At 36.1% G+C, this 144,179-nt stretch overlaps 1 protein-coding gene across 1 annotated transcript; it reads left to right on the forward strand.

The window, feature by feature from the left end:
• Nucleotides 1-37,176: 37,176 nt before the first annotated feature.
• Nucleotides 37,177-109,885, forward strand: LOC149564661 (ubiquitin carboxyl-terminal hydrolase 2-like). Its single transcript, XM_089818219.1, has 3 exons — nucleotides 37,177-37,647; nucleotides 38,544-41,725; nucleotides 109,127-109,885. The coding sequence occupies exons 2-3, from the start codon at nucleotides 38,592-38,594 to the stop codon at nucleotides 109,380-109,382; spliced, it is 3,390 nt and encodes a 1,129-aa protein (XP_089674345.1). The 5' UTR covers nucleotides 37,177-37,647; nucleotides 38,544-38,591; the 3' UTR covers nucleotides 109,383-109,885.
• Nucleotides 109,886-144,179: the final 34,294 nt, after the last annotated feature.

Consider the following 144,179-nt stretch of genomic DNA (forward strand, 5'->3'; position numbering starts at 1 on the left):
CTACTCTCTATAGACAAATTATTGAATCTCTCATGTTTTTGGTTAACACCAGACTTAACATTTGCTACACTACAAATGTTCAGAGTCACTTTATGTGTGAACCTAAGAAAATACACCTGATGGGAGCTAAACATGTCTTGAGATATCTATGTGTCACTATTGGGCTTGGATTAAAGTACAAAAATGTTGAAATCAAACTTGAAGGCTACACAGATTCTGATTAGGCTGGTTGTTCCTTAAATCGAAAGAGTACCACCTAATGTTGCTTTAGTCTCGGATCAACAATGGTGTCATGGTTCAATAGAAAACAACCTATAGTTACCTTGAGTTCTACTGAAGCAGAATATATGGAAGCCTCCATGGGAGCATGTAAATTAGTTTGGTTAAGGAAGCTATTGTTTGGATTATTTGGGAAGAAGTTATATTCCACTATGATCCATTGTGATAATTAGAGTTGCATCAAACTTTCAACAAATCTAGTGTTCCACAATTGATCAAAGCATATTGAGACTCCTTACGATTACATCAGAGACATGGTTGACAGGAATGTGATCAAGCTGATTTATGTTAACACAAATGATCAAAAAATTGACATTTTCATTAAACCTCTTGCAAGAGTGAAAATAGAGTATTTTAGATCTAAACTTGGTATGACAAATATGTAATTACATTTTTTACATTTTTTGTAAATTTTATCCATGAATATTATATTAAGTTATTGTTTGCAAACTTGTTAAATGAAAGATGACGATCTTTCATATTCCTTATTAAAGGTCTCTATTATAAGGTGACGATCTTATCAATAGATGACCAACCTTTAAATACCAAAAGTATTGAAGATTATGGTGTCATTGTTATATGTCAAATTCTACCAGACACTTTGATATCCATCATGATTATAGGTCAAATCTTTCTTAGACATCATGAAAATTATTGGTATCATTGTTATATGTTGGATTCTGCGAGACACTTTGATATCCATCATGATTATAGGCAAAATCTTGTCCAGACATCATGAAAATTATTGGTGTCATTGTTATATGCTAGATTTTGCCAGACACATTGATATCCGTCATGATTATAGGTCGGATCTTGTCCAGACATCATAAAAATTATTGGTGTCATTATTATATGTCAGATTCTGCCAGACACATTGATATCCATCATGGTTATAGGCCGAATTTTGTCTGGACATCATGAAAATCAATTATTATGGTTATTCAGATTGGATTTTTGCTGAACATTAAATTTCATTAGATATAATCAAGTCTACTAAATTTTATATAGAAGTTTCGATCCCTCATTGCTAAAGAGGGAGTGTTAATGAAGTTAGCAGTGAGTATTGAAATGTCTACATTTATAGTGCAGTATTTAAATCTGTTTTATTTGTTAATACTATACAGTCGAGCAACTAACACTAGATTGTATTATGATTACTAGGCTAGAGGCACACTTAATTATGATTTCATTAGGCTAGAGGCACACTTAATTATGCGATCACCTTGGTAAGTAAAATAAATTGTAGACCTCTAATTCAATTGAAGCACCATCTCCGATTTGATATCGAGTGGTGTCTTTATGTTAATATAGATTAGTATCAGGTTTAACTTGTGAGTTTCACAAATATTGTTTAGTGTTAATATTATTGTTATGAAACCATATATATGTTGGGTATATATATATATATATATTTGTCTAAATCAATTATGAAGATCATATCAATCCAATTGGCAATATTGATCTCAGACAGAGAAATTATATTTTACAACAAGTACATTAAGTTTATCAACAAGAAGATACCGGTCTATTATATATCAAAATACATATCAAACACTTTGATAAGTCTACACCAAACATAGTCTATTAAGATTTATAGAAACACATGATGCACATGCTTGTATAAAACCTTGAAAATAAAGATACTTAGCTTTTTGGTACTCATAAAATTGTCTAAGTATAAAAATGGTTTACATCAGTGTATTGTTTTATATGAAACTTTTTTATACGATGTTATTCTTAAGTGAGAAGATGTATGGAATATTATACATGTTGATGATGATGTGTATAACCTCAGACATCAGCACAGATAGTACAAAAAAGAGATATTTAATATTTGTAGAACAACAGAATGAAAGGTAAAGGAATTATTTTGTTTACAAAATAATTACTTGACCAATTAGGGATGACATCCTAGATGTTTACTCTAAGTTGGGAAAGTTTATTTTGGTCCTAGATGACCTGGCAACAATTTGTGAAAAGACATGGTATTCATGCAAAGACATCTTGTGAGATTATTGTGGAAGTAATATGCAAAATATATGAATGCAAAGTTTTGTATCATATACAAAGTGAGTTTTTGATAACTTGATTTTGTGATCCAAGATTGAGCTAAGGTCAGGGATCAGCTAAAAGAAGGTACAACATCTATACTTATGTATTTGAGGAACTTAAATTGCTTGTTTGGGAAGTGAACTCTTCTTGCACACATTGTACCACAACTCCTAACATGGTTGGAATCTCCTAATAGGGATTCAAAGTCCCCTAACAATGACTCATATGTATTTAATGAGTTTATAGACTCCTAATAGGGTCCATCCTCTAAAAAGGAACATTTATATTTGTACATCATCTTGTGGGTATCATCCCCACTAGGGTTTTCCCTTGGCCAAGGTTTCCCTAGTTTAAAGAAATATTGTGTTATGAGTTCTCTTTGTGCATGGTTACTCTTATTGTTCAACATTACTTGTTTACTTTCTTATGCATGGTTCAAAGTAATAAATAATATCTAGTTGGTAACAAAAGTTTGTAGGATACTGATTCACCCCCCCCTCAGTATTCCTTATTTCTAAAAGTTCCTAAAAGATAAGTTTAGAGCTGGATCATGGATTTTGAAGTTGTATTTTGTATTTGGTTGTAACCTAGAAGGCCTTACAACTAGGCATATATGCTAATAATTGGATGAGTCAATAGAGTGTTTATTTTTCTCTTTGTCCTTGGTGTTGTTCTTCATCTTGTTTTCTTCCATTATTGTTTAATTACCAAGGTGATTGCATAATTAAGTGTGCCTCTAGCCTAGTTTTTAAATCCCTTCTTGCATCAGGTGGTACTACAGATTGAGGTTTGTCCTTGTCGAGATTGGATCATGTAGAACCCTGAGTTGAATTTGGATGTAGGGTGGTAGATCTACATATTCAACCTATAACTTGCAAAGGGTTACGATCTTGTAGGAACATGTTTATAAAGATGGTTTGAGGTAGAGGAAATGTTGACACTATTATTATGGACATGTTGAGACAAATTACAACCAAATTAGATGTTGTGGAGACATCCCAGAGGAGAGGAGCATATCTTGATGGTGTGAGTGATGATGAAGCAATGACACCAAACTCTAAGCTTGAACTTGAGGAAGATCAAGATGAGGAAAGATTGTTGAGAGTGATGTATTAGGCACATTCAAAGCCTATGGTGGAAATTGTTCCATATGATGGGAAATTGGACACCAACACTATGTTGGATTGGATTTTTCATACAGAGAAGCTCTTTGCATTTAAAGGCACTCCTAATAAGAGGAAGGTGAAGATTACAATCACTAGGTTAAAAGGTCATGCCTTACTATGGTGGGAGAATTTTCAACCTGATAGACAAAGAAGAGGGAAAATAGAAGATTAGGATCTAGCTAAAAATGGTGAACAAGGTGAAGAAGAAGTTCCTTCCTATTGATTACTAAGTAATCTTGTTGAGAAATATGAAAATTTGGAGACAAAAGGACATGACTATGAAGGAGTATAATGAGGAATTCTATAGATTTGGCATCAGATTTGGACATGTGGATAATGAGTTTGAGAAAGTTGCAAGATATCTAAATGGATTAAGATTTGGAATTCAAGAAGAGATAAGTTTTGTGAAATTAGAAAGTGTGGAGGAAGAATATCAATATGCATTGAAAGATGAGGAGATCTTTCCAAAGAAGCATGAACAAATATAGAGAGGTAGAGGTGGTAGATTCCAGAGAGGCAAATGCAAATCTTATAGAGAAGGTGATAGATCTTACAATTCTGTACAAGGAAAGGGAAAATCTGAGTGGAAGAATGAAGATAAAAGCAAGACTGAGTGGAAAGGTAGTAATTCTTACCAAGGAGGTACTAGTTCTTACCAAGGAAGAGGTAATTCTTATCCTAGAGGTGGTATTCATGGTAATTATTTCAAATGTGGCGAAAAAGGGCATAGATTCTTTAGATGTAGTTACTTTGGTGGAAATGAAAATAGTAGTAGGAATGTTGTCATACAAGGTGAATATGTGTAGCCTCAGAGTGATCCCAAGGTTGGAGAAAATTTGATAGTGAGAAGAACTCTGTACAATGAGAAAATGGAGGATAAAGAACCTATTCACAGGAGAAGTCTTTTTAAGACCAAATGTAAGTTAGCTAGTAAATGTTACAAAGTGATCATTTATAGTGGACGCTTGACGAATTTGGCATCAGAGGAGTTGGTTAGAAAGTTGCAATTGCAAAGGTTGAAGCATCCTAAGCCCTATCATGTTTCATGGATCAAGGACGAGCATAACATATTGGTAAGTGAACATTGTGTTGTGAAATTAAACATTGCATATTACTCAGACAAAGTCATGTGTGATATTGTGCCTATGGATTGTTGTCATATTCTTTTGGGTAGACCTTGGCAATATGATAAGCATGTTTTGTATGATGGAAGATTTAATCAATATAATATTTGGAAGAATGGAGTTATGGATACATTGATGCCTTTGATCGAGTCTCCTAATGAGATTAATTATACTACTATAAGAATTTGCATGTTCAGTAGAAATCAATTTGAGAAGGAAATAAAAAAGAACCAATTCTATCTTGTTTTAATTCCTAGAGGGTTGAGTTATGGTAGTAATGGCTAAATGACAGAGTATAATAATGACCAAGCAACAAATTGCAGTCGAGTAGTAGAAAATGGTAGAGGCTTATTGACAACAGAGATTGGTAGTATTAGCTAAGTGCCAAAATAAATTGATAGCTTGTTGAATGACTATAAAGAGATTTTTTTTGAATATATACTTGATGGTTTACCACCAATAAGAAGTATAACTCATTGTATGGATCTAATTCCTAGAGCTAGTTTGCTTAATAAAGCACCATATAGGTTGACACCTACAAAGAATGAAGAACTTAACAAACAAGTGCAAGAGTTTTTGTAGAAAGGTTTAATCAGAGAAAGCTTGAGTCCACATGTTGTACTTGTTGTATTGGCACCTAAGAATAATGAAGAATAGAAAATGTGTATTGATTCTAGAGCTATTAGCTAGATCACAATAAAATATAGGTTTTCTATGCTAAGGATGGATGACATAATGGATTGTTTAAGTGGAGCAAAGTATTTTACCAAGATTGATTTGAAGAGTGATTATCATTAGATCAAAATTAGAGAAGGTGATGAATGGGAGACTACTTTCAAGCTAAAAGATGGTTTGTATGAATGGTTGGTTATGGCTTTTGGTTTGACTACTGCACCTAGTACTTTCATGAGGTTTATGAATGAAGTTCTCAAGAGATTCTTGGGTAAGTTTGTGATTGTTTATTTCAATGATATTATGATATTTATTAAGACTAAGGGAGAACATCTTGATCATGTTAAGCAAGTATCATCGAGATTGAAAGAGGAGAAGTTGTTGATTAATATGAAGAAGTGTTCCTTTATGAAAGAAGAGACTGTGTATTTGGGTTTTATGATTTCAACTAATGGTTTAAGAATGGATTGTAAGAAGGATAAAGCAATTTTAGAATGACCTACACCTAGAAATGTAGGTAAGGTAAAGATCATTTCATGGTTTGGCTAATTTCTATAGAAAGTTTATAAATAATTTCAGTTATGTTTGTAATGTTATGACTGAGATAATGAGAGGAGATAAAAAGGATTTTAAGTGGAAACATGGGGCTGATAAGAGTTTTGAGACTTTGAAACAAAAGGTTGTTGAGTTATCTATATTGACTTTTCCTAATTTCAATAAGGTATTTGAAGTTAAATGTGATGCAAGTGGCAGTGCAATAGGAGTTATGTTGAGTCAAGAAGGAAAACATGTTGCTTTTTTCATTCAAAATTGAATGATGATAAAAGGAAGTATTTTGTATATGATCAAGAATTTTATGCTATTGTTCAAGCCTTGAAGAAGAGGAGACATTATTTGATTCCTAAGTATTTTGTGTTGTATATCAATTATAAAGATTTACTATATTTGGATAGACAACATAAGTTGAATCAGAGAAATATGAAGTGGGTTGAGTACTTGTAGAGTTTCACATTTGTGATCAAGCATAAGAGTGGAGTTACTAATCAAGTTGTTGATGCATTGAGTAGAAGACAATATTTGTTGACCGAGATGAAGGTTGAAGTTCTTGGTTTTGATGAAATGGAGTTGTATAATATTGACCTTGATTTTTCTAAGGCATGGAGAGAGTGTAGTGCCCCAAATCTATTAAGTCAAATGAGTAATTATGATGAGTATTTCATTCAAAAAGTTATGTTGTTCAAAGGAATTCAATTGTGTATACCAAGAAGTTCTATGAGAGTTAATTTGATTAAGGAAAAGCGTTGTGGTGGATTGGCTGAACATTCTACATTTGATATGACATTGAGTTGCAGAAGGATAAGTATTATTGGTCACAGATGTATAAGGATGTTCATACGTTTGTAAGGAGTTATGGAATTTGTCAAGTTGCAAAAGGAGTAAGTCAGAATATTGGATTGTATACACCTATTTCTATTCCCAAGAAATCTTGGAGAGACATCAATATGGATTTTGTTCTTGGATTACCTAAGATAACAAAAGGGTATTATTCCATATTTTTTGTTGTGGATAGATTTTCTAAAATGACACATTTCATACCATGTAAGAAGACATCAAGTGTTATGCATGTTGCTGAGATTTTCTTCAAAGAGATTGTTAGATTACATGGATTACCAAAAACTATTATTTGTGACAAAGAAAATAAGTTTGTTGTTTATTTTTGGAGGACTTTATGGAAGAAGATGGATACTAAGTTGAAGTTTAGTTCTACATTCCATCCACAAACATATGAACAAACATAGGTTGTGAATAGAAGCTTGGGTAATTTTCTGAGATGTTTAGTTGGAGATGAGTAATTGGGATATGGTTGGCACAAGCTAATTTTGTGAATGGGAAAATAGGCAAATATCTTTTGATACTATTATTGTGTTGCCATTAAGGTCAATTTATCTATTAGCAACTTAACACTTAGTCAGTTGGTTTCATTGCTACCGAGCTCTACAGTTGCTACCAAGCTATTATTCATCTAGTAGTGATAACCAAGTGTTTCAATTGCTACTGAGCTAAATAGTCAGATTGTAGTTCATGTCGAGCTTCATAGTGTCTACTTAGCATCTCAGACAATTTATAGTATCACTCAAGCATAGCAAAGTCTACTGAGCTATCCAATAGAAGTGATGAAGATCTTAGTGTTAATTGAGCTCTATAGTGTTAACCAAGTATATTAGTGTCTATCGCATTTGTAATGTTAAAAAAGTGAATTTAGTGTTGACTGAGTCATGCAGTGTCAATTGAGTGATTTAATATCTACCAAGTTTCTTAGTATTCACTGAGTCATATAGTGTTGACCAAGTTCCTTCTAATTGAAGTGATTAGTATGGACCAAGCTTCAATGTCAACAGAGTAACATAGTATGCCAAGTGTTGATAGTGTTTTCTGAGTGTTAGAACATCATTGAGTTTGTCTTCTGAACCCGAGTTATAGCAATGGGCCAACTTTGTGAATTATGATGAATTTGGTATTGTAGCCAACTCCAATAGGTAATCAAGTGGATTGGTATATATATGTAATCTATTATATCATATCCAACTATGAATAATAATGTATGAGACTGAGTAAGAAGAAAATGAGTGTGAGTTGAAGAAGGCTACAAGTAGTATATGGCATAGCAAAGACTTATCTATCATAGTTAGCTGATCATTGCAATTCAAGCAATCTCATTCAATAAATCAAAGTTGTAGATCAATGATCAACCACTGATTCAACCTAGCAGGTGCATTAGTCAAATCCTTTAACTGAGTGGACTTAATGGTCTTTTGTTAAATCTCCTAACAGAGTGCATACTTCACTATATGTTTGTAAGTCCTTTAACAAGGTTGACCTAATAGTCCTTATTCCTCCTAATAGGGAAGATCACCAGAAGTGGTTAATTGTAAGCCTTAACATGCCAACTTTATACTGTGGTACTAAAGCTTGTGGGTATCATCCCCACCCTAGTTTTACTTTCTATTTGGAAGGTTTATGGGTCACTATAACTTGTGTCAAAGTATTATGAATGTTTTATTGCTTTCATTATTTCATGCATGCAATTAGATCAGAATAATATATGAAGGATTAATTGGTGAAGTGAGTTAAAGTTTTATTGGTTCCTGATTCACCCCTCCCATCTTAGTAACCTAGCATACCTTATATTTCCAACAATTGGTATCAGAGTCTTTGGTTCTCACATTAGAATTTTAAAAACTTGAGATAAGATCAAAGGCAATGGAGGTATATAGGCTAGAAAAGGCTATTGAGAATGAAAATTTGGATCTCGAATTAGCCATTGGACAACTCAAGAAAGAAAAGGATCAAACCTCTCAATCCTTGCAAAGAAGGAAAGATCTTGTAGCACAAATGAATGACAATCTCTACATTGAAGAAAGAATTGAAGAATTATGCCTAGAAAGAAATTCAGATGAAGTTGATGCAACAATCAAAGGCCTACTTGAGAAGAATCTCATTCTTCAAGAAGAAGTTAGAAAGATTAAAAGAGAGCAAGAAATCCAATCAATCAAAATGTGTGAAGTCATGGAACAAAAGGACAAAGCCAAAGAAGAGATAGAAGAAAAGGACAATGAAATTCAACAACTATCTCTTTAGCAAACAAACTATATTGATCAACTCAATAATGAAAATCAAGAGCTTATCAATCTAAGGACAAAGAATGAAAGACTACATAATGATCTTAGAATGGAAAAATAAACCAATGAGAGAATGATGAAATCTCAAGAAAGCATGAATCAATTGAATGAGAAAACTCAATACAGACACAAAGGCAAAGTTGGATTAGGATATACAGAAGAAGGTGGATCATCTCAACCAGTAGCTCAAAAGAAAAAAAAACCTACTTACAATCATTGTGGTAAGATAAGTCATACATCAAATAAGTGTTGGAGTAATGGTAAAGAAAAATTCAATGGAAAGCGTTGTTGACATATTAGTCAAGTTTGTTATTAGTGACATACACTTATTTAGATTGTTAATAGCTATTGAGCTTATTATATAGTGAACAGTGTTTTCCAAGCATTTTAGTTACCACTAAGTTCTACAGTTGCTACCGAGTCCTTTGGACAAATTCCAGTGTTTACCAAGAAGTTACAATTATAGTGAAGATTAGCAGTGTAAATCATGTATCTTAGTGTATGTCGAGTTTACCAATGCAAATCAAGTCATGCAGTGCTTATTGAGTTCATAGTTTATGTGATGCAAGTCCAATGTTAACCGAGCTACTTGGTGTTAACCGAGCTACTTGGTGTTAACCAAGTGACTCAGTTTATACCGAGCTCAAGGAGATAGTGTTTACTGAGTCATACAATGTAAACCAAGAGACTCAATTTATATGACGAGTTTCACAGTATCTACCAAGTCACTAGTGCAGATCGAGTTTAAGACTACTTGGAAGTGATCAGTATGGACCGAGCTTCTACATCTACCAAGTGCATGACAATGCCAAGCATTGACAGTGGATGTTGAGTATCAGAACCTCATTGAGTTAGTCTTCAGAATGTGAGTGTCTACATTTCAGCCAACCTTGTAATATTTGTGTAAACTTGTATAGTGGCTAACTTTGTAATTTGTATAATTGGATTGGTATATATGTAATGAATTGTATCATATCCAAGTGTGTAAGTGTGTGAATGGGAATGCAATCTAATCGAATGTAATCTTAAGAGAAGAGTAGAAATAGAAAATTACAAAGGCTACAATAGTATAAGGAGCAACAAAGACATATCTATCACAACAAGGCAATTAGTACATAAAGGAATATCATTTAGCAAACCAAGTTGCAGATCAAAGATCAGCTACTACTTCATCCTAATAGCTGGATCAATCAAATCCTTTAACAAGGTAGACCTAACAGTCTTTTGTAAATCTATTTACCGAGTGCATACTTCATTGAATGTTTGCAAATCCTTTCACAAGGTGGACCTAGCAGTCCTTATTGCTCCTAACAAGGTAGATCATCAGAAGTGATCAATGTAAGCCTAACATGCCAACTTTATATTGCAGTACTAAAGCTTGTGGGTATTATCCCCAACCTAGTTTTACTTTCTATTTGGAAGGTTTCTGGGTCACCAAATCTTTGTGTCAAAGTGTTATGAATGCTTTCATGTTTTTAGTTTCGTATGCATTCAATTAGATCAGATTATTTGTGAAGAATTAAATGCTAATTGGACTATTGGATTAAGAGTTAAATTTTTGAAGTTTTAGAAGTTACTGATTCGCTCCTCCCCTCTTAGTAACTTGGCATAGTCTAGAATATTTCCAACAATTGGTATCAGAGCATTGTGGTTCTTAGGAGAAAGTTTAACAGCTTGAGCAAAGATCAAGGCCATGGAGATATTCAAACTTGACAAAGCTATTGACAATGAAAAGCTAGAGTTGAAAATGGCTATTTCCCAACTCAAGAAAGCAAAGGAGCAACTATCTCAATCCCTAAAAAAGAAGAAAAGAACTTGCAATTCAAATGAATGATCATCTCTACATTGAAGAAAAGGTTGAAGATCTTCATTCAAGCAATCAAGATGAAGCCAATGAAGCAATAAAATAACTCCTATAAAAGAATGGTTCCCTACAAGAAGAAGTAAAAAAAAACTAAGAAGAGAACAAGAAATCCAGTCAGTAAGGCTATGTGAAGTCATGGAGTAGACGAACAAGATAAAAGAAGAGATGGAAGATAAGAACAATGAAATCCAACACCAATCCCTTCAACATGCAGACCTCATTGATCAACTCTCTAATGTAAATGAAGAAATCATGAGCCTAAGATCTGAAAATGAAAGATTGAGAAATGATTTAAACTCTAAAAGGCAAGTCAATGAAAGAATGATGAAATCCCAAGTAGACACGAATCAATTGAATGAGAAAAATCTCTATAGACAAAAGTGAAAAGCGGGAATTGGATATATATAAGAAAGAGAATCATCCAAGCAAGGAGCTCAAAAGAATCAAAGACCTACTTGCAATCATTGTGGTAAGATAGGTCATACATCAAACAAATGTTGGAGTAATGGAAAAGAAAAATTCAATGGAAAGTGCTACAATTGCAATCAGTATGGTCATAAGGCTAATGAATGCAAAGATAAACCAAGATTTGAAGGCAAATGTCACAAATGCAAAAAACATGGACACAAGTCATCAAAGTGCAAAACTAAGATATTGAATCCAACAGAGCAGGTTGTTAAAGCAATATTTGGTTGGGACTACAACACCTGGTGCAGATGTCATTATTGTGGAGAAGTTGGACAGATTGGAATAAATTGTGTAAAGCATCATTTGAGGAAAAGAGATACTTCTGAAAGATGTTTCATTTGTACAAAACTTGGTCATCTTGCCAAGAACTATATAAATACTGGTAGAATTGAAGATGAGAAGAAGGAAAAAGCTGATAACATTTGAAAATAGATGAGATAGCAATGGGTTCTAAATTCTACTGAGAATACAAGTCCAAGCAATGGTGATCAAGTCACTCAAAAATTGGGTGACTCTACCATTTCTACTTAAGTTCTCAAAGGAGAAACTGGGACTATGTTATCAAAGAAGACATCCAAAATAGTTTTCGTTGAAAGAACAAAATGATCCATATCTATATTCAAGATACAAAGGGATCACCGAGTAAAAGGGTATTAGTGTTTACAGAGTTACCTTCTCTACCGAGTGAGGTTAAGTCACAGACTCTACCGAGCAAGGTCGGAAGTAATGAAGATGCATATGGTTACCGAGTCACAAAGACTTCGTCAAGTGTTCAATGCAAAGAAGTGGATGACAATCTATCAACATGATGTCAATTGATCTACCTTTCATACTAAGCATTTATGGAAATTTTTGATAAATGGAGTGGAATTGAAGTCATTCTTACCATGAAATTTTCAAGAGCTATTGTGAAGTGTGATCTTCAAAGCATCCAAGCAATTTGAGCGAATTGTCAAAGAAAGTTTTTGAATTCTCTCAAACCCTGCTAAGTGAAGATGGCATCCAATAGCACCAAGGAAAAGCAAGGATCAAATATGTTGGTTTGTGGTGAATGGAAGGCACCAGATTTCAAACTCACCCCTACAATCATGAAAACCCTAGATCCAAGTGGAGCGTAGTCACAAATCCCTCCAAAGGTACTATTGATCAATAATATTCACACTCACTTTAAATGTGTTATTCAAGAGATTGGCACTTTGGAAATGAATGATGCCCTAGGTAAACTATGTGTAAATGGAGTTTTGAAACCCAAGCACCAACACTTGGAAACTAAAGGGTTAACTCACATACCTCACATGCCCTATGAATTCCAAGTAAAATGGATTAGGTTTATCCTTAGTCGGGTGCATAATGGATAGTTATGGTTGGAGCAACCAGTATTGATCACAAAGAAGATGGTTTATCGAATCACTAGTCTCTCAATATTAGTCAAAGCTAAAATGACCAAAACCCTAGGTTAGGTAGAACTTGAAAAGAAAACCCTAGTAGAATGAGACGAAAGAGGAATGCAGATTAGCAGTGTCATAGACATGGAGTTGAAATTTGGCATCCATATTATTGCACACAAGATTTACAGCTCGAGCAAGTTAAACAACATGTCATGCGAAGCAGTTGACCTTACATACAAGGTAGTAAAGAACAATCTATCTTTCGACCCTGTTGAGCTACTGTTGAAATAGTTCAACAAGAATATAGAAAGCATCAGGACATCAAAGAATAACCCATGTAAGTTTGGCTCCCTGTTAACATGTCTATTCTTTTATGTTCAAAAATTCTTCCCTTCAAAAGGCACTGTTGTGGAGAAAAGATGTGCCTGTGCTTTATCAAATCAATGAATTATTTCTGAAATGGGTGAAAATTACAATAGTATTATGTTAACTATTTTGATGCATTTAAGGAGAAAATGAATAATAGATATTGAATCCCCAAGAAACTTGTTGAAGATTATAAGGATGATGTGTGTTTCATGGTGGATTGTGACAAAGTATACATCCAAGCAATTAAGCCTAGGATTGCATGGGTAAAACCTCTTGGATATGAGGTTAATATTGATTAAACTAAAGACATCATTGAGGCACTTGTTAATGAACCAATTGATCCTAAGGCTACATATTTCAGTACATATGATGAAGCAAATCTAGGATTGAACTAGAAATAAAGCTCCCTCAGGTGGTTAACAAAGGAAAGAAAAGGATTGCAAAACTGAAAACAAGTTCTGCACTTTTGTTGACTAAAGGAAAAGGTGAGGATGAGGAATTAGAGGATGAGGAAGAAGAACTAGTAAGGAAAAAGGGCAAGGTAAATATTACCAAGCTAGCCAAGCCATCCACTACAGTATTTACAAGGAGATCCAAGAAGAAAGCTAAAAAGGAAGGAAGAGATATTATATTCAGAAAACCTCCACGCACCTTCCAAGATAGGTTGAAAGATCTAGAAGCTGTAGCTAGCATAACAAACTTTAAAGCATTAAAGTATGAAATTAGAATAGCTGAAGATCAAAAGCAAATATAAGATCCGGTGATGGACAAAATGGGTAAATGAAAATACTCACCAGACTAGCTTGCTTCTCAACTCCCTAGCATTTTTTTGGAGAAAATAAAGCCAAGATGGGAATTTGCCATGCAACCTATCAAATATGTCTATGGGAAAACTCTGAGGTAGCTTATACTAAGCATATCAGATGTAGAGGTAAAAGAGTCACTGAAGAAAAATTGACTCTGAAATTCAACGTCTGTCTGATTTTGATGAAAGATATTGAACATGTTGTAAGGAATGCAGCAAACACTTGGAAAAATATCTATCTATTACATAAACCAAGTGATTTTCCTATTGATGTAAAAGATGATGATGATGATAAAGAAGAAAAAGATGAAGAGGAACAAGGGAAAGAGGCTACTGAGGAAGAAAAGCAAGATGATGAGGAAAATGATCTAGTTAAGATACTTGTAGAGCCATTACCTCACTTCCTCACTCTCCAAGAAAACCAGTGACAACATCAAGTGCGAAGACAACCCAAGCAAGATTGATTGTGACCACCAGTGACAACTCAAATGTCCAATCACTCTTTGCTCGTATTCAACTCAACACATCACTGACTAAAGTGACCTCTACTTCATCTACCAAGCTACACACTCTCACCTCTTCTACCGAGTTGGCTACATCAATTTTGAGCACATCAATTGTGAATACATCAATTTTGGATTCTTCAAGTATTTCTACTAATATTCCTTCAATAAGTGCAGTGTCAATTTTTATAGGTAGTCCTAGTATGTTTACAATTATTTTTATTCTAGGTATACAAACAATAAGTGCAAGGATAGTTGAGACCAAGGCTCAACTAAGCACAAAATTTTTGGGTAAAAGAAAAGAGATGGAGGAAGAGATAGATCTAGACGAGGAAATTGTAATCCCAAATTGGGATATTTCCAAGCTTACTCCAGACCAAATGCAAACATTTGGTGAACTCCTCTAGAAGAAAGCCAAACAACAAAGATTAAGAGAGAAAAGGGATAAGGAATTCAAAATTATTGAGGATGCAAAGAACATTTTGGCAGATGTTATAGGTATATACATTGACTCTTCATAGCCAATTTTGTATCAGCTAGCAGAGGCAGTTCAAAAGCTCAATGAAGATACTAATGGATAGGATAAGCTAGTGCAGAAAGTAGAGAAGTTTGAAAATAAAGTGTCGAAGCACATTGCTCAACAAATTGATATTTTTCAAGTAGAACTTTCTACAATTTTGGGTTCTTTGGAAACATCTTGTACAAATGTATAATCATTTTTTGGTAAGTTATGTGATGTCTCTAATTTTACCAAGGAAATAAAGGACAAATTGTCCAAGATAGATGAAGATCTCAAGGCTAGTGCTTAGCAGCTGCAACTTGACCCTAGTTCAAGTTTTGCACACTTTAAGAGGATAACATTTATGACAGATATGCAAGCAAAATTGCTTAGAGAAGAAGCAAGAATTAGATCTACATTGGTAGATATACAACATATGATTCTTCCCAACGTGGATGCACTGTAGAAACACATTGTACATTCTAAAACTCTCATCCATGACAACAACTTCTCCATAGCAGACCATATGATAGAGCTATCAGTAGAAGTGCAAATTGTACTACACAACAGTAAGGTCTTGCAAGAAGACTGGGATAAGACCTTGGCAATCATACTCAAGGTACATTCAGAATTCTTATCTCATTTTTTCACTAACATGTAAATAAATAGAATAAATCTTTGGCATTAATGTCAAAAGGGGGGAGAAAGATATATGTATAGAGAGTACATATTGTGAATAAGAAGAATGATTTATGTTATAGAGGAGAAAATGTAATAAGTTGTAAAAGCAATGGGGGAGAAAGGTATGTACAGTAAGTATATGTTGTATATAGAAAGGAGACGTATAGTATACTGTATGAAAGAACCTTACCATGTAAAGATATATATCTTGCAAAATAAATTTTGAAAAATCTCTAAAATAGTATACTCTACCTAGCTAAGAATCACTAGGTGATGGATAAAGGTATGCAGGAAACTTTTTGAATCAAGTTTTGGATGATAAGCATTTTTGTCACTAATGGCAAAGGGGGAGATTTTTGACATATCAGTCAAGTTTGTTATTAGAGACATAAATTTATTCAAACTGTAAATAGCTATTGAGCTTATTGTATAGTGAACAGTGTTTTTCAAGTATTTTAGTTACCACCAAGTTATACAATTGCTACTGAGTCCTTTGGAAAAATTCTAGTGTTTACCAAGTAGTTACAATTATAGTGAAGATCAGCAATGTAAATCATGCATCTTAGTGTATGCCGAGTTTACTAGTAAAAACTGGGTTGTACAGTGCTTACCGAGTTCATAGTTTATATGATGTGAGTCTAGTGTTAACCAAGCTACTTATTGTTAACCAAGTGACTCAGTTTATACCAAGCTCAAGGAGATAGTGTTTACCAAGTCATATGATGTAAACCAAGAGACTTAGTTTATATAATGAGTTTCACAGTATCTATCGAGTCACCAGTGTAGACCAAGTTCAAGACTACTTGGAAGTGATCAGTATGGACTAAGCTTCTACATCTACTGAGTGCATGACGATGTTGAGCATTGATAGTGGATGTCGAGTATCAGAACCTCACTGAGTCAGTCTTTAGAACCTAAGTGTATGGATTTGAGCTGACTTTGTAATATTTGTGTAAACTTGTATAGTGGTTGACTTTGTAATTTGTATAATTGGATTGGTATATATGTAATGAATTGTTTCATATCCAAGTGTGTAAGTGTGTGAATGGGAATGCAATGTAATCGAATGCAATATTAAGAGAAGAGCAGAAAGAGCGAATTACAAAGGCTACAATAGTATAAGGAGTAAGCAAGACATATCTATCACAACAAGGTAATTAGTACATAAAGGAATCTCATCAGCAAACCAAGTTGCAAATCAAAGATTAGCTACTGCTTCATCCTAATAAGTGGATTAGTCAAATCCTTAAAAAAGGTAGACCTAACAGTCTTTTGTAAATCTCTTTACCAAGTGCATACTTTATTGTATGTTTGTAAATCCTTTCACAAGGTGGACCTAGTAGTCCTTATTGCTCCTAACAGGGCATATCATCAGAAGTGATCAATGTAAGCCTTAACAAACCAACTTTATACTGCAGTACTAAAGCTTGTGGGTATCATCCCCACCCGAGTTTTACTTTCTATTTGGAAGGTTTCTCAGTCAACAAATCTTTGTGTCAAAGTGTTATGAATGCTTTCATGTTTTTAGTTTCTTATGGATGCAATTAGATCAGATTATTTGTGAAGAATTAAATGTTAATTGGAGTGTTGGATTAAGAGTTAAATTGTTAAAGTTCTAGAAGTTATTGATTCAACCCTCCCCTCTCAATAACTTATCATAGTCTAGAATATTTCCAATAAGTGTTACAATCGCAATAAGCATGATCATAGAGCAAGTGAATGCAAAGAGAAACCAAAGTTTGAAGGAAAGTGTCACAATTGCAACAAACAAGTAAATAAATCTTCAGAGTGCAAAACCAAGAAGTGGAACCCAACAGAGCAAATTGTGAAAGCAATATTTGGTTGGGATTACAACACATGGCGTAGATGTCACTACTATGGTGAGTTTGGGCACATTGGAGAAAATTGTGTAAAACATCACATGAGAAAGAGAGACACTACAAAGAGATGTTTTGTTTATACAAAACTTGGACATCTTGCCAAGAAATGTATGAACGGAAGCATAATTGAAGATGAAAACAAAGCTAAAGTTGACAATATCATAAAACAAATGAGGCAACAATGGGTGCAGAAATATCCAAAGAATGCAAGCCAAAGTCATGAAGTTGTTGACACTCAAGTCAATGAGTTGGGTGGCACAATCACTTCGACTTAGATCCTTATGAAGATCATTGGAACTATGATTGAGAAGAAGTCATCTAATACCAGTTCCAGCCAACAAGCAAAGAGATCCATATTAACATTTAAGATGCACAAGGATCATTGATTGATGATGGAAGTTCAAGACCTTACCAAGCAAGGTCAAGTTGCATATCTTTTTTTGGATACAAATGTTGAGTTTGTGACTCTACCGAGTACCAAGTTCAAACCAAGTGGTGATAACCCTGTCGAGTTTGAAGTTCTCTTTATGTTGGTAGTTTCTATCGAGTTAGGAGACCTTACCAAGTTGAAGGTGTCTTCTAAGCATTAAAGACCAAATCAAGTGGACAATAGTCTGTTACTGAGCGAATATGCATACAAATAATTAATGGTGATTATAAAGAATAAAATTTGTCAAAAGGAGGAAATCAAATGTATTGTTTTACTGCAAATTTTCAGAGCAAAGAGCAAATTCAAAGCCCCCGAGAGATTTAAGCAGTTGTTGTTGAAGATTTCTCCTGTACTCAAAACCCTACCGAGTGATGGAATCTTCTAGCAGCAATACTAAGAAAGGTTCTAAGATGTTGGTTCATGGAGTTGATTGCAGGGCTTCCGCATTCAAATTGAGTCCAGCAGTTGTAGAGGCACTTAACCCTGCTAGAGCACAATCCTAGATTGCACCTAAGGTACTCCTTATTCATGACATTTGATCATTTTATCATTGTTCTATTCAAGAATTGGGAACCTTAGAGATGAATGAGGCATTCAATGAACTATGTATGGATGGTGTTCTAAAACTTAAGCACAAACATCTGGAGACAAAGAGTTTGACGCATATTTTACATATGTCGAGGGACTTCCAAGTAAAGTGGATCATATTCATCTTGAGTTGTGTTCATAATATGTAGTTATGGTTGGATCACCCTATTTTGATAACCAAGAAGATGATACATAGGATTACTGGATTGCCCATGTTGAACAAAGCAAAGACCAAAAAAGCCCTAGGTTAGGTTGGATTGGAAAAAATGACTCCTATAGAATGAGATGGAAGAGGCATAAAACGAAGTGGAGTAACTGACATGGAATTCAAGTTTGGCAATCATGTGATAGCACACAAAATCTATAGCTCAAGCCAGTTGAACAATGTATCATGTGAAGCAGTTGACCTGGCATACAAAGTGGTAAAGAATAATTTATCCTTCAACCTTCTCGAGCTGCTGCTAAATCAATTGAGCAAGAGCATGGAAAACATTTGAGTATCAAAGAAAAATCCATGTAAGTTTGGTTCTCTCTTGACATATTTATTCTTCTATGTTCAAAAAAAATTTCCTTCAAAAGGAATTGTAGCGTGAAAGAAAGATACTCCAGTATTGTATCAAATCGATAAATTTAAAGAAGAGATGGGAGAAAAATTTGACAGTATTATGGATAATTATTTCGAGACATTCAAGGAGAAAATGCAAAGCAAATATAGGATACCAAGGAAACTAGTAGAAGATTATGAACATGATATTTGTTTTTTTGGTTGACTATGACAATGTTTACATTCAAGCAGTCAGGCCTAGAGTGGCATGGGTTCAGCCTTTTGAAATATGAGATTAACGTAGATGACACCAAGGATATCATTGAGGCTTTACTGAATGAGCATGTGGATCCTAAGACAACATATTTTGGAACATATGAAGAGGCTAAGGCCAGCATTGAGCTTGAGATTAAGTTACCCCAAGTAGTGAACAAAGCATGAAAAAGGATAGAGAAAATAATGAAGAAAACTAAGCAATCAAACTCTCCTCTCATGCTTACTGAAGGTAAGGGAGATGACTTAGTTGAAAATGAAGATGAAGAGGAGAATTCAGAGGAAGCAAAACCTAAGGAAGAGGAACCTCCCAAGAAGAAAGGGAAGGTTACAATAACCAAGCCTGAAAAGTCTTCCCCTGCTATGTTCACAAGAAGATCCACCAAATCCAAGAGGAAACTGAAGTTGGGTGAACAGGATGAAGCCAAAAAGATTATATTTCAAAGGTCTACCCCTACCCTTCAAGAAAAATTGAAAAGATTGGAACAGGGAGCAGGTATGACATGTTTTAAATCTCTTAAGTATGAGACTAGGAGCCAAGAGGAGAAAAATCAAATTGAGGATGCCCTTGTGAAAAAATTGGGTAAGTGGAAGTACTCACCTGATGAATTAACACAAAAAGTTCCTGATGTAATTCTAAAAGTAGTCAAACCTCAATGGGATAATGCATTGAAAGTTGCTAAAGACATCAGTGAAAAAACCTTGAGACAACTTATGTTGAGTCTCAGTGATAAAGAGGTAAAGGAATCATTAAAAAAGAATGAGCATAAGCTTACACCTAAATTCAATACATGTCTAATATTACTAAAGGAAATTGAATCTATGTTAAAATCCAATACTATCACATGGAAAAATATCTATGGGTTGCACAAGCCTAGTGACTATGTTGTGCAAGTAGATGACAAAGATGTTGAAGAAGATAATGTGGAAGAGGAAGTAGAAATGAGAGATGATGAAATAGATGATGTAGATCTTGATGATGTTGATGAGGAAGAAGAACAAGAAGCCTCTAGAGAAAGTATTACATAAATTTAGAGTATTGATGAATCTGATGTAGAAAAGATTGCATCAGAAGTTATGACTTCCTTTCCTTATTCTCTAAGAAAAGCCTTAATGCAATCAAACTTAGAGAAGGTTTCTACTAGGTTGGTTGTGATTACAATTGGATCACCTAGCACCCAACCAATCTTTAGAATTGCTTTACTTAGAGTTTCAATGACTGAAGTGTCTAGTACTTCATCTACTAAGCAACAAGTCTTTCCAACATCAGGCTTGACCGAGCAACAACAAGGTATTCTTCTTGTTAATGTTATTTCTATTGTTAGTACATTTATTGTTTTTCCCACTTTTTCAACTATTGTTTCCACAATGGCTAATGCAATGATAGTTGAGACCTAGTCTCAACCAAGCACTAAAATTTTGAATAAGGGAAAATAAAAAATTTCATCTATTATTCCTAAGGATAAGGGTCAAGAGGTTGAAATCTCTAAGGATGAGATTGATCTAGAGGAAGATATTGTAATACCAGATTGGTATCTTTCCAATCTGACACTTGATCAAATGGATACCCTTGGAGAACTTTGGAAGAAAAGGTCTATGCAACATGAGCTTAGAGAAGAGAGGAAAAAGAAAAATCAAGTCCTTGATGGCATCAAGAGCATATTTGTAGATGCTCTAAGCATTGAGGTTGATGAGATCAACCTATTTTGGATCAATTTTTTAAAATTGTCCACAAGTACAATGAAGAACTAAATGGACAAGAAAAATTGTTGCAGAGAGCAAAGAGAAAATTGAAAAATAAAGTTTTGGAGAAAGTAGCACAGAAGATTGCTATTGATCAAGTAGAACTGTCTACTATTCTTGCTACACTAGAAACATCTATAAATAATGTTGTTTCTTTATTTGTCAAGGTGAGTGAGACATCTATCTTTACTAAGGAAATCAAGGATAAATTATCCAAGATAGATGATGATACGAAGGCAAGTGCACATCATTTGTCACTTGATCTTAGTTGTAGCTCTGCACACTTTGCAAAGATCAGATACTTAACGGATCTACAAGTAGAGTTGTTAAGGGAAGAAGCCAGAATTAGGGCTACACTTACAAAAATTCAGGGAATGATTCTTCAAAACATGGATGCAATGCAAAAACATATTGCACATGGAAAAACATATTGCACATGCAAAAACATCGGTCCATGATAATAACTTCCCCATAGCTGACCACATGATGGAACTGTTAGCAGAGGTACATATAGCCTTACATACATCCAAGGTATTGTAGGAGAATATGACAATCATTTTGAAGGTACACACTGATTTCTTGCCACATTTTGGTATTAACTTGTAAATATTTTGCACCTTTGGCATTTATGTCAAAAAGGGGGAGAAGCGATTATTTGTATAGAAAATATTATCATACTCCAGATATATGTGTAAGGGAGAGATATATGTATTGGTTGGGGCGGGGGGGGGGGGTTAGTAATATGGAGACACGTATATAGATTATCAAAAAATATGTTTACAAAAGCCAATTTTGAAAAAAATAAAAATAAATAAATAAATAGAGTAATTTACTTAGCTAAAACAATAGTAAGTCAAAACCAAGTTGAAGACACAGAATGTTGATGAAGGAAGGTTTTGACTTGTAATTTTAAGAATTCAAAATTTTGGTATGATAATTTTCTTTGTCACTAATGTCAAAGGGGGAGATTTTTGACATTAAGGTCAATTTGTCTATTAGTGACTTAACACTTAGTTAGTTGGTTTCATTGCTACCAAGCTCTATAGTTGCTACCAAGCTTATCATTAATCTAGCAGTGATAACCAAGTGTTTCAGTTGCTACCAAGCTAAACAATCATATTGCAGTTCATGCCAAGCTTCATAGTGTCTACCAAGCATCTGAGACGGTTTACAATAATGCCCAAGCATAGTAGAGTCTACCAAGCTATCCAGTAGAAGTGATGAAGATCTTAGTGTTAACTAAGTGAGTTCAGTGTTGACCGAGTCATGTACTGTCAATTGATTAATTTAGTATCTACCAAGTTTCTCAGTGTTCATTGAGTCATACAGTGTTGGCCAAGGTTTTGTTACTTGAAGTGATCAGTATGGGCCAAACTTCAATGTCAATCGAGTGCCAGAGTATGTCCAGTGTTGACAATGTTTTCTGAGTGTCAGAATATCACTGAGTTTGTCTTGTGAACCTGAGTTACAACAATAGGCCTACTTTATGAATTATGATGAATTTGGTATTGTAGTTGACTCCAACAGGTAATCAAGTGGATTGGTATATATATGTAATGTATTGTATCATATCCAAATATGAATAATAATGTATGAGAATGAGTAAGAAGCAGATGAGTGTGAGTTGAAGAAGGCTACAAGTAGTATATGGTATAACAAAGACTTATCTATCACAGTTAGGTGATCATTGCAATTCAAGGTATCTCATTCACTAAATCAAAGTTGTAAATTAGAGATCAACCACTGATTCATCCTAACAGGTGCATCAGTCAAATCCTTTAACTGGGTGAACTTAATAGTCTTTTGCTAAATCTCCTAACAGAGTGCATACTTCACTGTATGTTTCTAAATCCTTTAACAAAGTGAACCCAACAATCCTTATTGCTCCTAACAGGGTAGATCACCAGAAGGGGTCAATTGTAAGCCTTAACAGGCCAACTTTATACTGTAGTGCTAAAGCTTGTGGGTATCATCCCCACCCCAGTTTTATTTTCTATTTGGAAGGTTTCTATGTCACCATATCTTGTGTCAAAGTGTTATGAATTTTTTATTGCTTTCATTATTTCATGCATGAAATTAGATTAGAATAATATATGAAGGATTAAGTAGTGAAGTGATTTAAAGTTTTATTAGTTCCTAATTCGCCCCTCCCCTCTCAGTAACCTAGCTAACCTTATATTTCCAACATACTGTAATACAACCTAGAGGAATATCACATTTGAGGGATGTTGTTGGTGAAGAGAAGAGAAGTGTTGAAGGGGAAGAATTTGTTGATTTTATAAAGTCTTTGCATGAAGAAGTGAAGTTGAAGTTGGAACAAAGTAATAAAAAGTATCAGGAGAATGTTGATAAGTCTAGGAGACATCAAATTTTTGAAGTTGGTGATGAGGTGATGGTTCATTTGAAGAGAGGAAAATTTCCTATTGGAACATACAATAAGATAAAAATGAAAAATCTTGGACCTTGTAAGATCTTGAGGAAGTTTGACATTGGTAATGCTTATGAAGTTACGTTACCTGATGACATGGATATATCTCATATATTCAATAGTGCTGATTGACATAACTATCGTGAGTCAGATGATGAAGTTGTTGTACCAGATGATTATCCTAAGAAGCAGATTGAAGAGGTTGAACATATATTGCATTAGAGAGTTGGTAAAAGCATAAGAGGAAAAGACTACCATGAATGTTTGGTGAAGTGGAAGAAAAAACCAATTGAAGATGCTACATGGATTTTTCAATCTAATTTGGATTCAGTTTAAGTTGTGACATCTGAATCATCCAGGGGAATCATTTCTTTCAACCCTGGTTATTTGATGTAGGAGAATCCTAGGTTGTCTTGTAATCCTACTTATTTTTGTTCATTCTTCCAGTTACTCATGAGTTCCATTGCTACCAAGTTCTAGTTGTTACTGAGTTCCAGTTACTGTCGAGTTCTGGTTACTACCAAGTTGCATTCATTGCCAAGTTCCTATATGTGTTGAGTTGTCCAATGTTGGTCAAGTGTTCCTTCATGTGCCAAGTGAAGCTAATATTTGTTGATGCTTAGTTCCTTCTTTGAATGAGTTTGTCTATGATTGGTTCTTAGTTTGAGCCAACTTTTGTATTTAAATTGGATCATGAATTTAATGTAAGGATCTTGTCTTGGGATGTGTGTAGACCATTTTAAGGTTGACCTTTTATTATGTAACAATATAGAATCTTCTATAGGCCATTTTGGCAAGTATAAATATGGGTGTTTTAGGTTTAGGTTAGGGGACTTAGAGAGTTCAAACCAGATGTTCCTAGAAGACAAGCTTAGAAATGGATCATGGATTTTGAAGTTGTATTTTGTATTTGGCTATAACCTAGACGACCTTACAATTGGACATGTATGTTGATAATTGGATGAATCAATAAAGTGTTTATTGTTCTCTCTCCTTGATGTTGTTCTCCATGTTGTTTTCTTCCATTGTGTTTACTTAGCAAGGTGATTGGATAGTTAGGCATGCCTCTAGCCTAATTTTTCAATCCCTATTTCCATCATAAATGTAGTATGCATACCAAAGAAATATAGTATGCAAACTAGAGAAATGTTGTATCTAGACCAGAGATCTATTGCATGACAACATAAAGATGTGTAGTATGTAGAACAAAGTTCTATCACTTATATAACAAAGTTTTATCATACAACATTTCATGTTTTAGCAGACCCATGACACAAAAATCTAAAAATGCAAGAAATATGGACCTAAAAATTGAGTCTAGCCCCATGGTGGGTGCCAAAAATGAAACACACTTCTATAAACCCTTCTATCTAAGGGATCCCATTTATTAGGAGCTCTGATTGGAAGCTTATAACCTCCTACTTGTAACGTGCGATGAAAATGAATGAAACATAAAGCTTGTGGCTCTCAAATGAACTAAGAAAAGTGACCCTTGCAAGGTGTACTACAAGATGAAAAAATCAATTGAATAAGATGAAGAATGTTAATATTTGATGGAATAAGAGCAAGCATGCTAGTATCCAAAGAACTCCAAGTGAAGTTGCAAATGCAAATGAGAGAGTGATCTAGATAAGCAATACACTAGTATGCAAACAAACTAGGTGAGAATGCAAACAAGAGTGCTCAAGTGCTTAGATGAAAGTGTAACACCATAACAATAACATAAACATGAGATATATGAGAGAGTGAAGATAGAGTCTCCTTTTAAAGAGCAATAAATGGTGGGAGATTAAGAGACAAAATATACAGTGGATAATAATTCTCATTTTGACTTTTCTCCACAAGATTCTCAAGAAGCAAAATCAATCGATATGTTTAAGAGGTGTTAGTTGGTGTTCTAAAAACCAATTTTAAAACTTGGTCCCCTTGATAAATTTTTCATATTTTTCCCCTCAGTCTAGCTTAATCCATGTAGAAAAATGCTTTATGGGGTCTTGTTTGAAGAAGGCAATATTTAGATTGATTGTTATAACAATGAACCAATTGACACATGTGCCAAAACTTGAGATCAAGAAAATAGGTTCAAATAGTATGAAGCAGTTTTGAACCACTTCATACCTATTGAACAAAGTTTTAGTGATTCAATGATTACAAAGTTTGAGTTTGTAGAGCCCAATTTCCAATTTCATTTTTAGATGTACACCATTGCTGTAAGAATTTGGCTTAGGCCAGAATTCACCTGAGACCAAGGAACTCAAAGACAAGCACACAGTAGACCAAATAGAGAGAGTATGATCAGAATGACGATATTCATTCAATATGCTAGCTTGAGAGTACATTAGGAGTTCCTGTATATAAAGGCCTCAGGAGAGCTTCTATAATGCATAAAAGTCAGCATCATGATAAGTCATACAACTAGGCACATGTCCACCAAATATGGGTTATCCTCCATTAAGCATAGAATTAAGTGCAATGATGTGAGGATAAGCCTACAATGGTGTAGCACACAAATTAGTGTTGTAGACAACATGTGCTAAATGAGGAGTGCGGATAACTATGTTCTCAACATGAAAACTTAGTGAATGATGCAAACTCCTATGTTGTAGACACCATGTGCATAATTAGAGTTGCGTGTATCAATGAGTATCAATGAGAGTACACAAACTCCTTAGTGTCTCACCTAAATAAATAATAAAACAATGCAAAAAAATTAAATAATGCATTAACCTAAGTAAACTTAAGTAAGTGTAATAAGTAAATACTTATTTACACCAACACCCCCCCCCCCCCTTAAGTACAACTTAGGGGAATGCCCTTAAGCTTATGAAATCTAGAATGATATGTAGAATGGGTCCCAGCTACTAGGCCATGTTAGGTACCCATGTACATAATGATATGCGATCTCTCATAAAGTGGAGAAAGAGGGAAAACCTCATGGGGAAAACCCTCCCCCAAAAAGAAAGATGAATAAGGATGCATGGATGGATGGAGTAATCAAGACCCCCCCATTATGTCATACATCTAGTATATACATAAGAGAATGATGAGAAGAGGAAGATAGATAGGATAGGGTCCACCCCAAAAGAAGAATGTCAAACAGTGACTACTCTGATGAAGAAGTTGATCCAAGACTGCATAATGGTGTTCCTTCCCTTAGGAAGAAACAATGCCAAAAGTTCAAATGAGACGCTTCCGCTTTGTGTGGAAACAATCCCATGGATAAGTGATGTCTTTGAAACCTACTCAATCGACTGAAGAACCTATCTTAAAGAACTGTCTGACTCTGCAACTGATGAAGAACCCTACTGCAACTACTGATCATAAGTAGCCACACTCACTTCAACCTGTAATGATCGATCATGTAGAGAATGATCAAGAGAGTCAGATGGAACCCTCATGACAATTGAAGAAGGTACTTCTACATCAAGAAGAAGAGGTAGATCATCAATACTATCCCCCAAATCTGTTATTGAACTTGTATTTGAAAGATTGAATTTCCCTTGTTGTTCTGGACCTATCACTATGGCTATGTATGCATGTGGACTGAACTGATGTAGTGACCTCTCACTGCAACTATTGATAGAACCCTACGTGTTTGAATTTCTTGAAGCACAATCACTAGTGTCACTATCAGTTTCCACACTGTATGATGTGTGAAGAGCAGTAGAGGAAAAGTTGGGTGAACTTTCCTCAAAATGTACATCCTTCTCCACAAAAATATGATGTGTCTTTAGATCTAGAAGTATGTATGCCTTCACACTGTCTTCATAACCAATGAAAGTACAAGGCTAAGGTGATTGTGCCTTGCATCCCATAGAAGATTTGTTTGCCCACGCAGGACAACTAAAGACTCTAAAGTGTGTCACAATAGGTTTTCTATTGCACCATGCCTTAAAAGGAGTTTTTCCATATAAGGTTGGATGAGGAGAATGATTAAGAATGTGAGTGGCACTACTGATTGCTTTGACTTCTAATGATGGATTGAGAGACTTGGCTTGTATCATGCAACTTGCCATAGACTTAAGAGTGTGGATCCTCAATGTTGCAACATCTATCTTATGCGGACTGAATGCTACTGAAGATCAATTCCCTCAAGTCTGCAAAAGTCTATAAGTCTTCTGTTCACATACATGCTTCCATTGTCCATTCAGAGAACTTTGATGGCTTTCCTATATTTGTGTTCTACATGAGTCTTGAAGGCTAGAAACTTGTCCAACACTTCATTCTTGTTATGCAGAAAGTAGACCCAAGTGAACCTTGAAAAATCATCAATGAAAGTAAGTATGTAGCGACCCTAGCTAAATGCAAAAGGACCTGCTAATACCATCTGAACCATCTGTAGAACACTTGGTGCTCTTGAAGACTTCCCTCTCTATAACTTCCCCTCTAGATGCATATCCATTGAATTTTTTAAACATTCACCTTTGGAAAAGTTAATTTTGGGTAGACCTTTGACCATTCTGTATGTGCAAAGTTGTTGAAGATAGCGAAAGTCAAGATGACTATACCGTTGGTGCCATAATTGCATGTTTGAATTGGATTGTGTTAACAAGGCCTTTGAAGGAGACTTGGGCACAAAATGAGAGAAAGAGTACAACCTTTTGTTATGATTCACTTTTCCTACTTCAACCAAGGAATCATCTTTGAGACTGTGCACCTTTACTGAGTCTAGAAGGAACTCAACTCTATGTCCATCTCCATGGTGGGTGATTTGGTAGATTGATAGGAGATTTGAACTTAGGTTTGGAAGATAGAGAACATCTTGAAACTCTCCATTTTGCATCTCCACATTTCCTTTCCCTTCAACTTCTATTTTGCTATCATTTCCCATGAAGATGTGTGGTACCTTTGATTGCTTCATTGAAGAAAAATCCTCCTTTGAAGAACCCATGTGATATGAGGCACTTGAGTCAAATATCCATTCCTTTGAAGAGTGTGAATTTTCCATGAATGCTTTCCCTTTGTCCTTGGAATCAGAAGAAGACCCTTTATCCTTGTAAGCATTAGGCAATAGAACATTATGTTTCCTCATGATGTTGGTCAACTCATCAATCTTTTTAAGATAACACTCATGCTCTTCATGACCCGATTTCTTGCAATACCCGCACTTCTCCTTATTATTGTCCCCCTTCTTGTTGGAATTTGAGGACTTGCCTTGTTGATTGGATTGTGGTGTTGTCTTTTCTGCATCCTCTAATTTCTTCTTCCATTTCTTCTTACCCTTTCCTTTATTTGAAGATTGTCCAGCTAAATTTTGAGAACCCTCATTGTTGGCCACCAATGCTTTAGACTGAGGTGATTTGAGAATCCCCATTGATTTCAACTTCTTTTTTTCATCATCCAACAGTTTAGCATATTCATTAAACGTGACTTTCTTGTAGGTAGACCCTAAGGTAGTCTTTGAGGTGTTAAAAGAAGATACGATTGTGGAATAATCCGATGGCAGCTTGTTATGAATGAGATAGATCAGTCTGTCATCTTTGATAGAACTCCCACAATCAATAAGCTTTGTCCTTAGTTCATTCATCTTGATGATGAAATCCTGTATGGAGTCATTTGACTTAGGATCTAAGGAGACAAGCTCATCTTCAATTTTAAACACATCCTCTTCAGACACTTTATCATAAAGGTTTTTGAGGGTATCCCAAGCTTCCTTGGATGTAGAACACTTCTTGATTTCATACGTGATCTTATCATCAACCCCCAAACATATATCACCTAGGGCTTTTCTATCCATTGCTACCCAAGCTGAAATATCACTATTTGATACTTTATCACTTGTTGGTTTAGGAAGAGTACCATCTACATATTGTGAAACACCATTATGCATTAAGTGATACCACATTTTTATGAACCATGTAGCATAGTTATGAGGAGTTAATTTTGGAAACTTAAAGTTGCCCACAATGCAAAAAATGAAAGAAAAGTGCAGAAAAGAGAGAACACAACACCAAGAACACCCCCCACCCCGTTTCACTAAATCAAGAAACCCCCCCAAAATAGATGCTTTGGGCACTTAATCAGTGGTGAGATTACAATAGGCCACTTGCCAATTTCGGCCTTTGTGGACTTTTAATTTTTCTTGTTACAACCTCTTAATAGATTACAAATCTGGAACTTTACAATGTGCTACAATTCTGAAGCATTACAAAGTAAAGAAAGGCCGTATTACTGAAAGTGACACTTTTGTCCAAACAACGCTAGCATCTGATAGTAGATCTAGAAAGTAGAAGAAAAATAACACACTTTAAAAAAAATGGAACCTATTTTTGACTCTAGATGTGCTCGTACGGAGCATTTAAAGTTGCAAAATGTAGGATTATGTAGGTACAATCACCAAAAATGCAATTTCTGAATTACCCTTGCACCAAAACCAAAAAAGAGTTGCACCACTAAAAAGTTTAGGAAATTCTATCCAATTTCAAAAAAAATTGCACCTAATTTGGAGTCTGGATGTCCAAGTGATAGCCTCCCAAAGTCGGACCGCAGAAACTAAAATCAATCTGGAGAGGGGTTGCATCAGCGAATGACGGGGTTAAATTTGATGGTCATACTATCGTTGTAGCAATTCAAATTGGCCTTGAAATGACATGTAGACAACCATCAATTTTAAGATAGTGAAATGATGACATCAGCAAAAAATTCACACCTTGATGATGTGGCAAATGATGTGCCATGCTGTACTGTACAGATCCGTATAGAATGTACGAAAAATGCAGATGTGGTAGGGGTATAGCTGTTGACTGGGTTGACTGGATCGGCTAACAAGGGTAGATTCGCTGAGTCACTGTATGTCTGGATGACACGTTGGTGAGTGACTTGGCATCCTTGCTGTCAAATTGTTTGGTGTACTGTCACTATTGACTATGCTTCATGCGTGGTAGGTCAGAGTGGGTCTGCGAAAGCCACGTGGTAGGATGTTAACCAGACGCATGTCACAAGTGCTAGATTTCCTCATGTGACAATTGGTGATGTCAAAAAATTTAAAATCTATCATGCTCGGAATCTACTGTGAATATGTTGTTGGAGTGTTTAGAAAAACAATGAATGCCAAAATTTTTGCTACCTATGCTGGAATATGATGCAGAGCCACACCTTGGAAAAATCAGGAGGAATCAGTCACTCAACTGAGTTGCTTCAAGGGGCATCTACACCCTTCAGGATCACACACTAAAATCAGATTCAAAACAAAACTTTGAAAATAAATCCCTCGAAATTTCTTCTTGCTACCTCCGGATAGACCTGCACTCAGACATGAATAAATTTTGAACCAAAAAAGATTTACTCAATCCAACTATTGAGATTTGGCATAACTAGGTTTCAAACAACATATAATTTTTTTAGAGAAATCCAACGGTTCAAACTTGAGATATTGACCACGCATCAGAGTACATTTTTCTGCAAAACATTGCTTCTTGCTGTCTCTAGATAGACCCGTGAACAGACATGTATAACTTTTGAACCAGATCAAAACTCTTTGATCGCTTTGGTGAAGATAGGTGTAATTAGGCCTATAATAACATATCCAAATCTCATGAAAATCCAACGGTGCATTTTGGAGATATTACCCACGCACTGAGACTAATTTCTGCAAACATACCGAATTCGACCCAAAACTAAAACTTTTTAATCTTCTGCAAACTATCAACTTGTTTCGAGTGAGAAGATAAGAAAAATCCGTTCAAAACTCAGACCATCGAAAACTTGTACAAAGAAAAAATGAAAAAAAACATTCCATATCTCTCCAAATTCGATTCGTGTCTTACATAAGCGACTGGCTCACCCTTAAAACTGACTTTATTTTTCCTATTAAAGGATGTGAAACGTTTTCTTCTTATTTTAGAAAAGAAGAATGTCTTCTATCCAAAAAAAGGATAAGAATCTGAAACGTTTTTTCTACCAATATTAGACAGTCATTTTCTAAGTCAGGAATATTCCAAAAACTGCCTACTACCTATTATTGGATTCTAAAAATCATTAAACACTCCACCTACGAACTAAAAAAAAACTATTCTAATTTAAGATCCACACACCTGGTCCTAGGTGGCTATATCTGGAGAGCTTATCGAACTACTACTCTAGGTATGCCACCACATGTAGGACGTTATTACAAACTTCAAAAACTAAAAGCATTTAAAACATAACATTGAATTCCCTATTACATTTTCAACAATGTTGCCTCCTATAGCGTTTCTCTTCTCTGCCACTGCAACAGAATATTCTCAAGCGGTGCCGAAGTTCTTTATACAGTCGCCACGGTTTGTAAAGGGATAGTCCCACGTGCGTGGGATAAGCACATAAAGCATTGTATAACAAGCCACACCCGCAATATGATATGAAAAGTAGCCACGATGGTATTTGAAGCCGTCGATTTTCGGAGGTGGTTGACAGAAATTGTGTGCATGAGCGTTGGTCACTGGTTGATTGTTTGCAATGGCCAAAAAATATATATGCCCACTGTGATTAAAATATAATGATAATTTCCTGCAATAATATAAAATTCAAAATTCCACCAAAATTATAGAGCTGAGCCAAGGTGTCATTGCCCAGTTTGGCCAATTTTTTTTCTCTTCTTGGGTAATTAAAAAAATTCGAAAATACCCAGATGGAAAAGATGGAAAATAAATTGCAAAGATTTAGATCTAAAAACCAATTAATCAGATCAATAAAATGATCATACCCAATTGCAAATCGGGGCCTCCGAGTTCTAATTTTCAAAAAAATTTTGGCCTCACAATCAACTTTCACCTAACGTACACAAATTTATAGTCAATCTTCATCGAATCGACACTCTGGATGCAATGGTGAGGTTAGATCTGGCTCTAGATGCTCCCAATTTCTATAGATCCTCCAGATTCGTGTCGAGGTGTTGAAGGATGAACGGTCTTGAATGGCTATGTGTAGAGAATCTCCCTCAGAGCTTTGATACCATGTAAGAATTTGGCTTAGGCCAGAATTCACTCAAGACCAAGGAACTCAAAGACAAGCACATAGTATACCAAATAGAGAGAGTATGATCGGAATGATGATATTCATTTAATATGACAGCTTCAGAGTAAACTAGGAGTGCTTGTATATAAAGGCCTCAGGAGAGCTTCTAGAATGCATAGAAGTCAGCATCATGATAAGTCATACAACTAGACACATGTCCACCAGATATGGGTTATCCTCGATTAAGCACGAAATTAAGTGTGATCATGTGAGGATAAGCCTACAATGGTGTAGCATGCAAATCAGTGGTGTAGACAACAAGTGCTAAATGAGAAGAGCAAATAACTGTGTTCTCAACATGACAACTCAGTGAATGATGCAAACTCCTATGTTGTAGACACCATGTGCATAATTAGAGTTGCATACATCAATGATAGTACACAAACTCCTTAGTGTCTCACCTAAATAAATAATAAAATAATGCAAAATAATTAAATAATGCATTAACCTAAGTAAACTTAAATAAGTGTAATAAGTAAATACTTATTTACACCAACAATTGCAAGATTTGGAATGTGAATTCAAATAAAAATTCACCAATTTAGAGAGGGATTTATTCATCACTAAAATAGGATAAATTGAGTTGTGAAGGTGGAATCATGCCTGCCATTAGAATGTGCAAGGTTGTGGTTGGAACCTTAGGTGCAGTAGTTTAGAAGTTTAGTGATCTAAAAATTCAAGAGATTTAAGGAAGTTTGGAATTAAAAAGGCAGATCTGATTTTTTAAACTCATGGTTCAAATGTAGATTTTGAGGTGCAAATTCTTAAATTCATGGTTCACTATGCCAAACCTAGTTAGAGATTTTCAATTGCAAATCTCACTCAAAATATCCAAAAACTTCTTTTAGCAAAGAATGGGATATAATGAGATTGGTGTTATGAATGGATATGGAATATCGCTTCAAATGGCAAGTGTTGCCTAATATGACAATTGGTGATAAGGCCATGTGCTCATCATCACCAAGAAGCCTCACATGTAGATGAGATTTGCCATGAAGTTCATGAAAAGAACATGCCCACAAAATGCTTGACAACATAAGCTTTAGAGGAGTACCTCTTCACATAGACAATGCATCTTAATTGTTTAACTAAATGTCAAAGGCCCGAACCATGAAAGAATGGTTTTAGTGTTTAAACATTAGCAATTTTCATATGACGAGACATGATTTTGAGATTCAATTCATAAATGAATCTATTCAACCATCAAACTCGACACTAGCTAGTTCATATCTCATCCCTTTTGTATGGGAATACATGGTCCAAACACATAACTCGGGCAATGCGTGTAACACATTTGAAGGAGTGTTTGAAGCCTTGACATGACACACCTAACATTTGACATAGTGCTTGAAAAGCGAACATGAACTCGAGTACTTCTATCTTGAAAGGCCATGAATATGAGATTGATGCTTTAGGAACTATGCAAATGATATTTCCATCATTTAAACATATCATGAAACATAGTCATGTGAAACATCCAATCAACTAGCATGATGAAACATAAGTCTAGCTAGTCAGAGGAGTTATGGTACCTCTGTCCAAGGAAGGATGTTCAAGCCTGAATGAATACTCCCATTCTCACAAATGGAATCTTGAACCTAAGACATGGGAGTGCATGCAAATCACCTCGCTTCATTGGAGAAGCCCAAAGGCTCATGTTTGATGGAAATTGATAAGGAGCGAAGGTCAACTCACATTGATCTTCTTTGAGTGACACATAGTTATGCCTCTGGGCTATTTTACAGAATGCTCAAGGTCGATGAGCTCATGGAGCTTGCGTGACAGTAGCAATGAACCAAGACCAAATAAAGTGCACCTTCATCATTCACAACATCATACACTCCAATGACCAAACTGATGGTTGAAACCGTGGTGTTATTTTGTTAATGCTCAAGCATGGGCTTGGTTACCTCAAGTATAGAGGGTCGTGGATGTGAGATGCCCACTCGCAATGTTATTCCACTAGTTAAAATTTACCGATGAGATAAAATGTTGATACATATTATGAAGATAAACCATTTTGCAGGTGCTTGGGTTTGAAGATGAATTCATGTTGGTCACAATGAAGACCTTGTAGTGAAGGTTAATGATGTATGGCTTAGATAGACTTTTGGTAAGTTGAACAACACAATCTTAAAGGATTTTGGGATCTCACGACATATGACTAGAGTGTGAAGATCACATATAGTGCCAAGTCAAGAAAAACATGCTTGAACTTAGCAGTGAGGCATCTCCAAGTGGTACTTGATTGCCTATTCACACACACACACACACACACACACACACACACACACACACACACACACACACACACACACACACACACACACACACACACACACACACACACACACACACACACACACACACACACACACACACACACACACACACACACACACACACATCAATTGTGAAAATTTGATATGGAGGGATGTTCATAGATGTGTGAAAGTCGCTGGACAGAATGTCTCTACACCAGGTTGAACACGAAGTTGCTTGACAAATGCCAACATTTTTCTCACCTGATGAATTCACACTATTTCCTCACCATTCATTAAGTATCTGCAACAAGGAAGAGTTTGAATGGAGTTTGATTCAACATTTCATGTGAGAAAGAACCCGAGCACAAGACTCAAATTATTAATACTTACAATGGAGATGGTGTGTAAACATTAATGGATATACATCAACAAAATTCTCAAGAGGCAACATTCCGTGAGTAAGAAGCTCCCTCGTCTATTAATGCCAGTGAGCATCTAACAACTAACCAAATCTATAGTATGGGGATGCAGGGAACTCTTGATTACAACAAAGATCAAAGTGCTATTGAAAATGGCGGTCGAGATGGGTCAAAGACATGACAATATGAACCTAAGAATCACACAAATAAAATAAAATAAAACATCAATCATTACAATACTTCTGCTAATGATATCGAAAGAAGAAATGGAAAGATATTGATAGAAGATAGCTTCTATTAATACTTGGGCTGGAAGAATAGAAAATTAAAGCTATGCGACACTTGTCCAGATTATACAGGCTCTTGATTATGATAAATGTTTCATTGCTATAAAAATTATAAACATAGTGTTTATGAAATGACAAAGGGAAAAAGGAAGGAGTTAAAAAAAAAAACAAATGCTAAGGAAGCAAACAAGGGTTAGTTTTGATAATTGAAAATAACTTACCGAAAGAGGAGCATAAATATGCAACTCAAAGCCAAAGAGGGGGTTCTTTTTTCTTGGGGGAAGAGGCTTTTTCCTTTCTACAAACTTTGTATTGCAGGGGTGATTGGGATTTCTTCTTCTCAAATCAAGCAGAGGGTGTGCTGTATTTGAAGGGAAACGTAGAATGCATGGGTAGATGACAGTTTTTGATGGTGATCATAAATGTTCTTCTTCATTTAGTTTTTTGTAAGTATTTGATTCTTAGTAGCATTTAGAAATAGTATTGTTTTTGAGTTGAATAGAGATTTCATCATTTTGAAGACTGTGTGCTTCAAATTGTTCTCACTCTTGGTTTAGGTGTGACTCAGGATTGAATAATGGAATCGAATTCGACAACTATATTCATTTATTGTAGGGGCTTTTTGCTACTTGTTTAATCTTTCTTTTTCTTTTCGACTGCATATTGGGTGTGAAGATTGTATGTTTACATTGTTTTATGCTAAGTCTTTCCTTTCTATTTCAATTGTAATAATTTGCCCCCATCCAAGAATAATGCGGGCAGCCTTCGCTTTCAAGTTAAAAGTGTTTCTTAAATCTTATTCATTGTAAATCTAATTGAGGAGCTGTACCTTGTAAAATTCAGAGGGCGCTTGCACAATTCAATGGCAAAGTGACCCAACTGTTGGTCTCTTTTTGCGTCTTCATTTTTGGGCAAATGAGAGTTGTTTTGAAGGTTCATTGTGTGAAGACAAATTTGTTCACCAACAAGAGGCAAAAAATGTGTGGAAGGGATTAAGTAGTAAAAGGGATTCCTCTCACTTTGGGAAGTGTGCTTTCAAGATGTAGACAAAAAGTCTTTTTCTTTTATTTTAAATTAGGAAATTATTTTTTCATGTGCGCACATAGGATAAAGGGGATTTATTTAATTAAAAGGGAGCAAGTTATTCTAATTAAATAATGACCTAGAATAAGGTGGTCAAACCATAGGATAAAAGTGGATAAATGATTAAATGCCAATTTGATTAAAGCTTAAATGATTAAATAATTATGCAAATTGAGTAAGCATAAGATGTAGTCTAGCATAGAGATTAAAAATGCTGAAAAAAAGACTTATAGTTTACTCAACCATTTTTGGGTAATTACACTCGAGTGTTTGAAGTTTTCATTTACTACTATTAAGTTAATCCACACCCCTTCTAGTAATTTGATCTCTTAGAACTAACAAAAAAACATTTTATATATTTTTATAATTAAATTTATTATTATTAAATAACATATTAAATATTATGAGATACAAACGAGTATAAAATTTAAGATAAAAAAAATAGACATAGCGAGGACCGAAATATTAAAAAAATCCTCCATTATCACTAAAGTCTATACTATCCTTGAAATCTCCTAAAATAAGGAGAAAAACAAAATATGAATCTAAAAGGAGAGAAGCGTAAAGACAAATTCAAAAAACAAAACCAAATTAATAGAATCTTTCTTCTTTTGGCTTAACACTTAGGAATCCCTGTCGACAATTAAATTAATCTTCAACAATATAATCAGGTAGTTCAGTTGTTTGTTTTCTGTTCCCAAATTGCACTTGGATGAAATTTTGGACGCATCGATTTAAATCTCCAAAACTATGAGATGCCCTAGAATACTTAGAGGGTTGCCCTAAAGGGAGGAGTACAGATCACCCTACGTCCTCTAATTTTTTTCGTTTATCTGCCAAGTCCGCTTATTCAAAACACAATCTCCCACCGAAAATGGGCAAATTATTATTATTATTTTAATTATGGCGAGAAGAGTGACCACATAAGTTACTCAACAGGGACGACAAATACAATATAACAAAATTAAAAAATGATCAACTCTGATTATGCTTTCTCTGTACACATGTCCATGTGCTTTTTCAATAGCTCTAAATCTCTATGTACTGGTTCAACTTCAGATCCAAAGCCAAGGGTAGAGCTTCAACAGTGATCGCTTTAGCTGTTGATACAATCGAGTAGCTTTGTGCGTCATCTAAATTGCAGTTTATACAATTGCCATCAAGGAGGTAAGGGCTAAGGCTTTCATTCGTGTGTTGTGTATTGGATTTTGAAGTTATTTGCATTGAACCCAATTTTACAGTATCCCAGTTTTGGTATTTCTAGCTATTCGCATTGAACTTGACTAAAAATGATCGCAATTTGGACATTTTAAATGTATTTGCATTGAACCCAATCGAACAAAATCATCCGTAAAACCTCTCAATAGAACAATGCAAATTGGTGTGGTTACGCTGTAGACAACAATCTTTATTGTTGCTCAGACTTGAGCATTTAGATAGGTTCTGAACTATATTTCAATTGCATCAAGATGAGACGAATTGAAAATAAATAACTTTTAGTTTTCTTTAGGCCAAAATGGTCGTTAGAACCCACTGAGATAAGGCGACAATGGCATTAATATTCGTTGGGTCAAAATAGCCTGTAGCATATCTCCCCGAGTGCTTTGCTCGTCTAATTAATCCATTAGAGATAAGACAACCTCTAGTATCATATGGGCAATAATGGCTTGTTATGCATATCACAATGCATGCATTAAAATCAATACTACACAGAATAATTTTAGATGATTTTCAAATTACATAAGAACAAAATGGTTTGTAGGACCTAGCAGAACTAGTTTACTTTTTTGAAAGATTAATTCTGGTATACATATTTTTTAGGAAAAAATCTAAGTTTTGTAAGATTGTTCTGATTTAAGATTTCATGCACGTGGTTGCTGCTATTATCAGTTTCATTGTGCCTAATATTATTATATTGTGGGCAGGTTAAGAGTAAATGTGTTCTTCTCTTTTTCATTTCAATATGCTCGCTTTGTTTGATTGTCCTTATTTTAAGTGACGAGTATTAAGTTATGGATCTAAGTATCTGTCTATTGTAGCTCATATTGTTTGATTGTTGGCAGATTGGAAGGAAATGTTTTTCATCCCTCATTTCATCTGAATATTTGTAAATGGGGAAGAAAGCGAAGAAGAAAATTCACAAAAGACCTGTGCAAAAGCCCAAAAAGTTGGAGTCTTCCAAAGCCATTGCTAAAACTGAGAACAATCAAAGAGTTGAAACAATTATATCTGGAAAGGCCTGCAAACACTTGGATAAGGGTATTGATTTGGAAAAACTAAACAGCCAGGTAGGAAAATCATCAGTCCTACAATGCCTGGGGTGCATAAAGTCTGGTATTGGTGGGAAGAAGGAGAAGAAAGGGAAAGCTAAACATCAGAAAAACAAAGGAGGATCTCAGGATTTGAGGCATTTGCCCTCAGGAAACATTTGGGTTTGCTTAGCCTGTGGTCAGTTGGGATGTGGGGGTGAAGAAAAGGGCCTTAGTCCAAATGGGCATGCTTGGCAGCACTGGCTCCACGCACACCACCCTTATGTGGTACAATGCAATGAAAGTGACAGCCTTGAGTGTTGGTGTTTCCTCTGCAAAACAACTGTGCAAGATAATTCTGTTGTGGATGGGGAAGAGAGCTTGCAGTTGGAAGCCCTTAAGTTGGTTCAAGAGAAACTACTCAATCAAACTATGATCGATGATGCCAATGGGGGTCCCATCTGCTCTGGGGAGAATGTGCTGAGTGATACTGAAAATAATCAACCTCAGGATCTGGATGGAGGTAGTGAGGATTCATGCAGTAGGACTGGTAGGCACATTGTTAGGGGTCTGATGAATCTTGGTAATACTTGTTTCTTTAATTCGGTTGTGCAGAATTTGCTTGCGTTGGATGTGCTTCGTGATCATTTCCTGAAGTCTGGTGAATTTCAAGGACCCATGACTTCAGCTCTAAGGAAGCTTTATTTTGAAACAAGTTCAGAGGGGCTGGGGCAAGGAGATCTCACTAAGTCTAAAAAAGGAATGAAAGTGAATGGGACCATCAACCCCAATGCTCTTTTCCGTGCCATCTGTGACAAGGCATCGCAATTCAGGGGATTTCAGCAGCAAGATAGCCATGAGTTGTGGAGATATTTACTTGATTGCTTACGTACAGAAGAACTACGAATGATAAAGTCAAACGGATCTGTATCTTTGGATTTGAGATCATCTAAGGACAATACAGATGAAAACACAAACCATGTGCCTAGTACACCAGATATAGTAACTCTAGTGGATCGTGTATTTGATGGTCAATTGTGTAGCACAGTTTGCTGCTGCAATTGTGGTCATTCTTCAATGGTTTATGAACCATTTTTTGACTTGCAACTGCAAATTCCAACCAAACAAACAACTGAAAAGGCCTCGTTGTCCCGTTACAAAGGCTCATCATCTCCCAAAGCAAAGTTGAAGAATAATGCCAAGAACATTAAGAATGGAAATTACGTGGGGAAACGGAGATCAGGCTTTTATGATGCTCAAGCAGATGTGCCTTCTCAGGAAATCTCACCATCTTGTGCTGAAGACATAAATTCATTTACAGGAGACAGAGCTGAGAATATGTCTGCTTCACAAGAAAATATTGAATGGATTGAGCCTACTCTACAAGAAGATGTACGATGTAATGGATCTGCTAGGCAAGAAGATACCGGATGGAATGAATTTGCTCCACAAGAAGATAACATATGGAATGCATCTGCTCCACAAGAAGATACTGTGTGGATGGATTATCTTAGATCTGGATCTGAGTCTGATGGTATTTTAAATCAAGATATCTGTAAGACATCTGAAAATGTGCAGCAACTTGAGAACTATTGTGTAGGAATTGATAATCTTGAATGTGGTTTTATTGCATCTGATGGCTCTGAAACAGAGCCTCCCCTTCTTGTTGTTGGGGACTCAGATGTTTTGTTACTTCCTTATAAAGAAGTAGATCTAATATCTGGGCAAGAGCTTCAGGCAAAAGAAGATTCTTTGGAGTTGGCTCAGGAGCCTGAGGAAGCTTTAAGCAATCAGTTCAATGTTGCTGTTTCATGTACAGATCCGGAGTCTTTTGATGGTTTTGGACAACTGTTTGAGGAGGAAGAAATGGTGCATATGCAGAAAAAGGAAGAAGGGTCTGAGGAATTTTTGCAGAATGCAATTGGCGATTATATTTTGTGTACAGACAGCTCTATTGTAGCTAGCGAAACAAAAAAAGAAGATATGGAGACCACTGTTACACCAATGTCTCTTGATGGTTGTTTGATAGATTTCACAAGGGCAGAGTTATTAGCTGGAGAAAATGCATGGAAGTGTGAGAAATGCTATACTAAGGTCGTAGAGTGTTCTGGAAAGCTTGAAAAGAGAGAAGCAAAGGCAAATCGAGGAATGAAAACTAAGAAAAGGTCAACTGTAGGATCAGCAAATAGTGTTTCAGATGCATCTTCAATTGGCGGGACACAGATAGATGTGGAGAAGGAGCAGAAATTAGGCTCACAAGACAAAGTAAGAGATGCAGAGCCAAAAGATTCCCCTATCAAAAATAGTTCTGGACTCTCTGCCCTGAAAGCAGATAACTCCGAGTTCTGCAGTGATACAATAAGATGCAGTGACATTGATGAAAGCGTAAGGGGCAACTGGCAGGGCATGACTGAACCAAAACTTGACCATGCTGGGCTTTTGTCCAGTTCATGTTTTGCGGACAGTGAACAACAATCTGATCAGGAAGTTCACCAAATGGAAACAACATTTAGAGGGAAAGAAAATATCCCTGTGAATGTCTCTCTCAGTGTTCCTTTAAATGATTCTTCTGCTAAAAGAGTTTTATGTAGTCAAGTAGAGGATTGTTCTAACGAGAATTTATCAAGAACTTATGGGGTGGAGTTTAGGGAAGGAATTGATGGGATCACTCAAGCTGAGAGATCTGCTTCCACAAACTTTGTTCCAAAAGGTGAAGGAATTACTGCAAATGTAGAAGGACATAATGTACATACCCCAAAACATAGTTCAGCTGGGAAGGGACATGTACTGGATAAAAGAAGACCAAAGAAAACAGAACTCAATCCTAATGCTGTGAAGCAAGAAGCAATCAAAAGATATCTCATCAGCAAAGCACCATCTGTTCTTGTCATACAACTAAAGCGGTTTACACAAGATCTGTGGGGCCATTTAAGTAAATTGAGTGGCCATGTTACCTTTCAAGAGAGGCTTGATATCAGACCATATTTGGACCCTAGGTAATTCTGAATACTTTAGATAGCACACTTCTTATATGTTGAAATTTAGCTAAATTTTTTCCTTCCACATAATGTGCTTATCTTCTTTTTTCATCATCCACTTTTTCAGTTTTCATTTTAACTTCTCTGTTGATCTATTGTATGATTATCTTGTTTATGGTGGCTAAGGACTTTAAGCTGGATCTGGTAATTGATATTTGCTATAAAAGTGTACACTTGTAGGGGGTTTTCTGATAAGCAAATACTTTCCCATACCATAGCTATACCCTATTTTGTTACTTAACATGCCTAGACAAAAACAGGTATTGGTTTTAAATCTTTCAATTCACAGAAGTAACCTATAAACACCTAGTCTAATCTTCATTTTTTCAGCCTTTATGCATGCTTTTTATTGTACAATGATGAATAATAATGTAGCACCTTAGGCAAATTCTAACTTGTTTTCCTGACACCTTCAAAAGTGTTTTGTGAATACCTATTCTGTTTGGCTCATGAACACAGTTTGTGCTATATATGCAGCATTTGACTCTGCACACATGCAAAATGAAAGAAGTAGTTGCATTTGTGACTTTTTTACTGTTCACCCATTTTTTGTAAATTTTAATCTGTAACTGATAATGTCTTAGCCTTTAATCGTAACCATATAAATGCAATTATGATTCCTTTCCTATGGGATAAGTCTGTGAAGGGTGCTATGATGATGAATAGAGCACAACTAAGAAGCTTCAAATGGGCTTCCCACTCTTGAAATCAACCAACTGGCTATTAAATCCTCAACCTTATTACAAGGTTTCACCACACTCCAATCCTCCAATGGATCAAATAAACACACTCTCCAACTTCACCAAGACTACAAGGACAAAGAACCAAACTTGCCCACTCTATGGGTTTTGCACCAATCTCCCACAACTAGGTCAATACTAGGAAAACACCCTAGAAGTTTGTACCAAGGATTCTAAGATGTTAAATGATCTTAGGGCACCTATTTACCGTAGACTACACCACTAGTTTGAATCATACACTTGCAGAAAGCCTCAAACCCCCAATTGGCCTAGTAGCCCTGTGAGCCCCTTTTAGCCCTCCTGAAATGGCTTAACTTCACAAAGCTTCAAACAAGACTCAAAACAAATTAGGTTTTTGAATACCCTTTTCAAAGTTACTTCAAACCTCAAAGCACCAAGTTCTAGCCCCACTCTAGCATTCCCTTTCCTTTACAAAGCAACACAAACCTAACTGATCAAGTTAGGCTTGGTTTACAAAGCAACCAGTAAGAAATGGGGTCATGGAAATGAACTCAATACTCAGGAATGACCGGCAACACTAAAATAACTTATTTCCAAATGCTCAGCACTTCACCAAGTCCCAAACTCTTGCCATTCACAAATCAGCACACTACAAGAGGTCAAATCTTTCATGGTACTTGACCTAGGGCTTGATTAGAAAAATCACAAAACACATCCTCCAATTTTGGAACCCTAGAATCTTTAAGAGGACCCTACTAACTATTATTTCCCAAGTGGTCATGAAATTCCAACCAAGGAAATTGTAGTTAGAGGCCCATCTTTGCTGTATGCACCAAAATGCTGTCCTAAAAACCTAGTTTCACTAAAAGTGCAATAACTTGAGAAAGAAAACACTTAGAATGATGAGACAAGAAGGAAATGAAAGCTGATTTAAAACTCTATCTCAAACATCCATCAGATCTGGTCTGACAGTCTATACAGTTCGTGCAACGTGCAAACAACAGTAAAAACGACTTCAAAACTGAATTTCATTCTTTGCAACTTCTTCCAATCTGTACATTAATGCCCTCCAGACCTCACAAATTAGGTATATATCTCCCCTATGTGTATTTCAACGGTTGCAATCAATATTATAATAGTTATAACCCTTTTCCCACTAAGTTGCAATTTTGAGCAACTTTTACAACTTTTCAACTATGCAAATTGCACGAAAAGTGCAATTTTTACATTTTCCACTTGATTCCATTTCTAGGATTTGGAAAAGGTTCCAACATACCTAAAACAAACTAAAACCACCTAATCCTAGGCTTTCTTGACCAAAAACATTAAAAAACCCAAATTTGCCTAATGAGCAACTTTTGGTTATAAATTGCATAAAGTGCTTTAAGCATACAAAATGGTGTCTTTCTTTTGACAACCATAGAATTTTCATCCAAGGTTTGTTTATTCTAGCCTAAGTAGGTGAAAAAAAAATATGAAAACTAAAATATAAACCAAATGCCTTGGGGCTCTGTACCATATGACCTAAGACTAGTGTTTTCTAATTTTGAACATTAGAAAACACATAGCATGTCTTGCCTGATAACTTTCCATGCACAGCCCAATTCTCGCGGCATTGTTGCTAGTTCAAGTTCGGTCAGGAAGCAGTGACAGCTCACAGCAAATTTCAGGAGTCTACCCCAATGAACTGTCTTCAGCAAGAATTCAAACCGCGGGGAATGAGGTCCTCTAAAAACGAGATGATAGGAGCCGGCACAATTTAAAGTGATACCAATCAGAAATGGTAGCCAAAGTGCTGTCAATGTGTAGGTGCGATTAAAATAACAATCGCCATTGTGATGATATGCGTTTTATCCATGCATCGTCTTACTAAATCGGAAGACAAAGCCTAGAATAATGTTGTGATCCCAGAACCAGTTTTGGAAATGGTTAGAGCCACTATAAATGCTCAATTGATTCTATTATTTCTTCGGCCAGTAGTCTCAGTGTGGAACTCTAAAAATATTTAAGAATTGAACCTTTGAAATTGCATGAATTCTTCTACAGCAAGCTCCAGGCCAATGAGAATTCCGTATTCTATCAAGGAACCTTGAAATAGCTAAGGTTAAGAGATATTTGCCCAGATTTGAGAATAATGCCACTCGTATGATAATCTCTAATGTTCTCGATGCCTTGGCTAATATTTTTGCCAAGCACTAAATCTAAGTTGCTGAATCGTGGGACTTTTCCAGGTTTCTCCCAGTATGGAACATACTGGAATCTGATTCTGAAATGAATCTCTAGCAGGTATACATCTGGAATTTGTGTTTTAAATGCTGAAATGTTTAGTTATTCTAGTTTGGTCATTTATATATTTTTAAGACCTAGAATGCTGATTAGCAGCCCCTGAACTTATCTACCATGAGGTGCCGGCATGATCTTTTTGATACAGAAACCTGAATTTAAATTAGATTGATAATGTTTCAAAATTTGAAATTTGTAATGGCTTTGTTTATAGCATATGTATAGATATATGACATTCTAAACTTAATTCTATTTTAAGGTGCATATATATGTACACACGCATATGCATACATATATACATACATGCATAGATGCATATTGTTGATGTAATTAAGTATTTATTAACTACACTTTACTTAAGTTTACTTAGGATAATGGATTTGCATATTAGTTTTCATCGAGACACCTAGGAGTTTGCATTTTATTTTAGCACATGGTGTATGAGAAATCTACTTGTGCTTAGTTGTTATCTCGCACCTTGATGTTTGTGAGATATACATTTTTGTTCTTATTACATTATCATCCTCTCATGTTGCACATGTTGCACATACTTTGTTACACAATGGACGATGATCCACCTTTGGTGGATGTGTGCTTACACCTTGTCTATTTAATAGCTTATTATTTGCATCACTCCTAGTTATCATGCATTGCCTATATATTGAAGCACCTCTATGATGTATTCATCCATTATCATTTGATTATTATTGAGATTCTCATTTGATCATCACTATCTCTCTTATTGTGCCATCTCTTGAGCTTCTAGATCTTTTCATTGCACAAATTCTTACGTGGTATTGTAGCCCAACGAGCGTTCATTTCATAGGTATTTGTTTGCTTCAACCTTTGGAGGGTCACGATTCAAAGTCGGATTCAACATTTTGTAGGAACATTTTGAGTAAGATTGAACCTCACCATTGCATCCAGGTGGCCATTCCAGTGAATTTTGACTATAAATTCACCTACCTTGGGAAAAAGTCAAATTTGAGGCTTTTTTTTTTGTGAATTGGATCTCTAAGGCCTGATTTGCAATTTGGTATAATTTTTGGAGAATTTGTAGTTCAGATCTAAAATTTATTACATTTCAGTTGATTTCGTTTTTTGATTTGCAATTATTATTATTCTTTGTTAGTATATTTTTTTGTGGCGAAAAAATTGGCATGACAGACTTGTGTCACATTGGGTTGTGCAGGCTCAAGTCGACAGAGTAAGTCAGTTCAGGTAGTCACACCTTGGCCTGCCATACTCCTGAAAGCAGATAGGTCAAGTTGAATTCATAATCAAGTCAGGTGGGATCGGGTTAGTAGGGAAAATTGGTGTTTGAGTTGAATTAGCTAGTTCAATCACAAATCACCGAACCTCAAGTTAGTGAGCCTGATCTTCATCCAAGTCAGTGATTTCTCACCAGCTTAATCTTTGCGTTGTTTTGATTTAAAAAACCCCCAGTACCCACAACAAGGTGCATTTGTGATTAAACCCAAAGCACTGCCACTCACCTCCACCAACCCACTTTCATAACCACTTAGCCTCCCCGCTAGCCACGCAGACACACATGCGGGCCCAACACCACATTATTGCCCAGATACGAGCCACACGATACTGACAGGAGTTGACACCACACCTACCACGTCAACAACGTAGTGCCACATGGAGCTCAATCACGTCACAACGCCAACTTAGCAGGTGCCACATCAAATTTGCTGCACACACCTAGTCAACACACGTCAACATAATAAGTTATTTTTTGACATGTCAATTGTCACTAGTTTAAAATTGATGATCGTTTGGATGTCAGATTCACAATATTTTATTTTCTTTTGCTAGCCCTTTAGGCATCAATTTTGACATTGTTACTATATCATCATTTCATGTGATTAATTTCGATGGGTGTTTGACCGTCAAGTCTGGGTGATTTTCTTCTCCTGAGATTATTGTTTGGATGTCAAATTAAACCATACAGTCTTGCTGATGTCATCAGATCTTGTACATTCAAACCCCTCACTATTTGTAGTTTTGATTTGAGGTCCTACTTTAAGAGGCCATAACTTGGTCATCCAAGCTCAAAATTGAGTGTAATCTTTTTGATTTTGGCTAGAATTTCCTGAACTATTCAGTGATGGTGTTATTTTTCATTTTGGTGCTTGAAGTTTGTAGAAATTGTAGTTTTTGGCTCACTGTACCTATCTAATCCTGAATTTTGAAACTTTAGAGGCTTCATTTGGGTTCATTGGGACACATTTTCAGGTATAATTTTTCTTGAAAGTGCATAAATATTTGTATACTTTCCAAATCTGCAATAATAATAATGTAGCCTTGTTTGGGCAAAAATATCACTTTCAAAATTTAGTCATTTTTGGCCTTGTATGATCATTGCACTACTTCAGATTTGATTTGATTCTGAGTTATATTGATTTGATCTGATTGGGCCTCAAAAAGATAGTTGTAAACATCAAAATGAGAAGACCACTTAGGTTCAAATTTGACAAGTGGTAATTGTACACACTAGTGAAGCGATAATGTGCGATTGCACAGAAATAATCGGGATTAATTGGCAGTTGGGGTGTTTGCCAGTTTTTTCCCTAAATAGTAGACTAAAATTGGTCAACGATTTATAAAAACATATAATCAGAAAAAAGCTAATAAAAATTGCGATTTCACGACAATTCCTCCTGTCTTAATGTTGGCGCCAAAAAAAAATTATTGTTTCCTATTTAGCATCGTGTATGCACCATTTCATCAACTGTATTGAGCATTTCAGTGTGGACAATTTTCTTGAGCGTCGATATCTCTAGGTATTTTCCGTTTTGCATATGATTGCATAAATTGTCTTGCATAGAGATCACAATGTTTTTGTCTGTCATGTATTTTCTACAAAGAAAACGCCAATGTTAGAGTGAATACTAACTTTGACGTGAATGCTTTGTTGTTTTCTTCATACTAGTGTCGTCTGCTATGTAGAGGATAAATTTTCATTCAATCTTTGACATGAATGGTTTGACCGCTATAACTCTTATTTTATTGGTCGTTCCTTTATGATCAGTGTCTATAGGTTTCTTCTCATGATGTTTATTATATGTAGTGTGCACATAGTTCTCCCACCTTTGTTTTGTTCTGCATACACCATGTTGTGTGTCCCAAGAAGACATATCGCATGCGTACCATCATTTGTATATTAAATCCACCTTATCTGTTGACCTCCATGTTGCTTTATTGCTTCACTGTATCATCTAGAGTCTAGACTTCATATATACTTAGCACGTTTTTTATCTCCTGCTTTCATCGTCACCTCACAGTAGCACAATCTCCATTAGATTTCTTCATTTGATGTGCAAGGTAAATATATTTGTTGTGAATTAATTTCTGTATATGTTCGTTGTATGGAACTTGTTTTATATTGTGACTAGCTTGCTTAGATATATTCATCACAATATGTGCTCACAAAGCATCACAACATTTATTAATTTCTCTGACTGCAGAACTTCAGCTGTTCAGTAATCTCCAACTTTGCCTTATTATGTAATCACTGTCTAGTAATCTCCAACTTTGTTGTTTGACTTTCTTAATAATAATGAGTCTGCCCTCATTATATGCTTTTAATCATTACCAATAACAATTCCGGATAACTTCTTCGTGATTCAGTTTTATCATATGCTGATGTGGCTTCTTTGAGAAAGGATAGTCATATTGGACTCCTTAATATATAATATCGACTTCCATGTTGGACTTGACTTTAACATATTATTGCTACATATATCTATCTTATGCTCACTAGTCATCACAAACTTCATAGCAAATAATTGCTTTTATAGAAGGGATCTTTACAATTTACACTTATGTAACTTTTTGTCAATGACAACCTCATTTAAATCTTTCACACTGATTAAAATGCTTCTACAAATTTGACTCTCAATCACAATGCCGCATGAGAAAGATTTTGCTGGACGCATTGTACACTGATTGTTGGTAGCACAACAAAGGTTAAATGCAATTGGTGTCTGAATACCATGAGTGGTTGAATTTACTGCTTCAAATGACATTTGTCAATAAAAAAGGGAAATAACACTACAATTTGCAAAAACCCTGCGGATGTTACATACCAAGGCAAAAGGTCTCTTGATGGAATTGCTGAGAACAAGGCAAAAAAAGGCAAGAACTGGAATTGAATTAGGTTCTTGTTCTATAGGTATTAGGAGGAATTAATTGAATGAAGATGATGATAATGGAGAGGGTTTCAAGGAATATGAGATAAATGTGAGAACACTTACTATGGCACGTGGCCCAAACATAGAAGGAACATCAATGATTTCTTCGCACCTCCTACTACCCTAAGATCACAAACTACTTTGGAGAGTACATGGTGTAAGAAAGTTGTTTATGAACATGCACTGTAGGGAATTCAATCTTTTTTATTTCTCTACTGTGGCATTCCATGCTTGTAGATCAACATATTGGCAAGCTATGAGGGATGGTGTTGCAGTTGCAAAGGCCCCATCTTATGATATAATGAGGGTTGGTATGCTTGATGATGCAATGAAAAGTGTTCAACTTGTTGATGAGCATTGGTTAGAGTGGGCTAGTACACCATTATGTCAGATGGGTGGACAGATAGGAGGAATTGGTCCCTCATCAACTTTGTCATTTGTTCTGACAGAGGCACTATATTTCTGAAATCTGTGGATGCATCACATGTAACGAAACCTGCAGCAGCATTGTTTGAGATGTATGACTCATTAGTCATAGATGTGGGGCCAGAGAACGTGGTTCAACTTATTTCAGACAATGTTGTTGCTTGTGTTCCTGTTGGGAAACTTTTGACAGACAAATACCCCTCTATGTTTTTTACCCCATGTGCAGCACATTGCCTTGATCTAACCCTAGAGGACATTGGAAATATTGCATGGGTTAAGGAGGCATTTCAAAAGGCTCATAGAGTTACTAAATTTATCTACAATTACATGAGGGTTTTGAGTTTGATGTGCCAATTCACAGGTGGCAAGGACCTGGTTCGACTGGGGGTGACAAGATTTGCAACACAGTTCCTTGCACTACAGACTCTAGTTCAACAAAAAATGAACTTGAGACACATGTTTGTTTCAGCTGAATGGATGGAATTAGATTTCTCAAATCGAGTAGATGATATAAGAGTTGTGGAGTACATTTATACTCCCAACTTTTGGGAGGCAATTGAGTAGGTGGTAGGATTCTCAGAGCCTCTTGTAAAAGTATTGAGACTAGTGGATGGGGATAAATCCCGAATGGGATATTTGTGTGAGGCCATGGATAGGGCCAAGGAGGTGATGAAGACTAGGTAGGAAAATGACAGGATGAGGTATCAACCATTATGGGACATAATTGAGAGGAGAAGGGATAGACAGATGCACTCTCCTTTGCATGCTACAAGGTACTTTCTGAATCCCTCATTGTTCTACAACACAAGTTTGCAAATATTGATGCTGAGATCACACAAGGCTTGTTCATCTGCATGGGAAAAAAATGTTTCAAAACACACTGAAATTGAAAGACGTTAGGTCAGAGATACAAATGTATAAAAGGGAAAGGGTTTTCTCTCTTCTAGGGCTGCCAAGGAAGGCAACATTTCTTTCCAACCGGGTAAACTCTTATGTATGAACTTTTGATATTCCAGTGTTTTGGTTGACATGATCAACAAATTTGTTAAGATTTGAAGATATTTGTACATGGTATCATCTCCCCATGATCTATTTTTCAGCTCAATGGTGGGAATGTTTTGGTCACGAATGCAAAAATCTCCAGTGGATTGCAATACACATTTTGACCCAGCTATGCAGCTCATCTGCTTGTGAGTGTAATTGGAGTGTTTTTGAACACATACATTCCAAGAAACATAACCATCTAACACAAGAACGAATGAATGGCTTGGTGTTTGTCAACCACAACCTAAAATTGGAGTTGAAGAAAGCTCAAGGTAGGAGTTTTATAATTTATTATCTTGCATTGAATTGAAGATGTTCTCATTGGGTTTTGAATTTATAGGCAAAGACTAATATCTGTATGGAAAATAACAAGAAGTATTGAGGATGACTCCCTAATTGATCTTTGACGAGATAGATCTAGAGTCTGAGTGGATTGTGGCGCCTGAATGTGATGATGATGTTTTTGAATATGCTGCTGCTGCTGCCCTTGACCTTGCAGATATTCAAATCTTGGAAGAGGCAAACATTCGCCAAAGTTTTGTTGGACTTAAGTTGGGGACTTCCCAAGGGGAAGCATCAACAGGGCCTCCTGCCCTCTAGCACGTCATTGACTACTTTTGAGTTCTTTGAACTTTGTACTTAGTTTATAGGTTGACTTTGTTCGAAGTAATAAACTATATTGTAATTGACATTTGACAATTGTCTCCATCTAGTTAGCTTTCACGCTATCATGCTATGTTTTTTGAAATGAAATCAATAATATCTATATGAAAATGTAAATAATGAAAATCTATTCACTACAAATATATCCATAATGTGGAAATGCTCCTTAATTTTTTTTTAAAAGTAAATTTTTACCGTTTTACTACAAGTTTATTTGCTTTTTCACACATACGATTTTTTCCCAATTAATTCCCGATTTTTTCAAAAAATCAAACTCTTTTGATTTACTGATTTTTTCCCAAAAATCTTTTCACTTTTATAGTACACACACTATATGTAAAGTTCCAAAATCATCTTTTTTGGGGGTTATTTGGTTGAGTGAAAGGGGGTTTGTCTTGTGTGCTTGTGTCTCTTTCTTTCTTGTGCTCTTTCAGTTCTTTATCATGGGTTCTATTGCAAAATTAAATCTACATAACTATGCTACATGGAAAGATAATGTATGGGGCAAGTTATTGATAAAAGGCTTAACTCCTTATGTGGATGGTTCATTTAAACAACCGGCTGATGATGCTGATGCAACTATGATATATACTTGGAAAACAAAACAATCTAAGGCTTTAGGAACCTTGCTAAAATATACCTTAGATGCAGTCACTTGTCACATCAAAAACATCAGTAATGCTAAAGAAGCTTGGGATAAACTTGCAGACTTGTATGGTAAAGGAGATGAAGACATGACATGCACCATTGAGGATGATCTTCTCAAATTAGATCATAGGAAATTTGACACCATACAAGATTATCTCAACAAAGTCAATGACTATAGAGCACAACTTAAGGATTTTGGTAATTGAAACATCTTCCTCCTGAATATGCAGCTTTTGTTTCAAGTTACAATACTCATTGGTTAACCATGGGAAGTACCTTCACCAAGCCTTCATTCGAGTCCTTTGCAAAAATGTTGGTCTTAGAACAAGATAGGTTGATGAGTATGGGGATTCTCAAGTCTTCAAAGTCTAAGGCATTGGTGGCTAATAAAGGGAATCAATGTTAGTAAGAATTTCAAGAAGCAGCAAAAGCAGTGAAGGAAAAATCACGAGTTGGGACACAACAATCTTCCTCCTCACAACAAGCCAAGTCTTTTTCCAACAATAAGGAGAACAACTTTAGGAAGAAGGAGAAACTAATTTTTGCTTAGTGCAAGAAGCCTAATCATGATGAGCATAATTGCAAGGAAAAGAAAATTGATTAGTTGACAAACATTCTCAAGAAGAACAACATCAACTTGCCAAATGCCTACAAGAAAAAGAGGTCATCATCTGCTACTTCAAAGGTTAATGGACAAGCGTTGGTCGCAAGTTTAACTAGTTCAAAGGAATGGACTTTTGATTTGGGTGCTATACATCATATGGGTGCTTCAAAGGAGCAATTTTCTTTTTTAGAACCATCCAAGGTACCTGACATCTATGTTGGAGATGATACACAAGTGGAAATTGAAGGGAAAGGGGATATTGACCAATGGAGTTTTCAAAGATGTTCTTCATGTTCCCAAGCTTAGCACAAACCTCCTTTCAATCTACCAAATCACTCACTATGAATGTGGAAATAAAGTTTGAGTTGCTACTTGATTTAGTTGTAGTAAAAAATCTTAAGGAAGATTCCATGGTGGCAATTGGCAAGGCTAATCATGACATTATGCTCTATTCTTTTTTTCACTTTGTGCCTAAGTCTAGTTCGCATGTTTTGTTGACATACTCAAATTCACAAAGAAAACTATGTCTTGTTCACATACTCAATTTCACAAAGCAAACTTTGGCATGAAAGATTTGGACATCTCAACTATCGCTATCCTCAACAGCTTAGCAACATGGATATGGTCAAGGGTCTACCTCAATTCAAATATTCCGAGCGTGTATGGAGGTTGCGAAGTGGGCAAGCATCTCGACAAAATGTTTAAGGGGAAGTCTTGGAGAGCAACAATTGTTCTTGAATTGGTTGATAGTGATGTAGCTGGCCCATTTGCAGCTCCATCATTTGGCAAGGCTCGCTATTTACTCACCTTTATTGATGATAGGGCCTTCTTTCTTACTCATAAGAGTGAAGTGTTTGATAAGTTTCACACCTTCAAGGCTCAAGTTGAGAAGCAATCAGGGGAAACCATCAAGATTCTTCGTCAAACAATAGATGGGAGCATGTGAACTCAAGGCTTATAGACTTTTATACATATGAGGGTATTGATCTTCAACATACAGTTGCATACACTCCACAAGAGAATGGTGTTGCAGAAAGGAGAATAGAACCCTTTAATGCAATGACCACTTGTATGCTACAAAACAAGTCTCTTGATCAAGCTTTTTGGGCTGAAGGTATGTGTTGTGCCAATCACATTTAAAATACAAGTCCTAATGAGGCCTTGGATGGAGTCACTCCTATCGAAGCTTGGTGTGGAAGAAAACCAATTGTGAAACATTATAGAGTCTTTGGTTGTCTAGCTTGGGCAAGAATACCTCCGCAGAAATGCAAGGCATTGGAACCACAAAGTAGACTGTGCATATTTGCTGGTTATGTCGAGACTCTTAAGGCATACAAAGGATCCAGAGACACATGAGATTTTCTATGAGAGGAGCTTTCACTTTGAAGAGAATTGTCCTAGTTTGGCTTCTTCAACTAGTTCCTCCATGGAAAGTGATAGTGATGATGGTGACTTGGAAGATGAAACTCCTTCAAATCTGACTTGCAGGCCACCACCTTTGCAAGGTCAAGAAATAGCTAAGGACATTTCTTCTTCATCTTCTTCTTTCACTAGACCTCGTTGGGCACAAAAAACACTTGATTCATTAGGTTCAATGGTGGGGAATGCTTCAGACACTAGGAGGTCAAGGGCACAACATAAATCATTTCTACATGCTTAAATAGCAATTGCTTCCAATTTACAGTCATTTAAGAAAGCTTTAGGGGTCCCTTTGTGGGACAAAGCTATGGAGGAAAAATGGAGGAAGAATATAACTCTTTGATAAGGAATAACACTTTGGACATAGTTCCTCTCACAAGGGAAGAAAGTTGGTTTGTTGTAAGTGGACCTATTGGACCAAGTTGGCAGTGGATGGCAGTGTGGATAAGTATAAGGCTAGACTTGTTGTGAAAGGTTTCTCCTAGGTTCCTAGTGTTGACTATATTGAGATGTTTGCATCCATTGCTAAGATGAACTCCATTCGATTGACACTTGCTATTGCTGCAGCTCGTGGTTGGGCTGTACATCAGATGGATGTGAAGGTTGCGTTTCTACTTGGGAATCTTCTTGAGGAAATTTATATGGAGCAGCCATAGGAATTCAAATAGGATACGTCTATGGTTCGCAGGTTGTGGAAGTCTATCTATGGACTCAAACAGGCTCATAGGGCTTGGTATGCCAAGATAGCTTTCTTTCTTCTCTCAGCAAGATTCGCCAAGTGTCATTCAGATTCAAATGTCTACATTCTTCAGAGGGATTACTCACACTTGATACTTGTGCTTTATGTTGATGACTTGATCATTATACGGAGTAGTTCATCTATCATTGATAGTGTCAAGTCCTCTTGATGCAAATTCGTCATTGATGTCAAAGGAATAATGAGATTGATGTCAATTGTTATTGATGTCAATAAGGCTATAAGAAAATGTTAGAAACTGTTTTAATAAATTATTATTATGAAAAAAAAAACCACCAAAAAGTTCCTGTCTGCCTGCTAAATCCAAAAGTCTTGAATAGTTGGATACATAAGGCAAAGTATAATTGGTTAAGACATTGAATTATATTCCTTGAGAAACCGGGTTAAGACAAAGATGGAAGTCAAGTACTAAACAGAGAAAAACCATAAAAGATGCTGATGCCATCTTGTATATAACCGAGATCTGCACTAAGGAAGACAGACCCCAATGAAAGACAAGGTTCAGAACAAAAACGACAGCCATTCTTGACATGTCATCTTGAGTACGTAAAAGGAGAAGTTTTAATCAGCGCGAGAAGCATGAATATATAAAGATGTCAATCAGAGTTTTGAATAGATCTGCATAAGAAATCAATACAAGAGCAAGTTTGAAAGCGCAATAAAATAAATAAATAGAGTGCAATGAGTATACATGACAAAGAGAGCAGTATTGATGGTTATCTGAATACGTTCAGCATTGGAGATAAGGACGGCTGTAGAAAAATGTACAGCAAGCACATAAAGTAATGGACAGTAAATTCAATGTGCAAATTGCAATAGTCAGAACTACACACATCCTACAGCAGCGGATAAGTGTTTTACAAAGGTTTGATATATTATTAAATGACAGATATGTTTACACACAACGTGAAGATACTCTAGCAGTGTTGGAAATGGTAAACACATAGCAGCAGCAATATTCGATATGAAGGAGTGAAAGCAATAATATCTTGGAGCCCTGATACAAGACAAAGAAGTTAATACATGATAAAATACAGGAGGCATGAGTGAAGGGTAGACATAGAACTCCATGTCAAGTGAGACGGTTACTTCAAACCTGCAACAATAATATATCAAGGCCCAAAAGGGGGTTGAATGATGAAGATTAACATACTCCACTTCAGCGATCAGATGCTCCATATCAGCGTTGAGTTGCACAGAACAATATAATCATTTTTAAGACGACAGGTCCAAGAAAAATAATATCACCACAAACTTTCTAAAGTCATCCAGATAGTATATGCAATGTTGGAAAGGTATAGTAGTGGTGTGATATGCTGTTATTAAAGAAATGATTCCATGTTAAGAAAACAATGATTAATGGAAGCTGCAGAATTATTTTAAAAAAGAATGACGAAATGTATATGTGGTGCTTGAATCCATCGGTGATCTGTGTTCTCACGTCACATTGTATGTGATAAAAAATATATTGTTGAGATAAGGGTTGAGTTTCCTGTGTAGATGCAACTCAATGGAATACATAGGAAAATCAATGCAGCAGTAAATATCAGAAGTCATGCAGCCATTATCATTTTCAAATAACATTGGCGATCGAGTAAGCAGCGACTGTCAAAGAATGGCAGATGATTTCAATATAACAAGAAGTCAAAACAAGTACCAATATAATATGGTTTTCTAATTATTAAAATAATGAATAAATCGATCAAAGTCATTTGAAGTACATGTTTAAAAAGTTGCGATTATATTAAAACGATTTGAGTTAGTAAAAAGTGCGATTACAATCAAGGTGTTATTCATTTTCAAAAGATATAGCTTTTCACTTTAAAATTTCACACCATTCTGGTGAATGGGCCATAAATGTAGAATGAATAATTGATCAGAAGAGTAGTATGGAAGTGCAGAGTGTTGTTGATGTTAGTTTTTTACCACTACATAACATATAGCATTTAAACACTTGATATGGGATATCAAACACTCAATTCCTCTCTTGAAAAGTTAATGCTCATGAAGACATGAGAACAACTCCAATGTTCCTTACACCTGTGGATACTAACTCAGTTATTGATGTGATTTGTTGGTAATCACGTAGGCGGCCTTACGTTGTTCATTCAAGGATAATTTGGGTTTTGGGATGATGGTGATGATAATGGGTTGGTAAAATATATGAATGCTAGATAATGTAGATGGTGGTGATGATGGGGGTGTGTTTACCAATGATGCTTCTTCTAACTTCTTTCTTCAAAACTCCAAATACTAAGCTACTCACTGCTCTACTCCTACTACTATGAATAGAAAGATTAGCAAATGGACGGGGATCGAATCTAATGAAAGCTAACCAGCGGCTCTACCTCCATAGATGCAATGATTCAAGGGAAAGTGACTTAATTACCACGCGAGGCTTCCTAACAAGCCACTAGAATGCTAGTGGCCTAGTTATAGATCCCTATCAAACATCCACTAATATTACCTTGCAACTATCCATCTACTCTTACTCCTACTTAGCAACTTTCTCAAAATGAAATCGACTTTAACAACTTCAAAGGAAATCTAATTTTAACTATTGGAAGTAGAAACCATGCAATAACACCAAATGTTCTTAATCACCATGCAAGTCACAACAATGATAAAGAGAAGCGATTTTGGCATTATCTTAGCAACAATTTTCTCCGACCCTTTACAAATGAGAGAAATGGCCTTATATAGAGGCCAAAATTACAACCAACGGTAGAGATTAAGAGGCAAAACCAACGATCCAAATTGGAACCTAGAAACCCTAATTGGGGTTGCCACCCCATCAGCCAATGAGAAGATGCCACCTCATCAATGGACCAATGAAAAAAAAGACAAAGTGGCAACCGATGAGAAGGCACCTAAATGGTAGCCAATCAGAATCAGACACTTATCCTACCCAAGAAGGAGAATTTGCCACTTGGGCTTACATCGAATGATCTTCTAATATAGTTCTACCTTTTTTTAGCCAAAGTGATGAACTTGACTAGCTTGTTGTTGACTTCCTTCATGGGAGGGCAAGGTGTATGTTTCATCTTGATTTTAGCTGAATTCATCATGTTGCTTGCTGCTTGCAGTGTTTTCTCATGATCCTTTTCATATTCTTTTGCGTATCCGATAAAGGCATTAAGGGAGGCAAGGGTGCCCAAATGTTTCTTCTTGATGGCAACCTTCCCCAATTCATCCAATCTCGATCCAAATTCTATCTCATTGATGTTCTCCTCTTTGATATCGTCAAAATCAAGTGCAGCCCCAACATCACTCATCATGGTTGAAATGGAAGTGGCAATGCCTGGACTGTGTTGTGTAATCTCGTTTTGTACCTCTTCAAATGTTCTCGATTTGATAGTCAAGGCAACAAACCAAGACTCCATCGTACTCAATCCTCCTTTGTCTACCAACTTGGCTTTTTCCAAATATTTCTTTGGTAGCTCAATGAATGCCTGTAGCCTGGGAATGGCTAAGTCCTTGACTGGAAGGAAATCCTTCCACTCACCCTCAAATGTTCTGAATTTATCTCTAATAGCCACCAATGACTTGAATGTCAAGACAAAGGAAGACAAGAAATTTCGCCCATCTTGGATTTTATCATGGATCCAATCCTTGACTTCATGCAGTTGAGTCGATATCTCTTCTATGTTGCCCTTGCTGTCTTGAGGAAGGGTTGCCTGGTGCAACTGTTGGACAGGTTGGCAATCTCTTCAATGCTTGTTTTTGGCCTCCAACTTTACAATCCTTTCGTTTGGCTTCCTCAATCTTTCTCTGATTGAAACGATGCCTTTCTGGATCTCCTCACATTCCATGTCATCCGTGATTCTTCCCAAGTTATGCTCTACTATCTCATATTCCTGAGCCACAATCTCATCTAATGCCTTGTTAACCATTGGTATAGCTTTCTGAACCTTCCGGTGACCATTATTGTCGTTCCTGATTACCTTTGCCACTGCTTTTGCAATTTGTTTCTGGTTCTCACTATCACCCTTTTCTACTAATCCTTGGATGTCTTCAACTGTTCGGACAGTCACTACCTCACCTCTTGGCGTAAGCATTTTCCTTAACCATAGTGGTGCCGTGCATCTCCCCAAATTTGGATTCGGTTTGACTAGCAAAGCATCACCAACGGCCTTAGGTGCCTGGCTTATTTCCTCAATATCAATTGGCCTATCTTCTTCACTAGTGACTGTCATATCTTCTCCATGTTGGTTCTCTGAGAGAGGAGAGTACTCGGTGCTATCACTGTAACCGCTTGATTCTGAATTAGAGCTCACTTCTACCGTGGCCCCTTGTCCATTAGTATTATCTTCTTGGCCTCTAGCCTCAATTATGCTCTCCCTTGATGGTGTTGCCTTCTGTTTCTTTGCTGGAGGTTCCTGATGGTCTTTTCCTTTCTCAACCTCCAAACCTCTCTTCTTGCTTCTAACTGTTCATTGCTGCTGGCTACTTCCTTCACCCTTCTGTCCGACTGATTCTACTGGACATTCCTTTGGTTTCATCTTCTCATAAGTAAGGTGTACCCTCTAACTTTGTAATTTCCTTAACTTCTCATTGTACCATGACTCGGTGTGCAAATCGACCGTCCTTGTAATTGCCTCCAAGGAAGGATCTTGATGATCATCCCAATCCACTGGATTCAACTCCGTTCCATCCACTGTATCATAATCTTTTCTTAGCACATTTTCATCATCTTCCAGTTGATTGGGAATATCAAGACCTCTCCATCTGATTGCCCTCATCATGTTCACTGACAATCTTGAGAAAGCTAGCTTTCTCATGTGAAAGTCATCCTGTGCATTGGCCCAGAAATACTCTATAGTAGGAACATGTTTGAATGTATTCCCATGAGATGCCTTGATAAGACCATTAGGATCAAATCCTTGCCTTGCTCTATACCATGTTAGATGATACCATTCTAATTCTTTCTTCGCAGCTGCAAAGGCAATAGGATTGGGGCAACTATCATTGCCAATTCCAAATGAGAAGGTAATGCCTGTCTCACCTTTAAGTTTCATCATTCTATCATAATGCTCTAGTTGCCTAGCCAATTCCATCGAAACTACCTTGTGGGGTGGGTACCTTGGAAGTCTCTTGGGACATACTGTGCTTCTTGCTACTCTAATATAGGTGAATTGCGGAAATTTGATGAACCAATTCCCATACTTCTTAACTTTTGCTTCTGCCTCCACTGAGAGTCTCTTAGCAGGTGTCCCTTGCAATATCTTTGCCGTTTTCATGTCAAAGGCATCACAAAACATCTTATAGTCTTTGTTGTTGCACAAGTGAAGCTGTGGATAGCACTCATGCACCAAACATTGCTCCGACCCATTGCCAATTACTCCTAAGGCCTTAAGTCCAGGTTTTTCATACAATCTCGCAATCAGATATAACATATAGGACTCCATGTAGAATTGTTTTTGATTTTGCACGGTCTTAAGTTGCAATTCTAGATTTTCGTTTATGATCCTAGCCTAATCAAATCTTCGTTTTCCTTTTTCAATTTCGTCAATAAAGAAGTACATCCAGTTTTCAAATTGCATACCTTGAGCTAAGCCCATGATCCAGCTGAGAAGCACAGTGAGATCGCCATATTCTGATTTGAAATCTAACACGGTGAGCCTTGATGATCTGGTAACTCTCTTCTTACCCTCGTGTAGCCAATCCTGTTTTAGATGAACAAAATAAACCTCCTAGTTATCTTGGAATAACTTAGCCGCCTAATCCATCATTACTACTATCATGCCTTTGTACTTGGGGATATTAAATGCTTCTTCGACCACTTGTTCACCGGTGTTGGCTAACACTTTCTTCCCTTCATCATAAATGATGGACTTACTAACCTAGTCAAACCCGGATGCACACTCCATTACCAATTCTGGAGAAGACAAGGTAGGAGGGAAGGCCGCCGCGTGTACAATTCTGCTTTTGTAAATTTCCTTTGCTATGGGGGATTGTCCTTCCTTCAATCTGTCCTTTAACTGTATCATGTTTACTATGCCGATATTGGTATCACTTATTCTCCTCACTTTCGAGAAGAAGGTGGTCTTAGACATCATGTCTTCCTTGTCTTTTTTGATGTTCGTTCCATTTGGGTTCTTGCTTGCACTAACATCTACCATTTTAAACAGTTATTTTTGTCCATTCGTTCTAAGTGATATGGACTACCCTTATCGATCTCCAACCTTCTTTCTATCGATGGAATTTAGCTTATTTCTGCCTCGCCAAGTTCTATCTCTACACTTATCAATCTCCAACCTTCAATCTAGGGGTGGGACTACCACTTATTTCTGCCTTTTCGTTACCTTAGGATGGACTATACTTATATCTCCCAACTTCAACCTAAGGTGGTCTAGTTTATTTCTGCCTCGCCAAGTGTCCTATCATGAAATCTACACTTATCTCTCGAAACTTCAACCTATCAATGAGATGATGAATGCAAGAAGAATATAAAGGAAACGAAACCAAGCAAGAACAAGTAGTGGAATCTACCTTTAAACCAATTTTCACCTCTAAAATGAGTAGAATTTCACCTTAATTTTGTCTTTTACCAATAATCGGGCCCTTTTTGGATTCGGATCAGACTTTAGAAAATGTAAGCCTCCTTGCAAATAGTGATGCCCTAGCAAAACCAAAACTGCCAAGGAAGGAGAAGACTGCCAAAGAAAATCGCGCAAGTTTGCAAGTTGCCCCTCCAAGAGAAAAAATCGCCAAGCATAGAAGAAAGCTGCTCCTCCAAAAATTGTCAAACAAGAGAAGAAAGATGAGATGGAATGAGGAAATGAGAGGGGGGAGAGCCCTCTTATACCACAATCCCCTTGCTCCCTCCAGTTGGCCGACTAGCCCTATAGGAGAGGAAAATTAGATTAGTGTTTTATTAATGGCCCAACTTTAAATGCTATGCTAAAATTTATTTTTCCCATAGTGAAATTTGCTCATTTAATTGGCCGGTTGTGACCAAAAATTGCAAAACAAAATTAGGAAAGCCTTGGAGATGTTAAAATTTTCATTTAATAACATTTTGGTAGTTAAAATATCATTAAAATCGGATTTAGCAAGCTAAAATCGAGTTTCAATTTTAAATTACCAATCTCTTTTAATATTTTAAAAATTTTCAAGGCAATTTTAACCAATTTAATGCAAAATTTTGCAATTAAGCCCACCTTCAATTTTGCAATGCAATTTTAATTTTTTAACCAAAATAAATCCATTTTCTAGCATTCAAAATCAATTTTTCCAATTTAATTTCACTATCAGAAAATTTTCTCTTTTCACCAAAAAATTCAAGATTTTCCAAAGCAATTAAATCTAAAAAAATTTCATTTTGAAAATGCTCAAGATTATACAATTACATCCAATTTCCAAAATCCGTCTAAGTCCCAATTTTTAAATTTTTTTTAAATTTATCCTACCGAATATTGTTCTAACCACTGAAAATGTTGTCTTTGAAATTTGCTTGGCCTAAGGATAAAATTACAAGTTCCAAAAAATCAAGTTAAGATCGGGTGAAGAAAGACATCCAATCGCATCCCTCTTGGCCCAAAAGCGTGCAAAGCATAAAATTTTCAAATTAAAACTTTTGGACAACTCTGAAAAATTTTGCTAAGGCGATCAAAAAAAGGAGGTCCTGAAAATTTAGGGGCAATGATGTGAGAACCTCACAACAAGTGTTTAAAGAAAATAAGAAGAATAATATAAAGGAGAAAATGAAGAAACTTTAAAGAAGGTGCAGAATATATAAATGTGTTTGCAGATTTATATTTGATATATATATATATTAATTTGAGAATAGGAATTGAGTAAAAGATTTATATAGGCTCATCATATAAATCTCTCTCTCTCTCTCTCTCTATATATATATATATATATATATATATATATATATATGTTAAAATAAAAAGGAATAGATTGTACTATCCCTGATTTAGCAGGTTTTTGTAGTGTGAATTTGTCAGCTCATTATCACGACCCTCGTGAGCTGATGACTGGATTTGGGGGTCTTTGTCATGAGATTGCTATTTTTGGACTTAGTTTTTTAGTAAGTCTCTTTTGGTAAGTTTCTATTTTTGGATTGAGCAATTCAGGCAGGATGGTTCTCCAATTCTGGATGCTTGATCTCTCTGGAATTTTGTATTGAAGTTCTTTATCGGCACGCTTATTGACTTAATGATGATTTATTTCATATTTAATAAGCATAGTACTTTATATTATAAAGTGTTAATAACTTTATATTATAAAGTTGTCTTTTAAGAGGAAGGTGTGAAAATGAAGTCGGATGGCTCAATTTGTGTTATAAATACAGCTTTTTGTTGAGGGAAGATTGTCTTGAATATTATTAAATTTCTTGTGCATTTGGCTGAGGGTTTCTTTTGAATTTTGGAAGTTTTGTGGTATTGTCATTGGCAATTGTGCTGAAGTATTCAATTGCCCATTCTCCCTACTGCTTAATCTGTGACTAAGGGGAATTCATTGTTGGTAGTATTCTGGTGGATTTGAGAAGAGAAATCATTGAATTATTCTGGACAAATAGCTGGTGTTGAAATAGTTTGAAATTGAGACTTTACTGGACAACGATTTATCTCTGCAAGACAACGTTTTGATTCTTATTTACACAATTGGCAATCTTTGAGCCAAATCGTGTCTGCAGAGGTTGGGCGGCAAGTGGATCCCAAGCCATTTCCCTGACCCACGACCCCATTACAGTTCAATGTTAATAATTACAGGGGCGTGCGACTTACGTTTGTGGACTGTGATTTCATGTGGGTCCAGTATTACAACGTTTTGTACGGGCGACAATCAATGTGACAAGAGCGAATGCTCTTTTGGTGGCCTGCGATTTCTTTATTGCTCCAACGTTTACCTTAACGGGTCACAACTGTCCTATATGACCTGCGACTTATATAATTAAGGCTGTAGATTGTTGGTAAAGGACTGGTGTGCAAAAATCGGAGGGAAGAAGAATTTTTGTGGGTCTTTGCGTTTGGAACTTGAGCTAGATTGATCAATCCTAAGGCTGGCGCATTGGAGGATAAACTGAATTAATGCATCTGTTAATATCAAGGATCTTCTGCAAATGTTTACAATCCTCTGTCTTGATTCTATTTGGGCAAATTGCTAGAAGAGCAGACTTATAGATTTCGGTGTGTCTTCTAATCTGCAATCTAACCCTCCCTTATACCTAACTCAAGGGGCATGTTCATTGAATGGACATGTCCATTGTCCCTCTCTAGGTTGGCCTATTTAACAACATAATTGTTTCCTCAAGATTGGTGCCCATTCCAAAAATTACTAATGGTTAGTAACTAACTAACCATATTAGTAAATAAGAAGGCTCATAAAAGCCACAAGGAAGAATCCAATCTTTCTAGAGGGAACAATATGTTCTAGTGACCAATACTTAAGGGAACTCATGCATCTAGTCAGACTGATCTAAAAATTAGAACACTTATCTTGTCAAAGTTACAAGGAATTAACACTCCCTCTTAACTTGATAAGATAAGTGATAGAAACATATTTAGCAACATCAATAGAGATGACTAAGCATAGATATACACTCTATACCTTTCTGAATTTCAAACATGATGTATCATTATACAAATGATACCTAAAAACACATCATATTACAAATCTTGTGATATAAGCTATCATCGGAGCTTGTGATCAAATCACTAAGCATCATTTGTAATACAAACTATCAAATCACCTAGGCTTGTAACACAGGATGTTTGACAAGGCTAGTGATATGAAGTATTACCTGAACTTGTGATAACAGTATTGCATAGAATGCAATACTCAGGATAAAGACTAGAGAATAATTATATTCTCCCTTTACCTAGGTTGTGACGTCTGGAGTTTTAGAAATGTTATTGTCACAATGTGATCTTGATTTCATCCAAGATCTAGACTTTACCAGCAATCCATTACTAGAATACCTTACATAGGATAAAATTTAGAGAATAATTAAATTCTTCGTTTATCCAAGTTGTGACTCATAGGCACACAACATGATCCTGAATTAAGATCTGCTAGTACAGTGGATAAAATCTGGAGAATAATTAAATTCTTCCTTTATCCAAGTTGTGATTCATGGAAATAGAAATGCCTCCATCACAACATGATCTTAAATTCATCCAAATCTTCCAGTAGTTCTCTACTGGTTAGAACATTATTATTTTAGAGATCGTCACCTCTTATAATGTCTTTATACAAGTGTTCATTATTTCAGAGATCATCACCTCTTAAATAACAAACGCAAATGGTGAAGCCCCATAACAATCAATATCTTGACAATAATATAAATTATCATAAGAATACAAAACACTTAAATCAAACCTGGATCTTTCCAGAGATGATCACTCTTAGAGAGGTTTGATAATAATATCTGCTTTCTAATTTCCAGTACTTAAGGACGTAAGTCTAGAGAATAATTAAATTCTCTCTTTATCCAAGTTGTGATTCATAGACATTGAAATGTCTCTTTCACAACACAATCTTGAATCTATTCAAGATTTGCCAATAGTCCTCTTCTGATTTAAAAACACCATAAGATCATTTGCTATCACATCAAATTCATGCTGGAAGATTCTTTTCTATTACTGCAAATTGATGCTGCAAGATTGTTTGCTGAGAAATGCTTCCACACCATGATGTTTATAAAGGTAGGCCCATCGGATGATTGCTCACTTTAGATTTTCAAGACTCCTACTGGATATCAAATCATCCGAGCTCCTTATTCAAGGTTGCCTTGATGAGATGTCGGACTCCCTCTAAATCCAAACTTCTTTCCTACAAGAACATTCTTCAAAATCAAGGCATATACTCTTCTTATAAAAAATACAAATGAAAGATATTATAGACATAAGGTAAAAGACGAGCTCAAGTACAATAGATACTTATATTTCCATAATAACCTTGATGAAAGCTTTTGTACTTTGAGTATACACCATCTTGACATGGTACACTCAGTTTGAGATTGTATAACCTAGATCCTGGAGAATCAACTTGATCTTCTAAGTACTCTCTTTGACATATAACCTTCTTATAAGATGATACTTATGATTTTTGCTACAAATTCTTTATTACTCAGGAATAAATAAAGCATGGTCTACTCCCTCTGAGTCGAGATTTGCCATTGCAGATCATTTAGCTTCTCCTTTTGTCAGAAAGGCATACCATGCTAATATCCATGATCTTAGTGTCACAGCATGATGTCACTTTATTCCCTCCTTTCTAAGAGAACCAATACTAATAATCTGAATAGTCATAAGGTTATATAGAATGCATCTTTTCTAAGTCCACAATCATTAGCACTCCCTTTTGGACTTGAGGGAAGATCATAAATGCCTTGAGTAATGTGTTTTGGAGATGGAGCAACAACATGCTTACAAAAATCCCACAAAATATTGTTGTGTCCAAGCAACCAAAAAAACTTTTCAAGTTTCAGCAACCAAACACTATTGACTCAAAAATAGATTGCACAACACGTATCACAATGACCTTATTTGGAAATCAGTATCTGCTTCCATGTTGTAAACATCGTGGAACTGTAGTCTTTCACTAATTTGTGACAATAAATTTCTCATCAGACATAACAAGATGGTGTCATTTCTACAGATGGTGTGTATTCTTATTGTTGTGCACCATATCTTTAAAAAACAGCCCCATTGATGAATCTTGAGCCCATGTCTTACTCTCATCTTATTTGCAGGTCTGGGTAATTATAGAGAACTTATAATGCTCAGAAATTTGTACAATCGTTGACAAGCTTCCCGCAATTAATCACAATTCAATTTGAGGCAATCATTGATTCTGAAAGGTAGTTCGCAGCTTGTGCCAATCACTAGTTATCCTTTGAGTATTAATCTTTATCATTGCTGCCACCTTTCTCTTATCTATATCAATTAGCAGAGATGAATCACACTAACCGACCATATAATGATTCTTTTACCCTTGTCAAACAATCATATCATTTGTATGAATGTGATGCAGAACTATGATAGTGGCTGTTTCTTGCCGATAGTTCTAGTGATCTCAAACTTGTGTGCTTCGTATGAATTCTACACTTTTCCCATCTCTTTATTTAGCAAGGATCAATAATTATGAAGCCTATGAAGTATCTCGATAATTATACTTTAAGGCTTGATTCTTATATGTTTTTAATCAGCATAATGGTGGCCCAAATCTCAGCAGGGAGCTTGTGTTTATTGAATGTATCTGATGTAGGAGCATCTTGCATGGGAAATTAAATTATTATTTAAAAAAAAAAATAAATTTTTGGAGGAGAGAGAAAGTGACAAAAATAGAAAGACAACAAAATAGAAAATGGAAAAAAAGGAGAAAAGTGGAATATCTATTTTCAAGGTGCAAAGGTGGCATAAATAAAAAATAAGAAATTAGTTGTCATTCCATTAATCGAGGTGTGTAGGTGGCATTTTAGAAGTTTGTGGAAAGTTCTTTAAATTATGCATTTAATAATTGTTGTGATCCACAAAAAAGAAATGTAATTTTCTAAATGGGCTATATGGTGGTGCTTAGTTGTAATTCTAAAAAGTTGTGGATATTGTAGAAGGTTATGGAAGTTGTAGAAGGTTGTGGATATTGTGTAGGTAGAATTCTAGAAGGTTTTGGATAAATCATGCATTGGGTGGTAAGTGCCTATTTAAGCAAGGCATATGAACATTTCTAATCAAGCTCGAGAAGGAGAAGCTCGAGAGGTAGAAGTTGTGGAAGGAAAAGCTTCAAGGTGAGAAAGTTGGAAGGTGTGGAAGAAAAGGAGGAAGTGAAGAGTGAGTTTTCCTAAGTTTGTGGATAGAGCGCCGAATGTGAGGCAGTTTACAGCAGGATTGTGATGGAGTTGTGAGTGTGCAGACAGAGCGTCGAATGTGAGATAGTTTACAGTTGGATCTTGGATAAAGTTGAAGAAGAGCTAGTGACTGCGGTTTCGAAACAAGGAGGTTGCTTGGTGGCTTGCGAGCACAAGTTGAGATCTCAGAGGTTTCTACCAGAGTGTGGATCTGGACTAGCTTGGGTTTGGATTGGATCTTGAGAGATCTAGCAGAAATGTTATTGTAATTGCTATTGGATTTTAAATTATAATAAAATTGCTTGGGAAGTATTTTGTCCTCTCTTTGTCATCATATTGTTGCATTCTTGGTTGTGAGTTGGTAAGGGTGGTGTGGCTCTTCATCAGTGGTATCAGGGTGTGTACCTTCATCAAGTGGTATCAGAGGAGTACTCCATCAAGTGGTATCAGAGCAGGAGTTCTTGAGTGTACAAGCAGATCGCCGAAGTGAGAGGCAGTTTGTACCAAGACCTTGGTTGGGTGAAGTTTATCAGAGTGGGGGTTCTTGAGCATGTAAACAGATAGCCGAAGCTGAGGCAGTTTGCACTAGGACCTTGGGAGGACATGCAGATTAATCAATGGATGTGAAGATTGAAGACTGAACTTATTGAGGCATGATCATAGAGAGTTTGTGGATTATAGATCCGTGGTCCTAGACTTGTGATGTGGTTCCTGATTGTTCGTGCGAGGTGGCAGGTTGCGATCTGACTTGCAAACAATTTGGTTGTCACAAGGAACATAGGAAGGATTTGTTGCAGAGGGTTTAGGAAGATCTTGAAGATGGCTCTAAGAGGATTGGACCCTAAGATGATTGCAAAAATCCATGATATAGTGGAGAGGAATTTTTCTAAGATGTTTTCTCGGTTGGATGCTAGATTGGCTGATCAAGCTAAGAAGGTAAGGGTGGAAGAGGATGGTTTTGCTGATCAGTTTGTGGAGCTTGATGCAGAACTTGTAGAACAAATAGAGATTGTTGCTGAGGATATTCCTAACCTTGTTGATGTTGGGACAGAGGTTGGTTTTCATGATCAGTTGGTTGAGTCTGACATGAAGATTGTGGAGCACTCAATCGTGGATGATCCAGTTGTTGTTGGTGGTGAGTTATGTATTGCAGAGCATCTTGTTGTGAGCAATGAGGTCGCTGGTGTTGAGAGTTTGTCATGTATTGACGGAGATCTACATGTGGCTGCTAATGTGGAGTTTGTTGCTACTGGTGTGGATTCACTAGTTGCTGATGTGAATGAAGTTTTGTTGATGAAGCATTATGTGCAGTTTGTTCCTGGGGGTGAGCATGTTAATTGGATGGTTGAGATTCTGGTGTTTGACATATGGATGCAGATGTGGAAGATTTTCACATTGGTTTTCTTGTCCCTGTTGAGGTGGACGCCCTTGGTGAAGATGAAGATGGTTGTAGATCTTTCTTTTTGGCATCAAAATATGGGACACACTTTTCTATCTATTGGGGGAGTTTGATGTAGGAGCATCTTGCATGGGAAATTAAAAAAAATAAAAAAAATAAAAATAATTTTTTTTTTTTTTTGGAGGAGAGAGGAAGTGACAAAAATAGAAAAAAAAAAAAAGGAAAATGGAAAAAAAAGAGAAAAGAGGAATATCTATTTTCAAGGTGCAAAGGTGGCATAAATAAAAAATAAGAAATTAGTTGTCATTCCATTAATCGAGGTGTGTAGGTGGCATTTTAGAAGTTTGTGGAAAGTTCCTTAAATTATGCATTTAATATTTGTTGTGATTCAAAAAAAAGAAATGTAATTTTCTAATTGGGCCACATGGTGGTGCTTAGTTGTAATTCTAGAAAGTTGTAGATATTGTAGAAGGTTATGGAAGTTGTAGAAGGTTGTGGATATTGTGTAGGTAGAATTCTAGAAGGTTGTGGATAAATCATGCATTGGGTGGTAAGTGCCTATTTAAGCAAGGCCTATGAGCATTTCTAATCAAGCTTGAGAAGGAGAAGCTATGGAAGGTAAAGCTTTGGAAGGAAAAGCTTCAAGGTGAGAAAGTTGGAAGGTGTGAAAGAAAAGGAGGAAGTGAAGAGTGAGTTTTCCTAAGTCTGTGGATAGAGTGCCGAATGTGAGGCAGTTTACAGCATGATTGTGATGGAGTTGTGAGTGTGTAGACAGAGTGCCGAATGTGAGGCAGTTTACACTTGGATCTTGGATAAAGTTGGAGAAGAGCTAGTGATTGTGGTTTCAAAACAAGGAGGTTGCTTGGTGGCTTGTGAGCACAAGTTGAGATCTCGGAGGTTTCTACCAGAGTGTGGATCTGGACTAGCTTGGGTTTGGATTGGATCTTGAGAGATCTAGCAGAAATGTTATTGTAATTGCTATTGGATTTTAAATTATAATAAAATTGGTTGGGAAGTATTTTGTCCTCTCTTTGTCATCATATTGTTGCATTCTTGGTTGTGAGTTGGTAAGGGTGGTGTGGCCCTTCATTAGTGGTATCAGGGTGTGTACCTTCATCAAGTGGTATCAGGGGAGTACTCCATCAGTATCTGGCTTTCAATCAGAAGTTGTCTCCACACACATCACAAATGTGGACTCCAAATGTCTCACCATTTTAATAACTAGTAATAATTAGACGTGAACTGTTGTCCATGCTCCTTAACGCAACATAGTTTCGTAGAAAACAACTGTTAATTTTCAACTGATGTAGATCTGTGCAGGTGGACAAACCAAATCTGGCTTGTCAGTTATGAAACCCAACAACCACATATTCAAGGTGCAAAGGAATTGTATATGTGACCATTGAAAAATTAATATAATGTAGTCTCGATGCAATCCAATAAATGAACTCGTGCATATACAATCAATGATCATATTAAGAGATTTTCTTCTTGTGTTTTTGACTTTGACATGAACTGGTATTCACAGTATTATACTATTGTCATGCCTAGGTAATATTCTCTGCAACCCGAAATAACAGGTTCGATTATGAATAGTTAATATTCTTTGCAACAGTTTCAATTCTTAATATGTTCGCCTTCACTCTTTGATGCCTCTATTTTTATTCTTCTCATCTCTTTCTTATGAAGAGTAACATTCCTATTCGATATCCATCACAAATGCTAAAATATTCATTGGAACCATACCACATTTATGCTAGCCTTCAATGATAAGCATCTGCTCATCGTGATTACCTGTTATCATTATCGATAAGGGTGATTTATCCTTCACTCTCATCTTGTTCACATTTAATTCATCAATTTTCAATTAAGGGAATCATGGTTCCTATTCTCAACCTGGACACTGATATTATAGTATCACCTTCATTGCACGTAATTCGTATCGAGGACTACTCGTATTCTTTCCTTGGTTTGTGTAGGATTTTAACGTTTTAGTCTCCTTTATTATCTTCCCTTGCTTATGCGTGAGTCCTTTTTAATTGTTCATTCCAAATTCACTGCCTTTCCTATTTATTTCTTCTTCATTCGTTATCACAAGATTTTACCCATGATTATTTGGTCAAATCTCCATTTACCTTGCTAGTCAATGGGGCCGCTGGTTTCATATACCTGGTGATTTGATTATCACTCTAGCTCTATGCGAGAAGACTGATGTTACACAGATAATAAAATTAAGGGGTTGGGACGTTACATGCATTGATGGGTTCAATCAATGACGATGTCACCCTGTATAATTACTTTCTTATTTTCTTTCCCTTACCGGTTTATATATTTCTTTCCTCCTTATTACTCTGTGCTTTGTGGTCTGCTAGTGTTGCTTTGGCCAAAGAGGAGCAATGCCAATCTAAGACACTGGGAATGTTGCCCTTGTGCTTGGATTGGGTTCTTTGCAAAAGAATGTGGATAAATATTGATTCGATATCATTGTGTCTGCGCAGATGCGTGAGGTCTCATGGATAATGGCGGCTCAAATCATTTATCTCAATGCTCCCAGTCCACGTTTTGTTGTGTTTGTAGGTTAGATGCTCGTATTTGTAATTTTGCCACAAAAAATAATATTTGTTTCAAAATTGAAAAATAAATGACATATCTTTTGTACTATTTCGGGTGATCAGATCATATTGTACACTTGCAGGATGGCTTTGATACCATGTTAATATCAAGGATCTTCTGCAAATGTTTACAATCCTCTATCTTGATTCTATTTGGGCAGATTGCTACCAGAGCAGACTTATAGATTTCGGTGTGTCTTCTAATCTGCAATCTTACCCTTCCTTATACCTAACTCAAGAGGCATGTTCATTGAATGGAATGGACATGTCCCTCTCTAGGTTGGCCTATTTAACAACATAATTGTTTCCTCAAGATTGGTGCCCATTCCAAGAGTTACTAATGGTTAGTAACTAACTAACCACATTAGTAAATAAGAAGGCTTATAAAAGCCACAAGGAAGATGCCAATCTTTCTAGAGGGAACAATATGTTCTAGTGACTAATACTTAAGGGAACTTATGCATCTAGATCAGACTGATCTGAAAATCAGAACGCTTATCTTGTCAAAGTTACAAGGAATTAACAACATTAAGGGTGGCAAATATGAATAGGTTCTTGTTATTGTGAATTTGTATTTAATTTATGAAATCGATATTATTTTTCAGTTTTTTCAAATAATATACGTAATTCGGGCAATTCTGAAAGTAGTGTTTTTCCTTGGCAAAAGTTATTTCTTGTTTCCCTTTAATATCAGTCGCATTTAAAAATACAAAAAGAAAAACATAAATTCCCAAAATACCAAAAATCAGTTTCTGCTTCAGCATTTCAGTTAAAAGCTAGTTCAGGTCTTTACATAGATAAGAGGGTAATGTATACAGATTTCAAAGAAGAGAAGTTGTGCCAAGAAAGTGTCCATCATCAGCTGGGTAAGCAATATCGCTAAGGTGGAAAAGAGGTTTGTGTGTAGTGGGTTGATGCTTGCAAAGACAACAGTGGAGGTTGGTGCTTCCAGTAGGTTGGAACCTGCAAAGTGTGGGAGTTGGAGCTTCCAGTGAGTATGATTCCTTGTTATTTTCATAAGGTTTTTGTTGTATATATTTGTTGTGTTTTGTATGCATGTCTCATTTCCATTTTCAGATTTGTATGTTTTTGCATATATGTTGTTACTTCTTTTTCTTCCGTCTTCTTCTTCAAGTTGCATATACAATGTCCCATTTACTTGCATATGCAATCGGGGCTAAACTCCTATTCTAACATGGAAGCAAGTCCCTCTTTTCCCCTCATGAGAATGCAAGTGCAAGTCCTACCAATACGCATTACGTGAAACTCCATATGGCTGTCCTATGGATGAAGAAGAATTTCAAATGTGCTTGTTGGGTACATAGTATGACTTACACCAATTAAAGTATGCTACGTTTCCATTTCATCACACTTTAGCACATTTTAACGTTCACTGTCCACATATGCAATCCACTCCAAAAAACCCGTTTTTGGCTATTCTAGTCATTTTTGAGTCATTCTGAGCTTGACCCATTTACTCCTTTGCTATCCATAAACATTCCATGTCCTTTCCCTATACATACCTTGCTCGACTCTGTGTTTTTACACACCCAAGCTTTCTATGGACCCTTCATATGATGATGTTCATACACTATGGAAGTTTCATGTGACAGTTGCACAGGTACACCATTTGGCAATATCAAGAGAAGTTATACCAACAAAAGGGAAATAGATTATTGCTGGATTGAATGACATTCTCAAGTCACTCAATCATCAACTTGAGTTGCTGGACATGATCTTGGTGCCTAGAAGAACATGATGGAGATTGATTTGGACGTCTTGTTTAAGTATGACGTCATCATGTTCGTTGAAATGTACCATGATTACGCACATGTGATGACCAACAAAGAGAAAGTTCTACAAGGACTAGTGAAAGATGCAAAGGCAGCAGTAGCTAGGATAACTAACTAAGAAAGCACGATCAAAGAGGCATTCATAGGGCTATCATGCGAAATCATCATTGAAGATAACAAATTCAAGAATCAAGAAGATGTTCTCATAGAATTCACAGAGGTCGTCCTCTTACAGCTTGAAGTGGATGACTTCAACATTAGTGTGCTGGATACATTGGCAAGCTCGAAGTATTCATTAAAGAATCTGCAAATCAAATGGAGATTTGTAACAAAGAGATATTTGGAGCGGCAAGCATACTCAGGAAAGTTACAATGATCTTGCAACACACTAGCGAACCAAATGTTGTAGTTGTACGCGAGTCCTTGCGGAAGTTTGGAGAGCTAGTTGATACCAAGTGAATACTTCAAATGAGATTTTCATATGCTTTAAGTATAATAGTAGTAGGAAAGCTACATGTAAAGCGCATCTATGTTGTATCTACTGGATAATATGCACCTGTAAAACCAACTCATGTAGTTAAGTTGCAATCACATTAGGCATGCAACTTTGAATAAAGTCAAAATAGTTAGTTAGAGATGAGTCACGGTGGTTGAGGTTGTTCCACTTTGTCCTACACCTTTCTCTCTCCTATTTTTCTATATAAAGGAGAGAGCTCATTGTAAATAATCATTTTTTGGCAAGGCAAGAAAATTCTACCAATTTATATTGTCCACTCTCAGACTTTGTGCTTGGATGTAAATCAAATTGCTTTCAATAAAAGAGACAACTTTCTTTCAAACTTTGTATTGATTCAAGGTGTTATGTGATAACTTTTTTTGGATATTGATTGAGAGTTTTGGAACTTTGATCAAGAGGGATTTGAATTTAATTGTGCAGACTTTGAGCTGCCTATTATATTCAGAGCCAATTTGAACTTTTGAAAACTTAGTGCTGTAGGACAAATTGTAATTGATGGCAGTGGCTGTAATCACGTAGATTTGAAGACTTTGGGCTTCAATTATAAGTGTTTTTATTGAATCTAAAAGGTTCCAGTAAGAGACTTTGTGCCTTACTAGTTATTCTGTTTGAGTCTTTATTTGAGATGAATGCAGGAGACTTTGGGTTCTTGTTTTTTGTTTCACAAAATATTAAAGTAAACTACTGCCCCTGGTGTTGTTCTTACATCCATTCCAAGGTCACCGGTATTATCGTAGCAATATGACACTTTTTGTTAAGTTGGAAAGTCAGAGTTGTATGCAAATCATTCCTGAAAAAGAGGAATTGATCAAGAGAACCATCCTTTTTGTAATTTCAGTTAAGTTCCTATTGAAGCCACCTACGGTAAGAAGGGAGCCTCCCCTATTGCTGAGAAGAGAGTGAAATCTCATGAAATGTTGCCTAAAGTCACAATTTCGTAAGTCATAGTCAGTGACAAACAAATTTTTTAGCCTACAAATTGGTAGTTCTTGACCAATTGTTTGTTAGTAGTTACCAATGGTTGGCTATATCTGGTTAATAGTTGGGGACTCATTACTAACTAGTAGACTAGCACATGAATATTGCAATAAGTGCACATCACTGAATAATAAAAAATGAGCATGACATATCCTTCATATATTGCTGTGAATGCATAATCATTCTATACTTCTGATTCCGTGTACTTCTGTAACTTTTAGAGATAGGCTGTAAACTGATGATATGGAGCCACAAGATTTGATTTCGATTTCATATGGCATTTTTGAAATTCACACACCCTAGAATATCTTCCATTGCAAGATTTCCTACCATTTTGACCATCTTTGGTTGATATTTTTGTAGATTAGCCAAGGTGCATAGCCTTATGTGTTGGTGTAAATAGTGACTTTATCAAACTAGTTAGCTTTTAGTATGCCTAAAGAGAGTCCTTTTCACATTGCTTGTCTCCATTTCTGGGCTTTTAGAGTTTTGTCTCACCTTGTGGTTGAGATGCATGTTTTCGCTTTGTGAGACACCTCTTACATGCATATTTTCCACTTGCTCACATACTTGTCAAGTGAGCTCACAAGTGTTCCACATTTGGAGGGGTGGCTTTTTACTGTCTCCTTGTCACCTCATCATCCTTGCCTGTATAAGGAAGGTTACTATGTATATATAATTCTTGTTGAATATGGTAAGCATTTCTATTTGTGTTAAGTGTATATAATATGTTTTGATTTTGGGTAATCCTAACATATTAGTAAAGCTAGTTTTGGTTGAAGGCTTTGGTTTGGTATTTGTATAAAAATTGTTCGAATTTATTGGCTTCTCACACAAGTTCTCTACCCAAGTTTGCATGTCTCCTCACTTAGAAGTGATTTCATCCATAGCTCTATCAGTGGAGTGTCAAGAAGTGGAACTGCCATTCCCATTGTGTTTAGAAGATTTGAGAAACAAAAAGTTACTCTTCCTTTGGTGAAATGGCAATTCAAATATTTTGTTTGAGAAACAAAAAAGTACTCTTCTTTTGTCAAAAATTGTAACTCTTTTGTTTTTTGCAATTTTTTATATTCTAAATTATATCTTATGATTGAATACTATATGAAATTCCACATTGTATAGAGTTTTGGGTGAAGGAAATTTCATTAGCAACTGCCAAATGAGCCTTTACCCATTTTGTCACTTTCGATCAAAATCAATACTTGCAAGAAATTTTGGCCATTTCAACCTCTTTGCAGGTTAACATTTCATCTCTAAGGCTTTTTTTTGAGATATTCTCAAGGTTTCATGTTTTGTTGTTTGCAAGATTCGTAGACAGCAATTTGTATTCTGTTGTTGTTGGTGTTTGTTTTATTTTGTAGGGCCACTTCCACCTAGCAATACAACCTCCATGTCTGGTTAAATATCAACGTTATCTTGCACCATAGAGATCTTTGAGGTTACAAGCTGCACATTGTTGTTAAACTACATAGGCATCCAACATCAAGGCACCTCCAAAGTGCAATTCAAATGATGTGTAGTTGTGATTGGAGGAATTTTGAAGAGATATCTTCTACAAGGCCGCTATTTATTTCTGCCTACTAATTAGTATTGGGTGGCTTCACTAACCACCTACCCCATGTGGCTTGCAATGGCTTCCACACAAGTGCACAAGTGAGATTATTTTGAGATTCCTCCAACAAATGACCTTCATAGTGAACATAGGCAATGGACATGGGATTTTCTTGTGTGACCTTTACTGTTTATTTTTTGCTTGTCTTGCTCTTCTTTGATGATCTCTTTGAGAAAAAGAACTGGCCATTTCTAACAACTTGTGGCTTCACCTTGTAGAGTTTGTAGACAATATGAAGGTTGGTTCTATTTTCATGCCCACAGAGTCAGTCAACTAACTACATAAGGTCCCATTCTACCTCCCATTGGAGAAGTTTCCATTCATCTAGTAGAGGATTTAACATGCCTTACATATACATGGCTTCTCCTTCTCATGTGACCTTCAAAACTTGCCATTGTTTTTTGAGGACCTTCCAAAATGGTCAAGTTTGCTCAAATAAGTTGTCAAACTTCCACGAGGCTTGAAGATCAATACTTCGCATGTCAACATACTGCCTATCCCTCACTTTTTGATCATATTAATTGTTAGTCTTCTAGACAATCAAATATTTTTGGTAACTCTTATTTCAGCTAATTATGCCACATTTATTGTATTTACAACAATTAATGTTTTCTTTTACCAGTTTACGCTAACTGTCCTTACATAGTACTTATAAAACGGGGCAAAGTGGATATTGTTTTTTTGTTATGTTTTTACTGCAGGTGAAATTTGACAAACTTATGGTCAATGATAAGCTAGTTACATTGTCAACAAAATGGCGTAAAGATGATTGATAAATTGTGTTGTTTCAACGCAATTTATGTCTCCTTTAAAAACAAGTAAAATAAGCAAATAGTAAATTGTTGTATCTTTGTTTTGCAACTCAAAACCGATTGACTTTTTGTGAAAATGAATAAGTTTGAGTCCTATCCAATGGAAACAATTTTGCACTATTGTAATGAAGTGCCATTTTTCATTCCAAATTGGACTTGCCTATGCACCAAGTTTTAAGTGCCAAATATAGGAGAGTCCAATAGTGAATCAAGAAGGGTGCTTTGAGTCACGCTGTTGGGCACTTTCATGAGTCGTGTCTAGAGCACTTCCACATTACTTTTTAACAATTTTCTTTCTGCACTAAGCATTTTGAAAGAGTATCTTGAGTTGTATGTTTGAGCACTTCCATTGGTTGAGTCTAGAACACTTCCACACCTTTCTTCCATGCAAAAACATCATCTTTGAAACACTAGCTATATGGATATGACAAGTGTAGTTTAACGACATGAACTAAGATCATCTTATCTGTTGCTACTCTTTGAACTCAAAGTTGGTTCCTTGAGAGCACCCCAAAATTTTGTGCACAAGGGCGTCATTTCTTCTATTCCTATTTTACATCACCTATTGTGTCAGTGTTCAAAAGGCATCATGTATAGCATTCAAATATGACAACACATGGAGCATTTGAGCATCATTCTATGGGGGGCTGCATTTCTCTTCTAAGGTGGGAAACATTAAATGTATATTGGGATTGGTCTTAGTTCTTGGAGGATCATCACGAGTCTTTGTAATGACCCCATTTTTAGCAGGTTCCTGCAGTTGGCTTGGTCAGTTCATCATTGCAACCTTTGTGAGCTGACAGTGGGATTTGAGGGTTGCAGTTGTGTGGTTATAGTCTTCCCAACAGCCTATGATGTGTTTTGGCTCCGTTTGAGGGAAGTCAGCAGTTGGTTCCGATGAACTTAGTTGAGTTAGAGGAGCTGAGTGATGCTCTCATTTTTTATTTCGGGCTCCAAGAGTCTTGGAGGGAGCATCTATTTATAGTAAGTCATCCCGTCCAGTTCATTCATCGTCTTTCTTCATCAGGATCACTCTGGTGTTGTTAGATTTTGATTCTAATGCTCCTTCAGTCATTTTCGCAAGACGGGTGAATTATTATTATTATTTATCTAAATATGTTGAGGTTTCTCTTTTTGTTGGCATTGTTTATTGGCCACCTGAGTGTCATACTCGTTGGAATTGGGTTGAAAAGTTTTAAATCTTGAGCACAAAAAACAATGGCCTTGCGTGTAAGAATTTCATGTTATGGTTGAAAAGGTTGTAAGAATTATATTATATGGCACATTATAAAATGATGTTGTGTTGAGGAAGCTTCTTAAGTGAAGTTGCATTTGGGAAACTTTGTGCCATTGGGGGTTATGAATATGAGCTCATTTTGATGGAAAAACATCCAATTGAATATTGCTTTTGTTGTTTCTTATGAGGGGTTGAGTTTTGGAAAATCAATTCCATTGCTAAAGTAAAATGGTTTTTGATTTGAGGGTTTGAAACAGAGTTGTGCATTTGATCTACTGCTAAGGTATAGTAGATTAAAACTAAGCTTTTAAAATCTGAATTATTGGTGTCTTCTCTTCTGTATTTATTTTTGATGGAGGTTCAACATTTTTTCGCGTACCCTCTTTGGTTAAGAACCAAAGACTAAGGGGTATCCATTCTGCTAAATTCACCTAGGGCACGATCCCGGCCTCATCCCTTTTAGATGTCGGGGGCCTTGCACTCAACAAGACTTGATCCCTGGTGGGTTCTTTGTGAGCCTCCCAACTTCACCAGTAGACCAAGGGCCCTTTGACTCTCTTCTATATTTTGTTGTTGTTAGTGAGACTTTTGGAGCTGAGAATTAATTGCAATTATATCTACAATTAAGAGAGTCCAGTTCTGCATATGGGCAGCTAGAATCAGTGTTTACTGGCATAGACATTGTTCTCAAATTAGGCGTATCAGTTTGCATTTAGTGCTTGGTTACACATGCTGTTGGGTGTCTTTTCCTCTACTATCTGGGTGTTGAAATCACCATTGCGAAGTGTCATTATCCGCTGCAATCAGGTGCCATTATTCTGCAATTTCTGGATGCCTAAAATAGTGATCGGTTGGCTTTTGGAATTGCTGTCATTGGACGGTTGATAAATTTGGGCATAAGGCATGACTTGGGACTGCAAAACCTGGGCCGAATTTCAAGGGCATTGTAACACCATTTCATCGGCAAACTTCAACAAACAGACAATGGTACAAAGGGTTTAGTATTATGTGATCATTGCAAGTTGACTGCAGATTGATTGTTGAAAGGAGCAGACCAGATTACACTTGATCATTGTAGTTTCCTATGTTAGTTGTTGAATATTAATTTGAAAGGGAGAATTCAGATTATCTAAGCATTGGCATGTGTTAGTATATGCCATTTCTTGTCATTCAGTATTTGATATACATATCTCTTCAAAATTCAAAAACACCATTATATTGCCAATCAATGTCACATCATTAGAGATATTTTCAAACACAAATTGCAACATATAATCTCAAAACATATAGATTGAAACAAGAACAATAGTAAAAGACTTTACTGGACAACTATTTGACAGAATGTCGAACGCAAAAAATTGAGTTTCTAGAGTTAGGAGGTTAAGAAACAAGGACTGAGGGGTATCTATGCTGCCAAATTCGCCTGGGGCATGATCCCGGCCTCATCCCTCTTACATGTCATGACCCTTGCACTCAGAAAGACTTGATCTTTGGTGGGCTCTTTGCGAGCCTTTCAACTTCACCAGTAGACCAAGGGCCTTTTAACTCTCTTCTGTATTTTGCTAATGCTAGGGAGACATTTCTGGAGCTGAGAATTAATTGCAATTATATCTGCAATTAAGGGAGTTCGGTTCTGCATTTGGGCTCTTAGAACCAGTGTTTTGTGGCATAGTCATTGTTCTCAAATTAGGCGATTATCAGTTTGCATTCAGTGCTTGGTTACCCCTGCTGTTGGGTGTCTTTTCCTTTGCTATTTGGGTGTTGAAATCTCTATTGCCAAGCATTGTTATCTGCTGCAATCAGGCGCCATTATTCAGGTGCTACTATTCTGCAATTTATGGACGCCTAAAATAAATCTGAGCATAGGGCACGACTTGGGACTGCAAAATCTGGGCGGAATTTCAAGGGCTTTGTAATACCATTTCATCGGCAACCTTTAACAAACATAGACAACGTGATGAAGGGTTTAGTAGAGCACGATCATTACAAGTTGATTGCAGATTGATTGTTGAAAGGAGAAGACCAGGTTCCACTTGATCATTGTAATTTCCTATGTTAGTTGTTGAACATTAATTTGAAAGGGAGAATTCAAATTTTCTAAGCGTTGGCATGTCTCAGTATATGGTATTTCTTGTCATTCAGTATGTGATATACATATCTCTTCAAAATTCAAAAACACCATTACATTGCCAATCAATGCTGCATCATTAGAGATATTTTAAAACACAATTTGCAGTGTATTATTTCAAAATATATAGACCAAAACAAGAATAATAGTAAAAGACTTTGCAGGACAATTGTTTCACAAAATGTCGAACACCAAAATTTGAGTTTCCAGAGTTAGGAGTCCCAAGGGTCTTTACAATAGTATTAGAGCGGTTCCTTGCCATCCTATGAGGTAGGAAAGTTTTTTTTTTTTTTTTTCCAAATCTATTGTTTTGGGAGTGACCATTACTCTAGCGTTTTGCAGCCATGGACAGATATAAGAGGCCTAATAGTTCTAAGAGCTGGCAGAGTAGTGAGGAAGATAGTAGGAAAATAAATGACTTGAGAGAGAGAGACTTAAGCTTCATCAATAGAGATTGGCTGCGAGACTATTGGATCCAGAGACAGTTGATAACGTGGCAAGGTATATGGTTTTGTCTTTTAGGAGACCAACACCGAGGATGTAGGGAAGAAGGCTTGAGTTCTCACTAGTTGGCATTCAGGAGGCAAATGTACTTGTGTTTAGTACAACACCCACTAGTCCTATCTATAGTTTTGGTGGACTTTCCACACAGAGACATGTGGATGTGTCAGTGCTATTGGTGGATAACAACATTGAGCTTCAGTGGGTTGAGGATTCCAGAGTTGTTGCAGATAGTGTAGGTGCATTTGAGCAGTAGTTACTGCTGATTGTTACGACTCTCTCGAGGAGAGGATTGTTATGGGAGATTTGTATGTCACCTGTCGCAGTGTTGCTCCTTTGTTGGAGGCAATTACTCCCTCTGGTGGGACTGATGCATGTATGAAGTCACCCAATTGTGTTATTGGTGATTTGGGTGTTACAATGGAGTCAACAGAATGTTGGTTTATGGTCCAATATTATTGATTTACTACATGACATAGAGTCATTTGTGCAGAGTTAGGTGACACTAATTAAGGCTTTGTCAGGTGATGGAGATACAGATAGTATGGACACCTTTGTTGATCCATTTGAGGATGCTATGAGCTGCACCAGGTATGATATTCCTTGTTAGTTATTGTGTGATGACTCTGAAGAGATTTTTGACAGGTCCCAGGATCAGGATTTATAGGGACTTTCTGTTGAGGAGGAAAGAGAGTCATGTGAGGAGTGTGATATAGCGAGGGCTTCTGCTTCTTCAGAGGTGTTGGTTTAGGTACCAAGTAGTTGTACCTCAATTGCAGATGTGTGCGAGGATGGTAGCACACATGCAGCGAGCGATCTTGTGCTGAGCAGTTCTAATTTAGTTTCCTATCATAGCGCAGTTAGTGAGACAAAGAGCTTGCATAGGAGGCAGGGGTTATAGAGGCATCATGTGACTAGTTAGCTGAAGGTGATTGATAGTGACATCTCTTCAACTCTTGAGCATTATGATGCTATTCGTCAGATGCTAGCTACATTCGGTTGGGGTACTTCTATATCAAATGAGCACAATAATAGTAGTTTTTCCTTAACAGAGATTCATGCGCTTTGAGAGGTTGTCAAGGTCTTGAAGCATAATTACTCACAGCTGGTTGTTGACAGGGATTACCTTATGGAGTGGGGTAGCACCTGTTATAAGGCATTATTAAGGAAAGAGGAGGAGGTGGTTGAGCTTACCTAGGAGCTTGAGGTGACTGTGGACTCTTCAATGTGCTCAAATGGCTCTTCAAGAGTCAGTCATGCTTGGATGAGGTGACTTAAGAGTTGGAGCATGTTTGGTCCAAACCAATTCTAATCCAGTTCAGCTGCACATTGTGGTGGTTGGTGATGAGTTTGTTTCTACGGTTGGGGATGAGGGACGTGATGATGTGGCAGTCGCATTAATCCAGGATATAGGTGTAGTAGGTACAGAGGAGGTGAGAGCATCAATGGAGACGAGCTCTCATGGTGGTTTGCTTCCTTTTGCCGAAAGAAAATCTGTTTCTTCATTTCATATAGTTGGTAGTAGTAGACAGTTGGCAGTACCACATTTTCGGAGGGATCAACTGTGGATTGCGGGGTAGCAGGTTGATGCTTTCACACATAATTTCTACTGTACCGAGTCATTCATGGAGTATTTTCTAGAGAGTTTAGATTTGTGGGAGGATTCATACATAGTATTTGGGAGTACTCTCATTCGGGGCTCTCGTGCTATAGGTCAATTGGTGGGGAAGATTGTAGAGACTTTGGCTATTTGCTTCCCAACAGGGATTTTGTGGTTGGGTTTGCTAAGAGGGTTGCCCAGGATCCTACCAAACTAGTAATTGTGCGAAGTTAGAGATTGGAGCCGTCTCCTAATTCCCGGTTTGGTATCGATGAGCTATTGATGGAGATTGGGGCTTTCTAACAACATTATATAGTGGGGTGTGCTCATCATTTTGCTTTTGACCGAGAAGTAGAGGATTTGGTTTCACATTAGTGTGGGATGGCTCCAGTTTCATACCCTCCATTATGGGATGGGTTGGCACCATCTTTTTCGTCGAGATTGACAGCTGCAAGCTAGACCACTTGCAGTATCTACACACCCAGAAAAGTTTATTAGAGGTTGGAGTTGGTGATAGTGATTTAGGAACGTATGGTTGTTATCATCTCCATAATACAGTTGGGTGTGAGAGTCAGTTTGATAGGGACTTAGATGTTGATAGAGTTGGTATTTCAGTTGGATTGAGTTTTGATAAGTTGTTACCACCATCAGTGTTTACAGTCAGTTTCTAGATGATTTTGTCATTGCTATCAGTTATTTGGGTGTTGGTGCTACAGTAGTTGCTTGTACAAATCAAAGATAGCATGCAGTTCTACCCTCAGGATCCAGGTGGTCTGTGATGTTCATTTTTCTTCGAGATTCCTTGCGAACAAGCAATCTTAGAGACAAAGGACTATAATGTCCCCATTTTTAGTAGGTTTCTGCAGTTGGCTTGGTCAGTTCATCATTGTGACCCTAGTGAGCTGATAGTGGGATTTGAGGGTCTCAGTTGTGGGGGTTGTAGGCTTTCCAGTAGCCTATGGTGTGTTTTGGCTCCGTTTGAGGGGCTTACTATTTATAGTAAGTAAGCAATTGGTTCCAATGAGCTCAGTTGAGTTGGAGGAGTTTAGAGATGCTCTTAGTTTTTATTTCAGGCTTTTGGTTTGGGCTCCAAGAATCTTGGAGGGAGCCTCTATTTATAGTAAGTCACCCCATCCAATTCATTCATTGTCTTTCTTTATTAGGATCATGTTGGTGTTGTTAGATTTCAATTCTGATGCTTCTTCAATCATTTTTGCAAGATGGGTGAATTATTATTATTACTCATCTAAATATGCTGAGGTTACTATTTTCGTTGGTATTGTTTATTGGCCACCTGAGTGTCATAGCTCGTTGGAACCGGGTCGAATGGTTTTAAACCTTGAGCACAAGAAACAATGGGCTTGCATATAAGAATTTCATAATATGGTTGAAAAGGTCATTTTTTTGGGAGCCAAAAGATATTAATAAATTATATTATATGGCACGTCATAAAATGATGTGTTGAGGAAGCTTCTTAAGTGAAGTTGCATTTGGGAAACTTTGTGCCAATGGGGGTTATAAATGTTAGCTCATTTTGATGGAAAAGTATCCAATTGCCTATTGCTTTTGTTGTTACTTATGAGGGTTTGAGTTTTGGAAAATCAATTCCATTGTTGAGGTACAATTGTTTTGATCTGAGGGTTTGAAACAGAGTTGTGCATTCGATCTACTGCTGAGGTATAGTAGATTAAAACTAAGCTTTACAAATCTGAATTATTGGTGTCTTCTCTTCTGTATTTTGCTGTTGCTAGGGAGACATTTCTGGAGCTGAGAATTAATTGCAATTATATCTGAAATTAAGGGGGTTCGGTTCTGCATTTTGGCAGCTAGAATCAGTGTTTTGTGGCATAGACACTGTTCTCAAATTAGGCAATTATCAGTTTGCATTCAGCACATGTTTACACCTGCTGTTGGGTGTCTTTTCCTCTGCAATCTGGGTGTTGATTGGCAAGCATCATTATCTGCTGCAATCAGGTGCCCTTATTCTACAATTTCTGGATGCCTGAAATAGTGATCGGTTGGCTTTTGGAATTACTGCTGTTGGATGCCTGATAAATCTGGGCATAAGGCACGACTTGGGACTGCATAATCTGGGCCGAATTTCAAGGGCATTGTAACGCCATTTCATTGGCAACCTTCAGCAAACACAGACAATGGTATGAAGGGTTTAGTAGTATGTGATCATTGCAAGTTGACTGCGGATTGACTGTTGAAAGGAGCAGACCAGGTTACACTTGATCATTGTAATTTCCTATGTTAGTTGTTGAATATTAATTTGAAAGGGAGAGTTCAGACTTTCTAAGCACTGACATGTGTTAGTATATGTTATTTATTGTCATTTCAGTATTTCATATACATATCCATTCAAAATTCAATAACATCATTACATTGCCAATCAATGTCGCATCATTAGAGATATTTTAAAACACAATTTGCAGTGTATAATCTCAAAACATAGACTAAAACAAGAATGGCAGTAAAAGACTTTGCAGGACAACTGTTTGACAGAATGTTGAACACCAGAGTTTGAGTTTCTAGAGTTAGGACTCACAAGGGTCTTTATACTTACTTGTACACTTATCTTCTTCACTTGTATATTTCATTACATTTGCATCATTTATCTTTTGGAGAGGAGTTTTCTTCCATTGGGTTTTCTCCTTAAGTCTGCACATGGCTAGGAGTTGCGACCTATAATCATCATTCTATACATTACTATTTATGTTGCACTTAAGGGAGTGTATTGGTTTAAATGGCAACTTCAACAAACTAGTTAGCTTTTAACATAGTTAGAGAGAGTCCTTTTCTCATTGCTTAAGATTCCACTTATGAACTTTTAGAGTTTTGTCTTACCTCATGTGGTTGAGACATGTTTTCACTTTGTGAGACACCACTTAACATGCATATTTGCCAGTCACTCTCACACTTTGCAACTGAGCTGACAAGTATTCCATATTTGGAGGCGTAGTTATTTACCGTTTCCTACCTTCCCAACTCATTAACCTTGTCCATATAAGCAATGTTACTATGTTCATTACATTGTCTCATTACATGATAGACATTGCTAGTTGTGCTAATTTGGTTTTCCTTGTAGAAGGTTATATTGTGCATTCTGATTTTGGCTAACCCCAATGGTTTGTTTCCAAAGATAGTTTTATAAATTTATCATGTCAAGATCGCATGTTGAAGGCTGCTTGCTTTGTTTGGAACAGAGCATCTGTTTGCCCAACGGTTTGTTTCCAAAGATAGTTTTATAAATTTATCATGTTAAGATCGCATGTTGAAGGCTGCTTGCTTTGTTTCGAACAGAGCATCTGTTTGTTTGAATGGAGCATAATTTTGATTATGAGTGGCTTTCTCGCTGATGGGATCTTATTTTCATCTTAATTTATGGACTCTTGGAGGATGCATGCCGTTTTCTGGTCCTGGATGTGTGTTGTGGGTTAAATCTCTGAGAAGTGTGTGGTTGGATTCTCTTATTTTTAACAGATATGCATCAACCCAAGCCTACTCATGTGATTATTTGAGTTTCCCTCTCTGATAAATAAACCGGTAGCAGAAGCTGAAACTCTTTAGTGGGGAATGTGGGAAGAGTTCAATGGCATATTGGCAGGAGATGTTTGTTGTGTTGGTCAAAATCCTCTCTGGAACAGATGTGAAAGAAGTCGTTCTCATTATTTGTCCCACAACAAGACTTCAAGGGTTGTATGAGGAAAACAATGAAGTATATGACCTTTGGATGGCAAAGGTAGCAAGAACCAGCAATGTGGATAACATCGTACTATTTCAAATTTGTAAATAGCTTGCTCTTGTATGCACGGAGAAGACTAGTAATAAACTACCCAACTCTATCACAGGCAGATAGAAATGAAGAAAGATAAACGAATTTGAGGATCGGATTGCACTTCGTGCCTGTGGGTCTGCTTATTCTGGCAAACTTTTTCATCAATTTCGAAGATATCTTCCCTTCTAAACAAATTGAACCTTAAGTGGAAAAATTTGTTACAGATTTCTTTAATAATGAGGAGATTGAGTTCATTGTATAGGCCTATGTAGAGAGTGGCAATTCCTTTTTTACTAGGAAAGCTGCCATCGTAAAATGACTTCTATAAGTAACATGCTGACGATAGCTAACCCTTAAGCTGGACGGTGGACACCTCCTAATAAAGGTTACTTCTCTGTTGTGCTTGGCAAATAAGTTGCACAAGGAGTGTTTTGTTATGGATGACTGCTGGTGTGCTTGATCTTCTACAATATTTATTATTCACAAATTAATTAAAACATTGAGAGATTATATTCTAATTTTCTATGTATGGTAAGCTGTTTTCTAAAATTTGTTGAGCACCTGGAAATAGAAATTGGCAAAGGGGAATTGTCAAGTTCTAAGGCTGTAGTGTTTTTTGTCTTCGTCTTGTCTGTGTAGAATGATTTTGGATAGTTCACCAAAGTGTTGACCATATTGTGTAGGTGGAGAAGGGTAATTATCAGAAATGATACAAGGCAAATATTATTTCCTTATACAATTAATTTTACTCACACAAAAACACCATTTTTGAATAGAGGCTGTAAGATTTGGGTTTCAACTAGTGCTGAAAATAGACCAGTCTATAAATGCAAGCTTGGTTATCCTGCCACCTAGTTCCTATTCAAATTTGTTCCAGAAGATCAACTGATTTCTCATAATTTTTTGTTAGACGCACTTAATCATTTGAAGGTGGCCGCTAGTTTAGTAAACCTTGAAGTACAACCAATCTTACTTAAGATAAATTTATTAACCACAGAGGGTCAAAGAGACTGCCAAAAATAACAAAAGGGAGCCAGCCCACAGTAGGTACGCCAAACAGTACCCAAAGAAAGAAAGCAAGAAACAACAACAAAAACAAGAACAAAGAGAGGGGTCCAAAGGAAAGAACCATGAAGAACCTCCAAACTAAAGGATAAGCAAAAAGACTAGTCGGAGACTTGGGCCGCTTCACAGTGATCTTGGAGGAGGAAGGCCGTTGTTGATAGGAGCCCATCTTGGGCTTCAAAGTTTTTGAGTGAGGGGTGGGTCCAAGCTGAGTTTTAGTATTGCGTGCTGTGTGAAGCCCTGTGAAGAAAGAATAATAAGTTGACAGGGCGGAGGTGTCGCTGGATGCTAGTACTGGAGTGTGTGGTCCCGAAGCCTAAAAACTTCCCCAAGATAAAAGGCAAGGAACCAATGGTCCATATATCTGAAGAAGGTGGAGAGTGACTGTGCCTTTCTAAAGAGGCAATATGACCTACCTCTTATCTCGTAATATAGAGGGCAACAGAAGATTTAGTGTTGTTTTGACTCAACCTCCCCATTGCTGTAAAGCTAATAGGACCTGTGTGCTTTATCAATAGGATGGTTGATCTTGCACTAGAGTCAATGAGAAGCTACTTTGAAAGAAGCAAGGGGGATCCCAAGGGAATGAGTCTAGTGGTGGGAAAAGTAGGAAATGTTGACAATGAGTTTGCTTTTCAACTCTAGAAAGTTCTTCGCATAAAAGGCCATCTTAGCACAAAGACCCCAGTGGGAGTTGACTCAAGTAGTGTCAATGAACTGCTTGTAAATGTCATCTTTGCTGTGTTTAGCTCTTGGTGGGGAGGAAGAAGGTATGAGGGCCATTAAGAGAATATAGGAGGGGAGAGAGCAATCCATGGCGATCCCAGTGGACCCAACTAGGGCCAAAGTCTTAGTGAACCAATTGCGAACCCAAGCAGAGGAAACAATATAAGTAGCGATAGATTCCAAAGAACAATAGGCAAGATAAGGCACTTGAGATGTTCATCCCCAGAATCAACAAAGCCCCAGGGGTGGTGAAGGTACTAGACTATATCAAAGATGGCCTCAAGCTTGAAGGGACAAGCCCCAAACTTTGCAAGAATAATGTTATGTGGTATGCACTTCATACACCAGATGATGTGGCGACGAAGGAGAATTTGAACCCACTCGACAATAGCCTAATTGGATTTTATTAAAGAAAGACCAAAACCACTGAACCATAGAACAATAGGTTTGAGTAGTGTGTCCATTGTGTCATATTGGGCAAAGTGTTTTGGAAGTGGTGCCAAAAACACTATGGCTCGAGGAAGGCTAGTGAACCATACCCCTTATTCATTCGCAGCTGAAGAGTGGGTCTCATGGTAAAGTAGGACTCAAGAACTTGACCCCTAGGCATGTGAATGAGGAAGAGATCTCCATCTCCAATCCTCTGAAGAAGAAATGGATGTGAGAAGTCTTAAGTGTATTGGAGATCATCACCTCGGTCTTCCACAAATTAACTTTCAAATGCTGCAACTCAAAAAAGGATGCCTAATTGTCCAACTATCTATGTAAACCCATCCGAGAGGAGGCCAAAAGAAACACATCATCTGCAAAAAGAAGGATAGAGATCAGAACCTAGTGAAGAAGGTAACTGTCCCCAAGAAGATTATGGTCTTGAAGGTACCTCTCCAGCTTATCAATGTAGATAACAAATAGAGTAGGTGATAAGGGGCATCTCTTCTTAACCCCTATAGTGCTGCTGATGAACTTTGCAAGTCCAGAAGGGGTCTTGAGACAGCCCATTACTCTCTTGAAAAAGTCTTATGATAGCTGCCGAAAGAGTCCGAGAAATACCACCAAAGCCTTTGAGAAAGGGCCGTCCTAGGGACAGAGTCAAAGGCTTTGTGGAAGTCCACAAAGAAAATAGGTGGTATAAGGAGATTGCTAGAATGGGTGGCATAGAAGTATCACTTTGATTAGCATAAATTAGAATTAGGTGGGTGGTAAAGGAGATTTCATCTTCAGTTGGTTCACATTTGTAATCCATCAGTTGCATGGATGTACAACCATGAATGGCTCATGTTTTTGATAAAGTTCAATTTGTTTACATAGATATTTCTACCTGCTTGTATTTCATACATATTTTTTGCAGTTGATTTACCGAGTTTTACTTATTAAGTCAATTTATATATCTATATATCTACAGTGGCATGGTCAATTCCAACTCAATGCTTTGAAATCTGTCTCAACTTAAATTTAACAGTTTGACATGCAACTACCAGATTGTTGACTGCTGGAAGGAAATGATTAGAAATTTACAGGTATGAAGAAAAGAAAACTAATCAACAGAATTAAATGGATAGAAAATTTATAAATGTTAATGCCCTCTGCAACTTGACATGCTGGCCAAAATTATGAGTAATATTATTTACCTCCCTAGAGATCCTGGAACTTCTTGGCAAAGAATAATCTATTTACAGCTGTATGTAATCCACTGTTTGAACAGTTTTCCATGTGATTGGAATAATTAGAGCTGGTAAACCTCTAGCAGTGAATGATGTTGTTGATTCTATGCCTATAGTGGCCCACAACAGCATGTAAAAGCCCCACATGAAAAGTTGTCACCAATGTTGCAATAAATTAAATGTGAGGGTTTTTCACGAGCTAATAGATAATATTTGAAAGATTAGGGAGTCAAAGTTGAAGAGTGATGATTATGCTGAAGCATGACTTACACTAGCATATTAACTTCTATTAGTTTCTGTAGCCTAAGTTGCTATGCTTTATCAAGGATGTTTTATATGTTCTGGATGTTGGAAACTTACAATTGGAACAATTGTTGTTTTGTCATTGATGTCAAATCTATTGATGAGACATATTGCTACCTAATCTAGATGTCATATCTATTTGATTGATGAAGAGGATTTGAGAAGTTGCTCACAACAATAGCAAATCTAGTGTTGACCGAGCATTAGCATCGACCGAGCAAGACAGTTGATGCCAGGCCAGAAAGCTTTACAGCAATCGAGTATTTCAGTGATGACCGAGTGGCAGAATTTAGAGACTGCAGAGTGACAGTATAAGAATGAATTCAAGGAAAATGTGAGATCAAGCTGACTAAGTTGATTTCTTGGGAGGTGTAAACCGTGTTGAAGATAAGATTGATGAGTTGTATTATTGAATTCAAGGCAAGGATTAGGTAAAGACCAAACAACCGAATTCAAGAGAAGTTTCAAGAAGATCAAGAAGATGGACAAATACAACGAATCGAGTTGAATTTGATTGTAAACCCTAAGATCTTTAATGGATGTAGAAAATAGTAAAGCACAAATTGCCTATTTAAAGAGGTACAAAGCCTAACAAATAGTGTGAGCGAGTGTGTGAGCAAGCGTATGTGTGCGTATGCACAAAGCTTGTAACAGAGAGAGCTTGCAGATATGATGTTATTGATAAGTACATTACAAAAAAAGGCTTAAGTGTTGATGAGAAGAGTGGACTAATTGCTTGAAGGGTGTCCAAGCAAATCAAGATCGGATATGTCAATGGAAGGCTTATCAGTAAACCAACATAAGGACAGAACAAAGATCTGAACCTACAAAAGTGAGTTGTGATTACAGAGTCAAAACCTACTGTTTCCTTTCTAGTCATTGTAAATAGTTTGTATTGAAATCCTTTTAACAGAGGTTGACCTAACAGTCATTTGAACACTTAATAGTCTGTGTAAATCCTTTAACTAGGTGACATTCTAAATGGAATGATCAAAGTCCTTTTTATAAGGCCACTTCTAATAGGGTGATAAAATCTTCTAACCAGGTCACATTTAACAGTGTGTTTTGTAACTTTTAACAGGGTTGGCTCCTAACAGAGCTCACTTCGAAAGATTGAAAAAGAGTGACATGTTGGTGGTTTTCCTAAATTTGGTTTCCACGTAAAATTCTAGTGTCAAAACTGTGATGAACGCTTTTTGTGTTTACATTTGATAATGTTTTCATTATGCAATGCAAGTTATGTTTCTGACAGTTTTACAGTATAGACTGAGCAACAACAAGATAAACATAATAGTGAAGTGTTTATTGTTCAATTGTTCAAGTGGTACATCTTGACCTTGAGTAACTGATTCACCCCCTCTCTCAATTATTTTAAACATTTCTAACAATTAGTATCAGAGCATAATGCTTACAGAGAAAAGTTTGAAGGTACTTAAAGCTAAAGATCATGACTAATAAGAGAGATGTATCCAAACTGAACAAGAACTTTCTTGCATGGTAGACCTTGATGAAGTTGCACCTATTCAGTATCAGTGATGCTGCTGTCAATTTTCTAGACAATGAATATGTAAAGGTAACTACTAACAACTACTACTATGAGTGCTGAACAACTGAAACAGAAGCTAGAACACAACCAAGCAATGTTGGAGATTGCCTCCTCCCTAAGCTATGCTGAGTTTGATGACCTAAAAGACTTTGAAAGTGGAAAGAAAACGTGGGATAGATTGAAGACCATATATGGAGGTGATGGCAATGTTATAAGAGCAAAATTAGAAAGCCTAAGAGGTAAATTTGATAACATGAGAATGATGGAAGGTGAGAACATAATACAATACTGCACAATAGTTAAAGAGGTTGTCAATGCTATTCGAGGTGCAAATGGAGAAATCAAAGATGAAACAGTGATAAGTAAGGTATTGAGGACTCTACTCCCTATTTGTGCCATTAGAGTCTCTACAATCCAAGAACTGAGATGCACACTAGGTAACAATTTGACCTTAGGTGTAATTGGTAGACTTGCTGCTTCTGAGATGTCTAACATTGATAACCATACACTTGCTACTATTGAATCTACTTTCAATTCACAAATGTTACATCCCAATTTTTGACCTAATTTGAAACATAGCCGTTGAGGTTCTCATGAAGTTAGTTGGCAGTATAATCTGTTATAATCTGGCAAAATGGTAAGATAGTTAGTCGTTATGATTTCAAGTGAAGATAACATGTTACTTGATTGTTAATCATGAATTCATGGAATTAAGAAGATGGTTAACCGTTGTGATTATTTATAATTAAATAATTTATTATGATTTAATTGTGGACAATTTCCTTGTAGGAAGCTTGCCGAAGGGGTGGAAGCATTGTCAGAAAAGAATTAGGTAGGAGCATTACCATCATTGAGCAAAGTGGTTGAGGACCTAGCAACTTGAAAACATGATACATTTGTGGGACCCGCATGAGCCATTTTAATAAATAATTTAATTATAATAATTGAAAATATAAAACGTACCTCTAAGGATTTATTATGATCTTTAACTTTATTATTATAATAGATATATTTATATACGGGCATATAAATATAAAGAGGATATGGCACCATTATATTATAGCAATTTAATAAAGCGATGTCACTCTATTAATATATTTACATGTACATTTATAAATATAAGATTATAATAATATTTGAAATATACTAACATTTGAATTATAACATTCGAATTTTAATAATAATGGAATTATTATCTTCCAATTCTACTCTTTCCATTTTAATATTCTTTCTTTTAATCGATTAACACTTGGAATGATAAATCGATTTAATATTTGGCAATTCAAATTGTTTTGCAATCTTTCCAACTTCTCTTCCAACCTTTTATTTTCTTTTCCCTCTCTTTTCCAATCGATTTAATACTTAGAATTCGGATGGGCATATAATCTTTTTTGTAACCGGTGGGAGCCAAGGAGTCATATTTTGCTCTCCATTTAAGGAAGCCATGTGAGGAGTCGGGCACCATATTTTATTCTTCTAACTTCTTCCTAACTTGTGTTTGTTTTCATCTTCTTGTTCTTTATAACCGAGCTTGGTTTGATTATTGAGTGGGGGGGGGGGGAAGTCTCTTGCTGTCGTAAGGGAGGAGAACACATTTTTGACCTTCCTATCTATTATCACTTTTTCCTTATTCATTCCGGCTATATCGCCTGCTGTAAGTGATTTTTTTTTTATATGCTGAGATTGATATTGTGTTATACACAATGGTTATGCTTGGAAGTCGTTGTTGTAAATTCATATACTCGACTGCCTTATTGCGGGAGGTATCTTTCCATAATAAATCCTGCTAAAAATTGATCTTTCCTCATTCCACATATTAGTTCCATACTCTGAGCTCGGGTTTCCAATACCATCAAACCTTTGGCAAACTCGGGGTCTCTACAAATTAAGTTTTAACGTTTCGAGTATGCTGCCGTAATTATTTTCTTTGAAGACGAAGCTGCCATTACAATCTGAGGATTTGATTGAAGAAGAATGAATATCTGGTGTCCAGCAAGCTCAGGCAACTCCAAATAGAATACCAGGTCATGTGATTCATTGTTTCAGTTGGCTTTCATAATCTTTCAATCTGAGTATTATCAATGCCTCTGTAGAATTTTCAATTACCATTAAGTACCTTGTTGCTCTCGATTATTTTGAGCAGAATAATGAATAGAAAATGTAGTCAAAAACGTATCTCACAACCACAATCAGTTTTGCAAATAGTCCAATGTCTTGTTCTTGATTTACATTTGACTAACCACGAGAATGCTTAAATTCCGGATTTGGAGGACAGAGATTTCAATGGAGTAGTATAAATCAATATCTATGCACTTGTATTTCCTATCCATTATTTTATCTCTTCTTTCTCAATCTGATTCGACATATTCTCCTCAGATCGGTTAAACTTGAATTAATAGAGATAATCCTTTTTGCTATCTATTGATATCTGAAGTGTTTATGATTTTCAATTAATAAAATGTTCTCAAGTTCACACCAATTATACAACCCATTGAAACTGAGATAATCATGATTATTGGAATGAATCCATATGATTGCAATACTTTAACATATTACCAGGCATGAAATTAGAATATATTGACACTGAGGAATTCACCTGGCAATGAAGCCATAGTAATGGTGAAGAGGTGTGTAACCAAATCAATATCACGAGGACACCAAAGAATTCACCTGGTAGAGAGGCCAATGAATGGTGAAGAGTGAAGATTTAACTTGTAAATAAAATCAAGAAATTAGATTTGGATAATGAATTATTAATAGCTCATGCTTGATCCTGTTGTTGTAATCTCCTGCTGCCAAGTTGTGAATTCACCTGGTAGAGAGGCCAATGAATGGTGAAGAGATGAAGATTTAACTTGTAAATAAAATCAAGAAATTAGATTTGGATAATGAATTATTAATAGCTCATGCTTGATCTTGTTGTTGTAATCTCCTGCTGCCAAGTCGTATGGTGTGTAAAATACCAGGATGCCCAGTGGATGGCAAGATTATCCCTGTCTATTCCAGTTAGGGAGGGCCTTTCTCATTAGAGATCGTGTGAGGATAAGATTTGGTCTGAGGTTGGGTGGTTAAGCCCTTGACAATGTTTCACCTCTCCCCAAGTTGTTGGACGTACAACAGACAAAGCTAAGCTATACATTCAATTGTTATCAAAATAGGTATCTTTACTTTTATTATGTACATGCAAGATGAAGGTAAGAATAATTGAGTTATATCATCATTATAGTGATTTTTACAATTAGTTGCGAAGGATAGATTTATCTGATAAATTGATATATCAAACTTCCATTTATATGAGCATATCTCCTAATCTTGAGTTCTTGCTAGAGTTAAGCAATCAGAAGGAAAGAAATGATATAGTGGTATTTGAAGCCCTAATTGAATCAGTGGTAACTGGAACCCTAAATGATACAGTGGTATCAGAAGCCCTAATTGAATCAGTGGTATCATAAGCCCTAAATGATCCAATGGTATTCGATGCCCTAATTGATACAGTGGTTTGTGATGCCCTCATTTTATATAGTGGTTTTAATAGTAATCGGCATTTGATTTTGATACAATGGTATTGGAAGGTAGTCGTTATATGATTTTGTTATAGTGGTATTTGTTGACTAATTTGGGTGACTGCAAAAGCCTTCTTACAATGATTTATCGATTCAAATTCCTTGGTATGTAGATTTAAATTTCTATAGTAAATTCCTTGATGGTGTTTTAAGTTCTAGCTAAGAAAATGTTGTCTAATTGATTTTAACGGTAAATCCCTTTCACATGAAAATGACTGATATAACTGTCTTCCTATGAAATTGAAGTAATAGTTGTATTTCCTTGAGTATGTTAATTGTTAATTAAGACCCAGGAAAATTGGATGTTACAACAACTAGTTCTTAGCAAGAAGAAAAGAAAACATGTAAAGAGTGAAAGTGATAGTTCTGATGATGAGATTGATGAACTTGAAGCCCTCATTGCAAAAAGATTTGGAAGAGGAAGAGGTAAATACAAAGGTAAATTACCTGTCATTTGTTTTACATGTAGCAAAGTTGGTCATATTGTTGCTAGATGTCCTGGCAAAGATGATAAGGATGAAAGGAAGGAAAGAAAGTACAAAGGAAGAAGCAATGACAAAGACTACAAGAGAAGAAAGGATGACAAAGGTAAGAAATCTTGTTATATTGCTAAAGAAAAGACTGATAATGAATCTGAGAGTAATGATGATGAAGTTGTCTATGTTGCTATGAAAGAAGATTTTGATGAAGATGAGAAAACTGCATTAATTTCTTATGTGAACAAAAGTGAGATGGATAATTGACAGTGGATATTTCAATCATATGACTGGTGATAAAGATAAATTTGAAGATATTGATCCATGCAATGGTGGATGTGTTAAATTTGGTAATGACATCCCATGTGTCATAAAAGGTAAAGGTACTATTTAATTGACTGACAAGATAACATGTGACAATGTTTATTGGGTCGAAGGACTTAACTACATTTTGTTGAGTGTTTCACAGTTGAACAAATTAGGTTATAGAGTTGAATTTCACAATAGAAAGGCCAACATACATGATGATGATGGTAAGCTAATTGGAACCGGTGAGCAGATAAGAGGTAACTTATTCTATCTAGATCTATCAAATGAGACATGTTTGTTTACACAACAAGAAGATGTTTTGTTATGACACAAAAGGTTATGTCATTTAACTTTGACAATTTGGTGAATATTAGTAAGATGAAGAAAGTAAGAGGGTTGCCTAAATTATAGAAGGCTGACAATGCTATGTGCAAACAATGTCAATTAGGAAAGATGACAGTCTAGTTTTAAGAGCAAAACATATATTGCTAATGATATTTTAGAATTGGTTCATATTGACCTTTGTGAACCATTGGTGTTCAAAGTTGCTATGGAGATCAATTTTTCATTTTATTTGTCGATGACTACTCTAGAATGATGACTATAATGTTTCTTAAAGCTAAATTTGATGCTTTTTAGTTATTTAAGTGGTATTTAGCCAAAGTTGAAAAAGATACAAGGAAGAGTCTAAAGTGTGAGATCTGACAAAGGCGGTGAATTCATTTCACATGAGTTCAATACATTCTGCAATGATAGTGGAATCAAAAGGCATGTTAGCACCAAGGACCCCTCCTCAGAATGGAGTAGTTGAAAGGAGAAATAGATCAATAATGGACTGTGCACTAACATTAATGATGGAGAAGAATGTATCACATAAGTATTGGAGAGAAGCGTTTAGTATTGCTATTTATACTCTGAATAGAGTACAAGTCAAGAAAGGTACAAATGCTACACCTTTTGAACTATGGTATGGTTATGCTCTAATGTTAAGCATCTCAATGTCTTTGGTAGTAGATACTATATATTGAAAGATAATAGGAATGGAAAGCTTAATGCAAAAAGTGATGAATGCATATTTCTAGATGATTCCATTAAAAGAAAAGCTTAGTGTGTTCAAATTCTAACATTAACAAAGTTGTGGAAAGTGCAAATGTGAGAGTTGATGAGTTTGGAAAAAGAGGTGACACTTTATGTAATGAAGAATCTGAAGACTACAGTACATTCATCTATGTGAATGATGATGTTCCTAGCACTCAAAAGTGAACAAACAAGTCAAGCTGCAAGTTCCCATCAGACATGAAATGATAGAATGCAAATGCAAATTGTCGAGCAACAGAGAGTAGGTGTCGAGCAACAAACTGAAGATGCCAAGTCACACACAAGCAATGTCGACCATCAGATAACAAATGCTGAGCATGCAGAACCTGAACCTGAACTAGAGCAAGGAAGAGCAAATAAACTTGAGATTAATTTTCAAGATGAACCTATAGAAGATCAGAGAAGGAAACTACTTGTGCTAACAAAATATGTGAGAAGACATCATAAACCTGAACAAATTACTGGAGATGCTAAATCAAGTGTTATGACAAAAAGAAGACTCAAAGATAATACATGTTTACTTTGTGAGTTTGAGCCCAAGTCAATAAAGGATGCTTTAGACAATGAAGATTGGATCCAGGCAATGAACGAAGAAATTGACCATATTGAGAAGAACAATACTTGGACCTTAATGCCAAGACTTAAATACAAAAAATTTCATTAGGACAAAGTGAGTTTTTAGGAACAAGCTCAATGAGAATGAAGAAGTAACAAGAAACAAGGCAAGATTGGTATGCAAGGATTATGCTCAAGGAGTTGATTATGAAGAGACTTTTGCTTCAATGACAAAACTTGAATTGGTCAGAACTCTGCTTCCATACTCAGCCTACAAAAATTTCAAGGTAAATCAAATGGATGTCAAATTTGCATTTTAAAATAGTATATTGGAGGAAGAAGTATACATTGAACAGCTTGAAGGATTTGTAGATCCAAACAAGAACATGGTATGTAAACTGAACAAAACCCTCTATGGATTGAAGCAAGCCCCAAGAACATGGTATGAAAGATTACACAACTATTTGGTGAAGATTGGTTTTGAAAGGACAAAAAATAACAGTAACCTATATTTGAAGAATGGTAAGAACAATGAAGTATTGTTATCTGAAATATTTGTTGATGGTATTATATTTGAAGGAAGAGAAGTGTAAGAATTTGGTATAGCTCTGATACCATGTAAGAATTTTCTTAAGGCAATAATTCAACGCTAAGATCAAGAAGCTCAGTAGATAGCACAAGAGAGACAAATAGTGATCAAATGAGAATGGATATCGGATGATTGGATATGAGATAATTGGATGAATACATTATAGAAGTGCCTTGTATATAAAGGCAGCTTATATGACTAGATTCAACAAAGAGATGAGCATAACAACTAAGCACATGTCCACCAAGAGTGGATTATCCTCCATTGAGCTTAGGAGTTTGTGCGATGATGAGAGGATAAGTCTATATAGGTGTATCTCATAAAGAGATGTTGTAGACACCATCTGCTCAAATAAGTTGCTAACTCCTATGTTGTCAACAAGACAACTCATATGTCTTTGCATATTTCTAAGTAAACTTAAGTAAAGTGTAATAATAATTAATTATTTACACTAACACCCTCCCTTAAGTGCAACTTAGGGGAATGCACTTAAGCTCACAAAGCTAAATGCAAGATGCAATGTGGGTCCTGGCTATTAGGCCATGTTAGGTACCCATGTACAAATGCAATGCTCTACATACAATTCGATGTAGTGCAATGCAATCTCTTTGAAAAATGGAGAAAGAGGGAAAACCTCATGGGAAAAACCTCCTCCAAAAGGAGAGATGAAGAAATACAAGATGCATGCAAGGAGGGAGTAATCAAGACCCCCCTAGTATGACATACATCATGCATGTACAAACATATTTCACCCATAAGAAAAAATACATGATGGTATCCCCCCATATTGAATAATCTCCTGCTAGGATGTCATGAAGACAAAAAAGTATCCAATGCCTACAAACAACATTTCTCCTTTTAGGAAGAAGATGCACCAAGTATAGGTGCAAGTACACTTCCCATTGTGGATAGGAAGATGGATGAGGAATCCATATGTAGTATGCTATGGATGCTGCCTCTGAAGTTTGCTTATATGTTGACAAGTCCTTGATGAATGTAGATGCCATAAGCCAATCTAGTGGATGCCCAAAAGAAGGTGTCAAACAAGCTAACATGTCCATGTATGAAAGTGAACCAAACTCCAAAGACAAGGAATCATCCGTATAGGAAATATGAGAAAAGAAGCAATGTAACCTCCCCTCAATGATAAATGCACACCCATGAAAGAAGCTCCTTGATGACTAAAGAAGCTGCACCATGAAAACTGAATGATGTTCCTCCTTGTAGGAAGAAGTGGTTTCATAGGTGTAGTAGAGAATGCTTCCCAACTAGTAGGAAGAATTCTCAAAAGATATGATGTCTAAGGAAATTGGAATACAATCTCCAAAGACTGATATGTCTCCTTTGAAGTAAAAGAGTCCTCCAACTGCTAAAAGGAAGTGTCAACAATCATGTCAGTCTTAAAAGAAATATCAAGTGGTTGAGGGTCAGAGTGTTCGTTCACAACAAGTGAAGCAGAACTCTCCTCAACATAGAGAAGATGGATGTCATCAATAATGTCTCCCACATCTTCAGTGGAAGACTCCACAAACAACACTGCAATGTCTGGAAGGAAGTCATCCCATGAAGCTGAAATAGGAAGACATGGTGTTTCCTGCTGCACTAAATTAGGAGCATCTGTGGCTGTAACTGGATCAATAGAAGTAACAGAAGCATCAGGAGGTATGATCTCAACTGGAGTTGTAGGTACCACAATTGGAGTGACTGGAGGTAGAATGTCCTTTGGTAATGGAGGGACTCGTGGATCTCCATATGCTTCCCAAAGACACATCCAAATGTCATGAGGACTACTTGCTTTATTAAGAGGACCAAAAGATTCCTTACTCATACTGTTATACATAAAGCGAAGAAGAAGAGAAAGATGTCCCCAATTAGTATTAGGGGGAAGTATTTTTGAATATAGATAAGGAAACACTTCCTTATGTTCTCTTAGATGATCAATCATCCAAGCACTCCATTTCTGATAGTTCCTTTTTGTCAATTTGAATCTTAAATCAAAGTGACACTTTTGATATGACTCCATGAGATCAAATAATGTATGCACCCCCAAAATGCAAAGAAAAATCAAAGAAACCCCACCCTAATGCATGATTTGACACTTTATATTTAGTGCGATTACAATGGCCACCTGCTAATTTAGGGTGTAAGTGGACTTCTGATTTTGATGGTTACAACAACAAATATGAAGCTATATCAAACTCAACAATATAAAACACAAGATCTCTCAAGGATCTAATTACAGGTGCCAAAATAGGCCAAAATGAGACTAAAATTTGAAAGTACTATATCTACTCAAAATTACTCCAAACTGATACTAGATTTGAAAAGTAGACAAAAAATCATGCACTTTGAAAAAAAATAGCACCTAAATATGTGTCCATATGAGCTCGAACGAAGCTTTTGAAGTTGTGAAAATTGGGTTTGGCAATTTTTCGAAAAATTTAGGAATAGAGATCTCAAACACCCTGCACCAATGTGTAGAATACGAAATTCTATCCCAAAACACAAAAAATGCTCGAAAAAAAGAGTTTGTATGAGGAAGATATCGTTGTTTGAAAATCACATGTGTAATTATTTTTCTTGAATTGCCACTGTCGCACCTTCAAAAATCAAATGACTCTAAATTTCACCTCAGATGTTTGATTTTGATGAAACAAAAGTCGATTTGGGATTTTTTTGACCTTCTGAATATGATGCCAATAACTGATTTGCACCAGCAAGCTCCAATCTTGACCTGCAAAAAAAAATCTCTCCAATGGCTATGCAATGAAGTTCCCATGGCTCTGATACCATTTAAGAATTTGGTATAGCTCTGATACCATTTAAGAATTTGCCTAAAGCAATAATTCAATGCCAAGATCAAGAAGCTTAGTAGATAGCACAAGAGAGACAAATAGTGATCAAATGAGAATGGATATCAGATGATTGGATATGAGATAATTGGATGAATACATTATAGAAGTGCCTTGTATATAAAGGCAACTGATATGACTAAGACTTTGTTATGGAAGATTCCAGGCTAGTGAGTACACCTATGTCTACTAGACATAAGCTAAGTAAGTTTGATGATTTTACTCATGTGAACCAGGCCCCATACAGATCCATGATTGGAAAATTGCAATATGTTGTTTATAGTAGGCCAGATATTGCTTTGATAGTTGTGATAGTTGCTAGAGTTTCAACAAATCCTAAAGAGAATCACATGATGACAGTGAAAAGGATAATGAGATATCTGAAAGGTACAAAAGACTATGGATTGTATTATAAAAGAAATGATTAGTTTGAACTAAGGATGTTTACTGACTCAAATTGGGCAAGAAATATTGATGACAAAAAAAGCACTAGTGGAGGTGCATTCTTTCTAGGAAAGAGATTGGGGTCATGGACAAGCAAGAAGCAAAATTGTATTTCCCAATTTACAGCTGAAACTGAGTATGTGGCAACTGCAGTGAATTGTTCAAATATTATGTGGATCAAATAGTTATTGAAAGGTATGAAAGAAGAAATCATAGATCCGGTGGTTATCTATTGTGATAACACAATTGCCATTGAAATTTCAAAGAACCCAGTGATGCACACTAAGACAAAGCACATTCCTATCAAATATCACTACTTGAGGGAATTAGTTCAAGATAAAGAAGTGAAGCTAGAATATGTGAATACCAAGGAACAAATTGCTGACATATTCTCAAAATCCTTACCTAAAGATGGTCATGAATATCTTAGAGGTAAACTAGGGTTGATTCCCCTAATTAAAGCTGCTTAAGTAGGCAAGGTGCATTGCATCACATATACTAATCAGAATATCCTACACAGTGAGACAATATAGCTCTACTTTGGGAAGTGCCTAAGGTAGATAATTCAGTACAACATAACAGATCAGTCATAGCCAGATGACAAATATCAGCCAGACATGCTAAATCTACATAATTCAGATGTATGAAGACTTTGAAGCTGAGACAACTACACGTCTTTGGCATTGTTGTCAAAGAGGGAGAGATTACTTAAGAGGGAGAAATTTTAGAGAGAAAAATTCAGAAACTTACAGAAGGAGAGATTACAGAAAGAGAGAGCAATTACTCTTAAGAGAAATTCACAGAAGCAATTCAAAAAAGAAGAATCAGATTGTTAGTAACAAAATCTTTTGGATTGTATGGTAACTAAGCTATTACTAGTATTAAGATGTTTGAGATGTTTCCAACAATGCCAAAGAGGGAGATTGTTGGAAACATACAATTGGAACAATTGTTGTTTTGTCATTGATGTCAAATTTATTGATGAGACATATTGCTACCTAATCTAAATGTCATATCTATTTGATTGATGAAGATGATTTGAGAAGTTGCTCACAACAATAGCACCTAGAGGAAAGATTAGTTATGAAAAGGTAGTTACAATGGACATTAGCATACAGTTCAAAGTGCATAAAATATTGAAACTCTTTTTAATCCTTGCATGTAAAGGAACATAAATTTCAGTTGTCCTTAGGGTATTCTTCTAAATGATAAAATTGAGTGCAAGTGGTGGTACATGGGGTCAATTCTAATTGATCTGAATAGATAGTGACATGAATTGATGATAAGTCATCTCAATGGTTCATAATTTACTAGAACATTCTATTCTATGGGAGACTTTTTGTTTAAAATGCATTGAGGTTGTAGATAATGGGTTGATCCTTTAGCTTCTAATAGTCTTAAACAATGTGAAGTTTCACTAACTCAGCAGATTTTATAACATCGAACTTGGGGTTATTTGGTGTTAATGTTATAATTTTGTCGGATAAATTATAAATTATATATATGAGATAAATAATATATGACAAATATTATATATGGAATAACTAACTTATATTAAGAGTGATATATATATATATATATATATATATATATAATCATTATAATATATTGAGGGTATATTAATTATGTTATAACTATAACTAATGTAAGTTAATATATTAAAGAGACATGTCTCTTCAAGAGGCGTGCCTCTTTATATCACATATATATTCATTCGTATAGTAACTTGGAAAACACATAAAATATCCAGAAGTGCTTTTACAAGTTATAGAACAGATTAATCGATCCTATTTCAATAACATGGTATCAGAGTAGGTTCATCTAGCTTGCTGTAAGAAATGATGAATAATAACATTGAATTAATTCCAAGACACCAAGACTTCGATCAAATAAAAACAGAGATGAAGATGTATGGCAGTGATCTCAGTCTCTTTATGACAGTCAACATTATCCACGTATAAAAAAGCGATTGCATCAAAGTCATCAATGAAGGTACACCTTGATGTGTATATTAATCAAAGGTCAGATATAATATTGGTGCAGAATTTCTCAAGAGAGCTTGTTCCAGGAAGCAGGAAAAGTAATATTTTTCCAACCTATCCATAAAAGGAGTAACCAGAAATTGGTTCGATTGTACACAAAAGAAATTTATAAAATTTGTCTTATTGAGAATCAAAGCAGCAATCATATTTGGATGAGTCAGAAATATGATTAGACAATGATTCAATCAAGCATGGCAGTATTGGAAATTACAAAAGCAAATACTAAACAATATTGTTGACCATATTAATGATAACCAACATGAAAGACTATTATAAGGGCGGGGATTATATGTGAAATATATGCAATGGTGTATAATATGTTAGCATATAATATAAAGGCCGCAGATGGAAATCTAATATAAGCAGTGATATATAGATAAAGATCAATATCTTCAAAAGAAGAATCGCATATAATGAGGTTGACAGTCAAACATAATAAGGCCATATGATCCAGTGTATTAAGATATATTACCTCCTAGATGATATCTATCAAAATTTCTGCAATATCTTCAAATGGTAGCAACTTTACAGAAGCAACATATCAAATTTGCGCATACATCTGGAGAACAATGATTAAAATCTGAAATTCCTATTTTCTATAAAGCTGATACAAATCAACATAGAATAGAAGTTCAAAAGATCCACAGCAGGACAGAGCAAAGTAATTGCCTACTAGGGTAAAGTGAAATCGAATTCGGGTGTTGTTATAAAGCCTTGTTACAATTGAAAGTGTAAACTAAATAGAATGGGAGAGAAGCCACAATGATCTGTAATACAGAGTGTGTAGCTTACCTGTTGACTATTGCAAATTTTATTCGGACTTTGAAAAAATAAAAATGCAAGCCATGGCTTATACAAAATGCAAACCGTGTTAAAGAGGAAGTTGAGAAGATGAACGAGAAGAGTCACACTTGCAGAAATTATGAGCAAAAGAGTGGAGCTTTGCATTCAAATGAATTTATTGAGTGGATGAAGGAATGATGGAGAGATAAGATCAGGTAAGTAATAAAGAAGATATGTGTCTTCCATTCTCGTAATGCTCTCATCCTGCCCAAACCACAACACAGTCAATTGAACCAGAGAAAACTAATGATCAAGCTTTCCTGGGGGAAGACCAAAACAACAGAAGACGATACAATCATGTCAGCTCTCTTATTTTATGATATTAAAGCACTGATGAAGAGAGAAATCATTAACCCTTGATGCAAAGATGCAAAGAGTAAATGAAGTGGCATGAAGGGTGTTACAAAGGTTCGATACCGCCAACACAATAAAAATCCAAAATAATGACCTGCCACCACAATTGATAAAATGCCTGTTCATGACGTGAGAAGAGAAAGCAATTATAGGTCCGAAGAAATTAGGGTGAAGATAAATAGCTGAGATCATCATTTGCAATAGCTGCCACATAGGACAATCGAATGACTAGGATTCAATAAAAGTTCGATGCCAAGAAAATAGATACGAATATGGATCCAAGATGGTACATGATAAAATGAATAAGACCGAGGAACATTGATTTCACGATAGCCACTTAATAAACATATCACACACTGAAACGGAAGTGATAGAAAGAAGTAGCAGCTCCCTATCAATTGCAAGATATTAATACAGAGGATAGTAGCAGAATAAATTATATAACCAGACCATTGGTGCAGATAAGTCTAAGGCACTTTAGCACAGTGCATATATAAAAGAGGCCAATTCAAGTCATTATCACACACAAGCAAATCAATCTTATCTCTGCCTGTAGCAACGAACTACATCCTCATTAGCAACGATTTTAATTTTGTTTTTGTTAGAGGAAGGCAGATTTCCTTCAATGAATCAGATTTGGAAGGTGGGGGAGATGCTAGACATTGAGTGAAAGAGAATAATTAGAATTATATTCAAATGAATTTCAAATCTTTATTGACATCGGAGATGAACAAGTCTGAAAACAAAATAGTCAAAGATGAGTGATCATAGAGGATTATAAACTCATGGTATGTTTTGGCCATCTACTACCAGCAATGTCAGAGATGAATTCTATCATATATGATGTGATACAAAATTGTTCAAATGATAAAAGAGTGGGAATTTTACATTGTGGTGGGGATAGTAAAAAAATGTTCCATTCCCACTTGGACCAAATTTCAAGGGGAGATGTTTCATTCTAAAATAAATTAAGAAGGCATTTTATGATTTTATGTCTATAGACCTTCATGTGCAGATAAGTATTTCTCATCTTTCAGTATTACATTTATCTACTCATTGTAGTCTATCTCTCTTATTTGTACTTCTATATGTGCTATAAAGAGTCATTTGCCTTAATATGTTCCTTTGTCTCTGAGGATGTCCTTGCAGGAAAGAAGATTGGAATATTAGGCATGCTACTAAATATTGTACAAACTCAATCTTATGATAGTAGCTTCAAAGAAGCTGTGATTTAGGATTCATTAATCATCTGATGTTTATGTTGGATAATGTGAGGCTCTTGAAGCAAATATCCTTGATGATTGAAATTATGAGAGGGAGTCTGATAGTTCATTAGAGGCAACCTTGGAGAAAGAGAGGGAGCAGAAAATAAAAATGCTTCAATCAAACTTTTGATGATCTTGGTTCAGGAGTAGACTTTGTTGATGGATTCAACAGTAGTCAGAAACTATAACTGCTGAAGGACTATGATTCATGGGATAAGCCTTATGCTATCAGGATACCCATTGAACTAGGGAAGCATGACATGACTTGCTACCAATAGGTTAAAAGGATGATAACAGATTCAGAGGAAGTCTGATACTTCATCGGAGAGAACTTAATGCTAAGAGGTCAGAAAAGTTGATATCAAACTAAGAGGGAGAAAACCTTATTCTTTGATATGTTTTATGGTGAATGTTGTGACAACACCACATGACAGTATTCGTGGAGACTTCATGCGAACTTTTGATGTCATACATTTATGAGCCTATCCCCTATGTACGTCATGAAGAAGTGACAACTTCCAAATGATTATCACTTGTATTAGGAGAAGTTATTGAAAGTTGACGACCTTACAATTACTTGTATCATGATATACATTTTTTGTAAATGTTGAAATAAATCATGAAAGGCTTTATCTTATAAATCAACAACAAGGTGTTAGATGTTATTAATTTAACTATCTACAAGTTGTTTGTATAGATATATTTTAGGTACTTGGTGAATATCTTGCCTTGATATTCTGATAGGCCATTACCATATTGAGTACCTGGTGAATATCATTTAGTTGATGTTCTGATAGGCCATTACTCAGAGTACTTGGTAAATATCATTTGATTGATATTCTGATAGGCCAATGCTCATGTTACCTAATATGATATCAAATAGTAATTGGTGAATATCATGTGTTGATATTCTGATAGGTCAATACTTATATTATATCATATTCTAAAAATCTTCTAATCAAAGAATTCCTATATGTATTATTCTTGAAATATTACCTATGGTGTAATATCTATGTGTTTTATCCTTCTTCATTAAGGAGTGTTAATGTTATAATTTTGTTGGATAAATTATAAATTATATATATGAGATATATAATATATGACAAATATTATATATGGAACAATTAACTTATATTAAGAGTGATGTATATATATATATTATATGTATGTATGTATGTATGTATACATATACATACATATATACATATATATATGTATGTATGTATCTATACACACACACACACACATATTTAATCATTATAATATATTGAGGGTATATTAATTATGTTATAACTATAACTAATGTAAGTTAATATATTAAAGAGACATGTCTCTTCAAGAGGCGTGCCTCTTTATATCACATATATATTCATTCGTATAGTAACTTGAAAAACACATAAAATATTCAGAAGTGCTATTACAAGTTATAGAAAAGATTAATCGATCCTCTTTCAATAACATTTGGATTGTTGCGGCTACTAGTGACAAACAAATTAGTAAAAGACATATTTTTGCTAGTGCATATGATCATAATAAAAAAGCAGAAAGGTCTCATAAAATGTAAATATCAGAATGGAGTTTTATTGCATGTCCATAACATTTTAGATGAACTGTGATTTTCTTTTCAAGTTTTTCATCAAGACTTGGCAGTCAAATCGATCTTCTGTAAAGCTGGTAAATTGCATTTTGTATATGTTCTATGTGAGAAAAAGAAATTAGTAGGTAATATCTTCTGGAGACGTATATTTACCAAGACTTTACAGGCATGGCCACTGACTGAAATTAACTATATTTTCATTGCTCGTCTCTAGCCATGTTCTCTTTTAGTGGCACTTGGTTGACATAAAATCTAATGGCATGCAAGATGGTATGGGTACTTGGTTGATTGGAGACACCTTCAAAGCAGATAGGCGTATGGTGCAGAATGTTGTTTAGAGAGAGGATGAGCTGAGAGCCTGAACGCCAACAACGAGCTTTGGTCTTTGAGACTTGGCCATGCTGGAAATAGAAGACTTGCCTACCAATCAGGCTAGCAGCTACTGACCTTTCCCTTCTGTTGTTTTGGGAACTAGACTGTGAATAGGGATACATGCCTCATTAGCTTTGCACATGAGGAACCATTTAAATGCCAGGAAGGATTGTCTTTCGTCAAGTTGCCAAATTGTATGAAGTTTTGTTGTTTTACTCTATCCTGTGTGGTTCTGTTTAGGTTGTGTAGATATAAGTTTTTGGAATCAATAAATATTATAATTGTTGAATTACAAATCTAATCAATTCTATACTTGGCAGACCAAGCAAATAGAAAAGAGAGAGTTCAGAGAGAACAGATAAGAGAAAGACGTTTATAAGTTTATTATAACTGAGACAAGGAGATCTTCATTGATAAACATTTCTTCTTTTTAATCGTTATGGTTATAGAAGATGCATTTCTGTAGCACAAGAACAGTCACCTCCCATGCTATGGATGATATGTTGATAACAACAAAATTTAATGACGGCAGAATATTTACAATGACAAGTTTAGTATTCTGCAAAAGTGTTGAGTTGTTGCTAAACATCTCATTGTAGAGTGCTTTGTCCTGATCAATGATTAATATATTATTTTACAATGTACTCTACTGTTTTTTACTATTTTTCTTCAAGATAAAAAGTAGAAAATGTAGGCCAGGCAGTTTTGATGTTAGCTAACCCAGCAAGGACCAATTTGTCAGAATTCTGTAAGAGAAGACAGTGATAATTGGAATTCGTAGTATTTTTAAACATATGCAAAATTTTCTACATTTTTCCTTTCTTTAAGATATAAACAAGAGAGTAAATGTATGCTGCGTGGTTCTGATGTTGTTCACTGAAGCTTTGAAGAGGTGTAGATTTTCTTAAACACCATGCATTTCATCCCATATGACAAATCAGCAAGGCTTGCATTATTGAAAGTATACATATTTGTGCCCAGTGGTACATCGGGCCTTTGGCCTGCTTCCAAATAACCATGGCACATTCAATTTCTAATTTCTGTCTTTAACCTGTCTGTTTTCTTTATTCAACTAGTCACGGATATAATGTAACAGAAGTCATCCAGTGGCTTGTTTGTATTTCATAGAATTGTGATTTATATAGGACATTTTGTGATTCATTTATGTTTGTGCTTGCAGGTGTCCTGACAAAGATGATTGTGTTTACCATCTTAGAGGAGTAGTTGAGCACATGGGCACTATGAGAAGTGGTCATTATGTTGCATATGTAAGATGTTGTGAAGATGAGGATGACCAAGATGCTGGAAGGAATGGCAAGCCTGAAAAGAGTCTCTGGTACTATGCCAGTGATTCTCACGTGAGAAGAATATCTTTTTCAGAAGTTCTCCAAAGTGAGGCCTACCTATTATTTTATGAGAAACACACACTCAATTGAGATTCAGAATAATAACTAAGCATTTTTCTATGCTTTTTGCCTTGCACGTATGGCATTAGTTTTGTCTCTTTCTACAAGTTCGGGGCAATTCAAGGGCACAGACACCAACTAATTTTTAAATAACAACAATTTCTTTTTTGGAATATTAGAGGCAAAATTTAATTATTAATGTTGGGGAAGAAAGAGAGGAGTTCAGGGGGCAGGGGAAGGTTTATGTTTTGAAAATTTACTGTTCTATCTAGTTGAAAAGGATGCACAGACAAATACTCTTTCCCATCTTATGCATGTTCTGGGTGTTGCAACAAATACCTCGAACAAATATTAGCATTGAAAGAAAATGCTCGTGTGTATAGTACCATTTTACTGTATATATATAATCCATGGTACTGCATGGAGTTTTGGAAAGTTTGTATTTGTAGGGACAAATTTGTAAAAGTTGACACCAATATATGTAACAAGAGACAAGCTGAAATTATATGATTAAAAAAGCATATCTTCCACAAGGTTTGTTATCCGAGAGGCATTCATATATTGCTGTAGCATCATTGCACATAATTACTCATGTTTCCAAGTTATCTTCTTGTGGTTGCATTCAACTACTGGTAGGATGCTTTCGAGAGGCTTTGTTATGATACATATAGTTCATATCAAAACAGTGTGATAGAAGTGTTCGATGGAATTTTCCATGCAATTTTCATTGCACATTTTTCCTATTTGATTGCAAGGCATGACATTAAGTTATCTATACTTTTATCAGAGGCTTGATATATGAACATTCAGAAATGTTTTTTGGAACGAGATGCCATTACAGTGACTTGCATGTACAAAATAGCCATCCAGACTATGTAATGAATGTTAAAAACTTATGACTATGCGACTGTTAATATGCTAGTTAAAATATATATGCCAGAACCAACAATTTCTCCTTGAATACTGCATATAATAGATCAATACAGTAACCAGGACTTATAAATGGAGAACTTGCCCAAAATGTTGCATTTTCTTTTTTCCGTCTTGGATGAAAACAAATATTTTGGTCTAGGAAAAAGGGGCAATGCCTTACAACTGCAATGAGTAAAAGACAACATCCCAGAGAGTTTCGGTGTCAGAGTGACTGATCCCTAGGCATGAATTATGATATTATTTAGCAGTAGGAAAGTAGAATTAAACATGAAACCACTCAGCCAGTGAACAATCAGAGGCAGAAAAACAAAAGAGATGACAATCAGAACTCAAGAGATCTTAAAAGTCCTGGCATTAGAGAAAGCAATTTCAACAAATTCTTGAATGAGAGTGATTAACACCTAACATTTGGAAAGTGTGAATTCATTATGCATACGCTCATATCATCCTTCATAGCAAAAAGGGAATGACAGTATTCCATGGTACAAACAGTTTCACGATTGACAAGCTTAAGTGTATCCCAATCATTTAACTGCACAAGGGAAAAAGAAAGTGCTAGCGCCTTAACTATAATCAAAATCATAGTGGGCATTATATCCATTAGGTGTTGACATTACAAACTGAAAGTGTAAATGAAATTCAATTACATGGTTTTTAAATGCAAAAAGAGTGACCAGTTTAATCCTAAACTCTAAGCCTTGGAAAACAGCATGTGAAAAAATGTAAAATAACCTTGGGCCTTACTACATCAAAGCCACATGCCAAGCACCATTCCTTTTTCTTTTTTGCTTCTATGATCATAACAATTAGCGAAGGTAGAACTAGAATGAGCATAATTAGTAGTAGTGACATTCTATTGTCCACCTTGCCTCTTAATGAACAAACTAGTTGGAGGAAAATGTTCCCTCAACAGAACTTCCTTTTCAACAACCACTACTAGATGCAGTCAGGTAATGAGACAAAACACTATACGTGTAAAAGTGCTGAAAAGGAGGGTAATGCATGGCAAGCCCATAACATTTGGAGAATACTATTAGTCAAGTTCATGTTAATTTGGCTTTGTAAAGAAGCAGTTGGATTGCTGGAACAGCTCCTCTTAATACCAAGGGTGCTGCATTGTAGTGCCAAATTAGTGTAAATCTTGCTTGCCAATTGTCCAGAGAACCCTTTTGTCTAAAACCAGCCTAGAAAGCTTGAACACTATCAGTAGCAGGATGCTCAGTTAATCATCCATTAGAGCTTCCCAAGAGGCAGCAAGTTCTCTAGTGGATGAAAGGGGAACAAAATCCTGTTCCTAACTCCTAAGGTTATAAGTCTCCATGTTTTCAAAGTCTCAAGTGTTTGACAAAAGGTTTGTAATGTTTTAACAAGAGTTGTAATATTTTGGCAATCTTTGAAAGTGTCCAAGGTTCAAATGAGTAAATTTGGGATTATCTTGATAAAATGTTATTCACACACACAAGACACAATAGACAAGAATATTTGTTGTTAAACTTAAAAGACACATCACAACCTAGGCTTTAAGACTGTATCCACTGAATTCCCACTTGAACCAAAGTTCAACCATGCTTATCCAGAGCGGACAACCTAGGATCTTGGCACCACAGACTCCCCCTTACAACACACTCACTTCTTGGGGCTGCCAAGATCTGCTTCCCAAGGGTCATCACTTCTCAGGGGATTGTTGCATCCACTAAGGACCGCGAGAATGTGGGATGTCTTCACAAGCATTAGTGACCCCCTGAGCCAGTGGATAGAAAGGATTTGGACACTAGACAAGGTGTTTAGTTTGGGCACTTTGTTCGGCAATTGAATGATAAACTTCCTCAAAAGGTCTCCCAACCCTAAGAATCGAGGTTTGATGCACCACAAGGGTATTGGAGGAGAGCTATCACGTGGCAATACCATTGACACGACATTAATCGTATCAAGTCTATTATAGCGCTTGGAGTGTAGATTTGGCTTTGGCTCTTTACCACTTTGAGGTCGACCCTTGGGACTCACCAAGTGGTGGGTCTTGGTTCCAAGGTTGGCATCTCTAAAGAAATTGCATGGATTTCTTACACCCAAGATCCACGAATGGCGAGGGGAGATGATATGTCCATGTAACTTCTAGGGTTCTAAATAATGTAGAGATGCCAAGCAGAAAAGAAAGTTCATTTTATAGCACCAAACTAAGTGTTAGCTAATCTAAGAAAAACCACACCCATAGTTTGAATAGACACATAAGTCTTCAATGTGCCGCATCAAACAATTAGTAGTTATCAACGTATATGTCTTCTCCCAATGAATGCCACATGCTGCAAACATATCATCAACAACACAAAAAGCCTCTACCCTAGGTCCTAGAATGAAATTGAAACCCTAGATGCAGATTATGACTGAAATATGACCCTTCTCTGAACCAACTGCGCCCTGACAATGCAAACTGTGCCCTAGAAGGCTCGAAACACACATAAAGTCCGCAAGTGCGCTCAGACAGTGCCAACTACACTCATGGTGTAGTTGGGCCTAGTTAGAGCGCAGTTGGGAAGAAAGGAGAAAACTAGGGTAAAATGGGGTTAAAATAACACCCACAACTTGCAAAATTGAAAGCCAAACTCCCAAGTGCGCTCTGATAGTGCCAAGTGCACTTCTAGTACACTTGGGGCCCATAAGGGTGCATTTGGTAGTTTTGGAGCGTAGTTGGTCAGGTGGGAACAATAGACGGAGGTTATAGTTATTCCTAAGCCCCTAAAACAACTTCCTAAGGCCCCCAAGTGCACCCTGATAGAGCCAAGTGCACACCTAGCACAAAGAGCTATAGAAATGCATAAATGAAACACAAAAACTTGTTACTGGGCCTCCTAATTAGACTAGGTGTTATAAAAAAGAGCAGATAAACATTGGACTCCTTCAAATGAGCTCCTTCCTTGCAGCTACAAGTAGAAAACAAAGAAACCAAGTTAGTAAACATAATCTTCACGTCGGGTTCACCAATTGTAAGACTAGAAAATGGGTTAGAACCTAGCATACTACGAGCAACCACAAAAGCTCAATCAAAATAAACTAAACCCTTATAATCTACCATGAAAACCAATTGAAATAAAGGAAGCAAACATAAGCAAAACCCCCTCTTCAATTGTACTTCCCATGTCTTTCTTTATTCTCCATTTGATGTAGCTCCAATTTCCTATAGTGCACACAATTGAAAGCAAAAGTCTATGATAAGATAATGCCATTGAGAGTACTAGAAGTGTGGTTCAAGCCTAATGGGTTCTAAGGATGGAAAATGAGAGCAAGATGGCTCAATTTATAACCAATATGCAAGAGGTGAGACATGAATGGGAGGATGGACACTTGTCAATTCAAATGTGCAACTTGGCACAATATTCCTTATAATATCTTGACAAATATGACACAAGATGCCAAATGTAGAATTCTATGATGCGTGAAAGTTAACATGGCTAAAAGTGGAGAAGAATCTATGATGTGCTTATGCCACCTCAAAGCTACTTGTAGACAAAAATATATGACAAAGGTGGCTTATTATAGTCACACGTAAGGTATAAAATATGTCAAATATGACACATATTAGCCAAGTGTAAGGGGAGAATCTATGACGTATGATGTCCATGTGTCAAGACTAGGTGGAATATTTGAATTAAAAATTTATAATTCCACACAAATGGAAATTAGAAGTGGAAAATAGGACTTAGAAAATTTGAGAATTCCCATAGTTTGCAAAGGATGAATCAATTAATTAATACATATTAATTATTTGAGAATGTTGGTTAGTAAGAATGATTAGTAACGCAGGATGAAAATGATTAAAATGATAGAGGAATAGATTATGTGTTAACTAATCCTATAGGATGAATTAGTAAATGATTTACCAATTTGATGAAATAAATGTGATATTATCCTTTGATGAAATGCGACGATTATGTAGATCGACTAGGACGATGGTGGGTAGATCAAAGCCATGATCAAATTGATTGTCTGATTAGGATTGATAACATGCCAATGACACATGACATGGATTAAGGACATGTGACATTTAACAAACATTGTAACTGCCACATGATGGAAATTGACTGATAAGATTGGTCATAATAACATTGACGAACATTGTCAAATGTTATTAAGTTGATTGGTAAGGTCATGATCAGACATTGAGAGACTTGACGATGTTAATGATTAGATGATACAAATGACAGATTTGACCTAGCGCTGAGGGAGATGACAGTGCAAAGGTCAGATTTGATAGGTTTTATAGGTTTAACAACTTGCCAAGGCACTGAGGGACATGGCAATGCCCAGGGTTGGACATATGATGATAGATTTGAGATATTTGACATGTTTCAGGTTGATTAGGGTTGATCTGAGATGATTTTGGATTGATTATAAAGGATTCCGATGATGTTGAAATGATTTTGGGTTGATTGGATGTGATTTTGATGACATTGAAATGATTAGGAGTAAATTCCATAAAGTTTGGATAAAACTAGAACCGATTCTAAAATGATCTGCAATTGATTTGAAAGGGGATACAAATGATAAAGGATATTGTTGAAATATGCTCGAATGATAATTAAGTTGGCCAAAAGATCAAAATTAGTGAAATGAGAAAATGAGACAGGTTAATATGAAAAAGTGATTAAATAGTAGATGCGAACCATTTTTGAGCGTCTACAAGTACATAATGAGTTATGGATTAAACACTAGTAAAGACAATGAATAGACACACCATAACATAATAGAAAAGTGTGAATTGTGGGTTAAGGAATTATTTTGTTTACAAAATAATTACTTAACTAATTAGGGACGACATCCTAGATGTTAACCCTAAAAAACTAGTTTTGTATTCGGCCAAGTTTGTGAAAGCTTGAAGGTTGACTAGACAATTATGTGAATTAAGAAGGTATGAAGGAAAGATTGTGATTTGCGAAGTAATATGGTAACATGTGAATATTGTAAGTGATATGCAAACTTATATTCAAATTATATATGATGCAAATTCTAATGTATGATCAAAGGTATGTGAAGAGCATCAAAGGAAAGATTAGATATTGAAGATATCAACATTATAAAGAGGTATTTGTATCTATCTCTTTTGTATAAAGAACTGCATTGTATAATTACATGTTTGTGTAGTGGGTCATCTTGTATATATTTTTTAATTGTATATATCAACTCCTAACAGGGTTGGAACAACTCCTCACAAGATTGAGGCTTTTAACCGGGGCTAGTCCTCTAACAATGATCGAGACACTATATGTATGCAATAGACTCCTAACAAGGTCAAGATCCTTAACTAAATATTTTTGCTTAGTGGATCATTTGTGGGTACCATGCTTACTGGGGTTTGACCTTGGCTAGGGTTTCCCTAGTTTAAAAAAAATGGTTTTATGAGTTCTCTTTGTGTATGGTTATTCTTATTGTTCATCATTATTAGTTTACTTTCATATGCATGTTATAATGTAGTTAACAATGGCCAATTTTGGGCTAAAGTTTGTAAAATACTAATTCACCCCCCCTAGTATTTCCTATTTCTAACAATCTCTACAAGATCCCAAGTCTAATTCCTATGAATTGAATCCATCTCTTCTTTCATTGCTTGCATCCAAACTTGATTAGTACATGCATCTTCAAAATATGATGGTTCAAAACTAACTTTAGAAAGTAATGCAAAAATTATCATCTCACCTATTGGATCTTCTTCATTTGCTTGATTTTGATACCTTTGGTAAATGCCACTTTATCTTCTCCTTTCTTATATAACTTGGACTTGAGGATGGACTTGCACTTGGAATTAATGAGAAACTGCTTGGTGGACTTGAAGATCTTCAAATAGATCTATTAGTTGGATGCTCATGATCATTATTATTAGAAATATCACTATTCAAAACATATTTTGAATTTTCAACATGACCTTTTTGATGACCATAAACTCCCACTTCCTAAAAGATCACCTCTCTTGAAACAACGCACAATCTTATTAGTAACATAATTATACAACTTATAAGTTTTTCCCTCCTCACTATAACCAACAAAAATCCATGGTTTACTTTTAGCATCTAAATTTTCTTTATTCTGATCTCGTACAAAAACATTAGCCAAACAACCAAAAACTTTAAAATTATCCACATTAAGCCTTTTCTCATACCATGCTTCATATGGAGTCATCTTGTCTAAGGCACTTGTAGGACTCATATTGAGATAGACCTTTGGTTTGTAACATGCTCCTTGCCATTTCTACCATAGTATGATTCTTCCTTTTAGCCAATCCATTCTATTGAGGTGTATATGCAGTTGTGAGTTATCGTTTGATCCCATTCATTTCACAAAAATTCTAAAAATTGCTTGAGCAATGCTCTCCCCCACAATCTCTACAAGATCCCAAGTCTAATTCCTATGAATTGAATTCATCTCTTCTTTCATTGCTTGCATCCAAAGCTCATTAGTAGATGCATCTTCAAAACATGATGGTTCAAAATCAACTTTAGAAAGTAATGCAAAATTTATTGTTTCACCCGATGGATCATTTTCATGTGCTTGATTTTGATACCTTCGATAAATGTCACTTAATCTTCTTACCGTTCTTATAGAACTTGGACTTGAGGATGGACTTACACTTGGAATTGATGATAAACTGCTTGGTGGATTTGAAGATCTTCAAATAGATCCATTAGTTGGTTGGTCATGATCATTATAATCGACAATATCATAATTCAAAATATTTTTTGGCTTTTCAACATGGCCTTTTTGATGACTATATACTCCCCCTTCATAAAAAATAACTTCTCTTGAAACAACAATCTTATTACAACAATATTATAAAACCTATAAGATTTTCTCTCCTTACTATAACCAACAACAAATGCATGGTTCACTTTTAACATCTAAATTTTCTTTATTTTGATCAAGTACAAGAACATTAGCCAAACAACCAAAAACTTTAAAATGATTCACATAAGGCCTTTTCTCATACCATGATTCATATGGAGTCATCTTGTCTAAGGAACTTGTAGGACTCACGTTGAGAATGTAGACTATTGTAGCAACTGCATCTCCCCAATAAGAAATTTTCAAACCCTTGGTTTGTAACATGCTCCTTGTCATTTCTACCATAGTATGGTTCTTCCTTTCACCTAGTCCATTTTGTTGAGGTGTGTATGCAATTGTGAGTTATCATTTGACCCCATTCATCTCACAAAAATTCTAAAAATTTCTTGCGAAATACTCTCCCCCATACACTACTACATTTGGACTCGAATTGTGATGGCAAGCCATTGCAATTGTGATAGCCACCCATTGCCCAAGCGACAGTACCAAGAATTGGCTCCCATGTCACAAATTTTGATGAAAAGCTCGTTCGTCGCAATTGCAACAACTGTTGGCTTCACAATTTGGCATAAGGAAAAGCCAAGAGTTCATCGTCACATTGTCATAATTGCGACAGGCCACTATTGCAATTATGACATCTGACTTTTTCAGTCCTCCGTCGCATTAGCGACACCCTCACTGTATGACTAACGATCATTCATCAGAAAGTTGATCACAAGTGAGACAAATTGTGACAGCAGTGCCGTGGGTGCAACGGGTATGAGATGACAATGCCGTTGGTGCAATGATTGAGTCGTCGCAATTGTGATGGATTGTTGGAATATTAAAAAAATAAATTTGCCATGCTTCTGCATCATCGAATCATGGTGCAGTAGGTAGAACTTATATCTAGCACGTAGTTTGTAGGGCTTTTCAGAACTTCTTATCTTGAGAAATTCTTTAAGGATTGATATTCTTAATCATACTATGTTTACTTTAATTTCATTGTAGGTAAAGTGTGAGAAAGCTTTGAGAGTACACTTCAGTGTTTATGTATTGTGTAAGGTAAGATGGTATTCTTGACCTCTCATTGGATGAACTTAGAACCAATGTTTGTGATCTCTTTCATTTGAATCCAAACGTGCAATATCTCATAACATATGCAGATGAAGACAATGATTTTGTGGAGGAGGATCCTTAAAACCTTGCTACTTATGAGGAGGGAAAACTGAAAAATTGGGTAGAGAATTAGATGTTTCCATTATTCTTCCAGTAGGAAAGAGAGTATTTATAGGAGAAAAAAGAATTGAGCAACCCATGAGAGGGAAACTCGGTGGATAGATTGTTGGAATATAATTCATGATGTGTGGAACATAATTTATCTGTGGTTGGGATGAGGTTGAAATAATATTGTATGATCTCAGCAAGGTTGATTCATTGTTGGAGGGGCAATTGGGAAAGTGTATGGGCATGGAGGGAGAGTCATGTATTGTACTACAAGAGGAATAAATTCTTGTGCCCATGGATTCAAATTGGCAGTCATGGCTTTCTACAATTATTGTGCCTCCAATATTCCTCAAAATATATCTTTGTATGGGAAATGATAAAATGAGAAATCTGATTTTGAAAGTCGTGGTAGGGACAAATGTTTCCAAGTGGCCTTTTGGTGGTGGTCCACTTGTTTTCATGTCAAGTCCTCAATACACTAATGCTGCACACAAAATGTATGTTGAGTCCATGACTTCTTGCATGGAGAAATAATCGCGACGTTGGGCTTCTTATCTATAGTAATATAAAAAGGAAAAGGAAATGGAAATGCAACATGAGGTGTAGGTCTGAACAACATACTAAAATGTATAGGACACTTAGTAGTTTTTTTTTCATCATTCTCTTTATAAAAGATACGTTTTAATTGGCTACTTAGCCATGGGTGTATCCTCAAGAGTTGAGTGAAATACTTGTAGTGTGACATGTTCTTCAGATGTTTTCCTTGTGGTATCATTCAATGTTTGTTATATCTCATGTCTTAACACATGATGAGATATTGTGTTGTATTTACTTATCGACACATCTCCCAAGGGATTTACCACACCTTTTTATTGCTTAACATTTCTTTTATAAGGTCCTTTCAATGTGGTGCAACTTCATTTATGTAACACAAATTTCCTCCTTCTGAAGCACACTCCATTTGCTCTCCTGAAGGTCTCCCTAATATTGCAAACATCCTCAATTGCATAAGGTCCACTTTAACCATTTTCTTCTAAATATATCCGAGGTACTAAATATACTAACATATTGCAAGTATGATCTTAAAATCATGCTTAATAACTCACAACATTGTGTAGAAGATCGTGTGATTCAAGAACTTGTTGTGATGGTTCTAGTTGCTCCTGTTGCAATTTGAGTTCCTCTTCTTGTTGTTGATGGTGTCGCCAAAGCTCCTTTCCTTTGTCCTTGCGATGTCGTGTCTACTTTGCATGTTGGTGTTTCAATGTGGGATGTGTGTCTTCCTTGCTCGTCTCTTGCTTGGAGGTTCCTCTTTCTCATACAGTTTTGGTCGCAACTTCTATTGGTGTGGCTGTCCCTGTGGTTGCTAAGATTTGAACTCTACAAACATGTATATAGTTTCTTAATACCAAGCATTCATAGTTTCTTAAGTAAAACAATTTTACTTCCATGCTTACCATAATCTGTATGACAATTTAGTCCAAATCCTTTAAAAAGCCTACAAAAATAAACGAATTTAATCTATAGAGAGAAGACATAAAGACAAGCACCTATGTACAAAGTATTTATCAAATGCAAGCCTTCCAATGGCCATGTTCTTTCGTGCCCCTATATACAAGATTGGATGTCAACATTATAGCTATTTTTATATATATTTAAATATGTTCATATATAAAAGAATGGATTTTGACATGATATATATATATATATATATATATATATATATATATATATATATATATATATATATATATATATATATATATATATATATATATATATATATATATATATATATATATATATATATATATATATATATATATATATATATATATATAGTGTAATAGTTTAGTTTGCATGAATATATCAGATTACATTCAGTAATCCAACATTGTGATCTAAGAATATTAATGATTTGTTCATGAATTGAAGTGTAACAACAATCTTTATATATCCAAGAAGAAGATTTTTTTTAATGGACCCAATGGATATATCAGTGCAGTTGTCCCCATTGAGAGTGCAGGAAGAACCATGTTCAAGAAATAAGGATTATGTTGTGCAAAAGAAAGAGTCTTATAACAGTGGATGGAGAATTATGCCCTTTATTGTGGGTAAGAAACTAGATTCTAACTTTTCCTAATGCATTGTTCTTTTGATTGTATTGAGATTGAAAAGATGTAAAGTGAATTTCAAAACCCAAATTAGATCTACATATTTTTTCTCAACACATAACTTGAGCATTTATAATTGAAGAGTGGTCATTGTGGTGTTGTTATTTGGTAGGAAATGAGAGTTGTGCAAACCTTACAATGGCCTACAAATTGACCAATAGAAAAGCATATATCATAAAATATTAAAATGAAAAGGTGAACTTGTCATTTGGAAATAGTAACTGAAATATTAATATTACCTTCTTTCTCCATTAAGCATTGCATGTCATATAGAACACATAATGTGAGTCCATTATGAAGGGACTAGTGTTTCCCACTATCAAAAAAATAAAACATAGGATTTGTATGCACTCTAGATTGGTCACCTAGACTATGGGCCACCATTATTTAATTTATCAGTTTCTCGAATCAATAGTTTGCAATATTTTATTAAATCAATTCAAATCAATTTTCTTGATCAAATTTGATTATTTTAATATTTTCTAAGGTTGATCATTTTATTCTAAGTCTTATTTAATCAAAATAAAATCTCCCTTTTAATTAAATAAAATAAATCCCAATTTAATTAAAAGAAAACCTCTCTTTTAATTCAATAATTCATCCACATTTAATTAATTAAGAGAAAAACTTCTCTTTTAATTTAATTAAATATTTCCCATTTAATTAAAAGAACTTGCTCCGTTTTAATTAAATAAATCCTCACATAAAGAGGAAATAAAATAAATTAAAACTAAAAATTTCTTTACACCTAAATGCACATATTTCTAAGTGGGATTCTATTTAATTATTTTCCTATTTTTTCATTGGTGGATTTTTATTTCACACAGATCATTCTTTCTCCACCCTTGATTAAATTTTTTTGCTTCTTAATCTTGATCATCCAATTTTCTTTATAAGGTAGAGCTCTCTCTTTATTTTACATACACACACGCTATGCTATTGTTATGTTGTAGGTTTGGAGAGCGATTTTTTTTGGAGTTTGAATACTAAAGCTTTTTGTGGAGAACTTCTATCTTCTTGTCTTCTTCTCTCATGCATCCACGGCTTCCATTATCATGATCCATCTTTGCATTTTCATATTAGCTTAGATCTTGCATTGATAGATTATATCTTACATTGTTATCATTTAGATTAGTTTGCATCTTCATTTGCATTCATATTTTAATTTTTGAATCTCTTGTTTCATGGTGTACTTGCATAGGCGCAAACTAGGTCAAATTGAGGGCCTCCATTACAAACCCTTGCACTCTATGAATAGAGAGCTATGAGCTGCCATTCGAAACCTCATTCTTGAGCAATCTTGGATATAATGACTCATAGAAGTGTGCTCACATTTTAAACATACATCTTTGGTGCCCACCGACGACAACCCACCTTTACTTGCTAGTTTTGCACATTTTTAGATCAAACCCCCTTGTGCAGATTTGTTTGGAGACAAAAAAATTCTAGATCTAAAAGATTTGATCATATCTCCCAAACGGCTATATATTTTGATCTAAATTTTTTATTGCAAGGTGGTGACATATCAGATAAGGTTCAATCCAATTTTTAGATTTTTCAGAGGTATTTTCAATTTTTAATAATTTTTTCTTGATTTTTCATGAAAATCAATTTAGGGTGCAAATTATTGATTTTTTTGGAAAATTTTGCATTTTTAGAAAGATCTTTGAATTCTAAATTGGTTTGGTTCTTTTTATTTTGATTTAAGAGATCATATAGGGCTCAATAATTTGATTTGCAAAAACTGGTCTATTTTGACAAAATGGCTCTCTAGGGCACAAATGAAAAAATATTTTTAAAGTTCAAATATTTTTGGAAAGCTCTCTAATTTTTGATAGGGGTATCTTTTTTGCATTTAGGGTTTTGGATCTGAATTCATATCATATAGGTCCAATCTTGATGACTAGGTCAAAAATCAATTAAAAAAAGAGCATTTAATGAATAGCTTGCATTTAATTTTTACAATGGATCAATGCATGATGTGAGCTTTCATTTGGGTTATTTGCTGATTATTATCACTCTTAAAAATTGAATTTTCAGATATAACCCTAGTTTTGCATAAGTTGGATATATATTGCATATCTTGTGTTTGCTTGTTTTGCTTGTTGCTTTGTTCGTTGCGAGCAAGCATGCAAGAGTAAATGAAATGTACAATAGAGAAAAGACACGTTATAAGGATTACCAAGTATTTTGTTAGATCTCTATAACATTTGGATTTAGAAGTAAAATGAATCCTCTCATGTGTTTGGCTTGAGTTCTTTTACACACTTTCATAGATTCACACTTTATTGGATGCTCTATAATTGGATCTAGATTTTCTTTCACGCATCTATGTTTCACATACTAATTAATCCCTATGAACTCTATTTGAGAGATCTTAAGAGACTGAGCTTCATTCACTTACTTTACATGTGAAGCTCCTCTTGACAATGGATCTCCTTGTAGGTAGGGAAAGCTATTTGTTATTATCTCATTATTTTGCTTGAATTTTTTCTCAACATCCATTAGTACTTTCTCTTTTGAGATTGGTGGTGTTTGTTGTTAGATTTTTTAAAAAGTTGGTGGGGTGATTTCAAATTAGCATGTCAAAGAATTTTGTTTGCTATGTTTGGGTAAGGTGAAGAGGCTAGAGGAGTATGCTCTGTTCCCTTTTGGGTACATCAAAAACTTGGAACCCTTGAATCCAAACCAAGTCCCCATGTGGTACAACTTTGTGAGTCTTCTTTGATTAGAGAGGGTTAAACCGTAGTGGAAATTCCCTTTATTGGGTCAACCACATGGATGGAACCTCAAGCGGTAATAGCCATTTTTGATGTGGTAGTAGAAACTGCGATATAAGTATCATTGTGAAAAAAATTCTCACAGATGTAGTCTTTTGTTGGGCTATCAAATCTCTTCAGTATCTCCAACTGATTAAATTTTTGGAATATGTCAAAACCCTGGTGCGTTGGGATTAGATTTCACCCACTCTAGATTGCAAAAGTTGCAGAGTTGAACATTACTAAGAACTATAGTGCTGCCAAATTTTCTTTTCTAGGACTAGCATGATTGGAAAATATTTTGAGAACATACATAGTAGCGGTTCTAGGGATTAGATTGATACTATGACACTATTCTTGCTCATGTGCAAGGTTGCTTTGTCCCTTGCTCATTGTTTGAAGACATTTTGCTTGAAATCTTTGATTGCTATCTTGCGTGCCTGGTTCATGATTAAAAATCTATTGATACACCTAGTTAGACATTTAAAATGAACAAAATCTGAGTTCCTAAGTCAAGACTTTACGATCAAACTGCTTTGTTGTCCTATTATTTCCAATCTCCCTAAGTTGATCTAGTTCAGATTAGGCTGCTTACCCCATTATTAGAAGCTTGTTTGCACTTTGGGTTATTGTGCTTTGATCTCTTGAATTAGTAATCATTGATTTCACAAGAGACCTTGTTTGGAGTTGGTGAGTTAGAGATCATCCATTGTGAGAAAGATATACCTTGTATTTTTTGATATTACACTTGGAGAGTCTTAGTAATCTCTTGTCCATCTACTTTCATCAAAATTCAATTTCAATTAATTAAAATTTGGGTAAATCATCCTCCTGGTCCATATGTGCTAGGGTATTCACCCAAAGTTGTGAGCACCTCTGTGGCAGTATTGGTTTATGCCTATTGCAATATTTTATCTTATCATTTCTCTTTTGGACAACTATCTTAGTTTGGTACTAATGTTTCTTAGAGTTATCCTATCAACTAGTACCTTTTCTTTCATGTTGGTTACAAGTGCTATTACATGTTTCTCAGCATTCAACTGAACTCAAATGGCATCAAATTTCACAAAATAACTCTTGGTCTTCTTTCTTCTTCATATTCCATGTCTTTCTAGTCTCCTATTTCTATTCTTCCTCTTCTTCATGTCTTCTTGATTCTTTTCCTCCCATTATCATATAGTCTATCTTCTTCTATTCATCCTTTCTCTTCATGCTTAATTCTTTTTCTTCTACAACCATGGATCTTGAATATCTTGTTAGGGACCCTCATTTGAGCACATATGAACTTGACCTCCTTATTGAATTTGAAAAGTGTTGCTACTCCAATAGATATATAGATGCTAACCTTGTGACAAAATGATGGAAAAAGGGAAGAAATAATACGTTCTTGCGAGGATCATACACAAGATCATATCACGATATCCCTCTTCCAAATATTCCTCATCTTCCAAGTCTCGCTATGATTCTTCTAAATATCATTCACATTTCTCATCTTCTAAGTCTTATCAGGATTCTTCTAAATATCATTCAAATTCTTCATCTTCCAAGTGTTATCATGATTCTTCTAAATATCATTCACATTCTTCATATTCTAAGTCTTACTATGATTCTTTTAAATATCACTCGTGTAGGTCTTCACCTACCTCTTGTTCATGATATCATTCTTCTTCTACTTCTACCAAGAGTCTTATTCCTCTTATTGAGACATACCATAAAGAACAACATGAAAAGTCTTGTGATATGCCTATCTATAATGCATATAGTGACAATGATTATGATGATGATGACTATTATATTCCTACAAGTCCTAAAAGTCCTCCTAGTCCTATGCTTGTGCTTAAAGGGTATGAGTCACAAATGGATATTGATGGTAATTCATATGACTCAAATATTGAAAGCAACATTGATAAATTTTGTGACCAATACCTAAATGATAAATATGAATTTTTTGAGGAAGAGAAAGTATTTTTTTGCATTGAAATAAAACGTCAATGGCATAAGAGTTCCTCTTCTAAGAACCCTCATGCTGAAAATAAAGATTACACTCTTGAGCAAGATCATGTTAATGTTGAACCTTTGTCTTCTAATTCTCCTCTTCCATCTTCTACTTCCTCCACTATCCATACATCCCCTAAAGATTCCGAGTCTCTCATCCCCTAAAGATTTCGAGTCTCTCAAATCTTATACAAATCCTTCCTCCAAAAAAGTCCTAATGCTTTTCATGCGGTTCCTTATAGTTTTCTTCAAAGGCTACCTCTTAAAGAAACTCAAGCTAACTTTCACTTGGCTGCAAATACTTTTGATCATACTAAGCCCAAAGAGCCTAAGCCTTCATGCATTATAATACCTACTTTAGCTAGTCCTTCATCATCTATTCCAAAGTCTACCATACAATTCAAACATGCTTCCTTCTCCTTAGGAGTGGCTTCATGCTAAGAGGACTCTAAAAATGATAAAGAAAAGAATATAAAGAAAGATCAAGATCAAGAACCCTCCACGTTATCCAATTATTTTCACAATGTCTTTGATCCATTTCATGGTCCTTTTGATCCTCCATGCCCTTCCTCATTCATTCCACCATGTTTTAAGTCTTCTCCTAAGAAAGATCAAGCTACTACTTACACCGCTGAGCTTATTAACAATCAAAATGATCTTAATATAGTTGCACCTTCCAAAGATGATACTTTCATTAAGGTTATCAAAAATACTGTTGTTACTTCCAATGTTGAGCCTATTGAAAATCAAGAGCAAAACTCTATACTTATGCTATCCAAAGCTCCTTGTCAAGATCAAAGTCTTCCATCTTCTTGTTCTACCACTCCATGTTCCCTTCCACTCTCTACTCTTTCTAAGTCTTCTCAATCTTCAAGTACTCCTATCAAAAAGGTTTCTCCTATTCAAGATGTTCATGATCCTATTAAAAATCCTAATGCTCACTCTAAAGATGCTGATGTCCTTGATTGTCATATAGATGTTGATGAACTTATTGATTACCCTTTTGCATCTTCCACATCCATCCTTGGATCTCCCCTGCCAATACTAAATGCTTCACATCTTCCTTCCATCTTGGGTCCTTATGTCCCTTCGCTTTCCCCTCCCAGCTCTCCTAATTCACATAGATGCATATCCTTGAATCCTTTTCGTCCACCCACTCACCTAAACTAGTCATATCATCCTTCTTCCACAAGTCCCAAGTCCTTTGGAAGTAACTTGAATGTTCAATACAAGAAAAAGAAGCAATTCAAGAATCCATATAAAAAAGAAGACTACCATGTTTCCTCTAATCGACACGGGGCATAAAGTCAAAAGATATATCTAAGAAAAAAATTATAAGACACGTATGGGTTCCAAAATCCCTCATTGAAGATCTTATCTCTACATCATAAAAAAGAAATGAAAAGAGACCTATGGCTATATGGATTCCAAAGTCTCTCTTGAGAGAGTCTAATGTTGAACAAAAATTGCAGTTGACATTCAAGCTTCCAAAGAACTCCATTTCATCTTCTTTCAAAAGCATTCTTCCATTCCATGCGCCTAAACCACAACCTCTTCTATCCACTCACCATATTCCTTCACGTATTCCTTCATTCACGTGTTCTCCATCCTCTTGCCACCCTTCAAGGTGTGTGTTGATGTTGATCTTGCCTTCATTTTCATTTTCCAATCTCACTTGCTTTGCATAAAGCCATATCCTTCATTTTTGTCTTCCATCTTCCTTTCCCTATTAGCATCTTTGATCATATAATTTCAAATCCTTTGCATTTCATGGTTTAAAATTTCAAGGAGCATTATCTAAAAAGCTTGACTTCTTTCAAAAAATTCAAAAAAAAATGAAAAAAATTGAAAAAATTGAAAATGTTCCTTGGTGAAGACCTGGTAATTAGGCACCTCGGTAGCAAAAGTAAAGAGAAATAAATTCGTCCTATGGTGAAAAGCACTCCCTTGTGGTGCCTTGGATAAGTACCATGATAAAAAATTGACAATCAGGCATCATGCATAGTTCTTCTACATCTTTCATCCATTCTATCTTTTCTCTTTGATCTTGACAATTTTGACCTATACACAAACATTTGGCTATCTTGTGAGCTATCTTATGATGATATTGTTTTAATTCCTTTCATGTTTAGCCTTCATATCTATTTTCCTCCATTCATTCTAGTCTTTCGCTATCCTTTCATCTAATAAAAAAGAGTAAAATATGATGCTATGAAGCCTCTTGACATGGCCCCTCCTTTGGATTGCATCTTTCCCACTTTTACATTATGCTTTCATGAATTATCCTATGCTGACCTTTCATTTCTTGTCCAAATATTCTTTACATGACAGTTTTTCCCTGGCTTGGGTACTGGTAAGGAGTTTTCCCTTAAAGATTTCTTCCCTTTATTCTCCTTCATTCTCTTGTCTTTCATTTCTTCCACCAGTTTGCTAATCACTCTTGTCCTCCACCTTGCTAGACATTGGGATTGGATGATGTCATCTTACTTGACAATTTAGTCCTTATTTTTGTCTAGGGGCATTGTATATTATTTGTATATATTTATTAATCCTAAAAAAATAAAAAAAAATGATATATTTGAAAAATTCAAAAAAAATGATATATTGTGAAAATTGTAAAAATTGAAAAATATTCTGAAAAAATGATCATCTTAGTGAAAACCTAGCAATCAGTGCTTGAAAAAAAAAAAAAAAAAATTCAAGTCGTGAAAACTTGGAAATGAACACTACTTGAGGCATTTGTACCCCTATTTCTTAGTGCATATCCTCGACACTCGGCCTTTCTCCATCATGCCTTGTCTTTGTTGCCTTGGTTTGGAATTGGTCTTTGTCTAGGGGGCATAACTATGTTAGCTTCAGTCTCTGGATGCATTAGTCTTTAGGACACCTCGCAAGCGGTGCTTTTCAACACCACCCCAATTGTATTTTTCAATACAACCCTTGACATTGAGTGTTTTTCAACACTTATTGGTTTGGTGTTACCCAATTTTGTCATGTAATCTTAGTTGTTTGTAAGCATCTGATCATTATCCTTGAAACTCAATATCAGTTAACACACTTAAAATTTTAAACATAAACACTTAATGTTTGAGCTATGTCATGATCTTTTCCTTGTGTGTTGACTGTTATTGATTTTTGTTGAGTGTCATTGTTCCTAAGTCTCTCCAGGATGCATAGCTAGAGGACTTGGGGCATGAGGCATATGTTTTATTTACTACATTAAATTGGGTAAGCTAACATCGAAGTCATCTTGACCTTTATGTCTTTGATGCTCATGTTAGAATCTTTCCACATTCCAATTTAATATAAATCACATTCATATCTTCATAGTTGCACTTGTGACTAGTGATGATTGTGTGATTTTCTAATGTCTGTTAATAATGACCCAATGATGAAAATAAGTTCTTTTACATTCTCTAATGAATGATGAACACAAAATCCTATGTTACAGTTGCTCTTTTGCAAGTACACCTTTGCATTTTCATGTAACTTGCATTTTTAGACTTCATGTTAGTTTGTATTTTTAGGCTGCATTATGAGTTTGAGAGGGTTCTCCCTTCATCTTCATTGTGGATTTTTAATCAACCGTGGTCATGTTTTGATCTTCATTTCCTTATCTTCTTTCGTGATCTCAATCAAAATTTCTATCTTAAACAATTGATTGATTTTGTGGCTTTATCTTTCTATTTCTTTCCATATCTTCCAAACTTCTATCTTTCATTTTCTTTTACCCCACTTATTTTCTTCTAAATCACTTTTGGTGCATAATATTTCACGCTTGATGATCTACCTTGGTTTCGTGATTCTTATCTCTTTAATCTTACATCAAGAACTTTATCTTTTGTTTGATTTGACCAAATTGATCAATTTTCTATTTCTCCTCTATCTTATTTCAATTTCGATCATAAGGAGGAAGTATCTATCAAAATTCAATTCTTGATTCAGTTTTATCGATTTTATCCTAAACTTTTTAAAATCAAAATTTATTTGTATTCTTTGTCCTGATGTGTTCTCGAATCGACCACACATCTTGGTTGTTTTGTGATCTCGAACTGACCTCACACTTCAATTTCTTTCTTTGACTATATGTGTTTCCAAATTGACCACACATTAGTCAAAGAGGAGCAAACGGATGCACCCTAAAATGGTCACCTAGACTATGGGCCCCCATTATTTAATATATCAATTTTCTTAAATCAATGGTTTGCAATATTTTATTAAATCAATTGAAATCAATTTCTTTGATCAAATTTGATTATTTCAATATTTTCTAAAGTTGATCATTTTATCCTAAGTCTTATTTAATTAAAAGAAAATATCCCTTTTAATTAAATAAAATAAGTCCCCATTTAATTAAGAGAAAACCTCTCTTTTAATTAAATAATTCATCCACATTTAATTAATTAAAAGAAAAAACCCTCTTTCAATTTAATTAAATATTTTCTATTTAATTAAAAGAACTTGCTCTTTTTTAATTAACTAAATCCCCACTTAAAGAGGGAATAAAATTAATAAAAATTAAAAATTCCTCTACACTTAAATGAACATATTTCTAAGTGGGATTCTATTTTTTTCCCCTATTTTCTTATTGGTGGATTTTTATTTCACACAGATAATTCTTTCTCCACCCTTGATTAAATCTTTTTGCCTCTTAATCTTGATCGTACAATTTTCTTTATAAGGGAGAGCCCTTTCCTCATTTTACACACACACACACTCTATGCTATTGTTATGCTGCAGGTTTGGAGAGTGATTTTTTTAAAAGTTTGAATACTACAATTTTTTTTAGAGAATATCTATTTTCTTGTCTTCTTCTCTTATGCATCCATGGCTTCCATCATCATGATCCATCTTTGCATTTTCATATTAGCTTAGATCTTGCATTGATAGATTAGATCTTGCATTTTTTATCATTTAGATTAGTTTGCATCTTCATTTGCATTCATATTTTGATCTTTGAATCTCTTGTTTCATGGTGTACTTGCATGAGCACAAACTAGGTCAAATTGAGGGCTTCCATTACAAACCCTTGCACTCCATGAATAGAGAGCTATGAGCCACCATTCGAGACCTCATTCTTGAAAAATCTTGGATATAATTGTAGACACCTAAAAATTCTTTAAAAAATAAAGTATTTTTATTTTCTGAAAAAGTCCCTGATGACATCATCATTAATTAATTAATTATTTATTTAATTAATTAATTTATTTTTATGCCATTAAATCCCTTTATCTTAATTAAAAATATTTAATTAAGGAATCCCTCACAAAAATGTTTAAATTTTATTTAAACATTATTTCCTTATTTATTAATTATTTAATTAATAAATTGAGCAAAAATTCCAAAATAAATAAATAATTTATTTTTTGCTCAAAACTTGGCCAATTTTCTTAAGACCACTAACCTCTTCCAAAATCTTCTAATCCTTTTTTAATTTCGATTAAAGGTTAATTCCATCATTTCCTACCCCTAATCCCAACTCAAAATATTTAATTAAGATTAAGTACTAATCTTCATGTTTATTAAAAATATTTTAATAAATATCTCCTCAACCCAAACCTTTGAAATAAATAAAACTTTATTTATTTTCTAAAAATTTATTTATCCTCATCCTAGGAAGTTCTAGATTCTCCTAGAAAGTCTTCATCCTCATCCAAAGCCTAGACTCTTCTAGAAGATGTCAATCTTTATCTTTGACCTTAATCCTAATCCCCCCCTAACCTTGTCACATTCCCTAAACATGGGTTAAGACTTGCTAACTCAAGCCAAAGCCAACACATGTCTCCTCCTTCACCCACCCTCATTAAATGCCATCCACTTGCCCATCTCTAACAAGCCTAATCTAATCTTAACCCAAGCCTAACCCAAGCCTTAATCATTTGCACATTCCTAAGTCAAGCTTAAGACTTTCTTAATCCAACCCAAGTCAAAATATCTCAACTCTCTCACAAATATCCCAACCATAAAATTTTATGAAGCCCACAAGGCCATAAATGACTCTTACAAGCCATTATGAGGGTCTTTATGAGCTTTGAGCCTCCTTTGTTGACCCCTCAACCACTCTTGCTCTAACCAATGACCCTGTGACATGTGTCACTTTCTGATTGATTGTAAGGAAGCACAATCCATGTGATCTCCTCTCATTCAATCTAAACATTCCATAAGCTTTCTCCCATCCTTGCATCCTAGCCCTTGATCCCTCAAGCCCTTTGCCTATTTAAGGTATCCTCTTCCAAGCCATTTTAATACAATCACCCATAGTAACAAAGTAATGCCATTTTGATCATAAATTAAAGCCATAATGCCATTTTTGAGATCAAGTTTTAACATCAAAAATCCATCCATCCACATCCAAATTCTAAGAATCTATTGAAGCTAGTTTGAGTACCTTGAGCATACATCCTAAATCCATATCCAAATTAGACACATCTATAAATCAAGAGAACAGTCTCATTGAGAGAGCTCCTTAATAGCTCATATTCTCATTTGAGGGCTTCTCTTTGTCTATCTTGAAGTTTATGTTAATTTAATTAATGTTAATGCTTTTGTTTCATTAAGTTAAGTGTTTACTTGTATACTAAATTAGTGTAAACATTCTTGCACGCCCGATGGGACCCTGCATGGGTCATTCTCCTTAGTTTTATAGCCATTTTTATGTGTTTTTATGCTAATTTGGCTAATATCTTATATTTAGTGATTGGTAGGATTGTATAAATTGGTTTTGTAGGTCCACATAAGCATGTAGAAGACAAAGGAACTCATAGTCTATCTCATAGTATTTTCAAAATTTTCAAGCTTATAGGTGGACGGAGCACTTGAAATTCTTCTTCCTCTTCTTATCTATATTCTTCTTCTATTCTGTCTACTTCTTCTTCTTCTTCTTGTGGGATCTTGGCCTTTTTTTAAAAAGAAGCAAAATCATACACACCTTGTTTTAGTACTTAAAATGAACCCCCAAATCATACTTAAATTCATTAAAAATTAAAAATTTGCAAAAAAATAATAATTTTTTTTTAACAAGTGAAACTAAATCAATCCAATCATTTGCATCCTCGCAACATCAAGGTTTTAGATGCATTCATGCAAAGTTAGGAACACTTCATTTTTGGAAACTTAAAAAGAACTTCAAGTTTCCATTTCAAAAGGTTCAAAATCAACATTAAGTGTACACAAAATTCTAAATCAAACTCAAAGCATCAATCAAGGATAAAATGAACTTTATTTGCAAATATTTTAAAGTTCTTTTAAAATCTCATGAAAACTAAGAGTCCTAAATGGTTGCCAAAATTGTCCTAAAAGTTTTGTTATTTGTTCCAAATAAATGTCTTGTTGCAAAATCTTGAATGTTTCCTAAGTTTTTTATGCATCAAAACAATCTAGGAATATGATTTTTGGGCTTAAAACATGCAAACTAGAACACAAAATCTTGAATGAAAACCAAAGTCCAAAGAGTCATTTTTTTCGAGTCAAAAACAATCTTGAATGATCTAAATTGGAAAGAAAAGCATCCCTATTCCTTCCTCTTTGAATTTCAGTTCAAACAAACTCAATCTTGAATGATTTAAGGTTAAAAAAAGCACTTCAAAGTTCTTAAAACAACACGCAAAATCTCAATCTTGAATGCTTGAAGGAAAGAACTTGAATGTTTAAACACTCGTCTTTGAATGCATGTTGCTAAAATCACTCTTGAGTGCCATGGATCAAAATCAAGTTTGTTTTTTTTTCCATTGGAAGCATAACAAATCCAATCTTGAATGCCACAGATCAAATAATCATTATCATACATCACACTTCATCTTTTGGGGCATAAAAATAATTCACATTTTAGAAAATTTCTAAGTTATAAAAACAAACAAAAACACTTTGAGTGAGTTTGTTGTTGGAATCACCCTTTTTAATCACCCATCATTCTAACCATTGGTTGCAATATTAGCACCATATATCGGGATGGGTCTACCTAAGAGGGTGTTAAGTGCTCCACAAAAATCAAACTCCACTCACCTGAGTTTTTATTGGTTTTTCTAAGGTAGAAAATTTCTTGAATGCACATTAGTCTTGCTAACTCTTCATTTGAGCATAAAAGATTGAACAAATCTTGATGTGGAGGGCCTCCGGGCATGCGCTTGAAATCGAGCTTTACACACATCTTTGTTTTGGGCTTAAAATAAAATCACACTCAATCTTGAATGCCTTAAAGAAAATCAATCGATACTTGATTTGGAGGGCCTCCGGGCGTGCGGGTTTATTTTCTTGTTGACCCTAACTCTTCTTCTTGCTTGCATTCTTCGATCGATTTTACTTTTGTTGACCCTTCAAAATTAGAATAAACATTGTATCTTAAACATGAGTGCTTGCAAATTCTAGATCAGCACACATAAGAATCAGTTGGTAAAAGAACAAACGTGTTTTTAGCCCAAGGTCATCCAAATCTTCTCTCCCTTTGTCGTCTTTTGAGGCTATCTTGGTTGCATAAGACTAGGATCCAAAACTTTGTTTCTTTTTTTTAGGAGGTTTGCTCGGGGATGTCATCACCTCGAGGGACGACCTCAACTCCAGCATTTCGACGGAGTATAAAGATCGAGAGGTGAATCCAAAGACACCTCTCTTGGGATCAAAATTCTGTCACTCGGGCTAAGCCTCAAGGAACTTTATACCCTTGAGAAGTGAAAGAGGAGAAGTGGGTTACCACTCCTCTCAGCTATGTGACATTGTTTTGGTTACATCTATAAATTTGGGCCTCACGTACCTTGGGTATATCGAGGACTCCCTAGCTAAACCAACTGTCAGCCTTGCAGATAACCATCTAGGATGTTAATGTGTTTGAAGTGACTAATTGAAACATTTGTAAAACATACACACTCCTTGGCGCAAGTATCACATTATGAGAATCAAAAACCTCTATCTGGTTGTTCCTATCTATTGCTTGATCTTTTACTTGTTGAATGAATGTTTGCCAAACTTGGTCAATCCTAGCTTAGAGCACACTTAGTATAGTCACTGCCTATTTTAGAAGTTGAACAAGTTGAAGCAAAACAACCAAGATCTCTCAAAGCCAAGCAAATTCAAGAATTTATGTCAGAACAACCCAAACCCAAACAGAAGTTTCACAAAGCCAAACTCAAGCCATCTCAGGTATACCAAGAAATTTTAGCTAAGAGAAAGGAAGTAACACCAAGCCCTCGAATTTCCAAACTCCACAAAGCAAAAGACAAAGCTGCTGACAAAGCCCGTCAAGTTGCCTGGTTAGATCACACTATTAGATTTAGCAAACATCTAGGAGTTAACCCTGCTTATGCCTTACCAACTAGGCATGATTTCTATGATTAGACCCCCTTGTTTCTCCACATCTTCTTCCATAAGCTTCACTTTAGAGTCATCTTTGTAGGAAAGCCAACCATTTTAGGTTATCCCTTTAAGCATTTGAGCTCATCCATCTCATTTAGTTCTTTTACTTAGAACCAAACCATGTAGCCAGCAATCAAAAAGTTCACATCCAAGGCTTCAAAATTGTTGTCACCTTGCCAAAAGTCTGCCATTCCTACCATCTTGCAAATCCACCAGCCTCACCAAGGTTATCCCTCTGATAGAGATTTGTCTAGGGTAATCTAGCCTTGTCACTTTTCATCCCTCATCACCTTGAGCTAAAGGTTGAGATCCACAAGTGGTCAATCTCATGTTTTTCCTAAAGGATCATCATTGTATCCTTAAGTTGACATAATCACCACCAAGCTTGCACATAGGAAAGTAGACCTTTCATGCTTTGGCAACATATCTTTGAAGATTAGAATCCCCAACCCAATCCTCCTTAGGTTTGTCATATAGCTTTGCCTTAGCCTAGGAAATCATTTGCATAGAAAAGCCTTCCCCCTTTGCATCCATTAGCATTGTTGGTTTTCATCCCTAGGAACATTTTCATGCCACCCATCACTCGCTTAGCCAAGAAGAAGAAGGAAACAATGGAGCCCTATCATTTGGATCAAACACCATCACTCCCCTTGAGCATTCAACCATCCTTCAGCCTAGAGAACGCTATACTATCACCTACTGACATTGAAGCTTTCATGAACCAAACAAGAAATGCAGTATTGGTGAATGCCATTATAGACAAGAAAAAAGAAACAATCATGGAAAACTTTTAGAGGGACAACGTAGGAGCCTTCGATTTTAGAAGACCTCCTCCCTTATTAGATCCTTCTCACCCTTTGTTTGGGCAGCTGCCACCACCCATAGGCTCTTATGATCCAAGTCATCCTTTGTATATACCAAAAGAAGAGCCTCAACCCACCCCATATGATCCAACAGACCCAAACATACTAGCCTCCACTCAAGTTGAAATCTCCCTTCCGCAAACCAATCCAGCTACCACCACTCCACTCCAAACTATTTTTGCCCAAAAAACCTCACCATTAACTCCCTTCACTATTGCTGCTGCTGCTCTCCAACCCAGCCTTCCAAATCCACCCATCTCCCAAATCAGTGCTAGCATCTTTGGCCAACCTCAGCAATATACAATAGGGATGCCACCCATGGGGCCAAGTAATCAAAATTTCATCACCCTAGCTTGTTTACCTCAGCTCAGAACACAATTCCATCATTTCCACTAGGTCCTTGGAGGTCAGTGCCATCAACCACAAATTCACAAGCTACTACTCTCACTCCACAAAGCTATCAAAACCCACAAGCTACTACCAATGTTTTTCCAAGCTCTCAAGTGACCCAAGCTCCTGCCACCACTCTACCAAGCTTTCAAATCCAGCCACCAAGCTATCAAACCCCATAAGTTCCATTCCCAAGCTTTCATTTCCCACCACCTCCACCACCAACTAATCCATTACCTCCTATTACCAACTATTTTTCTATGCCACTTCTAGGAGAAAATCCACCACCACCAACCACCAAATACTTGGCCTCTTTTTCCATGCAGATACCTTCCTAAATGGGGGCACAACCCACATATATTGGTCAAACTCCTCAAATCCAAAGTCACGTTCCACAAGCTCTCTGATCCTTTCCCCAAGCTTCACAACCATCTCATACCTTACCTCCACAAAGCAATCCATTTATCCCACAACCAACTTATGTTCCTCAATCCCAACCTCAAATCCAATATCAACAGCAAGCCTCGCAACACATGCAGCAATATGTGACACCTCCACCTTAGCAACCTATCATCCACCATTCAGTTGCCCAAGCCATGTACAATCCCTACCAGCCCATACCTCAAAGACATCCATATTCAATTGCACCATTTGGCGCATATCTCCCTCAGAGTGCTCCTATAATAGAGGCACCACAGCCATCGCCCATTAATTCAAAATGGGAAGCCATGAAGATAGCTTTGAAGAACATCCAGGAGGGAAATGATCCAAAAACTTTCAAGTTTGAGAATGTTAGTCCTTACGCATTTGACAGAGCCATTACCATGACACCATTTTCCAAACACTTTGAGATACCCAAGTTTGACAAATTCAGAGGAAAAGGAGACCCTGTCCACATATCAAAGAATTTTACATGGACTGCCAAGAAGTGGCATACAGTGACATCTTCCTTTTGTGCCTCTTTTCGAAAAGCTTGGCCAGACTAGCTCTTGAATGGTTTTATAGAATCCCATATGGTACAATCAAAAAATTTGCTAAATTGTCTGAGGCATTTGTAGCCCAATATGCCCATCTTGTTGAGACAGAAGTATCAGTAGTTGATCTTGTCCACACTAAGCAAAAAGGTGGAGAAAGCCTTATCGAATATCTGCAAAGATGGAAAACCCTTACCACCCGCATATCTTGCACCTTGCCAGAGTGCCATTTGGTGAAAATGTTTATTGATAATGCCCATCCTAGCTTGGCTCACTACATGACCATGAATTGTTTGCAGACCTAAAAAGATATCAAAGAAAAAGGAATGATCCTTGAGCAAGGACTCATTAAAGATGGTGTGGTCAAGATTTATAAGGAAGCCAACCAAAATCAAACACATTCAAGTGACAAGTCTAGGTATTAGAACAAAAACAAGCACGTTAAAATAGATGGTGTCACTGACACTAGACATGTGAATATTGTTGGTCCTTCTCAAAATCAGTCCAACCCACCTTATAAACCAAACAATCAACAAGCTATCAACAACCAACAATAGACTCAGCAAAGCTTTCAAAGCCACAATCCAAAGCCAAACTTTCAAGGGTCTAACAATCAAGCTAATGCCATCAATGTAGCTACAGGACCAAAGCCCAAGTTCCAACCTGCACCTCGAAACTATACACCCCTTGGTGAGCCATTGGATGTCATTTTTGAGAAATTGGCCAAGGAAAACCTCATCAAATTTCCTCCTACCCAACAAATCGACCCGAGCCAATCCAAAGTTACATGGTACAGAGACAATGAGTATTGCAAATTTCATAGGGTAAAAGGTCACACCACCCACAGATGCATGAAACTGAAAGATTATGTGCAAGACCTCATTGATCGAAAAAAAATCACAGTTGGTGCCCAAACTTCGCCCAATGCAGGCTTACAAATTTATCAAAATGCCTTTCCTCCTCACAACAACAACAATCCAGGAAAATCACCCATCCAAACCAACAACAACAACACCAACAACTGCTAGCCAAACCAACAACATGAGAAGAACAATGACCACACTTCATCCTACATAGACTATGGTAGCCTCATAGGTTGTATATCTAAGAAAGAGCCTTCTGTCAATGTTATCAATATCCAAGGCCCAAACAATGAGTGTGTAGTCACCGCCAGAAGAGTGTGATTGAACATTGCAGCCCCATCAGTCCCATCAGTACTACCAACCCCAGCAGTATCATCAGCTCCGTCCAAAAGCCAATACATCATCTTGGAACATCTCGGGAACATGCCATCTCAGATCTCCATCCTTGACCTACTCTGCACTAATCCTCTGTATAAAGACATCCTTGATAGTGCTCTCATAGAATCCCGTGTCTCTTCAGATATTAGTGCAACTAATTTTCGTAATCTTGTTGGACACCTTTCATCCTCATGTGCCCTATCATTCAAACCCATCGACATACCCGTGGTCGAGCCAGATCACACCCTTCCACTCCGCATAGCCATTATGGTAGCAAATTTTGCCATAAAAAGAGTAATGATAGATAATGGATCAGCCTTGAATATTTGTACCCTAAAATTTATAGAAAAAGCTGGGTATACTGAGGTGGATATCATCAGTGAGGTTATCACCATCAAAGCTTATGACAACTTGGAGAGAACCACAAAGGGCACAGTTTTGCTACCCATCAAGGTTGGGCCAGTCATCCAAGAGACGGTTTGCCATGTTGTTGATCTAAACCTACCATTTAACATCCTCCTCGGTCACCCATGGATTCATGCCATGAAGGCCATTCCATCTACATATCATCAGTGCCTCAAATTTTTGCATCAGGGCACTGAAGTGACCATCCATGCCGATCTAGAACCCTTTGCTTATTGCAATGTAGTTGAAGCTTCATATACAAACCATTGTGCTAGCATTGAAATTGGCCAATCCATCTCCAGTTCATCCAACACCTGTAATGACCTAGAAACCATCCTCATTTCTACCCTATCTACCGTAAAGATCAACAACAAAGATTGCAGAGAATATAGCTTGTCTGATGCATTTGTAGTTGGTGCATTGCCACTTGATCCACACACCCATGGATGGCCCACATATCATAACACCAAGGAGACTCCACCTCCTCGATACACAAAGCTTGGCCCAACAACCTTTGTATCCCTGAGAATCCCTCTTCATGAGGAGCTCACTCCAGATATCAACAATTGGTTACATAAGGATGCATCTCCAAGAAATCAAGCACGCCTTGATCACTTCAACCAGAAGTATCCCCAAGCACATAAGCTCATCACTAAAAAATGGAACTATCAAGGTGGTGATCTAGGACCAGAGGAAAGAGGCATGCAGTGCCCCATCAAAGCACACAAACAAGAAAAGAAGTTCAGTCTAGGCTTTGGCATACCCACAACTAGGGGCACCAATACGAACGGTCATGCTTTTTTGAACATCCACCATGACCTTGTAGAAATTGAAGACATTCTGGAGGAATTTGAAAAGAGAGCCTACGATGATATCCCAGACCAAATCTTCCTAGGAGACTCTGTTCTCCAAGAACTATCCATCCATTTCATCGATCTACCACTCGCTCACCTTGAACTCATAGATTGGGACCAGCCAAGCATCATACACATTGATAAGTTCACATCAGAGGAAGCGCTTCTAAGATTCATGGGAGCTGAAACTCCTCACAAGAAAACAAAGCCAGATTTTTCCTATATCTATAAGCTAGATCCCAAGGGGTATTTTGGAGAAAATCCCCAACCTAGTTCCGATACATGCCCAAAACTGGAACTAAGGAAAATTTGAGACTAGCTAAGTTAGCAAAGAGAGCCCCTCAGTAGGAAAATCTAGAGTCACAAGCAGAACATGAGGATTTAGCATTACCTCCTCAAGATAATCAACCAAAGGTGTCATTCTAATTGAGGATACTAGAGAAGTCAACATCGGTTCTTCAGAGATCCCTAGACTTGTTCACATTGCTGCATCCCTATCACAAGACCAAGTTGACCTCCTCATTGAGGTCTTAAGAGAGAACATTGGCCAATTTGCATGGTCATATCAGGAGATGCCAGGACATGATCTAAAGCTTGTAGTTCATCATCTTGCAGTCGATCCAAAGATCAAGCCCGTTAGACAAAAGCTTAGAAAAATGCACCCCAAGGTGGCATTACTGGTCAAAGCTGAATTAGAAAGAATGTTAGTTGCTAAGGTTATCTAACCTATCAACTACTTAGAGTGGATCTCCAACATGGTCCCTGTCACTAAGCCTTCCGGTGACATCAAAATCTACACTTATTTCAGAGATCTTAACAAAGCTTGTCCAAAAGATGATTTTCCCTTACTCAACATAGATATGATTGTAGACCTTACAACTAGACATGAAATTCTATCCCTCATGGATGGATTTTCTGGGTATAATCAAATCAAGATTGCAGTAGAAGATCAGCATAAGACAACATTCACTACCCCTTGGGGAACCTTTTGCTACAACATGATACCTTTTGGTCTAAAGAATGCTAGGCCTACCTATCAAAGAGCTATTACAACCATTTTCCATGATCTTATCCATAGCATTTTGGAGGATTACGTGAATGATATCTTGGTCAAATCTCACACCTTCATGGATCATCTTGCTGACCTGGAGAAAGTTTTTGATAGGTTAGCCCAATATCATCTCATGTTGAATCCCAAGAAATGTGTCTTTGGGGTCACATATGGCAAGCTTCTCGGCTTTATAGTTTCTAAATGAGGTATAGAGATTGACCCCAAAAAGGTCAAGGATATCTTAGACATGCCTCCTCTCCAGACACTGCAACAGCTTCGTACTCTTTAGGGAAAGCTTTAATCTGTTTGACGCTTCATCTCCCAGCTTGCAGATAAGTGTACACCATTTACACATTTACTAAAGAAGGATGAAAACTTCAAGTGGGATCCTTTATGTCAATGCAGCTTTGATTAGCTCAAGCAGTATCTCGCCAATGCCCCTATCTTAGTTCCACTAGTTCCTGGTTGTCTCTTCATCTTGTACATATCAACAATGCCTACTGCTCTAGGGGAACTTCTAGCACAACATGATGACTAGGACAGATAATGAGCCATCTACTATATTAGTAGAACCCTAGTTGGTTATGAACTCAATTACACTCCTATGGAAAAAGCTTGTCTAGCAGTTGTCTTCTCAACTCAAAAGCTTTGCTACTACATGCTAATTCATACCATCCAACTAGTCTCCAAGATAGACCCTCTCAAGTATATGCTCTCTAGAACAACACTTACAGGCCGTTTGGCCAAATGGGTTATGCTCCTTAGCGAATTTGACATCTAATATGTGGATAGAAAAGCAATCAAAGGGCAAGCTATAGTAGATCATGTAGCTGATGCACCTCTAGTAGATGCATATCCTTTGATCACAGAGTTTCCAGATAAGCATATCTGTCTAATTGAAGAACAACCCCCATGGAAACTTTATTTTGATGGCTCATACACATCTCATGGCTCAGGGGAAGGAATATTGTTGGTCACACCTCAAGGAGATTATATTCCAAAAGATTTTAAACTACAATTCCCTAGCACCAACAATATAGCTGAATATGAGGCTCTCAAAGTAGGATTGAAGATAGCTGCAGAATGGAACATCACTGAGTTGCAAATCTTTGGCGATTCTCAGCTCATCATCAAGTAAGTCCTAAATGAATATCAAACCAAAGATGAAAAGCTATTACCCTACAAGGAGCTAGTTGATCAGCTAACCCAACATTTTACAAAGATTTAGTTTACACAAGTGCCTCGAATGCAGAACAAAGCAACAAACACTATGGCTACTATCAGCTCACTCTTGAAAATTCTCCAAGCAGCTACATAGTATGAGTTTTTAGTCGAGCAACTCCTCACACCTACCTATGTGAATGAGGATTCAAATCGTGTTTGCATCTTGGTTGGTCCCCAATCCCCTTGGTACCATGAAATCCATGCTTACCTTAAAGATGGTATCATATCCCCTCACCTAACACGTACCCAATGCTAGAACCTTATCTGAAAGTCATCTTGCTATGTTATCATAGCCAATACCTTATATCGTTGGGGTTATCACGATACTCTCTCTCGATGTTTAGATGAAATTAAGGCCACAATGGCGTTAAAAGAAGTACACTCTGGACTTTGCAGTGCCCACACGAGTGGTATTGTCCTCACACAAAAAATCCTTAGAGAAGGCTACTATTGGCCTACCATTGAAGAAGACTCCAGTGACTTTGTCAAAAAATGTCTGCCATGTCAGCAACACACAAATCTTGTGCACGCTCCAGCACAAGATCTAAAACCTATTGCACCACCTTGGCCCTTTGCATGTTGGGGCCTTGATCTAGTTGAAACTATCAAACCTCTCTCATCTGATGGACATAAATGGATAATAACAGCTACATACTATTTCACTAAATGGATAGAAGCAGTCCCCTAGTCTTAGCTACAGGAGTTCAGGTCTCCAAGTTCATCTTGTACCACATTGTTTGCCGCTTCGGCATCCCATCCACCTGTAAGGAAACTTGGCAATAAAGAATATAACCATTTCCACATAACCCATAATAAATCTAAAATAAACACGAAATTAAAATCCACATGCAAGAGAATAGACAACATACCCACAAAATTGTGACACAAGATATACCCTGGGAAACCCTCATTGAGGGAAAAATCCAGCCTCCAAAAGCATCCATCACCATGTATTATTCAGCAAAAATACCATTGCCATACAACCATAGAAGCCTTCATGGCCATAGCCACAACTGAGAAAACTATGTGAACAAGTATGAATCCACACATCCCATGCCATGCTTTCAACCTTCACAAATGCTCCCTTGGCTAACCTGTCAAGCCTTGTCCCGCTCGACTCTTGCCTTTTGTCTTCTCCTTGTCACTCTCTCTCTCTCTACAACAACTACCCTTGTGGCTGCTTATATAGTAGCAAGTCCCACAAAACCACTAAGTGGTATTACATAAACCATGTGCTAAAACCATTCGCTACCTAAACCACTGACCCCACATTTAATATTGGGCATTTAATTCTTTTCCCCAATATTAAATAATTACATGAAATATTTTCACAATGTTACAATACAAATCGTCAAGAATATTCCATGGGAATCTTTACATGTTGCACGTCCATATAGGCACAACATTACATAATAAAAATAAAATAATAAAATAACAATATTATGCAATGTGTGCAACACCCATTATCTCAACAATCTCCCACTTGTTGTATACATTGCATAGGGTCAATCCGTAGCCACAAAAAATGAAGAAGGGAACAATCCCTCCCAGTACATCCACCATCATGGATCAAAGTACACCAAGTACTCCATCCTGGTACTCGCAACAAAATCAAAGTATCCAGCATCTCGAACATGAATGATCTCACCTCCTATTATGCCACTCCCACTGGACATACATAGAAGCCATCCAAAGAGAAAGCCACCCAACCTATCGCATTAGAAGATCATAAAATTTTGTACCAACTAAAATTCCAAGCACAAATAACCTGATCCAAAGGTAATCACATGTATCCGTAGTTGTCAAAATATCCATAGCTGAAATAACACCCACAACAAAGTGCCAAACCCATCCAACTATCCATACCTCCAAAAAAAGTATAACAAGTGAATCTCATATCATCAACATATCCAATCTACAACCTGCAATCATAAGCCTCAAGAGCAAATACCTGCCACATATATACCAAGAAGCTCCCACTGCGAAAGATAATGCCAAATCTATAACCAATCCACTCAACACATCTCAAAGAAGTGAATCCATGTAGTATCAAGGACATCCACAATACATAAATTGATATCCTATAAGAAAAATTCTCATAACAAGTCTCCAATAGTCTCCAAGTTCTCCACAACCAACAAAGGAAAGAGATAAAGAAATAACCATGTCATCTCTCACATGACATACATGAGCACAAACCAGTGATCACAATCTCCAACCAATCTCAAATCCAATGTAGTCAAAACTAAACATCTAGGAAGATAACCAAGACTAGAGAAACCATGCAAATCATAACCTGTATCATGTCCTTCTACACACACCTCTAGATGTAAACTGTGCAAGTATGATCTCCTCCATAAAACCCCAACAAGAAGCCTCAACAACACCCAAACCATACCATATAACTAATCATGGATGTAAGCCTCTCACAAGAAGATCAAACTCAATAAACCATTCCTAAACCAAGGAATAACCATTCCTAATCCAAGGAATATGCCCAATATAAAACCATCTCCCAAACTCAACCAGCATAACAACATATGCACATGGAGATAACCAATGCTAAACCATCTCTCAAATGAACC

The sequence above is a fragment of the Cupressus sempervirens genome, chromosome 3 (assembly GCF_028749045.1).
Source record: "Cupressus sempervirens isolate cs-2001-9-10 chromosome 3, ASM2874904v1, whole genome shotgun sequence".
Taxonomy (NCBI): Eukaryota; Viridiplantae; Streptophyta; class Pinopsida; order Cupressales; family Cupressaceae; genus Cupressus; species Cupressus sempervirens.

Excerpts from the sequence above, each read along its gene's own strand:
- LOC149564661 (XM_089818219.1), top strand. The coding sequence starts at position 38,592 with ATGGGGAAGAAAGCGAAGAAGAAAATTCACAAAAGACCTGTGCAAAAG. Across the intron at positions 41,726-109,126 it reads AGACCATATTTGGACCCTAG|GTGTCCTGACAAAGATGATT; the intron begins GTAATTCTGAAT and ends TTGTGCTTGCAG.